At 35.8% G+C, this 144,179-nt stretch overlaps 3 protein-coding genes and 1 pseudogene across 4 annotated transcripts in view; 2 read left to right on the top strand and 2 right to left on the bottom strand.

Annotated features, from left to right (window-relative positions):
• Positions 1 to 11,479, bottom strand: part of LOC127879740 (dual oxidase 2-like) — a 61,210-nt gene extending 49,731 nt beyond the window's left edge. Inside the window, 1 exon segment of the mRNA XM_052426762.1 lies at positions 11,127 to 11,479. Within this exon segment, the coding sequence (XP_052282722.1) occupies positions 11,127 to 11,175 (49 nt within the window). The 5' untranslated portion in view covers positions 11,176 to 11,479.
• Positions 11,480 to 24,986: 13,507 nt separating this feature from the next.
• On the top strand, positions 24,987 to 35,738 carry LOC127879742 (endonuclease 8-like 1). The gene is made up of 6 exons (XM_052426766.1): positions 24,987 to 25,503; positions 26,479 to 26,598; positions 29,522 to 29,652; positions 30,183 to 30,338; positions 31,365 to 31,426; positions 33,468 to 35,738. The coding sequence occupies exons 1-6, from the start codon at positions 25,079 to 25,081 to the stop codon at positions 34,071 to 34,073; spliced, it is 1,500 nt and encodes a 499-aa protein (XP_052282726.1). The 5' UTR covers positions 24,987 to 25,078; the 3' UTR covers positions 34,074 to 35,738.
• Positions 35,739 to 42,533: 6,795 nt separating this feature from the next.
• Positions 42,534 to 103,080, top strand: LOC127879741 (dual oxidase 2-like). Of its 2 annotated transcripts, none has more exons than XM_052426764.1 (32): positions 42,534 to 42,706; positions 48,677 to 48,763; positions 59,398 to 59,559; positions 60,073 to 60,263; positions 60,743 to 60,971; positions 62,156 to 62,322; positions 63,122 to 63,203; positions 64,993 to 65,092; positions 65,949 to 66,060; positions 67,372 to 67,474; positions 68,014 to 68,237; positions 68,713 to 68,897; positions 69,207 to 69,325; positions 70,541 to 70,711; positions 70,997 to 71,107; positions 74,458 to 74,660; positions 75,202 to 75,387; positions 81,965 to 82,154; positions 82,491 to 82,584; positions 82,844 to 83,025; positions 83,515 to 83,529; positions 83,927 to 83,996; positions 84,524 to 84,735; positions 86,102 to 86,332; positions 86,480 to 86,573; positions 87,582 to 87,631; positions 87,943 to 88,224; positions 93,851 to 94,080; positions 94,221 to 94,448; positions 95,046 to 95,135; positions 95,567 to 95,695; positions 100,816 to 103,080. In XM_052426764.1, exons 1-32 carry the CDS (start codon positions 42,655 to 42,657, stop codon positions 100,939 to 100,941), a joined length of 4,707 nt encoding a protein of 1,568 aa, XP_052282724.1. In that variant the 5' UTR covers positions 42,534 to 42,654; the 3' UTR covers positions 100,942 to 103,080. The 2 variants fall into 2 exon arrangements, with proteins under 2 accessions (XP_052282724.1, XP_052282725.1); XM_052426765.1 differs by lacking the exon at positions 42,534 to 42,706 and adding an exon at positions 44,234 to 44,282.
• Positions 103,081 to 131,265: 28,185 nt separating this feature from the next.
• On the bottom strand, positions 131,266 to 139,488 carry LOC127878504 (zinc finger protein 85-like; annotated as a pseudogene).
• Positions 139,489 to 144,179: the final 4,691 nt, after the last annotated feature.

The following is a 144,179-nucleotide window of genomic DNA, read 5'->3' as shown; positions in this document are numbered from 1 at the left end:
GCATTGTGTCAAAAGAGACTTAAATAAGATTATAAAAATGAAAGAACGAAAATGCATGTACATTTGAAGTTGAAATAGCAAAAAATATGTGTCTCATTGTATAGCACTCATGAGTGGATTTTATCGCTTAACGATTACGAAGAGACATGGTTGAGTGTACTTCATAGAGCATAAGTGCCATTAAGATAAGAAGATACACTGTTACACACCAATTCAATCATTTCTTATGATCGAGTTGTTTTTTTTCTTTTCTTGAACTTATTGTAAAATGACTTCCTTATAGCGCTAGTTTTGCATACGATTACATCCCACTAAGAAATGGAACTTTTACAAAACAAGACGTTTTTCATGTCATGATAAATTATGACTCAGATGTCTGTGTTTTTTTTTTGTTTGATGAGAAGTGAACAATGGCATAAGAACTATGATGCTGGTAAAAATGCATACTCTTCCTGTGCAATTGAGGCATAAAATAATATGCGTTTTCTGTTTTGAAAAACCGGCTTTTGAACAAACAGGCATTTTCACTACTGCTTTAATTCGCCATTAAATTAAAAAAATAAATTAAAACATGTTGGTGTTGACATAAGGACGCCAATTCGGTCTGACGGGGTTTATTGTACACATGAAGTGAAGTTCTCAGTAATAGATAGTAATAAGTGCACTTAAGGAGTTGAAGTTATTCGCTATTGCGTAATATTGTGCACAACCTGCAAACAAGATGACCGTGATTGTCCAATACCGCTCACCTGAGGAAACATTGCATGTGTTACATACACAATGCGTTAAATAGACCAATTTATGTATGGCGGAATTAAGAATTTCTGAAACATATTGCTTCCGAGCTTTTTTCAATATTATCTGGTTACCAGGATTTTAACCCTTTTTTTTATAAGACATACAATGTATACATGTATATGATCATAAAACAAAGAGATACCATGTAGCAGCAATAATGTTCAAACATGTTATACAAGATATGCTAATATATAATTTTTTGACCTTATGGTTTCCTTTTGATTAAACAAAAAAGGTTAATATGTATTGTTTTCTTTGGTCGTTTGTGATTTTTAAGAAAGAAAAACAACATAATAATTATGAATAAGGATGCGTTGCATAAAGTGGGTAGAAAGCATACTGGACTTATTATGAAAGTTTAATGTGTTTCCATTTTTGTTTGAATATATGAAGTGTATCATTGTTTTGGGCTATTTCTTTTTCAATTTAAATCTTCAGTTTTAAATAATTGATAAAACAGTTCATTGTAGGTTTTTGTTTTCTGTATTTCATGTTGAATATAAAATATGTCATTCATATAATTATGTAATTCACAGCGTTATTAACCTCTTGTATTTTGAAGGTATTTACCCCTAAACTGATGTGTAAGAGAGATAGTTTAACATTTAATTGTTGTTTCTCTAGAAAGGTTGTCAATTGATTCCATAGAGATTGAATATGTTTACACTCCCAAAAAAGGTGTTCTATAGTTTCAATATGTTCACTACACATATCACATAGATTTGTGCTGGATAGGTTGCACTTAAAAAGATATTTATTTGTAGCTATAATTCTCTGGATGTATTTATTTTGAAAATTTCTCAGTGTGCTATCAGTAGTTGATTTATATGGCATGACAAATATTTGTTTCCAATTAAATTCTTTTTCTCCAAAAAGGTTTTGCCATTTAGTTTGAGCTTTTGAGATTTCGGCAGGGTTTTTAATTTGAAGTGCGTAAAATATTTTGGTCGTTTTGTTTTGTTTTGCAGTTATGTTTTCTACGAATGTTTTTTGAGTACATGGTGTGTTATTTGTATTGAGAGCAGCTTTAATATGTATGGGTATACTTTTGATCAATGTGTAGTACATCAGGAAATTACTTGTAGGTATTCCGTATATGTAGTTTTCAAAAGAATAGAAGTCGTTTATTCTGTAGTCGTACAATTGATTTACATATTTTATGTTTTGTTCAAACCAAGGTTTATAGAAAAGCGTTTTATTGTTAGTAGTTATATCTTTATTGTTCCATAAAATGAGTTTACTGTTTAGTTTGGTTTCTAGATTATGAGTAACTTTACACCATGCCGATAGAACATTCAATAGAAATTTGTTGTTGAATGAGATTTCATCTAAGATATTATTGTCGATATTACATTCAAAAAGTAAGGAGTTACCATATGGTTATAGAATTTTCTGGTAGAATAATTTCCATTTACTCGTATTGGTATTATCTAAATATCTTTTAACCCAACTGCATTTGATTGCATTCATGAATGAATCTATGTCCGTTAGTCTGATACCTCCATGTTTTACTGGTTGAATTAATTGAGATCGCTTAATTTTATCAGGTTTACCGTCCCATATGAAATTAAATATTTCTGATTTTATATCTTCAATAATATCATTTTTTGGTGGGTTGGGGAGAACTGTTAGTGTGTAAATTAATTTAGGGAGCGCAAACGTTTTCGACACGGTGTTTTTTCCGATTAGTGTTAGTTTACGATGCTGCCATGATTTTTAAGAATGTTTAAAATTTTGTAATTTAGGCAATATGTTTTTTAGAATAGTTTCATTTTCATTGTTTGTAAAGGTTATTCCTTACGTTGTTGCTTCATCTGATGTCCAATTAAATTTCATTTCTTTTTTAAGATGAATATTATTTTGTTTAAATTTACCTACTCGTAGCACAGTGCATTTACTTTTGTTTAGTTTAAGACCCGATGCTATTCTTAAAAATGGTTAGCGATTCTATAAGATTATCGAATGAGTCATTACTGTCATTTACAAAATAAGTTGCATCGTCAGAAAATAGGGAATGTTTAATTTCTTCGTCAGGTTCTAGCGATATTCCCTTTATATGTTTATTTGATTGGATATAGTGTGATAGATACTCGATGAATTAAATAAATAGCGAGGATGAAAGCGGATATCATTGTCTTACTCCTCTTTCGATGTTAAAACTGTGTGAGAAGAAGCCATTGTTAATAATTATGCTGTTAATATCGGTATAAAATAGTTTAACCCATTTTATTAGACTTTCATCGAAATTCATATTTTCTAAGCAAGAGAACATAAACGAATGGTCTAGTGATTCGAAAGCCTTTTCGAAGTCTGCAAAGAAAATGAGGCCAGAATTGTTTGGTTGGTTGAAATAATTTATGCATTCTTGTATCAGACGTACATTTTCATTAATGTAACGTCCTTTAATGAAGCCAGATTGAGATCTTGAAATGATTGATGGTAATATTTTTTTAATTCTGTTTGATATACTTTTAGTTGCAATTTTATAATCATTGTTCAGTAAACTTATCGGGGGCCAGTTTGATAAGTATTCTAAGTTTTTTCCTGGTTTGGGAATGAGTGATATTATACCTTGTTTTTGTAGCGTAGTTAAGTTTTCGTTGTTAAATGAATAGTTAAGTGAATTAATTAAATGTGTTTTAATAGCATTCCAGAAAAGTTTGTAAAATTCGATTGTGATGCCATCAGATCCTGGACTTTTGTTATTTTGCATTTCTTTAAGTGCTAGTCCACATTCATATTCATTAGGTAATCCGTCACACAATAATTTTTCCTCTTGATTTAAAGCATGATGTGTATTTTTAAAGAGGGTGTTATTTTCAACATGTTTCGTGTATAGAAGGTTCAAAAAATAAACGTTGTTCTTCTATCTTCTAGTATTTGAGTTTTGTTTGTTATATCTTCGCCATTAACTACTAATTTGTGTACAGTTTTTTGTTTACTTCTACGTTTTTCAATGTTTGCGAAGTATTTTGTATTTTTTTCATTGTGTTCAACATGCTGTGCACGCGCTGGTAGTATTATTCCATTGAGTTGTGTATGATATATTCCTTCTAATATTTGTTTGTTTGATGTTATGTCATTTTCAATGTCGGAGATATCATTTGTGTTTGTTTCATGTAATAGTTTCTCAAGTGTTTTAATGGTTTTGATGGTTTCTGTTTCAAGTTTGTGAGTTTCTTTTTGTTTAAATGATGTGTATCTTATTTTTGTGTTACGTATATTTCCTTTAATTACTTCCCATAAGGTGTTTGGGTTTAGCAACTTTATTATTTTGAACGGCGTTTAATATTTCCTGTTTTATTTGTGTTTGATCTTTTGTATTTTATAATATGCTGTTATTAATTTATAAGTATCCTAGGCCTCTAAGTCTTTCAGGTTGTATTTTGTGGGTTTTGACCCTACTTGACACAAAGTCGTTCATTACTTGGATATTGACAAGAAATACATACTGACAAAGTTTCATGAGGGGTGATTCATAAATGTGGCTTTTAGGGCTGTTTTTCTTAGATTTGACCTAGTGACCTTGCTTTTTGGGCAATCGGGACCCAAATTTTCTCCCACTTTCCTCCGTGTCTTGTCATTTTTGCATAAGCTAGTTACAATTGTCACAGGCTTATCTTGGTATTAAAAAGGATTTGTTGACCTTTACAATAAGTTTAAGCAGTTTGAAAAAAAGGAAAACCTATGTAAACATTTTGCGAAAAGTAAACAATTAAACAAATAATAAATAACCGGAAGTTGAGAGCACTATAAAATATACCCACTAATTCGATGAATCGAACTCATCTTACTTTTAGCAACTGACTATTTGTGTATGCGCTGAGTGCTTAACTTAAGAAGACAATATTTTCTGATAACTGATTACTTGTAGAAAGAGTTGCAGTTTCACAGACCGCTTTTAATTAAAGCATATCCGTTAACAAGCCTGATAATCGCACTCACCTATCGCTCCCCAGTCCGGATGTATGAGATTGTTGAACCAGCCATCTTGGGGGTGAAGTTCAAACTCCTCGTTCCCGCCACGGGCACCTGCAACAGAAACGTTAGTAAGAGTCCGTATTAAAAAATAGCAAGTTAATCATTTTCTTCAGGAGAAAAAAAGACTTAGACTAAAGAAAAATGCATGTATACATTCTTAATAAATAGAGGGAAACTGACTAAACCGGCTGAAATATCATTTTCTCGATGTCAACTGTATAAAAACGACATTGCGATTTTATGTTCTCTTTAAGACAGGACAAATTTTGAAGAAAGTGACTTCACGTACTTTTTCGAATTTTTTAGACTTGTACTTTCATATATTTATTCCTAATTCTTTCATTTTTGGAATTAATAAACAATCAATTAAAATAGCAAGAAAAAAATAAAACGCTGAATGAAATACTATTACTGCTGGGAAACCGGAAGCGGGGACCTCTTGTAATACTCTACCTCTACACTATGGGCGCTTTCAACAATGGCTCCTCGCATATTAGACTGCTATATTATTTTGATTTTGTCAACATTTTCGTACATTTAAGCACATACTCGCACAACTTTCGGAGTGACAATCATGCACTAAATAAGGTGAATATACACGAAGTTCATTACAGGTCTAAGACCTTGTTTAACCAGTCGTAGTTTTTGCATTCTATCGTGTATATTCGCAGCTTTCGATTATGAAATTGAATACGTTTTGAAAACAATTATAAAAACAAGATATAAAGTAATCCGACATGTTCGACCGATTAGAGGACCTATGACATCTCATGTACATATCAGATGAATATTCAAATGTACATATCAGACCTATGCCATCTCATGTACATATCAGATGAATATTCAAATGTACATATCAGACCTAAGACATCTCATGTACATATCAGAGGAATATTCAAATGTACATCAGACCTATGACATCTCATGTACATATCAGATAAATATTTTAAAAAAGACTGTATTCCTCTTTTCTGCTTAAATAAAACATAGAATATTGTAAAAAAGCGCGAGTTTTATTGTCTTAACCGGGGTTCCGTTAATATTTAGAGTTTCCAATATTCTTTCGATTCATCGTTTAAGTGTTAAGCGGTTTTTTGGGCATGACGTGTTCCTGGAACGAGTAAATAACGTTTCTTTATAAATAATCTGTTCATACATTCCATTAAAAAATAAGATAACGTTGATTTATTATATTTAATCATGGATCAAACCGCTCAATAAGTAAATACATTTAGAGATTTTCTATTGCCTAAGTGGACGGCTATTGTGAATTTGTGAACGAGCTGATCGATATGGTCTTTTAGCGTTATTATTGGCATTTCATACGACCGAAAATTGTTGCAACCTAACGTATTCCCGACGCCTCACCAGCTATCGCACAACGAAAACTATTGGTATACAACAACCATTTTATGGGTTTAGAATGATTTCATTCATGTTTCTGAAAAGTGTCGTGTTTTCAACATATTGAATTTATGAATAGGCTGATTGTACTGATGAAAATTATCAAAACCTGTGTACTATTAAATAGTAATTAAGGAGCGCATATGTATGACACATTAACAGCATACACTTACTTACAAGCGGACCAGTTTCGCATTCTAAAATAATCGGTCTTTGTTTTTAATCAGACATGTACGGAGTGTATATGTATGAAGCGAAACACTTTCGTATTTGTGAATCATCGGGTTTCGCTTATAGCAGATATTTACTTACCATGACATACCCAAATATACACAAATGGTCCGCCTTCGGGTACTCACGCCGCGACTCTTGTACAAACATAGATTGGTCAACTAGATTGTAAATAAACAGTGGGATAGTATTTTGTGTGAAATCTTAAGTACAAAACTTCTTTAAGACGTTATTTCTCAGCGAAACAAGACCGTTTGCGCGTGGCTTTGTATGATACACATTTGAGGAGAAATTAAAAGATAATTTTACAAACATCTTATCGACAAATACACATTATGTTTTGGTTTGTTCGTTTGCTCTTGATAATAAATCGTTAAAAGGATAGGTGACACACAGTAGTCAACTAGATTGTAGATATTAAAACAGTGGGATAGTATTTTGTTGTAAATTTTTAGTACCAAACTTCTTTCGGACGTTATCTAAGCGAAACAAGGCCGTTTGCGCGTCCCTATGTATGATACAGATTTGAAGAGAAATGAAAAGATAATTTAACAAACTTCTTATTGACAAATATACGTTATTGTTTCGTTTGTTCTTGATACTAAATCGTTAAAAGAATTAGTCACAAACAGAAGTCATTTACCTCACTTATAACACGACGTGGCAAGGAATGCTATGAAAGGTAATTGCATTAGTATCTACGCGTCTGTGTAAGTATTTCTAATTGACCCGCACCATGCAAAAACGAGTCGTGTGCCATACGCGGCCAGCGTAGAAGCTCCAGCCCTGTGTGCCTTCCAGCGCCTTATGTTCTGGATCTACCATGTAAAGGCACGAAAGGTTTTTTGGTCCCACTAGAGGTCATGGTAGCTTCTGTCAAAACTGTTCGAATGCGCAGGCTGGTCTTCAGTGGCCGCAAATATGGCATACGCCCAATATTCGCATGACCCTGCTAGATGCATTAAGAGAAACGTGTGGATGTTTTGGCTCAAGAAAATGCATGAAGTCCATTGCTGTGTACCGTAAGATAGCATTTATTATTCCTACTTTCTACTTAAGGTACTTAACTTCCACGCATTTTTGTTTCGATGATACCTAGTAACGGTAAAAATTACCTGCTTATTTGTTGGTCCGTGTTTCCTTCTTAATTTATTAACTGTATCAACTTTACAATTCAAATATTTTAGAAAACAAACGCCGAGTAGCATTGATATTTTAATGCATAAGGTTGGGTATTTTACGCATATGGAAGTTTTTCATATGTGATTGCTGTGGTTTCGGTAACCGCTGTGAGACAAATATTTGTCTGGACGCCTCTCATCAAACTGACAGGCTACCTCGCCATATCGGCGTACGTCGTTAATACGCTTTAAATACATGTACTTAAAAAACGAATGTTTCCACACTTCTGTGCAAAACCGGCTGGCGTTAAGAATTATACTACTCAAAATTTGCTAAGGATCACTTTTTATAGTATGTGTTATTTGAAGTTAACCCCTAGCTAGATTCAGCCAGCGTCACGCATCAATGATAAATCAATACATAATAATTAGGGATGGGAATCGTATCCGAAATCGGTATCCGGATAACCGTATCCGCTATCCGAATATATCCGGATATCCGTATTCTTTTAAAAATCAAATAAAAAACACACATTCTAATATCAAACCTGCAAAATAACAATTTAAATTAAATTAAATTATATTGAAGACAATGTAAAAATAAAAAGTGATCCTTAGCAAATTTTGAGTAGTATATTAAGAGTGCAGATCATCATATTGTTTCTGTTTCATCTTTTAAATGTCCTCCAAACGGTTTATACACTTATTTTTGTTCTGTCTAATTGATAAAGTGTTAAATATGTGGAAGAGAGGGTCAAAGAATGTATACGTGAGATGCGTTTGATTTAACATTAAATTAAAAGAACGTTAATTACGTTAATGGAAATTGCGTTAGAGGTCAATGTTATAAGCAACATAAACCGTACATACAAATTACGAATTGAGCTTAGTTGTAACTATGACATTTAGAAGCGGTATCAATAATGGAATAAAGTTCCTTAAAGATGCCAAAACGCATTTGAAAAATCAAATCTTGGTGTTTTTTTTAATTTGGACCCCATGAAACCTCTTCAGAAGCTCGTTCTTTTTGACAGTTCAGTAAATGTTGTATCCATTTTCTTTCCCTAACTGGCAAAATCAGAAAATATATATCTCAGTCAAAATACAATTGTAGTTAAAATTTTGGTTAAAATATTGAAATTGGTTATAAGGACGATAATAGGGAAGATTTTTGCTTCGTCACTGTAAATGAGCAAATTAGTGTACATATTCACAAATAAATAACTAGTGTCGTTGCTCAATTTGTAAGATCATAACGAGTTGTGGGGCTTGTAAAAATGTCATTACCAGTTATACAAACAATGGTACAAACAATTGTATCTGAGGTAATCAAACACATAATGCATGTATACATAATGGATGATAACAAATCAATTTGGTACGTACAAGCACGCATGCCCTCACTTTGAAATACATCATTATTAAGTACATTGTATATGCTAAAAGAGGTTACTCATGATTTTATCGTGCATGTCATTTTTTAGTGACAGACTGTTTCTATTTATAAATTCATAAGTACATGAAGTAGGTTTTTGTCAGTGACTTCCTCGTATCTCGATCGGTAAATACTTCTATCAATGAATTTGTTCAGTGCCATGCATAGTTCTAACTCTTCCAATCATCGCTATCCTCTGAGCATAAGCCAATGCTGCATGCACGATATATGCCACATATAGGCAGGAATTTGCAACTAGGCCAATGTAAACAGGAGTCAAAAAATTGGAATATACAAGAAAGCAGAAGCTTATTGGCTACCACTACAGAACGCAAACTTTCGTTTGAGCGGGTAATGTCAATGCTATGTCGGTAACACACATCTTAACACAGTCGGCGATGAAAATCCATTTTCGATTAATGCTTATCCATAAAGAAACACTATTTGTATCATGTTCTCCAGTTAGGATTGTTATTTTGCTCGTTGTTATATAATGCACAGATTGTTTTAGCGAGTATGACTGTTTAAATTATCATTGTGGTTAGCTGAGACCAAATGTATAAAAAGAGCTTGATGTCATGTAATCAGCCCTACCAAACCTTTTTCTGCCAGTATTGCTCACTAAATTAGCGACTCAACACAATTTTTCGTTTGATATCATGATAATCGTGCTCAAACAATTTCATAGAAGTGATATCTAAATGATTTATAATTTTATAAAAATGTAGTAAGAACATTTGAAATATCAAGAGTAACTTCGATTACTAAGTATGACACGCCGTATGTAAATACTATTGCATGATTTCGTAGCGATTTGTCAATACATGTGGATTTTATTTGCTCAAGCAAGAATATCGTTCAGCTTTGTTTGCAGATCACATCGTTTGAAGTATTCGAAATGCGCAGCTTCATGAGATACACATGTATGCCAAATATCAAGTTGCTATCTTCAATATTGCAAAAGTTATGGCCAATGTTAAAGTTTGACGCAAACAAACCAACAAATAAACAGGCAGGGCAAAAAATATGTCCCCCCCCCCCACAGTATAGAAAAGGCATATGTTAGTATAAAGCTTTAATCTGTGCAATTCTATAAACTATGCAATCTCCATGCAGAGTTGTCGTTTCTTGCTCTCACATACATGAATGTCATGTAACCGTCGTGCAAGAGATTGTATACTATGCTCATATCCCTGTGCGCGAATATGCGTCGCACTAAAGATAAATAGTTAACGTATTTGTTAATAAAAGAACGAGGATAATACCATAACGCTGTAGTGATCATATAATTATGTAAGTCACTACCCGTCAATAGTACAATTCGTACTAAATTGGCATCAATTCTTATGACGGAAAATTTGGTTCATGGCACTAAACTCTATTAAATTTGTAAAAAAAATACATTTAAATACGTCTATTTTCTGAAGCGCTTGGAGCGAATAAAAGAATCTGAGATGTTAAGTAATCTCTCGGTTAAGTGCAGAAGCCCTTCTACTCTTCGTTTTTATAGAAATACAACAAGTAATCCTCAAAAAATGTAATGTTTTAATTCGTCCAATCTTAAAGAGTTATTTTGTATTTTCGTCGGTAAGATAACCTTTAGAAACGATATCTACATCAGTTGTGTGGGCTGGGACTGCCAAAACAATATATAACATAACATGCTATATTTCTCTTGCGCAGACTTTTAAAAATGCTATCAAAGCGAACAATATTTCACTGGTTGAAAACAAAATTGCGTTTCAGCGAAACACTACTCGTAAACCTTCAATTTGTGCACAAAATGCATGCAGCAAAAGCATAATTGGGCGTCATGTGTTTTCTTCAGGTCCCCTTGATCTACCACTGGGGTCGGTATATAGTAGTATAGTTTCATGTATTATTAGTGAGTATACGGAGGAAAATTATGTTGTTCTTAAAAACATGCTGGTATTGAAAACGAGTTTCCATGACATTTCGGTAATGTCTTTAAGCATGAGCTCAAAGCGTATCGGAATACAAAAGGTGTTATATTAAATAAAACACTAATATACACATTTTAAATAAAAGAAACACTTAAGAACATTTTCCAGGGTCCGGACATTTAAGGGAAGGTCTGGTACCTAAAACCAACAAATGTTGTGTGATTTGAAATCAAACAAATCAAATCCTCCTACCTATGATGATATGGTGAATACAGCAAAGATGCAAAATCCGTAACAGCATCCTTTCACTCCAGATAGTCTTTGAGATTGTTTTTATAAAGTAGTAGTCCTCGAAAGTTCAGCAGCGTCTTATGTTTCGTGCAATAGAAGCGACACGCCGCAACTATAATTGGCGCACAGTTTAAGTCATTCGCTTATATAGTTCGTCGAATCAGGAAGTTATCAGTAATATCCGTAATCGGTGTTCGTGTTCCATCGACTCGAGCAAAAACGAACCAATGGTGACAAACCCCCCAGTCGCTTTGTCGCTGGCAATTTTTTAGTCCACGTCACGATTAAACACCGATTGTATGCAACGCTCGCTTTATTTAACTGACCTCATAGATAGATATAGAAGTATGAACAATCCACAAGGTAAAACTCGTATGATATTTTGTATTTAAACCATTGCTGCAATGAACAGTAAAAAAGACGTACAATGTATTCAAATATGTGGGAAAACTTTAACAGAAGATGTTCGACGAGAACAGAAGGCTTTGGTTGTTTCAATATACCGGTAATTACGATTACTAATGTCAAATCTGGCCCCGTGTTCACAAAACGATTTTACAATCGAAAATCTTTTTCAACTGACATCTTTTTTCAGTTTTGCCTATCAACTACAATGGAAATCCATTTTCAATGACAAGCAAAATCGATTTTCGATTGCAAAAAATGTTTTGTGAACACGGGGCATGGGCTGGTGCAATGTATTGCGTCCTTAAATCGTATTACCATACCACTAGTATAACTGGTGTTTGGTATAAAAAGCACATACTATTTTAATAATTACGGAACATGACCAGGAACCAAAGGGTCCTTTCTGAAAATTAAACTCATACAGTACCAGCAAGACTCAGTAATATCTGTGGGAGGTTGATGGTTTGAAGTATAAACAAACAATTAGAGGAATCAGTATTTTATAAATTTCCTTTACCATATTAAGAAAGTTGTATTCTTGTACTGGTACTTAAGTATGTGTTTGTAATGTATACGCACGATAAATAATTCACTTTACGAAGTGATATCACAGATATTCCATACCGCAAAGAATGGACAGCCACATTCTCTTATATATACAAGTTATATACCAGTGTGCAATTGGATATTATATAGTAATCATCAGACGCTTGTTATATTGGTCAACGTGGTGTTGTTTTTTAAAGGGGCCTTTTCACAGATTTTGGCAATTTTTAACTTATTCATTAAATGCTTTATATTGATAAATGTAAACATTGGATCGTAAAAGCTCCAGTAAAAAATCAAGAATAAAATTTAAAAAAAGGAAAAGAACATTGCCCGGAGCAGGTTTCGAACCAGTGACCCCTGGAGTCCTGCCAGAGTCCTGAAGTAAAAACGCTTTAGCCTACTGAGCTATTCCGCCGAGTATACATACTTGACGTATTTTATACCTTATATAAGCAATCTTCGTAGTTTCACAAAATTTAACGACAAAAACAGAACTCTCCAAATTATTCAATCGTTTCGCGTTGCAACGCTTTATATTTTTTAGGTTTTAAAATCGTCGAAAGATGCATATAATGGCTATATTAGACCATGGTAAATGTTCATTATTACTGTTTCCTCACAAATATCATAACTAAAACGAAAATTTGCGAATCTGAAACAACTTTTTTCAATTTTGACAATTGACAGATCCCTTTAATATAAGCCGCGCTCTGTGAAAAAGGGGTTTATTGTATGTGCGTAAAGTGTGGTCCCAGATTAGCCTGTGCAGTCCACACAGGCTAATCAGGGACGACACTTTCCGCCTAAATTAGGTTTTTGCTAAGAAAAGACTTTCTTTAAACATAAAATATCATAAAAGAGGAAAGTGTCGTTCCTGATTAGCCTGTGCGGACTGCACATGCTAATTTTGAACGACACTTCACGCATTAAACCCTCTTTTCACAGAGCACGGCCCATATATATTTATGAAACCTACATGGGACCGTGATGGTGTTATTCGTAATACCTTTTCTTCACGTGCGCACCCGAAGAAAAAAGTAAACCGGGTGTCGCGTTCATGTCACCATAGAATGATCAGCATAATTATCTACAGCGTATCAAATATCGCGCCCATATGTTCGGCTGATGATGTAAAGAGTTTACAAGCTATGAGTAAACACGTAAATATCTGAATTGTCAATTATGAACACCTCTACAGTAAGATGTTTAAATTGCAACGAACAATTACAAGACAACATTTCAACAAGGTTATAAATGTAGCATACAGTATCACTACGCAACAAAAACCGCAACCTGGGATTTATTTTTGCGTTGTTAAAGAGTAGTTGTAGAACGTTTATCTTGTGGTGGGTGTGCAAGAAGATCAACGTTTAAGCTTTTAATTCATAGTAATTATGTTATATCGCACACAATTACAAATAATGGGATTTGCTTTCCAGACAGTGAGTGTGACCCTTTAAACTAGTAAATGTTATTACGTTAACCGTGAATTTGCGCCAACCAATCGACTGCTTTCATAACACCATTTCATTAAAAGGGGAAGTATATCTTTTTTTCCCTATCATGTAAATCAAACCGTAAAGGTTGGGTTCAGGTGCAGCATCGATTATCATTGGCTGGAGTGTCTTTGATTAACCCTTTTCCTCAATGTACCGAGTGTTTAAACAATGTCTTATTAAGTGCGTTGTAAGCTTATCAAAGTACATAGAAGGATTGAGTTTTAACTGTGAACTTTTCATTTACAGTGAGAACGCACTTCTATCTTATCTTATACTTTATGTGTTTACATAAAGAAAAATTACTTTAAACATATTTTATTTCCAGATAATGACATTATACAAATATATACATTGGTCCATACATACAAAATGGAAAAAGGGTTAGACCTGAAGTTCTTCAACATTATCGGGGGTCCTTCCCTTGCGATAGTTTTAACATGTTGAAATGGTGACAAATTTACATAAAATATTAATCATGTCATTTACACAGTATATACACTTGGGAACATAAATCTCAATAATTATATTTATTATATGATGACATCAGTACTACTAATAATAACAGTTGTTACCAAAAATAGTAATACAAATAGTAATAATAATAATTAATCAAAAATATAATAATGAGTGTTAAGAAAATATACATATAACTTATACAAAAAAGGATATTAATAATGATAATAATACATATAGTAATAAAGATATTAATAAAGATAGTAATAAGTCCTGTCCAGCAAAATGGAAAAAAGTAGCTAAGCAATGAATCGCTTTGTCGTAATAATATATTTTTTAACTTCGTTAAAAATGATGGTGTTGTTTTCATTATTTAGTGAAGGCTTACCATAGAGGAGCACCTCACAATTAAGCGGATGAAACGATCTTAGCGCAGTGAATAGAGCTATTCGCTGCAAATGGTATGTATGGCAATGAAAGAAGTAATGCTCCGCATTTTCAGCATCATTTCCGCACGCACACAGGGGAGTGTTTTTTTAAATGATTAATGAATAAGTCTGAGTTTAGGTTGCTGCAATTATTTCTTAAGCGCGCGTGTAGAATTGATGAGTGTCTATCCCCAATGTAAAAGTATGGGGGATTATCTTCGCATAAATTATATAATTGTTTCAATGAAGTTTTAAATTTCGAAATAGTGTCAATGTTTCTTATTTCAATAGGTAACGAATTCCATAGATTAATGGCAGATGGTAAAAACGAGCGTGAATAAAGTGAAGTTCGTCTTGATAAAATAGTATAGTCTTCCGCGTTTCTAAGATTACGAGAAGATTGTTCATGAACTGTTGGTGGGAGAAGATTATTAAGGTAATTGGGGCACTGACCGTTATGCATTTTGTAGATATTAATTAGTTTTAGATAACTTCGTCGTTTTTCTAGACTTGGCCATTTAACTTCAGTGTAAAGGTTTCTAAGTGAGACGGATCTGGTTAGGCCTGAGACAATACGCGCGGCTTCATTTTGGATTTTTTCAAGTAATTCTTTGTCGTACAATGTACAACCGTCCCATACAACACACGCGTATTCTAATAATGGTCGCAAATGTGTGAAATATATTTGGTTTAGACATTTTCTTGATAGTTTGTACTTAACTTTTCGCATAACGCCAAGGATTTTCGACGCGGAAGTCATAATATTATTGATGTGGTTGTTCCATTTACCATCGCTGCTAAGCGTAAGACCGAGATGTTTGTGTTCATCAACAAATGTTACGGGTACATTACCAAACATTAACTTGGGAAAAGGAATATTCTTTTGTGTTGTGAATAGAATAATTCAGCCACTTTGAAGTGTCATCTTTATCGAACGAAACGTCAATATTTCCAATTTAAGTGCCCGGTTGTTGTTAAATCATGAATAATCTGTAAAGCAAGTTTTGGACGGGTCGATTTCCCACTAAATTAAAACTAGTTACAGGGACCTTTTCACGTTTTGGTAAATTGATAAAATTAAAAAAAAATGTTTCAGATTCTTAATTTTCGATTTCGTTATGGTCTTTCGTTATAGTACTGAACATTAACCATGCTCTAAAATATCCATTATAGGCCTGTTTTGACGATTTAAAACCCTGAAAATTATAAAGGTTTGCAATGCGAAACGATTGAATAATTTGGAAAGTTGTGTTGTTGTTGTTATGTCGTATTTTTGTGATACTACGGGTATTGCTTATAAAAAGTATAAAATACAACATTCATTGTAAGAACACGGATGGCCAAGTAATCTAAGCGTGAGACTTTTACTCCAGGGGTCAGTGGATCGAGCCAAGTCGATATAACTTTTTCTTCTGTCTTTAATTTTATTTTTGTTTCTTTACTGGAGCTTTATAGATCAATGTTTACATTTATCAATATGACGCATTCAATTACAAACTTTAATATATGCCGAAATCTGTGAAAAAGTCCCTTTAATTCGCTGGGGCCATTTCTCACAGATAAACAACCAAGTTAACCGACTTATAGTATATTGCACTTATAAATGGACGAATTAGAAATAATTTATATATAATATATATATATATATATATATATATATATATATATATATATATATATATATATATATATATAATTAATATATGGATGCACAGCTATGAATTGTATATAAATAATTAAATATATTTAAACTCTCATTAAAAATGCTAAAAGAATCACTATCAAAGAATAACTCCCCAATATTATTATTAGATTTCAAAATTAAAACAGGCACCAAAGGAGTATTTAATAAAGCTTCCTTCAAAAAAGTTGTAGTTATTGATAAAACATATTACTATATTTATGGCTGTGCTTCAAATCATCTTTATTAAATCTGAATATTTTAAACAAACTACTAAATAAATTGTGCTTATTTGCAAGCAAGGGTTGTGTATATTGGACAGAGATGACCCAAAGTACACGTGTTAAGTTTTAAGCATCTATAGTTGGTTGTGTTTCAGAGAGGTCATTTCACAAAAACTGAATTCACCTTACACGAAGACTGACCTTCCTTTTATAAATATGAAAACTATGAAAAGATGTGGATTGTTGTACGCAAAGTGTCTGGGTAACAAATTGTGCAAAAATTCTGCCAAAGTGCAGGTTATATCCATATGCCTTCATTATTGCTCTTAAACAGTGACCACGGACGAATGGTTAAGTGTTTTAACTGAATATCTTTAGTAGAAACAGAGATATGATGATGTTGCTGTTGCTGTTGAACCATCCCTTACCATATATTAGATTGAGGCCTACGACGGTCAACGGGTGAAGAGTACAGATCGCAAAATTCCATGAAAAGGTAAAATGCCACGTGCGTCCATGTTAGCCCGAGACTAACCTTCGCATTCACGCAGCCTGGTGTCACGGTACCGAACTTAGGCGGGATAGGAGTAAAAGATGTGTGGCGGCCCGGTTAGCTTAGTCGGGAGAGCACTCGCCCTGTAAGCGAGGTGTCCCGGGTTGAGTCCCGGACTGGCTGCACACTATTTACCACCAGGCGACAATGGCGCCCAACGTGGGGCGTGACGCTTGCAATTCTCCATAGAACCTGTCCGTTGGTTTGTCGGGATCAGTATTTCACTGTTCAATGTGACTCAAATTCGATGACAAATACCAACTTAGCAGGGAAAATGTCACGGTACCGAACTTAGGCGAGATTGAAGTAAAAGATGTGTAGCGGCCCGGTAAGCTCAGTCGGGATGGCACTCGCCCTGTTTACCGAGGTGTCCCGGGTTCGAGTCCCGGAATGGCTGCACACTTTTCACCACCCGGCGACACTGGTCTGGAGCTATTCTGTCCGATCTTAAGTCTCGCAATGTTTCGTGGTCTTCTTATGGTACAAGGTAGCCCCTACCAGACTGCGCGGATGCGCAATCGTGATACATCGGCTATCTCGGATTCCTGAAATAAATCGTCTGCTGATCCAGAGTGCGCGGATGCGGTTCCGTGGTCTTCTTAGAGGACATGGTATACCCCGACCAGTCTGCGCGGATAGTCTGGTCAGACAAAACTGCGCAAATGTAAATGCTGTTCTGTAGCAGCGATGGCTGAACATCGCACACAACTCATGACTCATATGATGAATCAATTTTACATTACGACACGATGCAATTACGCACATGTTTACTATAGTCGTGATGTTTGATGAAAAGCACACAGTTACCCAACTGGGATGTCTTACAAAAACACTTCGAAAGGGAAACTTAATTTAAATTTACGTTTAAAAACACATACATGTATGTATTGCTTGTAATAAAAAATCCATTTTATTTAATACATTCGTTAGCTTAAAATGGGCCATTTAACCTACCGCGGACTTAATTGATTTGTAACAATCTCGGCGGCATGTACAGTCGAATTAAATTTGTTAAAATTAGCGTGTATTTGATCTTTTGGGTTAGACTGTTTATGTATGTATCCAAAAATACACATATCCATAATAACTACACAAAACATGTAACGATATTTAATAACATCCGTGTAAAAAAAGAAGGTAAGGGGCGGATACAGGACACAGGAGGGCGGAATTTGTAAAGAAGCAATAAAGGTGAAAATATTCAAGTTTAGAATAATCAAATAAAACAGACATAAAAAGGACATATAAAATTGTATTTACCAGATGTAAGATATATATACCCCATTCGAAAAGGAAATCATTCCATTTCATGGTAGTATTCAAAATATGAATACTGTCATCAACGTTAAACTCTTAAAGGGGCCTTTTCACGTTTTAGAAAATTGGAAAAAAAAACATTGTTCAGATTCGCAAATGTTCGTTGCGGTTATGATATTTGTGAGGGAACAATGATACTGAACATTTACCATGCTCCAAAATATCCAGAATATGCATTTTTTTACGATTTAACAACCTGAAAATTATAAAGCATTGCAACGCGAAACGATTGAAGAATGTGGAGATTTTTGTTGCCGACTTGAGCACAAAGTATTACCATTATAATATCATATGACTACAGCGTTATATACCTTTACAAGTGTTCTTAATTATATGTTATGATGTTTTCTATTATATGTATTGAAGGCTTAATCTTTGCTTCTCCGATATATGTTTGCTTTTTAATCAATGAACTTACTTCAAGGACGATTTGTAATCCATCGGTTGTTTTAGCCTGGCTATCATGGTACACATTCGGTTTACTTATAATTACGACATCAGCAAATCTTGGTGTCCATGTTTAATCGCCCGCCATCGGAGTAAGCAAGCCCGCCCCCGGTATAAGCACAGTCTATGAATAAATAAACTTTATTTATTAATACACTGTGCTTATACCGAGGGCGGGCGATTAAACATGGTAAAAAACTGTTAATTGATAGATCTTTGTCTATGATATACGAGTAGAATATTTTACATTTCTCTAGACAAAGTTATTTGCTAAGTCCAGTGAATAATACTTCGAGTTGATTTGACGTCTACATAAAACTGACGGAAAAAATAAATTGGTGTTATTTTCAGCATTGTCCGTCTTAATAAATAGTGGAGTTATGTCCATTCGAAAAAGCACACCAACTGTTTCACTTTACAACAGTTATAGACATTACATAAGCAATCAATTTAAACAGTTTTATATACCTACGTGCCCAATGTTTCTTGTGTTATTGTAGGAGATCACAGTCTGTGACATTGAGATACTGGTAATGGCGCGGCAGAGGCCGACGCGTATCCCCACGCCGCGTGCTTGACTCAGTGGCGCCCCAGGGTTGGTAATGGGGCCATGCATAGTTGAGATTGACCGTATTGTCATAAGAGAAGTTCAGGATCAATTTGAAGTGAATCGGTGTAGAAATGAAGAAGTGATAGTAAAAGGCAAGTTTGGGTGGGTGTGGGCCATGCATAGTTGAGATTGACCGTATTGTCATAAGACAAGTTTAGAATCAATCTGAAGTGAATCGGTGTAGAAATGAAGAAATTATAGTAAAAGGCAATTGTGGTTGGGTGTGGTCTATGTGGGCGGGCGCCCCAGGGTTGGTAATGGGGCCATGCATAGTTGAGATTGACCGTATTGGCATTATAGAGGTTCAGTATCAATTTGAAGTGAATCGGTGTAGAAATGAAGAAATTATAGTAAAAGGCAATTTTGGGTGGGTGTGGTCTATGTGGGCGGGGCGTCCCAGGGTTGGTAATGGTGCCATGCATAGTTGAGATTGACCGTATTGTCATAAGAGATGTTCGGTATAAATTTGAAGTAAATCGGTGTAGAAATGAAGAAGTTAATGTACAATAACATAAAAAATGAGTGAAAATCTTCCGACCCCACCCCACCACCCCCGTAACTTTTGACCCAGGGGTCAGATCAAAATTCCAAATAGTGCAGGGTCGCACATATGCTCATAGTTTCCATGTGTGTAAGTTTCAAGGTTCTAGTGCTTATAGTGTAGGAGGAGATAGTGGCCAGGACGGACGGACGGATGACGGAGATAAACACAGTATCCCCACGTTTTCTCCGAAAAGCGTGGGGATAAAAAGTAGGCTTTGATATGGTACATTATTTACATTCTAACAAAAATTGACTCAATCGGTCTTCATCTACGGCGGGATGTTCATCGCACCCTTAAAGGCCTAACTGTACCGATGTGTGCAGGGAATCATGCTCGTGGTAGGAGAAGTGCAGGTAAATGACGATTCTATTAAGGACAAGGTCAACTCCGTGAGCATACATGCTTTTGTTACGCATAAAAGATTTGCTATTTTTGCACAGATGATAGCCACTACTCTACAAACCTATCATACCTTGTAACATCAACATATTCAAGTATGCGTTGCGTCTTTGAAGAGTTTTGCCAGTTGACAACCATTTGCATCCAGCTATTGTCACTGTTCAAAACCATTCCAAAGCATGTGTCAAATAATACATCTTTTAGCGTCTATAACCACTATATAAAATAACATGATAAATTTTACATTATAGACTAGTAATTAAGAAATTTAATTTATAATTTATGTAATTGATATAGTATTATTAATTTAGTGATATAATTTATGTAATTGATAAGGTATTATCCCGGAAAACAAGTAAAGCGCGTGTGCCGGCGTTTTCATGCGTTTATACCGCAGCTAATAAGTGATTAGTTTTAACTATGAAAGGGCGAACTGTGCTGTATGCCCACAGAACAATTCTCTTCTCTATCTTAACCACTGTTAGTTTAAACCTATTTATTTTAGCTCGATTTCGAAGAAAGCCTAAGGCTTATTTTAAATGCTCTCGAGTCCGTTTCCTGGGACTAGAACCAGTACTTGGTGTATATGGGGAAAATCTAAAGAACGCTCCCGCAGTGGAGATCGAACCCGTGACCTAGCTCCCGATCGCTAGGCGGACACCATGTCCACTACACCACTGCGACCACTGTTGATCGGTATGTTGTCATCAGAAATGATCTTAAAGGGGCTTTTTCACGTTTTGGTAAATTGACAAAATCGAAAAGTTTTGTTTCATATTCGCAAAGTTTCGTTGTAGTTATGATATTTGTGAGGAAACAGTAATACTGAACATTTACCATGCTCTAAAATATCCATTATGTGCATCTTTTAACGATTTAAAAACCTGAAAATTATCAAGCGTTGCAACGCGAAGTGATTGAATAATTTGGAGAGTTCTGTTGTTGTCATTATGTGTTTTGGTATTACGAGGATTGCTTATTTAAATTATAAAATACATTTATCATGGTATGCGCGGATGGCCGAGCGGTTAAAGCAGTCGACTTTTGAAGGTTACCTTTTTCTCTTTCTTAAATATTATTCTTATCTGTAATTTTACTTGAGCTTTTAAGATCCAATGTTTACATTTATCAATATAAAGCATTTCATGACAAACTGTATTACATGCCAACATCTGTGAAAAGGCCCCTGTAAATGTTCAAATATGCAGAAAATAAACAACTGATATTTGTAATAATAACAATAGTTCTCTAAAATATAATATCGTGCATGTTGAACGGATTGACACATATTTTATATTTACTTAAAGAACACCCCATTTGCGTAGCTTCTGCCTTTGTGCAAATGATACAGATTTGAGACGAATATATATGAACAAGTCTATGAAATAGCCGTATTTTTAAGTAAGAACAATTACGTACGTTTCTAACTGTCTGATTCCTGCAAATCATAAACGTTTAATGGTTATTATTAGTTTATGTAATTTTGACAGTCGTTTTTTCGTCGGACAGTAAGATCATTCTGAGTGCGGTACTTTTTAGACCGTGGTAAATGGTAAATGGAGCTACTCAATTTAAACGGTACACACTCATTTTCAGATTTCCTAAACACTACAGTAATACTTTTAAATAATCATACTTATTCAAATATTGGTATACATATCTCTTTGTCCGGCTACTACAATCAAATTCTAATAATGGTATACAAGTTATCGAAGTAGCCTCTACATACTTTTTGGACATTTGTATTAATGAACCTTACTGACGTGTTCATCTATTGTAATATTTTAATATTTTAATATTCCAATTTTAACAAGCTAATTCGATTGTTATTTAACTATATTCTATATTGATATTTAACTATATTCAATTCTTACATATACATACGAGTCACATAGTTTTAGCTGACATACGGGTATGCAATAATACCTACCTATTTGAAGTGTAATACTCATGGCGTATAGCTGCGATGCCCAGTACACCAAAACATTCGGCAAACTCATACTCATGCACTCCACCTTTACACCATTCGTTTGGTCCATAACTAATTTATTTCTTAGCGCGCACAATTAATAAACAAAACTTGTTTAGTAAACGTTTTTACATCTAAAGTAATTGAACAAATATTTTTCCAGAATGTTCATATATCCCCATTAGACGATGTAAATCGATATGAAAACCATAAATATATGGACTGATGAAAGTTTTTACTCAGTTATTGTACAAACACCCGACACGTGCACGACACAGATTGTGCAAATCGTGATTTTTAACGTAATGTTAGTAATAAGGAGACATAAATAATGCATATAATTACAGATCCAAATTTGATCTATATCAATAAAAATCGTTATATCAATGAATGCCCTTTTTGATGCGTACAGGGGAATAGGTACAACACAATTACAGAAAATTGCGAAATATCCGGATGAGGTTTCCCACAGAGAAAACGTAGCCGTAAAAAACAGTTCACTTTGATGAGTGTCAATTTCATTCTTTCGTATCGCATAGCATGCTTTTTATTACTTCAATCCATTCAACTTAGAATGCTCTTAATGTGCTTAAGGTTGACATTTTTTATTAAAGTAGAAGGTTTAACTTAAAATTGCACCAGAATTGTGACGGGAACACCAAACGCTCCGATTTAAAGATATAGTTTATAAATTTAATGATAATGTATCAGTAAATGGAACGCAAATAATTTAGTTTTACACATTATTAAAAACATATATGTGAGTCATCACAAGACAGACGTTAGATTAAACGCGCCAAAATACATTTGAAATTTTCAGTGTAACGTTGAATTAATGAAATTATGGTTTTATTTATGTAAAGTGACGTAAAATTGATCAATAAAAAACAATTTGTGAGACTAGGCACTATCACATAATTATGTAAGATAAGATTAGATAAGATTTATTTTGAGTCGGCAAGAGTTAAACAACAAACATAAGCTCAGACAGTTTGTACAACCGACTATAAACCATGATGAATAAGAAATAACAAGTGTATAAAAGCTGAAAGACTTGAAACAATTTGTACTACAATTAAAAGGCAGATAAACATAAAAATATATAGCATGATATTACAACATCAGATATGGTACTTAAAAAGTTTAGATTTGTCTGCATTAAAAGTCAGATAATTTTTTAAGAGAAAGAATAAAATATCAACTAGACACAGCATGCAGAGCATACAAAACATATCAAGCATACAGAGCATACATAGCATGCAGAGCATACAAAGCGTACGGAGCGTACAAAGCACCCAAAGTTTACAAAGCGTAAGGCACACAAAGTATACAAAGCATACAAAGCATACATAGTATACAACGCAAACAAAGCACACAAAGCATGCCAGGCATACAAAATATACTAGGCATACACAGCACACAAAATATTCCAAGCAAACAAGGCATATAAAGTATATACAGCACACAAAACATGCAAAGCACACAAAGTATACAAAGCAAAACAATGCATATACAGTATATAAAGCACACAAAAACATGCAAAGCACACAATGTATACAAAGCATACAGATCACACAAAGCATATAAAGCATATAGGGCCTACAAAGCATACAGAGCATGCACAGCACACAAAGCATACATAGCTAAGAAAAATACTAACAGCATATAACATTTAAGTAAATAATAACCCATGTGAGGCGCAAGTAAAGAACTAAATCAAGTGCACAAAGAATAACTTCAGAACTAAATGATGTGATGCTCCCTTGCTGTGGAAATCCCATTTAATTAATCTACAGCTTTTGCACTTACAGATGTTTCCATTCCACGAACTAATTAAAGTTTTAAATTGCGAAAAATGTGTACATTTTCATAAGTTTTCCAGTAGGGAGTTCCACAGCGAGGGGGCAGCATATCTAAACGAGTTTTTACCATATGTTGATGTGCGTACCTGTGGTATCTGTAAAATATTGGTGTATCTAAAATTTATGGTTGACTGTCTCTGAACAACTAAATCATTGAACAAAGGTGAAGAAACTTCATGTATGATTTTAAATGTTTCAATAGCCATTGATCTTATACGTCTTATTTGCAGGGACGGCATGTCTACCCTATGTAAAAGATCACTATATGGAGTGCTATAGTCGTTGTATATAAACACGAATTGCCCTTTCCTGAAGTTTTTCCATCTTTTTAATATTAGTTTCTGAACAAAAATGCCAGGTCATTGGGCAAAAATTAAAATTTGATAGTACAAAATTAAGGAAAATTAAAAAAATGTGTATAACTCCCGGCAAGTTTATCTGCAATATTTCTTCATTGTGAGATTTTGACAAAAGAAATTGACTTTAATACTTGTATACTCATCATAAAATAACACTTTAAACATACTAGTTAACTAAAGCATCATTTACTGAATACGTGTATGTACACGTTTACTTGTTGCTAATAAGTTATATATTATTAATGTATTATTCATTGGAAAAAGTCTACAGTAATGATACTGCACAGTAGCTTCTTTATCGATGTTCACGGTTTACACTTCGTTGTTGATATATACATGTATGATGAATAAATTTAACTTACTAAATTATGTTTGGCTTTTGTAAACTATTTATTATTATATATCCTTATAATTTTAAAATATGCACTTAAGTATAATGTTGATAGATTTTTGTAAATTCCGGTATATTTCGGTATTTTCAGTTACGCCGGAAAATAGTGCAAGCGAAATCTGTGATCTCAAACGCTTGTTATAGTTATGTAAACATAATTTCGCGGATTTTTTTTACACGAACCCGCACGAGCGAAATACTTTGTTTGTTAGACTGGAAAATGCCTGAGGGTCCAGAAATTCATTTATCCAGCCATTTTATAAATTCAGTGTGTAAGGGCCGACTGTTTGGACCAATATCAAAGTCAGAGATAAGTAAAAACCCGCCAGTGGCAACCCCTTTTGAAAAGTTTACCATCACAGCCTCGTCTCGCGGCAAAGAACTGAAGGTATCACTTCTGGAAAACTTAAGTGGAACTGGCAAACTAGATATACTATTCACATTTGGACTTGCAGGCAAATTTGACTGGATCGATGCCGATAGGTTGGAAAAGCATTCCCATTTAAACTTCATAACTTGTGATGATCAACCAAAGAAGGCCCTTAGCTTTATAGACTACATGAGGTTTGGCAAGTGGGTACCAGGAGCCGACTTCAGCTTTAAAGAGAGAGGCCCATGTCCACTGTTAGAGTATTCAGATTTCAGGTATGCAATGTTGTGTTGTGTCTTCAGTAATTAAAGTAATGCTGAATTTTAGGCAAATAATAATGTGAAATAAATTAGTCATTTAACATGAATTCAGTTTTATGTGGAAATGAAACTTGAACAAATTTTATACATATCAGCTGCGTGTCATCAGACCCATTTTCCAACGCTTGCGCTCAAATAAATTGTCCCCTATCAGGGGACAAAAATTCCACTCGTCCGCTCGTATTGACGAGTGAAATCTTGAAAGGACGAGTGAATTTCCCTAAAGCTCTCGTCCTACAGGACGAGTGAAAAAAAAACTGATGTTAAAATATGTATTTTCTGACCAGTAAGACTCTTTTTCATTAAATAAAATCATTTCTTAAAGCATATCTATTCCGAAAGTAGATCGCGAATGAACCAAAAATCGTAATTGTAAATTTCATACAGCAGGTGCGCGTTGTTATGCGAGACTGTGTCCCGAGTAAATATTGGCTTTTTGGTGTAAACTTTGCGTGTCCATGTTGACAGGGAACCATCTGACTTCATTCACTGTAAGTATTGATTTTTTTAAAGAATTATTTTACTGCGAAGTACGGTTTTAAACCAGTCTGAATTTCATCTGAAAAATGTCTGACATACGAGCGTTCTTTAAAGGGGGCAGGAGCGATGTTCAACCATCTAAAATGGAAAGCATGCAAGCATTAGAAAAAGGAAAAAACAAATTTGTCTTCATTTATTTATTTTGTGTTCCTCATAAATAAAGTAAGTTAACATTTCTTCTGTGATCAGCTGGCATGAATAACTAAGTAAGCAGCATTTTAGCAGTGATATAGGAAACATTGTTTGTCATATCAGTCCTTTGCAATCTTTCTTTCACACATATTTGAAGGACAAGTGCATGTGTTTGCAGGACGAGTGAAAATTTTAATGCACTTGTCCTGCAGGACGAGTGCAATTTATAAATATTTTTGTCCCCTGCCTATGTTTCAGAAAACATGTGTTGAGTAATCTGTCAAATGCTGCTTTCAACAAACCCATCTGTGAAGCATTACTTAACCAGAAATTCTTCAATGGTATTGGGAATTACCTTAGAGCAGAGGTTTTGCATAGGTAGGTATGCATTCAGGGATAGAAATTAGTTGGCGAGTAGATTGACTAGATTAGTCAGGGCAAGTCAATTTAAAAATTCAGATAAAATCAGATATGTATTTAAAAATAAGTAACGGACTGTTAAAGATTGACTACCGTAATTACTCTATGTTTTTGGACACTAAGTTTTCAGACACCCCTTTATTTAGCAAAAATTATTATTTTTCGTGACTCTTGATTTTCGGACACACGAGTTTTCGTCCATAATTAATGTCTCAAAGTTTTCGGACAGTATATTTTACAGCACTATTTTGCCAAATTTCGGTCCTGTTTTCGATATCTAATGACACTTTGTTCATGGGGTTTTACAACCAGATTTACATCATAAAACCAGGCAGGTGCATGCCTGAGGGCAACGGACCATTACATTTGCGTTATTGGGTAAATAACCTTGTAAACCAGTATAATGGTTTCACCCGACAGCATTTGAATTGATACCATATTAAGGAAGCAGTATGTTTAATGTTACCGGGTATATATCTTTGTTCCATATAATTTCAATAGACAACAACTGTCGGAAATGAACAACCAAAGAATCCATAGTTTGCTTTTTTTATTGCGATAATTACAGGTTCATACTAGCGAGTATCCGTACATCACATGCTCATCTTTGAACTCGTTGGTCAAAGTATAACCTTGTAGTAACTTTCTGTAAAATAAATTAAGCACGTGCTTAAAATTATTATACACCCATTACCAATGCTGTGTAGGAGTCACTGTGTCTGTCGGTCCAGGCATTGAAGAATCCACTCGACTGCTCGCATATTCGAGTGAAGTTGACGGTCAGGCGAGTAAATTTTGTTAAATACTCGACTGACCGGGCAAGTGCTGTTTTTCAAGTTGAGAAATATAAATTCAGTTCCAGAACTCCTGCCACATCGATACAAATTGCGAACAGTTTTGCAAACAAACAAAAAATAGATTTAGTACACAAAGAAACTGCACTTTCGTTTTGACAATGAAAAATGACTTCACGGGCACAGTAAAAATAATTATCGAAATCTGCTGCCCTCTTTTCGTTAGTGTCAATGCTCTTAGCTAATCGATTCAAAGTGAAAAAAAACAGTTAAATATATTGGTCATACCGTGAAGAATAAAATTTCATTTTAATGTAAATATCAATAAAAATAATACATAACTGGTTAATTATAATATTTCTTATGTTTAATTAAAAATAAACAGAAAAAATTATTATTAATAAACAAAATAATTCGTGATAAGAAGCCTTAGCCAAAATTTACCATATTGCAACCATTTCTCAATCAAGCGTGTCTTTCAGTAAAAGTTTGTCTGAAATATTAAGAAACTCGGCATGGAAAAGGGCTCGTTTTTAAAATATCTGCAAGGTGGTGGAGACAGGGAACAGAGAGAAAGGTCATCATAACGAGAAGCAGAAAGTATTGATAAAAGGAAGCAGGTGCAGAAAACGTAAGGAAAGCAAATCAAATCCATCAGATAATGTAGTTAATTTGTTTGCAGTTTAGTGTCCATATGTTACGTAGGTTAAAAAGGTTCTGGTTGATCATAACTATAAATATAGATATATATTTTAAATGCAGGGCGAGTAGATTAAAGTGAAGGGCAAGTGGATGGTCAGGCCTACTCGCCCTGCAGGGTGAGTGGCTCTGGAAAAATTCTTCAATGCCTGCGGTCTGTCCCGAAATTTCATCTGATCTTCACCAAACTTGGTCAGGAGTTGTATCTAGATGATGTCAAGGCCAAGTTTGAATATGGGTCATGCAGGGTCAAAAACTAGGTCACGGGGTCACATAGTGTGTTTTAAACCGAAAGTTTGTCCGGACCATAACTATGTCATTTATCGTTAGATTTTAAAATGACTTGATACATTTGTTCACCATCATGGGATGGTTTGATGATGGTGTGTCGTGTGAAAAAAGTACGTCAATATCTCTAAGATCAAGGTCACATTTGGAGTTCAAAGGTCAAATGCTTGTCTGGGCCATAACTATGTAATTTATTGTGAGATTTTTAAATCATTTGGCACATTTGTTCACCATCATTGGACGGTGTGTCGCGCGAAAGAATTACGTCGATATCTCCAAGGTCAAGGTCACACTTTAAGTTCAAAGGTAAAAAAGTGGCCATAAATGAGCTTGTTTAAAATGCAGTGCAAACATATATAAATGTAATTTATACTATACGGCATGGTATTTTACAAGCACGTGCTATTACCGGTAGTCGTTGATAATGATGCTATTTTCGGACACTTCGATTTTCGACTCTAAGTTTGGACACCTGTATTTGTGAATATTTTTCATATCTAAGTTTTTGGACACGAAAAAATATAATATTAAGTGTCCGAAAACATAGAGTAATGACGGTATGTGCTTTTATTTTACCTGCATTTTATCCAAGCATATTACCGCAATTCATATCAGTTTCTGTTAAGCGCTAGGGTGAGTAACTGTGTTTGCTGGCGCAATTATTAATGTGCTTTTGTTACAATAAGCGGGACTGTGTTTTTAAAATTAAAGCCCGAATATATCATAAATAATAAATCATAGCACTAACGGAAAAATATCTTGTTGAATAATTCTTTAATTATTTACATGGACATCTTCTGTTTCCCTGTTGTGCAAAACTGTTTTTATTACATGTAATAGACTCTATAAAGTCTCAAGAATGATTTTAACTTATTTGTTAGAAGAACCTCTTGACAGCTTTAAAAGAATGTGATTCAATGCAAATTTTGCTGAAAATGAGGTTATCTTTTCCCAAAAGCGTGGCTCACAATGCCATTTCCAAAGTGGTGAGGAAAAATGCTGTTGTAACGAAAAGCAGTATGAAAAATAAGTATCAATTTGGTGTTGATAATTAGTTGTGCTTTAAAGTTTCTTTGTGTATCATATAATTTGTTTTTCAGGGCAAACATTCCCCCTTTTGTATGTGCTAGGACTGTCTTGGAAAGTTTGTCTGAAAATGCTGTAGTGAAATCTGAAGAGCCTGATCTTCTACAGCTTTGTTCAGTTTTACAACAGGAAGTGGTACAGTTAGGTAAGCATTATGCAAAAATACAACTTATAGTATTAAGGTTTCTTAAGCTATTACTAATTTACTATATAAAAAATGTGCAATGAACTGCTGTGCAATTTAAGAATTTTAAAAATATTAACAAATATTGAAAAATGTGTGTCTTTGTAACTAAAATAATACGTTTAGCCTAAATCCTTGAAACTCAGATAGTGCTTTTAGACATATGTGCACACAGGGGGTTAATATACAATTTCTAAGTTACATAACTTTTCTGCTCTAAAAACATTACATAGTTGACCTATCTATTGCCATATTGGCCCTCTTGTTTGAGAAGGGACCTGTTCACTGATAAGGAACATGACAGTAATCTTAACTATTCTCTGATGCCACAGGACCCAGATTTGTAAAAATTGTGGTTCAAACTGACCAAATCCTAGAGGTTAAATGGATTGAATAGACTTAATAAGTAAAATAATGTAAAATATATATACATGTATAAACACAAAAAAGATTATTACGGAAACCACTCTGGTGGATGCTTTATTATACAGAAGGATCCTGGTATGATGGCTCAGACCTCAATGACACAAGCAATGCCTTCAACAGCTGGCTGCAGTGCTACTACAAGGAGGGCATGAAGAACACTGTGGACCACAACAAGAGGACCATCTGGTACTCTGGACCTCTCGGACCAATGGCTCCAAAGGGTAAGATTTAAACATGAGGGTTTTAGATGCACCCGGCGGCGTATTTCAATTGATTTTTAGCTCGCCTGAACACAATTTGCTCCTGGTGAACTTTTGTGATCGCCTTTTGTCCATCGGGAGTTGTGCGGAGTGCGGCATCAACATTCGCGGTTTTAATACTCTAGGTGCCACATTTATGGTCTGTTATGATCTGATCTTCATGAAATTTCGTAACAAGATTCGTCTCAATGAAATCTTGGACGAGTTCGAAAATGGTCACGGTTGCTTCAAAAAGCCGCCAGCGGGCAGGGCATTTTTCCTTATATAGCTATAGTAAAACCTTGTTTAGTCTCTAGAGGCCACATTTATTGTCCGATCTTCATGACACTTGGTCAGAAGATTCGTCCCAATGATATCTTGGATTAGTTCGAAAATGGTCCAACTTCCAGTTGGTTGAGAAACTTGCCCAACAGGGGACGGAGCATTTTTCCTTATATGGCTATAGTAAAACCTTGATAACACTCTAGAGGCCTCATTTATTGTCCTGTCTTCATGAAACTTGGTCAGAAGATTTGTCCCAATAATATCTGGGAAGATTTTGAAAATGGTTTTGGTTGGTTGAAAAACATTGGCGCCAGGGGGCGGGGCATTTGTTCTTATATGGCTATAGTAAAAACTTGTTAACTCTCTTAAAGTCACATTTATTGTCCAATCTTTATTAAACTGGGTGAGAAAATTTGTTCTTATAATATTTAAAAGAGTTTGAAAATGGTTCCGGTTGCTTGAAAAACATGGCCGCAATGTTGAAAAACATGGCTGTCAGGGAATCGATACTAATATGGCTATATTATAACCTTGTTAGCACTCTTAAAGTTGCATTTATAGTTCCCTCTTAATGAAACTTGGTCAGAACATTTGTTCTAATGATATCTTGGGGCTGCACTGAGCAGATCAGTTACTTTGCATCTCAGTTGAGCGACTTTGGGCCTTTCAGGCCCTCTTGTTTATGATTTTCCTGAACTTGGCTAAAATGTCATGGTTTTTCAGATGGGAAGGTGAGAGCAAGGAAAGTCTCTAAGAAAAAGAAAGCCAAAGATGAAGAACATGAGGTATTTACATACATTTTTTTTCATTGCATTGTGAAAACTTGATTGTTTGACTAAAATTTGGAAACTGTGGATAGTGTTGTTGATTTTCTGCTAACAAATACTTTCAAATTGAGAATAAAAGTGATTTTAATATTATATTTACTAATATTCTATATATAAAGCTGGATTGGAGATTAATTAAATTTTGAGACTTATTTAAAAACAACATTTTTTTTCAAAATCTTCAATTGGGAATATTGAAGTCCAGTCAGGATAAATATATATTTTGTTCCATTGAGAATGGGTCCTCCTAGGAAATTAACACCGTACTTTTATCCCTTTAATGACACTTATGGTTTGCGCTCTGTGTGTCAGTCAGTGTGTCCGTCACACTTTTCTGGATCCTGCGATAACTTTAAAAGTTCATCATATTTTTTCATGAAACTTGAAACATAGATAGATAGAAATATGGAGAGTATGCACGTCATTTCATTTTGTTCCTGCGTCGAAAATTCTGTTTGCTTTAGCAACAAATACATAAAAAAAATTCTGACAATGGTGGAGTTTCACGGGTAGGGGACCATATTGCTTGACAATAGTCTTGTTTTTCATGTACTTATGTATATTTAATGTATATTGGTAAGTTAATATAGATGGTTTATAATGGTTAAAGGGACTTGTTTACTTATATGGGCATTTGTAAAAGTGTCTCAGTAAATACCTTAAATTGCTAGGTTTTAATCTCAAAACTTCAAAGTTCCAATTTTTATGACAAAAAGAGAAGTTATGGAAGAAGAAAAAACAACAAAATTTGGTTTGCGCAGGGCGCAAACCAGAGTACTTTGGATTAATAGCTGAACCTCTCAGCCTTCACAGATATTACTACATGTATATATTAGTGGCATTTTATACCTGATATAATTGATCCATGTGTTGTTACGTCTGTAGTTGCGCCCTATCAAGTCCACTGGGGACCATGAACACAAACGGACCACTTGTTTTGTGTTATTAACGCTTTATAATTTGATAAATATCAAATTATGATAATAAATAATACACTGAGGTGGTGTTTTGAGTATGAGTTTATGTCATTGATACAAGTATCTGGTTCACTAATAAAAGTGTTCTTTAATTGTTTAAATGTGTGAAAAATGTAAAAAACAATTCATTAGGCTAATATGTGAGTAAGACCTTTCAAACGTTCATTGTTGCAGCTGCAAATTTTAGTCAAATGAGGTAGGATTGTTTTAATCCCTCGCAAAAGTAGGAGTGATAAAGTGTTGGCGTTGTCCGTCAATCTGTCAGTCTGTCCCTCTGTCTGTCACAAACTTTTAAGTTATGATGGGGGATATCAATATAACCAATGTTGCTTGTTATTCTAACAGTCTATGAAGAGTAAACACAATTTTGAAATACCAGCTTCAACAAATATTTTTATTGCAATTTGCCTATAAAGTTAAAACACAACAAGTATTTAATGCTGAAAAATATCATCAGGAAGGTTAACCATTAAAACTAAAGAAAGTTAAGTGTTATTTTTCATGAGCTTATCAGTTAAGACTTGAATACCTTTTATTGTCCCCTACCGGTTTCACTGGAGGTTACTTATGGTTTTTGCTCTGTGAGTCTGTATGTCACACTTTTCTGGATCCTGCGATAACTTTAAAAGTTCTATATATTTTTTCATGAAACTTGAAACATGGATAGATGGCAATATGGATATTATGCACGTCATTTCATTTTGTTCCTATGTCAAACATTCTGGTTGCTATGGCAACAAATAGACTAGAAATACTGCTGAAAATGGTAGTTTTCTGGATCCTGCGATAACTTTAAAAGTTCTTCATATTTTTTCATGAAACTTAAAACATGGATAGATGGTAATATGGACATTATGCAAGTCATTTCATTTTGTTCCTACGTCAAAAATTCCGGTTGCTATGGAAACAAATATATATATTTTTTAAATTCTGACAATGGTGGAATTTCTGACCATTGCTGAGCCGGTAGGGGACATATATTGCTTGGCAATAGTCTTGTTATATTTAGTGTTTATTTACAGGGAAATGTAAAAGAAGAAAAAGCTGATGGGGAAATAGAACTGGTTATCTCAGATGAGGCCTCTAAATCAAGAAGCAAGAGAGCTAAAGGCAAAAAGAGGACAGAGCAAATCAAAGTCAAGACTTCTGCTCAGGATTTTACTGGGAATAAGAATACCAAACACCAGCAACAAGAAGCATTCAAAGCTGTTGAAGATTTCACTGATGGTATCCAAAAACCTGCATCCAAGAGAAGGAAGAATGTTGTTGAAAAGAAGTCAGAACCAAGCAATGAAAAGCAATCTTCAAAAGACCGATCAAGAAAACGAAAGGTGACGTCCACATCTAACATAAAAAATGAAGAAAAAGAGTGTTCTGAAGCAAATGATTCTAAACAGAACCTGTTGCCATCAAAAGCACTGCAAAGTGGTGGGCTTGAAGAAACAGGACAGCCTAACGATGTAGAAGATTCTAGTAAAAAGAAAAAGAAAAGAAACACCAAACCTCGAACAGCCCCCAATAGTAAGCCAGTTCTGACCGATGATGCACCAGATCGACCCAGCAGTGCCAAAAGGTCGCGGCTTTCAAGGAACACACTTCAAAGGTCAAGGTCAAAATCCAGAAGGTGACACTGAAAATTCAGATGAAGGAGTTCCAAGGACCAGTATCAGAACAATGAATGTTAACACTTGTTGTTACACCAGTTATTAGAAATCAGAATTTCCATCATAAAAAAGTATAATGTTTGGTTTAATACAGATTTTTGTTTGGAGGACAAGAAACTGACATGATCATGTTTACGATTGCTGCAGTGGACACTCTGAATAAGAAATGTTGTGTTATAGATTCTTAGCGCTACTGTTGCTGACAATACTTTATGGAAAAGGGATTGTTTTATGTAATTGTGCTTTCAAATGATACAGATCTAAAAACTATCACTATGCAAACACATTGACACAATATCTTGATGTCATATTAAGGAATATTGAAGGATCAATAGTTATAATTAGGATCTCTTAAACTTTTTAACAAACTAAATAGCGTAATCTTTAAGTTTAAATGATGCTGATTTTTGTATCAACCTATCTTTGTCCACTTTAGATATTTTAAATTGATATGGTTTGCCTTTTGATATGATTTTTTATGGGTAAGTTTTGTTTTGAACCACATATCGGATTTCTTTCTTCACAATAATCACAGCTCAGAGTTGGTCTAGTTGGGCTGAGCAGCATGATTCTTTTAAAATGAAGTCAATGTAAACAAATTGATACTCTTAATAATAGCATAGTATTTGTAGTATGTGTTTCTCAGCAACTAATGACCGGAATTCAATGAAACTTTATGGGAAGCTTCACTACCAAGAGGAGATGTGCATATTATCAGCGGGTTCTGGTCGGATGATTTTTCACAGAGTTATGGCCCTTTGAAATTTTCCATTAACTGTACATATAGTGCAATTATTGTCCGGGCTATTTCTCAGCAACTAATGACCGGAATTCAATGAAACTTTATGGGAAGCTTCACTACCAAGAGGAGATGTGCATATTATCAGCGGGTTCTGGTCGGATGATTTTTCACAGAGTTATGGCCTTCGAAATTTTCCATTAACTGTACATATAGTGCAATTCTTGTCCAGGCTATTTCTCAGCAACTAATGACCGGAATTCAATGGAACTTTATGGGAAGCTTCACTACCAAGAGGAAATGTGCATATTATCAGCGGGTTCTGGTCGGATGATTTTTCACAGAGTTATGGCCCTTTGAAATTTTCTATAAAAAAATTCTTGTCCCCCCCAACTACTCTGCCCTCAAGACGTTACCTTTTATCTGAATATATAGTGCAATATTGTGACAAAAAAAACGTTGGGGAGCATCACCCGTCTCCGACGGTTTCTTGTCTTGACTATATTTTCATTGGGTTATTGCTTTATTTCAGAATGTATTGATTTTCTGAGTATAAATACATTCAATATCACGGAAATCTTCCGTTTTATGTGCAATTGAACATTTTTAGATATGATAACTGTGTTTTTTTTAGAAGTGGTAGTTGCAGTAGCAGTAGACGCAGAAACATTAGTAAGAGTAGAAGTTGTTGTTGTCGTGCAGTATTTTACTAGCCCTAGGAAAGAAGTATAAGAAGTACTTGTAGAACTAAGAAGTGTGTCAGACTTAACAGAATTTCTGCATGGTCGGTGGTCTTATTTACGTTTATTTTAATATAATAATATGCATCAAGCAAATATAATAATTTTGTGTTCGCGTAAATTTTCGTTATTAAATTAAAAAAAATCTTATCTTTGCTTAAGTGTTTTTATATTGATAACTACTGATAGTGTAAGCTCTCATCGTAAAGCTTATTTGAAATAAGTACATGCCTGTTACTGACAACTTGTATATGGATTTTGTTCTTTGTTGAATGCGCTCTATGGTTCTTTGTCTAGATGTGTTTTATGTGTATTAACTCTCGCTTAGTTCCACGAATAAGCTATCACACAGGCACTCTACATCTCTACATTTGCTGCAACCCCCAGCTGCTGCCCCCCCCCCCCCCCCCTCAGCTGCTGCCCCCTACAAAACCCCTCAAAATTGTCCATTTGTTATTTGAAAAATATTGTGAATAAAACTATAATTGACAATTTTTAGGGTATTTGGAGGGTTACAGCTTTGGGAGGGGGGGGGGGGGGGAGGGGGCATCTAATACCGAGTGCCTGTGACCTATCCAAAAAAACAAAATTGTTGAACGTATGGTTCAAAATCTGGTTATTTGAACAAAGAAAGTACAGGCTATCGCCAGTCAGCTATAATGGGTTCTTGTATAAGTGCTGATGTCAGGTAATATACTGGTGCATATATTCGCCTTAAAATACCACTGATGTATTAATCACTGATTAAACAATTACGTAGTGACCTAGATACTACTGTATATAGAAAACAAACGTTTTACGTATTTGAACATAATTCTGCTTCGACTAATTGAAAACAAATTTATTTTTCTACCAGTTGAACTTTCCCCATCGATAACCTTTTATCAGGGCGTTTTCCTCTAAACGAACAGCGTCTACATGTAAATGAATAATGTAGTGATAAAATAGTGTTGGTCAAAATTCGTTTATTACACAATACGCCGCTCAACTTAACGAAAATGTACCACTTGTTCAAGAAATATAAACAAAAACTCCTGCCTTCATGTTGACTAAGGTAGAACAGAAATATAAAACCCATATGATCGATTAAGATTTTCTGTAACTTTAACACGTCTTTTTGCAAACATGTCTATACCTATTATGCTATTAAATTTAATGAAAGCATAATTTCAAATTGAGTTTGTAGCAGCGTGATAATACCAAATACTTGATATTTTTATAACCCCCTTCAAGAAGAGGGGGTTAATTGTTATGCACATGTCGGTCCGTCTGTATGTCCGTCCGTCCACCAGATGGTTTCCGGATGATTACTCAAGAACGCTTAGGCCTAGGATCATGAAACTTCATAGGTACATTGATCATGACTTGCAGATGACCCCTATTGATTATTAGGTCACTAGGTCAAAGGTCAAGGTCACTGTGACCCGAAATAGTAAAATGGTTTCCGGATGATAACTCAAGAACGCTTATGCCTAGGATCATGAAACTTTATTGGTACATTTATCCTGACTCGCAGATGACCCCTATTGATTTTCAGGTCACTAGGTCAAAGGTCACGGTGACCCAAAATAGTAAAATAGTTTCCAGATGATAACTCAAGAACGCTTATGCCTAGGATCATGAAACTTCATAGGTACATGTACATTGATCATGACTCGCAGATAACCCCTATTGATTTTCAGGTCACTAGGTCAAAGGTCATGTTGACCCGAAATAGTAAAAAAGTTTCCAGATGATAACTCAAGAATGCTGATGCCTAGGATCATGAAACTTCATAGGTACATTGATCATGACTCGCAGATGACCCCTATTGATTTTCAGGTAACTAGGTCAAAGGTCAAGGTCATGGTGACCCAAAGCAGTAAAATGGTTTCCTGATGATAACTCAAGAACGCCTAGGCCTAGGATCATAAAACTTCATAGATACATTGATCATGACTCGCAGATAACCTTATTGATTTTCAGGTCACTAGGTCAAAAGTCAAGGTCACGATGACCCGAAATAGTAAAATGGTTTCTGGATAATAACTCAAGAACGCTTAGGCCTAGGATCATGAAACTTCATAGGTACATTGATCATAACTCGTAGATGACCCCTATTGATTTTCAGGTCACTAGGTCAAAGGTCATGGTCACGATGACCCGAAATAGTAAAATGGTTTCCAGATGATACTCAAGAACGCTTATGCCTAGGATCATGAAACTTCATAGGTACATTGATCATGACTCGAAGATGACCCCTATTGATTTTCAGGTCACTAGGTCAAAGGTCAAGGTCACGGTGACCTGAAATAGTAAAATGGTTTTTGGATGATAACTCAAGAACGCTTTTGCCTAGGATCATGAAACTTCAAAGGTACAATGATCATGACTCGCAGATGACCCCTATTGATTTTCAGGTCACTAGGTCAAAGGTCAAGGTCACAGTGACCTGAAATAGTAAAATGGTTTCTGAATGATAACCCAAGAACGCTTATGCCTAGGTTCATGAACCTTCATAGGTATATTGATCATAACTCGCAGATGATTGATTATCAGGTCACTAGGTCAAAGGTCAAGGTCACAGTGCCAAAAAACGTTTTCACACAATGGCTGTCAAGGTCACGGTGACTCAACTTAGAAAAATGGTTTCCGGATGATAACTCAAGAATGCTTACGCCTAGGATCATGAAATTCATAGGTACATTGATCATGACTTGCAGATGAAATAATGATGAAACTTGACCAGGATGTTTGTCTGGACAATATCTAGGTCATGTTTGACATTTGGTAAAGATTGAATGAACCGACTCCTCTCAGGTGAGCGAACTAGGGCAATCTTGGCCCTCTTGTTTAATATCTACTTATCTTTATGTCATATTTATTTTTCTATGATGGTGTATACAACAAACTAGGTGTATTAGGTAATTATGAGAGGAGAATACAAAGATTTAAGGTATCAGCAATTTAACAATTTAAATACACAACTTTACTTTTAAATTATGATCACCTTAATTCTTTTATTGTTTTAGTTTTCTAAAACATTATAGCAAGATATTTTACATTAATAAATTAGGTAGAGCTCAAAAAAGGCTCACATCTCTCTGAAATTCATTTCAAAAATTAAACTAGCTTTTCTGCAATTATGTAACTTTCCATTTTTCAATAAGCTTTATAGTTTAAAAAATATACATGTATAAAGAAAACGGAATTCAAATTGTGATTTAATGCTTATTAAATTATTAAAAAGTTATTTATTATTGTTATACATGAAAAAAATCATTTAAGAAAATGTGCAAATACCCAAATTCAGTGCTAAAAAGGTCTAAGTGAATCTAAGTGAATAATATTACACAATGTATCAATATGTTTACTTAGTTTTTATCAGTTACAAAATATCTGTTCTAGGGGTTCTCAAAATACATTTTTTTTAATTTTTTGTAAAGATATTCCTCAATTATTGCTAAAAGTTTCATTTAGAATTTTTTTAGCATCAACAACCTTAATGCGAAAGAGCTCTATGTAGCACTTCACTGCACATAGAACCTTTTCGCACTAAAAAATATATTTAATTTCACTTAGAGCTTTAGGACAAATTTCAATTTTACTTTTTATTTGATTGCCTGGAACTAAGATATTTTAATACATGATGGGCATGGATGTTACGATACAAAATATACAAATAAGTCATTTTGTGAAAAAATGTCAGAGCCGTTTCGCTTTAACCCCTCGATACGGCAGGACCTATGATTCCACCGTCCCATGTGCAATCTCCATATGGCAGGACCTATGATTCCTCCATCCCTTGTGCAATCTACATACGACAGGACCTGTGATTCCGCCATCCCATGTGCAATCTACATACAACATGACCTATGGTTCCACCGTCCCATGTGCAATCTCCATACAGCAGGACCTATGATGCCTCCATCCCATGTGCAATCTACATACAGCAGGACCTATGATTCCACCATCCCATGTGCAACCTCCATACGGCATGACCTGTGATTCCACCATCCCATGTGCAATCTCCATTTGGCAGGACCTGTGATTCCACCGTCCCATGAGCAATCTCCATACAGCATTACCTATGATTCCATCGTCCCATGTGCAATCACCATACGACATGACGTGATTCCACCGTCCCATGTGCAACCTTCCTACAACAGGACCTGTGATTCCACCGTCCCATGTGCAATCTCCATAAGGCATGACCTATGATTCCACTGTCCCATGTGCAATCTCCATACAACAGGACCTATGATTCCACCGTCCCATGTGCAACCTCCATACAACAGGACCTGTGATTCCACCATCCCATGTGCAATCTCCATACGGCATGACCTATGATTCCACTGTCCCATGTGCAGTCTCCCTACAGCATGACCTGTGATTCCACCATCCCATGTGCAATCTTCATACAGCAGGACCTGTGATTATACCGTCCCATGTGCAATCTCCATATGACAGGACCTATGATTCCACCGTCCCATGTGCAATCTACATACAGCAGGACCTGTGATTCTACCGTCCCATGTGCAATCTCTATACGACATGACCTGTTGTTCCACCATCCCATGTGCAATCTCCATACGGCAGGACCTGTGATTCCACCATCCCGTGTGCAATATCCATACGGCAGGACCTATGATTCCACTGTCCCATGTGCAATCTACATACGGCAGGACCTATGATTCCACCGTCCCATGTGCAATCTACATACAGCAGGACCTACGATTCCACCGTCCCATGTGCAATCTACATACGGCAGGACCTACGATTCCACTGTCCCATGTGCAATCTCCATACAGCAGGACCTATGATTCCACCGTCCTGTGTGCAATCACCATACGACAGGACCTATGATTCCACCGTCCCATGTGCAATCTACATACAGCAGGACCTGTGATTCTACCGTCCCATGTGCAATCTCTATACGACATGACCTGTTGTTCCACCATCCCATGTGCAATCTCCATACGGCAGGACCTGTGATTCCACCATCCCGTGTGCAATATCCATACGGCAGGACCTATGATTCCACTGTCCCATGTGCAATCTACATACGGCAGGACCTATGATTCCACCGTCCCATGTGCAATCTACATACAGCAGGACCTACGATTCCACCGTCCCATGTGCAATCTACATACGGCAGGACCTACGATTCCACTGTCCCATGTGCAATCTCCATACAGCAGGACCTATGATTCCACCGTCCTGTGTGCAATCACCATACGACAGGACCTATGATTCCACCGTCCCATGAGCAATCTCCAAACTGCATGACCTGTGATTCCACCGTCCCCTGTGCAATCTCCAAACAGCATGACCTATGATTCCACCGTCCCATGTGCAATCTCTAGGCGACAGGACCTATGATTCCACCGTCCCATGTGCAATCTAAATACGGCAGGACCTATGATTCCACCGTCCCATGTGCAATCTCCACACGGCATGATCTGTGCTTCCACCGTCACATGTGCAACCTCCATAGGACATGACCTGTGATTCCACCGTCCCATGTGCAATATCCATACGGCAGGACCTATGATTCCATCGTCCCATGTGCTATCTCCATACGACAGGACCTACGATTCCATCGTTCCATGTGCAACCTTCATACGACATGACCTATGGTTCCATCGTCCCTTGTGCAACCTCTATACGACATGACCTATGGTTCCACCGTCCCATGTGCAATCTCCATACAGCAGGACCTATGATTCCACCATCCCATGCGCATATTCCATACGGCAGGACCTGTGATTCCACTGTCCCATGTGCAATCTCAATACGGCAGGACCTATAATTCCACCATCCCTTGTGCAATATCCATACGACATGACCTATAATTCCACCATCCCGTGTGCAATATCCATACAACATGACCTATTGTTCCACCGTCCCATGTGCACCTACATACCGCAGGACCTATGATTCCACCATCCCATGCGCATTTTCCATACAGCAGGACCTATGATTCCACTGTTCCATGCGCATTTGCCATACGGCAGGACCTATGATTCCACCGTCCCATGCGCATTTTCCATACCGCAGGACCTATAATTCCACCATCTCGTGTGCAATATCCATACAGCAGGACCTATGATTCCACCGTCCCATGTGCAATCTCCTAACGATAGGACCTGTGATTCCATCGTCCCATGTGCAATCTCCATACGGCATGACCTGTGATTCCACCGTCCCATGTGCAATCTTCATACGACAGGACCTAAGATTCCACCGTCCCGTGTGCAATCTCCATACAGCAGGACTTATGATTCATCCGTCTCATGTGCAATTTCCATACAGCAGGACCTATGATTCCACCGTCCCATGTGCAACCTCCACACAACAGGACCTATGATTCCACGGTCCCATGTGCAATCTACATGCAGCAGGACCTACGATTCCACCGTCCCATGTGCAATTTCCATACAGCTGGACCTATGATTCCACCGTCCCATGTGCAATTTCCATACAGCAGGACCTATGATTCCACCGTCCCGTGTGCAATCTCCATACAGCAGGACCTATGATTTCACCGTCCCATGTGCAATTTCCATACAGCAGGACCTATGATTCCACCGTCCAATGTGCAATTTCCCTACGGCATGACCTATGATTCCACCGTCCCATGTGCAATCTCCATACGGCAGTAGATAGTACGTCTTGTTTACCGTTCATGTCAGCGATGGTTTACAAAATTATTTTATCATGTTAGTTTTACCATGTTAATTTTTGATACTTCTATATCTATCTATCTATCAGGTCAGTTCAATAAAGCGAGCGTTGCATACAATCGGTGTTGAATCGTTAAAGGACTGTAAAATAGCCATTAACAAATTGACTGGCGGTTTTGTCACCCCTTGTCCGTTTATGCTCGAGTCGATGGAATACGAAAACCCATTACGTAACCAAATATAATTTCCTCATTCGACGAACTATAAAAGCGAAGGACTAAAACTGTTTGTCAATGGTTGTTGCGGCGTATTGCTTTTATGACACGAAACTTGAGACACTGGTGAACGTTCGAGGACTCTGCTACTTTATAAAAACAATCTAAATGACTAACTGATGTGAAATGACGTTGTTAAGGATTTTGCAGCTTTGCTGTATTCACCATGTAATCATAGGTAGGAGCATTTGATTTGTTCGATTTCGTGTCACACGGCACAAAAATTAGCTGGTTTCAGATACACGACCTACCCTTGAATGTTCAGATCCTGGAAAATAGTATTCAGTTTTTCTTTTATTTAAAAAGTTTATATCAGTGCTTTATTTAATATAACGACTGTTGTATTTCGATACAATTTGAACCAATTCTTAAAGACATTATCGAAAAGTCATGGATACTCGTTTTTAATGCCACCATGTTTTTGAGAAGATACCTCCAGATACTCATTTAAATATGAAACTATTCTACAATATACCAACCCCAGTTGTATATCATGTAAACGTGAAGAAATCGCACGTCGCCCAACTATGTTCGTGCTGCATGCGGTTTATTTACAACTTGAAGGTTTACAAGTAGTGTTTAGCTGAAACGCCTTTTTTCAACTAGTGAAATATGGTGCGCTTTGATAGTTTGTTTAAGTCCGCGCCAAAGAAAAAAATAAAATGTTATGTTTTACATGTTATGTCGTATATTGTTTTGTATATTTTAAGTCCCAGCCTACACACATAATGGATATATCGTTTTTAAAGGATATTTTACCGACCAAAATACACAATAACTCTTTAAGATCGGACGAATAAAAGCTTTTTGTTGATGATTAATTCTAGTATTTCTATACAGAACGAAGAGTATAGTGCTTCTGCACTTTATTGAGAGAGAACACTACATCTCATATACTTTCATTCGCACCAAGCGCTTCAAAAGATAAACGTATTTAAATGTATTGTTGACATATTTAATGGAGTTAAGTGTAATAAACCTCATTTTCATTCCTAATAATTGATGCCATTTTAGTACGCATTGTACTATTATCGACGGGAAGTGACTTATATATATTATCACTGCAGCGTTATGGTATTATCCTCGTTGATTCTTTTGTTGAACAAATATTTTAACTATTTATTTTTAGCGTGACGCATATTCGCGCACAGGGATATGAGTCGTATATATAGAGTAGCAAAGATGAACGCTTTATACTTTCATGTGCATTTTTAACATTAGCTTTCAAGCGGTACATTATAACTTTGTTATTGGTCGTTTTGCCAAAAAACACGATTTTGCGTTTCTGTTTACGTGAAATATGTGAATTATTAGTTAATAAAGAGTAATAGTTAACTAATTCAAGAAGAAATAATTAATCAAAGTATTCATAAATATTTAAAGAGTGAGAGATGTATTTTAATGTACATACAGTAATTATACGTTTACTGTTCCTTCAAACGACAAAAGTTTATGAATCTATGTCAGTTAAACATTCTGTAAGTTTGTATGTCTGATATTAACAATAACAGATGCCGACAAAAGCGCCCATTGTCATACTGTCTGTTGATCAGGAAGTAAAAAGGAAGAAGGAAACTACTACGAGAGATTTCTGATTACAATAAATCTTTAAAGAACATCTGAAGTATGTGTCTCTAGTAGTTGATTGCTTGAAGTAATTTTGAATATAAGCGAAAGTACGCGATTGCGATGTCATTAGAAAAGCAAAATTATGAGAACATCAAAAGACTGTCATCGGTAAAAGATATAAGAAGGTGAATTGTTAGTGCATTTTGTAATTATTTTGGGATATTTCAAGTAATTATTTCAAACACGTGTGTAGATAGATTGACTCAGTACGGCATAAGTAACCCAGCATTGATCACATAGAACACATCAATACATAGTTACAAAAAACACAAAGCATTTTTATCGTAAACAAATTAAGTTAACGAGTTTATTATGGAATACTGATAACAATGCCATGTTTTCTAATACTTAAACACATTGTGCATTATAATTTGAAATAAGAACAAGAAATAACAACAAGAGCTGTCAGAGGACAGCGCGCTCGACTATTCGAGTGCTTGACAGTATAACGTAAGCCATCATGGAGAAATTGTTCATATTCAATAATTTATTAGACGATTTTTCAAAAATAAAAAAAGGAAAAAAAATTTAAAAAAATTTGGAGGGGTAGGGGGGGGGGGGGTTAAGAGGGGGGTATAATGTGGGGTGTGGTCATTTATTAGACGATCTTTCAAAAATAAAAAAAAGGAAAAATAAAAATGTGGGGGGGGGTAAGGGGGGCGGAGAGGGGGGGGGGTATAATGTGGGGTGTGGTCATTTATTAGATGATCTTTAAAAAATAAAAAAAGGAAAAAAAATAGAATTTTTTTTTGGGGGGGAGGTGGGGGGGGGATTCTGGGTTGGGGCGTGGGTATTGTTTTGGTGGAATCCATTGTGGTATTCAGGTAAGTGTTGTTTTGTCAAAGTATTAATACAATCTGATCATTAATAAAGACGTTATGGCAATGTAAGCACAATGTTCAATTATTAAGTACAAAAGGGGCAATAATTCTGTCAAAATGCTTGATACAGTCGTCTGCTCTTGTTAATAGGTTGGGGTCATGTTGGTTAACAAGTATGCAAAATATGAAAGCAATATGTCAAGGGACATATGAAATATTTGGGGTAGTACGCAAACTTTAACATAGATTTATCAATAATATGCATATTCTAAGTATAAAAGGGGCAATAATTCTGTCAAAATGCTTGATACCGTGGTCTGCTCTTGTTTATAGGTTTGGGTTATGTTGGTAAAAAAGTATGCAAAATATGAAAGCAATATGTCAAAGCACATAGGAAATATTTGGGGTAGTACGTAAACTTTCGCATAGCTTTAACAATACTATGCATATTGTAAGTATAAAAGGGTCAATTATTCTGTCAAAATGCTTGATACAGTTGTCTGCTCTTGTTTATAGGTTGGGGTCATGATGGTAAACAAGTATGCACAATATGAAAGCAATATGTCAAGGGACATTGGAAATATTTGGGGTAGTACGCAAACTTTAACATTTGCACGCTAACGCCAACGCTAACGCCAACGCCGACGCCGGGTTGAGTAGGATAGCTCAACTATATATATTTCATATATAATAGTCGAGCTAAAAACAAGCAATAACACTTTCATAGTGCATATTCACTGTCACGATTTAAAGAATAGAACGCTGTGGAGAAGGTTGGGGGTAAACCCAAAAGCAGCCCGGATTATTATCTGCAATCTACTGTTTTAGCATAGTGATTGTAAAAAACGCGTAATATTTACAATTTAATACATAAGCATACGTCATCTTAATTAATTAATTTGCAAGAAATCCTTCTAAAAATTATTTTTGATGTGTTGAGGGAGAACCATTTCAGATTTCAATGTACTGCCTCATTGTGTACAAGGAAAACATAGTCTGCCGGGAACTAGTTCTGGATGTTAGCTCCTTGTATTATGTAAAGGGAAACAGGATGTACACAATGATGCAACACATACAAATATAATTTATCAGCATCATGAACCGCAATGGTCAAGCCCTTCCACGGTTAAGTTTTGCAGATTCACGCAAATATTTACACCGATATAAACACCGTCGGATAAAAATATTGTTATATTTTTCACATACTGTCAAGATAACGTTTATATAAAAAAGATAATGGTGCCTGTTGAAATAATTCGAATAGAAAAGAGCTTTTTCAATCAAACTTCGTTAGTCGATACCTTATATGATTACCTCGCATTATATGTGTCTGGGTTAGTAAAGGTCTGCAACTGCGATAAACTTCATTCACATATCCATTATAGCCTTTATCCCTTATATCAACGGCTCGTTATCATGTGGGGTTGTTTGGGTAAAGGTATGTTTTCCTCTTTATCACTCACTAACTAAAATAACTAGTCTCATGAAACTTTATACTGGAACATAGAAACCTCTTCGTGGGCTTAGGATTGCGAATGGCTGGGTGCGGTCAAGGTCGCTATTGTAAAATAAAGAAAACAATCTTTAGCATAATAAGAAAATGTATATGCTGTCAGGAACTTTCATTGATAAATAGATGTAACTAAGGCCTCATTTTGGATTACATTGCATATATGTTTGTTTCGTGTTTCGTATCTAATAAATAACTTCTGTTGAGTTCCAAGATAATTGGGAAACTATCGTTTGAGGTGCGCTATGAACCCTCTATAATATGAAGATGTCTGCACGAACCGGCACTTTGATTGAATACTTTATTATCTACAAGCCATGTTCACACATGCACATGTTTTATGATTGCTGACGTATGTTGAGAAGGGTGTTTGTTTGTTTAGCGGAAACGTTTTTCTCAGAAAAGCGATCAAAATATAATATAACTCCAGTTTGGTTTAGTTCCAGTGTGAAACTAATCCACAACAGGATAAGAATAACTTTACACAAAAATACACGTTTACAAGTCTATCAAGCTAATGTATCATTCTGTACTCAGAATATTAAAATATATCATGACTGCGCAAATTTGCTTGTTTTATAGGGTACATTCTTTTTCAAAGCCAATTTTTATGACCGTTGCGACATGAATATGTATTTGAAATCGTTCTGCCATAAAAAAAATGGACTATTTATACATTTTTTTTATTCTCATATGTAATCTGTCTTTTCATATTGTCATATTACCGATAACACATTAAGTTGTGTTAACCATAAGAAGTTTGCTTACAGCGAACTATTAGGCTTGCTTTCTACATCAATTATGACATCTGTACGCCGATTATTAAATCTTGTACGAACATTGTCCGTATGTAAAACGCATTTTCAATCTGTTGCATTTAACAGAGGCTGTAGGGGCGTTTGGATTTCTTATATTTTATATATCCTTTTATCTGAGTAAAGGAATGTTCGATTTGTAAGCATCCATGGTAGCGACATTTCATAGGATGATCTTCCTGCGACGAGGAAGTTTAAAACTGAGGTTTTATAAACTTTCGCAACCCAGAAGTGACCTTAGTTTTAATGGTTAATGCAAACCGCAACTGCCTTTTGTAGGAAAATCAGTGCTAAAATATTTCGTTAGCATCCGTTTTATTTTACCGCTCACGTTAAAATTTTACTATAAGGGTTTAAACTGAATACATTAATTCATTATCGACCAACCCAGCATCATTTTCTTGAATAATATTTATGCATAGGTAATGCCTTTCTTTTTATTGGAAAGATTTCGTTCGGAGCTTTTTAAATCAGCCAATTGGTTTTATGACATCTTCAAAGAAGGCGGCACATATACATTTCACTGTCCTTCTGAAACCCTGCATGTCTCCACGTCTGTGAGAAAGGTCCGGTCTCAGCCGTATGTTGATGGAACTGGCAATGACTTGAAACTATGATATCGACCTGTCACGTGTAATACCCGTTCTCCATACCTCAAAGGTCAAGGTCACACTTTCAAAACAATGTCGTGAATAAGAAGTGTATAACCAGGCCCACCCGCCTCCATTTGTGTATGTGTCCTGCTTGTATATAAACGATTACTAACAAATTCAAAAACATAGCTTTAATAGAAATGACTTGTTTGGCATGTTATCCACAGCAAGAATGCCATGAATGTCATTAACCGTTCAAATATAACCAAAATGAACGAAACATATTATATCCGCCAGCTTTAATACACTCTTAGGACGTTTGTCGTTTTCATACCGTTGGCATCGAGACAATTCTATTTCAGCCGTTTTGGTCAACAATGGATTAATATGCCAACATTTTAAACAGTATTTTAAGCGCGAATAAATCCGATTAGTATCGTTCAAAAATGTGTAAGTCTCCCTCATATCGGCCATTTTGAAACATGACATAAAGAACGCGCATTTTGATTGGTTAATTTTGTCGTTTCAACGAGTTAGTCATCTCGATCCTTACCCTAACCATAAATGATCTACGTTGTTACCATGACATACTAATTCCTTCCCATGGCATACTAACTTGTTTCACGACTTACTAAATCTTACCCACGAATAAGTTATCAGTTTCCCTCTACTTATTAAGAATGAATACATGCATTTTTCTTTAGTCTAAGTCTTTTTTTTTCTAAAGAAAATGGCTAACTTGCTTTTTTATACGGACTCGTACTTACGTTCCTGTTGCAGGTGCCCGTGGCGGGAACGAGGAGTTTGAACTTCACCCCCAAGATGGCTGGTTCAACAATCTCATACATCCGGACTGGGGAGCAATAGGTGAGTGCGATAATCGGGCTTGTTGTCGGATATGCAATGAAAATAAGCGGTATATGAAACTGTATTCTTTCTACAGGTAATCAGTTATCAGAAAATATTGTCGTCGTAAGTTTAGCACTCAGCATATACACAGATAGTCAGTAGCTTAAAGTAAGATCATTTCGATTCATCTTATTATTGTGTATATTTTACAATTCTCTCAACATCCAGTTATTTACTTAATTTTTAATTGTTTAATATTCGCAGTTTATTTACATAGGTATTCCTATTTTTCAAACTGCTTAAACTTATTGTAAAGGTCAACAAATCCCTTTACATACCAAAATAAGCCTATGGCAATTGTAACTACCTTAAGCAATGCAAAAAATGACAAGGCACGGAGGAAAGTGGGAGAAATTCTGGGTCCCGGTTGCCCAAAAAGCAAGGCCACTAGGTCAAATCTAAGCAAAACAACCATAAACGCCACAAATATGAATTACTCCTCATAAAACTTTGTCAGTATGTTTTTCTTGTCAATATCCCACTTCAACTCCTTAAGTGCACTAATTACTTTCTATTTCTGAGAACTTCACTTCATGGTTACAATAAACCCCGTCAGACCGGATGGGCGCCATAATTTCGATACAAAACAATGTCTCTACTTAATCGTTAAGCGATAAAATCCGCTCATGAGTGCTAGACAATGAGACAAACACTTTGGACAATTTCTGCTTCATATGTACATGCATTTATTTCTGTTTGATTTGATACATTTTGTAATCTTATTTAAGTCTCTTTTGACGCACTTCATAGATTAACAAACACGCGTTAGTTGCGGTTAATGTTAGGAAATATTCACATCAGATTATTTGCACTGTGCCTCATATAAAAAGCTCATTAAATGTCGTTGCAAGACAGTTCAGTTTCAGATTCAAAGTTTCCGTCTGTAGTGATAGTTTTTTGATAAAAATGATGTAGTGAAACCGGTTGACATTAATTTGATTGATAAGGCTTCCATTGGTGCCTTTTTACTGATGTGTCAATAATTATCATCTAAAAACCCAGAAAACGGACATTCAGTATCCTTTTTTATAAAAAAGAATATCTTATACGAGCCGAGCCAAAAACCCCCATTTACTTATTAAAGATTTTTTTGAAATCTGTTCACTTGAACGAGATCTGCAACAATTATATGTCTTATTTTCTTGTATATTGATGTTGTCGTTGTTGTTTGTTAAGAAGAAATGCTCATACGATTTTTTTAAATTGTTAAGTGTTTGCATCGAAAGAACAAAAACGGAAACTTACGACTTGTAGGTTTTTTATTTATAAGCATACATTGCATTAAACAAGGTAAATAATCAAGGTTTTATAAGCATAACTTGAATTGATCAAGGCTTTATAAATAGGCGATGCATTTATCAAGACTTTATTTTCATTATTCAAGGCTTAATAAACAGACATTGCATTAATTAAGGCATCATTGCCATTAACCAAGGTTTAATAAGCAAAGATTGCATTAACCAAGGCTTAATTGTCATTAACATTAATAGTTTTATATGTACAGGTGGGGACTCAAATACACATATATTTACATGTGTATGACTTTACATGACCGTTCATTTCGGTTACATGTAACACTGATAAATTCTGCATACAAACCCGGGCATGTGTTTATTCATTCAAATCGAAGCATTTCATCCGTAATTATGTGTTCTGTCTACTCCAGATTTGTATTGTTACTTTAATCAGCTCTCATTAAATATAAAATATCGCGAATTTACCCTTTAAGATTGGTTTATAAGACAATAGTGTTTTATGTGTTTATATATGCAGGAAAACAAACTATACAATATAAAAGATGTATTCTAAAACTGTATAATGTGTTCAAGTCTTTTGAATATTTTCAATTTGCTTGTTGTTTGTTTTAATGTGAAAACATATATTTACATATATTTTACAATTTTACTTCGATACTTGAATGTAATGAACGTTAATATGAGAGGTCATTAACAATAAATAAAGTACTTTTTTAAATAAATTTAATATATTTTGTGCTTGATATAGCAAACGCAGCTTAATGCCTCGATGCGAAATTTCCATCATTTCAGAAATATATATATTACATATAATGCTATGTGTTAATTTCTACTTTTACCGAAAACGCCACAGTAGTCTTCCACAGTAGAAACATTCAATAATAATAAAGGAAATATGAAATCGTTGAAGTTTTTAATATATTATTTAAACAAAATACAAAGGCGCATCCATCTTTCTTGTTATGAAACCATGGCGCTACGATACGGAACATGTGTATTCAGAGCTCCAGATAAGGATGTGGTCTAATGGGTATTTCACCCCCTGATATTATTGTTAAAGCGTATTGTACTCCTTTGTTTCAGCCATAAAGAGTATTTGGTAATATTTAGGGTTATTTTCCATAGAAAACTGACACAGTTAATGGCGTCTTTAATCCACAGGTGGAAGTAACGTAATCAGGGTAGTTTGTTTTTTATTTTTTTATTTTTTTTAGGAGCCCAATATATTCAAATAAATATATAAAATCATGTTTAATGAGAATTTGTTTTACGAAGAGCCATGAAAAAAAAATCCCCACCCTCTAATATTGGAATCATAACAAGTCATTAACTAGAAGTTATCATAGACCTGTCTTCGCGGGCCGCAAAAATGTCAAAAACAGCTTTAATCCAAAGCATCCCTTGATCCTCCTATGGGCAATTGGACAACCTTTCAAAAAAAGTTAACTTAAAAAAATCTGTCTAGCCGTTAACTCACAGTCGGTCGATAACCAAGCAATATTTCCAGTCCGTTTGTCAACCTGAATAAATCTTCGACAGACTTTCAAACAATATTTTTAAGTTTTTGCCTGTTAATCGATAGCTCGCGTCCTTTTCCTTTAAAACAACGAAGCGTGATAAATAATGCATGCATATGCAACCACTTACCACTGGGGGCTGACGAGGTCAAAGCGTAGTCCGTTTCGCTACGACGTCGAGTATATGTTTTACTACGAAAACATTGTTTAAATACACATGACATCGAGAACGGATTAGTCGAAAATTGTGTTTAAAACATGTAAGATTATGATTTTGTAATAACAAAACGCTGAATTTAAGCACAATGTCATTTCATAGGTCTGTTACATTAAATTATAATCCAAGATGTGTCTGGTTTATGCGGTTAAACATGAAATAGACCGCTGATTTATCAAACCGAAGTCAAGTTTCACTTTTAAAAAATGCAATTAAGGTTTACAACTGTGTTTAATTGACACAATTTTACAATTTCCATATTGATCTATGTATTGTTAAGCCACTGGTGTGTTTAGAAATGTGTAGGGTGACCCAGTTATCAGAAATAAAGGCTACATATTATTATAAGGCATGATCATGTCTCTGACAGCATACGTATATGCCTCGCTACGACAACGCTTTAGCGTGCATGCGTTTCTCACAGAAGACGTATTGGTTATCTCTCAAAGGCAAAATAAAGAAAAAAAAAATTAATACAGAGTCATGGAGTGGCTGGATGTTTCCTTTGAGACAGAGGTAGTAACAACGGCACAGCATGATCCGAAGCGCACAGTCGACATGGTAATGCACATTATTATGATATAATTACATTCACGACTAGGCCAAAGGAAACGATTAAAATCGAAAATCCATATATAAGATGACAATTGAGAGTCGAGAACCTAATGTCGTCGGTCTCAATAAAAATGACGCATTTTCACCTTGTGACAATCACTTATACGCTCATTTTGATAGAGACCGACGATAGGTTTTCAGCATACGGTACTCTTTATCAAATGACATTCGATTCTCGTTATTCCCAACTCGCTTATCTCGAAACTCTGCTTATGTCAAAGTAAATCCCATGTTCCAACTTCGATCATTATTTATCTCATACGGATTTTGATTTTTACATTGTATATATCAAAGCGATTTTCTTGAAAATCGGTTATCGTCAACTAATTTTGAGGTGAATTTCATGTTCGTATACATGATTGTACCTGTAAAATCCACACCTGTAACAGCCGTAAGGTGTGGAAAGTAGGACCCCAATGGCACAAATCCGCAATTGCATAATCAATATATTGTTGTAAAGTTGTGGCAGTGGGTTCCTGTTACAGGTTATTGTTAACTGCGTACATGACGGCCGGTAAATTTACCTCTATTACAATGCTGTTAAGGCCCAGTCTCAATATGATGCCGGCGGAGCCCCAGTGCGTGATCAGGCATTTACCGGGATGAACCGGGACCCTACCGGGATGAACCGTGCTCCACCGGGATGAACCGTGGACGACCGGGGACAACCTCCACCGGGAAAGTATTAAAATGTTTAATACCTCCGGGATGAACCGGGAGTCACCGGGTAGGACCGGCAACGACCTGCGTGGCACCTGGAACAACCGGGACTGTACCGGGAACAACCGGGACGGCACCTTAGCTCCACCGGGGCCCAAAACCACCCCGGCAGAGCTACGGCAACGCCCCGGTGGAGCCCCGGTGAATGCCGGCAGAGTCCCTTTATAGCTACGTTACATAAGTAAACCGGTGCTCTGACGGTACCGTCCCGGTTGTTCCCGGTGCATTCCCGGTTGTTTCCAGTGCCAAGCCGGTTATTGCCGGTCCTTCCCGGTAACTCCTGGTACATCCCGGAGGTATTAAACATTTGAATACTTTCCCGGTGGAGCCCCGGTTTTCCCCGGTTAAACCGGGGCGTTGCCGCAGCTCTGCCGGGGTCTGATGCCGGTATAACCCCGTTGAGTGCCGGCGTAGTGACGGTATACCGGGGCTCTGCCGGGACTCTGCAGGCTTTCACCGGGTTCAACCTTTTCGTTTGGATGTTCATGCGCACAGTGAAGCACGGCATCTTTGGCACTGGGAAATGGCAGTCTGCAGTAACTGAAAACTGCATGTGATATGTCCAGAAATGGATACAGAAACTTCGTTGAGCAACCTATACATTATATTTGTACTTCGTTGCGCAACCAATACATACTCTGTGCGAAACCTTTACATAAAGCGACTTGTAATTTCCTTCGAAACAAAGAATTTGCATTATTAAAATATATGTTCGTAACATGTTTTGTACTTTAAAATGTGTAATGTACACTGAATCAAAGTAAAATGTAGTTTTATTTAATTTAAGTTACCGTAATTGGCTATTTTAACAGAATAACCACCTTATGCATTGCTTCAAATCAAAATATTTCGATTTTAGCTCAAAATAAACTTAAAGGTTGCAACTACGCGCATTTGTTATTAGTTTGTTATTGAAAATAAGTACCTACCATTACTGGATGTTCCGTTCTCTAATCCATAAACACCAGAAAATATGAAACTCGCCTGATTAAGTAGTGTATTTACACCATGTTTTCGTAGTAAAACATATACCCGACGTCGTAGCGAAACGGACTACGCTTTGACCTCGTCAGCCCCCAGTGCTTACCCCTATCAGTTATCGAAGGACATTTAAGCGCATGACGAGAGTCGTAGATCGGTTATCGAAGGACATTATGGCGTATGACGGAGGTCGTAGATCGGTTATCAAAGGACGTTATGGCGTTTGACGTAGGGCGTAGATCGGTTATCGAAGGACGTATTGGAGTTAGACTGAGGACGTAGATCAATTATCAAAGGACGTTATGGCTTAATGGTAGATGCTTATATCGGTTTTGAAAGAACTGGTGGCGTAAGACTGATGGCGTTGATCGGTTATCGAAGGACGTAGTGGCGTAATACTTATGGCGTACATCGGTTATCGAAGGACTTAGTGGCGTAAGACTGAGGGCGTTGATCGGTTATCAAAGGACGTAAGAGCATAAGACTGAGGGCGTAGATCGGTTATCGAAGGACGTTATGGCGTGGGACGGAGGTCGTAAATCGGTTATCGAATGACGTAATAGCGTAAGACTGAGGGCGGAGATCGGTTATCGAAGGACGTTATTGCGCATGACGGGAGTCGTAGATCGGTTATCGAAGGACGTTATGGCGTATGACGGAGGTCGTGGATCGGTTATCGAATGACTTTATGGCGTCTGACGGAGGTCGTAGATCGGTTATCGAAGGACGTAATGGCGTATGACGAAGGTCATAGATCGGGTTTCGAAGGACGTTATGGCGTATGACGGAGGGCGTAGATCGCTTATCGAAGAACATAATGGCGTAAAACAAAGGGCGTATAATTCTTATCAAAGGACGTAATGCATTACACCTTAAATCTGGTATCAAGGGACATGCTAAATTTAACTGTATGGTCTAACATCGGTTATCTTATTATGTAGTACCGTAAGGCTATTGGTCCTTAAATGATATCGCTTATCTAGGATGTAGTGCCGTAAAGTATTTAAATGTGTATATCGCTTGTTAAAGGACATGCATTCCTACAACTTAATGGGCATGCATCGATTATCAAAGAACATTTTTTAGTACAACTACTAGTATATGGGCTTTCATTGGTTAGCAAACTGAAAAGGAATGATTCCATGCAATAAAAAGGACTTACACCATTTATGAAAATATATGCTTCGTAACAACTTAAGGTGCTTATATCAGTTATCAAAGGGCATGATTCTATACAAATTACGGCGCTTATATCAGTTGACCAGCCGATATTAGGTGGCAAGGATTCGGAGAAACATCAACAGAGGAAGGGCATATAATATTATTCAGCGACGGGGTGTCTATACATCGCCACTGGGTTGCTTTCCTCGTTTGGGAGGATGTAGTCAATAGCGTCATCAGTTGCCCAGTCCCCAGCAGACTGTTTTCTATCCGCTTATCAGCGAAACTTCACAACATCATAATCATCATTGTCTACGAACCAACAACTGACTACGAAGATGAGGAGATTGAACAGTTCTATGAAGTATTAGAGCGCATCATAGTCAAGGTCCCCAAGAAAGACATCCTCATTTAAAGGCGACTGGAAAGCCAAGGTTGGGCCAGACACATTCCAAGACTGGCCAGGGCCAGTAGGTAGCTTTGGCTTAGGAGAGACCAACAACAGAGGTTTGAGACTTCTTGAGTTCGCCAGAAGCCACCAACTCACCCTTGCCAACACGCTGCACTCAAACAAGCTGTTTAGAACAGCGACCTGGCATGCTCCAAACGGACAAGTACAAAAACGGTTCAAGTCCAGCATCAACAAGGCGAACACAAGAACGTTTCCTGGCTCAGACATCGGCAGTGACCATGGTTTAAATCTCACCACCATCAAGCTGTAGTTCAAGAGCAAGCGCATCACAAAGAAACCACGCGCTAGATTTGACTTTGACAGAAATTAAAAGATCCAGTGATACCAGAGGTATTTCAAGCACAGATAGGTGGCAATTGTGCAACATCTTAGACAAGAACATCGACAGCATTAACCACAACATCAAGGATGTCCTACTGTCATCGGATGAATTAGTGCTTGAGAGAGAAAAAGAAAAATAAGCCATGGGTAACGACCGAAATCATGGACCTATGTGACAAAAGAAGAGAGCTGAGGCATGAAAAGTACACAAACATGGACTCTTGGGCAAATTACCAGAAAGCGAACAGGGAGGTAAGGAATAAGATGATAAAGGCCAAGGAGGAATGGATTGAGGAACAATGGATCATCATCGACAAAGAGATGACAGCAGGCAGTAGTAAGAAGGCCTAAAGCACACCTCAATACCCTCACGAAGACCAAAACCTGTGTTATATCAGACGCATACGAGAATCTCCTTTTCGAGAGTGCCGCAGTCCTAAACAGATGGATTTAATACTGCAATGACCTCTTAAACTATCCGCTTCAACCGGACTTCAGTCTCCGCCAGAACGATCCCAAACCAGAGGCGCACGACGAAAGTCCGTCCATACTTAATGCAGAGTTGGAGAAGGCAGTGCGTAGTCTTAAGGCTGGAAAATCTCCGGGAGTGGACAAAGGCCTAAAGCACTCTCAATACCCTCATATCCTCGATAGCTCTTCCACAACTTCATTGACTTTAGGTAAGCTTTCTAGCGCATGTGGCATGATGGCCTATGGCATGTTATGATTGGATTCAACATTGACGAAGGGCTGATGTAAATCATTCAAGAACCCTACGGAATCATTAAGAAGATAATGCAGGATATTTTTCATGAACACCACACCTCTACCTCCATCGATGGAAGAACCATCTCCAAATTGAGATTCGCTGATAACATTGACCCAATAGGTGGAACCAGCAGTGAACTTTAAGATCCCACCAACAGACTCTATGAAAGAGCAAGAGCATACGGGATGGATGTCAGCAGGACAAACACCAGTGCAAACATCACCATGAACGTAGATGAGCTTGAACAAGTAACCAGCTTCAAGTACTTGAGCGCAACCCTGTCTAAGAATGGTAGACCAATACGCAGAGGTCCGAATAAGAATTGCCATAGCGACCGCAGCGATGGCGAGACTGAGCAGGCTGTGGACAAGCAGTTTCACCAGCTTCCGCACCAAGTACAGACTCTACAAGTCATCGAAGTCTCCATCCTACTCTACGGCTGCGAGAACTGGACGCTTCACGCGGACACGGAACGCAGGACACATGCATTTAAACATAAATGTCTCCGAAGACTGCCCTGCATCTCCTCAACGGAGTACAAGACCAACGAGTTCGTCCGGAACATGCCTGCAATACTTGTTGGTCCCCAAGAGCCCCTACTGACGACCATAAAACGACAAAAACTGGCACGACTCTCTGTGCAAGACTGTTCTCTAGGGCTAGAGGGAGGTCGACGTCAGACGAAAAGCTTGATAGATAATGTAAATGAGTGGACATCCCTTCCCATGGATGAATTACTCTCAGCAGCACAAAACATACCTGACTGGAGGATGATTTCTGTATCGTCGCCCCTCATTTCCTCCAAACGGCAAAACCAGTCAAGGGAATGATGATGATGATGATGATGATGATGATGATGATGATGATGATGGTGATGGTGATGGTGATGATGATGATGATGATGATATCAGTTATAAAAGGGCATGCTTCCAAACATATTATGGCGCTTATATCAGTTATCAAAGGACATGCTTCCATGCAAATAACGGCGCTTATATCTTTTATCAAAGGACAGCCTTCTATACAAATTACGCCGCTTATATCAGTTATTAAAGGACTTGCTTCTGTACAACTTAAGGGGCTTTTATCAGCTATCGAAGCCTTTAAGGGCATGCTTCTAAACACATTACGGCGCTTATATCAGTTATCAAAGAGCATGCTTCCATACAAATAACGGGGCTGATATCAGTCATCAAAGAGCATGCTTATATACAAATCACGGCGCTCCTGTCAGTTATCAAAGGGACATGCTTCAATACAAATTGCGGCGCTTATATCAGTTATCAAAGGAAATATTTCCATAAAATTACGGCGCTTATATCGGTTATCAAAGGACATGCTTCTTTACAAATAACTGCGCTTATATCAGTTATCCATGTACATGCTTCTTTACAATTTTGAAGTGCTTATATCAGTAATTAAAGGACATTCTTCCATTCAAATTACGGCGCTTCTATCAGTTATCAAAGGACATGTTTCCATACAACTTACGGCGCTTATATCAGTTATCAAAGGATATACTTCCATGCAAATAACGGCGCTTATATCAGTTATCAATTACATGCTTATATACAAGTTACGGCGCTCATATCATTTATCAAAGGACATACTTCCATACAAATTACCGCGCTCATATCACTTATAAAAGGAATGCTTCTATACAAATTACGGCGCTTATATAAGTTATCAAAGGCAATGCTTCTATACAAGTTACGGCGCTTATATCAGTTATATCAGTTATCAAAGGACATACTTCCATACAAATTACCGCGCTTATATCAGTTATCAAAAGAATTATTCTATGCAAATTACTGCGCTTATATCAGTTATCAAAGAAATGCTTCCATAAAAGTTACGGCGCTTATATCAGTTATCAAAGTACATGCTTTTATACATATTGCTGCATAATGTTGTTAGACTTAATGAGCTTATATAACCTGGCAAAGGACATTCAGTTTATGGACTTATATCTTTTCGCAAAAGAGGCACAACTGTTGAAGTTTTGGAGCTAATGTTGTTCACCAAAATACACGCTTTCGTAAGTCTTCCGAGGCTTTTATATGTTAGTTAAGGACACGCTTTCGTAAGTCTTTAAAGTCGTATGCCTTTAAGTAAAAGACATTTCGTCTTAAGACTTAATGGGATTATATTATTGAGTGCAAGACATTGCCGCGTTAAATTTAATGGTCTTATATTGTTACGTAAAGTACACATCCTGTCGAAAATCTCAAGGGGCTTATATCGTTGATAGACAAGATGCCATTCAACTTAACAATGAATTTTGTTAAAAGACTTAACCTGTTTATATCGTTCAGCAAACGATCTTATGACGTAAGACTTTAGACGATAACACTTTTCAGCAAACGTCAAGCAACCGAAAGACGTAAGCGGCTTAGAAATTAAAAAAAAAAGTTATTGTGTCATTGAGCACCCGGTGATAATGGCATACAAATGACAAGTGGATTTAGTTATAATGAGTTGCACATTGCAGATACCTAAAACTTAAGAATATATATCCTTTTCAATTCATCGTTCGATATATCGGCTTTCAAACATTTTTCAGATGGGCAACTTCTGCGGAAGAGTCCGGTGGCGTACAGTGACGGGGTGTACATGCCCTCGGGCCAGGACCGGCCTAACCCATTTGAGATCAGCAGGGCGGGTCACAAGGGTCCCCCGGGACTCGGGTCCCTTCGGAACAGGACGGCATTCCTCGTCTTCTTTGGTGAGTTCAGAGTTTTAAAACAAATATATCATTTTATATAGAGTCACCATTTTTTCACTGTTGAGTATTTTATATTTGAAATATTGAAAACGCGTTTATATATGTTAACATAATAAAGGGTCACTTAAAAATCCATAAATATGCCCATTGTTGTTAACGAGGAAATAAAATACATAGAAGCGCGTGCGGTCGAAACATTCTAATTACAAGGTCTAGAATGCCATCCGCGTTTCACAAATATGTATCAGTTTTACGGGAAATGATATATATATATATATATATATATATATATATATATATATATATATATATATATATATATATATATATATATATATATATATATATATATATATATATATATATATATAACATTTTACATTTCTAGTTTCACAATTAAATTGTTAAAACGCAACCGTTGCGATTTCAGTTTTATTCGAAGCAATGCTCGGTTTTGTATGTATGCATGTTTTTTTTTATAAAATACTTAGTATTTTCAACCCTGTTCTACAGGTCAACAAGTGGTGGAGGAAATACTGGACGCCCAGACGCCCGGATGTCCCCGAGAGTTCTTCAACATACCCGTGAAGAGCTCAGTAACTCCGCAGTTCGACCCTGAAAACAAGGGCAACGTCGAGATGCCTGTTTTTCGCTCTCGATATGATCAGCGCACGGGACTCTCGCCCAATAACCCTCGGCAACAGGTGATTGAAGTTAAGTTTTAAAAAGTCGGTAAATTATGAAATATTATACTGTCATCATGAAACTACTTCTTTATTGTGAATGGTATGTTAAGCTTAGAGATTGAGGAATTAAATCGTAACGCTCGTGTAACTTGGAGATTTCAGTGAAGCTCAATGTTATCGGCACAACCTTCTTTGAAAAGAAGCCAACAAATTGATCACAATGTATCCTAGTAGTCCAATTTGACGCAAATCACCATTAAGGATATAAAGCATATACCCAACTGACCGTTATAACAATAAAGATGTCCAATTTATATATATATATAGTATGTTGTAAATCTAATAATGACAAGACACGCCAATGATTTAATAACGACGTATTACATGTACTAACTAACATGGAATTCAGTTAAATAATCATCTGTTCAAAACTTGCACAAAATATATATGCCAAAAGTTAGTCAACTCTCATAATGACATTGTATTATTTAAAACAGTTGAACGAAATCACGCCATACATCGACGGCACGCTCATGTACGGTCCCGGCAAAGCTTGGACAGACGCCATCCGGGAACTTAGCGAGACACATAAGGGACGTTTGAAGGGGCTCGATCCCTCAGTTCCGGTAAAGGACAGTTTTCCGGCGCTAAATGATCTTCTTCTTCCGTTCGCAAACCCGCCTCCACCCCGAGAGCACAATATGAAGCCCGTTAAACGCTTTTGGAGTGAGTATAATGTTGTGTGTAATGAATAGGTTTTAAACATCCCATCAGAAATGTTCAAATTTTTTTATTTATTGTTTATTACTCCTCATTCGTGATATATTTTAAATAATTCAATATGCCTTGACGAAGTTTTGTGCAATGTTTAACAAGACAGTTTATTTGCATGATCTCGCAGTGGAGTGCCCGGCGCTGGTTTGTTTGCGAGGGGGGGGGGGGGGTAGTTAACATTATTCATGTTACAATCGACACCAACAAGGCATATCACCCCTTCCCCCAGAAAGCACCGCTTTTTCTTACTTAACAGTAACGACGTAAGGAACACATCACCAATACGGATGTAATTGTATGTACTGGGGTATCTCCTCTATACTTGATAACGAATTTGTTAGGAAAATACGTTGGTCGTTTGCCGGTATTTGTCAATTGTTTGACATTGACATGATGTGTCCAGTGATATCTATCCAAACCAAGCGTTTACCACCCATAGGCGAGACATTATCCGAAGATTTAAGACTGAATAAGTGGGTTCTTTTGAAAGCATACCCGCATCTGAGTGTACAGATATTGAAACAGTTTGAATGACGCGATCTTGTAAAAATGAGTTTGATAAAAAACAACAACAAGCTTTTATCCTATCAATGAAGAAATTATAATTATGATTTATTTTTATCTGTAACGCTTGTCTAGTTTATCCAATATCTACGTGAACAGTCATTATTATGTAAATAGCCACATTGTTTCGCATTCATGTCAAATAAGATAACTGGCGAGGGCAGTGCAGATCAATTCGACAAAGTTAACATTGGTCATTTTATTAAAGGAAGTTTTCATTTAATGAATATATAAAAGTGAACGTTTTATTAAAAGGAAATATTATAGTTGTGTTTCTTTTTTTTAAGAAAAACTAATTGCTTGTATTAACTTTTTAATCTTTGACAAAATGACAAATGTCAGTTAGTGTTCGCGAATAATGTGCTATCTGGGAGACATTTACTGTACATGCAAGTCATCATCATTTACAAAATATGTTTGAACATTAATTTTCCTTCTTATTTACGCAAAACATTTGATAACACAGTGTCCGATACAGAATATCGAACATTTTCTCCACAGTAATTTTCCTCCAACAACTGATCCGTAGCACTATCCCGATTGATATCATGTTAACTTCATTTTATAACTAGTGATTGGCAACCCTCGTGGGAATGAAAACCCGTTCCTTTTGGCGTTCGGCATACTTTGGTTCCGTTACCATAACCACGTTGCAGACGAGATCTCTAAAAAATATCCGGCACTCAACGACGAACAGGTGTTCAATTTGGCGCGGAAAAAGGTTATTGCGACCCACCAGGTACTTTAAATACTAGTACTACTCTTTCTAATAATAATAATAATAATAATAATAATAATTATAGTAATAATAATAATAATAATAATAATTATAATAATAATATACTTATAATATAATAATAATAATAATAATAATAATAATAACATTGCGGTCATAAGTGCCACCACTACTTCTCCTGCAATCGCTACGATAACCACTTTAACCGCGCCCACCGCTCCACCCAACCACCACCACCGCCGCCGCCACCACAAATACCATAGCAAATAAAACTATTACTGATCTTTATTCTTTTATATTTGATCATGTTATTACTGCTAATGATGATTCTTGGTACACTATTCACATATCATTTATATTCCCCGAGGTTTTATTAGTATTGATTTATGTACCTCTTACAGTCATTCCCTTTATTAAGAAGTCCCATTACAGACATGTGCGGTTGTAAAATTTACCAAATTTTATAGTTACCTTTTCTTATCGGGCCTACGTCAGCAACAAAATGCAAATTCTAAACGTTTCAAATATAAATACTGACTTAAGAATTATAAATTCAACAACAATGGAAGTGTTCAATATCAGTTAATACGTGTACACTTGATGTAAAAACTGTGCATCATTATTGAAAAATGTCGGTTTTTGTTCGACAGTGTGGCGCATAGCATATACAATGACTTAACAAGTATCAAAGTACATGTTAGTATTATCATTTAAACTATTATACAAATGAGGAACCGATGAGTGGTTACCGCTGTGTGCTATGTTGTTGCCTATATACCCGATTGTATCGTGTACATTCTAGAATATCGTGCTGTATGAATGGTTACCGATGTGGCTACAAGTCAACTCGTCTATGGTGTTGTCCCAGGTCGTCCCGCCATACAGTAAGTTTAAATGCAGTTTTAAGTAGTGTGGAACCCATATGGCCTATGGGAGTTAAGCATTGTGAATAAAAGTGTGGTATAATAAATTTTAATATCAAATATCGTTACTAGATAGTAACAAAATGCCGTCGCGAGCGGGCCGATATTCGTATCTATCGGCCCGCTGAGCCGGGCCGATTTTTCATATCAGAAAACAATGTGATCGCGCGGCTTATACTGAACAAAATGGCGTCCACATTCAGTCTTAGCCACAACTCAACGAAAGATTCGTACATAAGTAGATTCTATAATGACAAGTAGCAAGCAATTTTGGTAATACAAATATCGATTGAAACTAAAATTCTTCTGTACAGTAGATTGATGCTTCTATTTTATTTGAGTTTTAATAGAATTCATCAAACAGCAAAATATATGTAGTAAAATACACACTTACCTCGATGGCAACTTTAATCCTATGCCTATCATAATAAAAGTATGATATGTTATTCAATACGTTTACCTTTATTTGTTTTAAATCACATTCCCCCACTTTTTAAACGATTGTATAGAATGGTAAGCAACGTAACCAAAAATAAGATTTACGCAATCAAATGACTTGTCGGAGCGATAACAAGAGTTATATTCCTAACTCAGCTTGCAATTATGCATGACAACCACAGAATCCGAAATACTTTTTGGATTTGTTAAATGGCATTATGCTTAAAACATATTAAACTTTTAAATAACCCTTTCACGTCCGAATTGTTTTCCCTAAATTCCAGAGAGTCTAGCTAAAACTGGTGTTTTTCGTCACAGAAATTGCCTCACATGAATTACGGCATAAATTGCGTAATCATTTGAATGAAAAAAAGTACGTAAATCTGGTTCTGTAATAAATTTTAGCGACGAGACAAAATAGTTTGATACGTAATATAAACGATAACACACGGCAGAGCTGGGTCGGACGTGTTATTGTCTAAATAAACGTTTTGCATATATATATAAGCCGCTGCCTATTTTAAATTAACAAACCCATTTTAATTCGATTTCAATTTATAATCATACATTTATTGTATACTGCTATTGCATCTATAAATATGAAATAAGTTTTCCTGCAAGAATTGAATGCCGCACGACATGCTGAAGATTTCCTTTGTTCATGCAATGTAAATATGTCCAGACGTAAAAAAAATGTTTGATATATATTTGTGCAGCGTCATGCGAACCGGGTCTTATGCCATATGCGGCCTGCGTTACTCCAGAGCAGCATTTCCTGAGCAGTCTGGTCAGGAGCTGCCCTGTCCACGAATGAGATCAAGAATTTTTCTTTATTTCATTACGGAAAGGGTAGTTCCTGACCAGATTGCGTATTGCGCGGGCTGGTCTGGAACTTTTATGGTCGCATCTTCCATAAAAACCCATTTCGCATCACGCGGCTCATTTCATACTATACGATATATGTATTGTTCCAACTGAAATTAAACCTCTCATAGCATACACTTACTGAAGGCGAAAGAAAAGAACAAAAGGTGAAGGTATATCACGATTTAAATGGAAATTACACATTTGTTTAAATATATTTTGATTTAAAAAAAAGCTTTGTTATACATAATAGGTGTTTATAAAATCTGTGAATGAATACTTTAATGTAGTGTAAGTGTCGTTTTATTCTGAACTAGAGAAAACAAAATAAGATTTTAAATCTATATTTAAAAAATTGGGGCCACACTCTTCCAATTCTCGACGTCAATCACATAATAGTGTTATACGAATCCGTTAAATCAAAATGTTATCTAGTACGCTTTTGCAGGTGGATATAATCCGAACATACATCCGGGCATCGCGCAGGAGTTTCAGTCTGCGGCATTCAGATTTGGACATACCCTTGTGACCCCCGGGACCTGGATTAGGTACGTGTCCCCCGACGTCACTCTCGTGTTAACTAATGACGTCACTCACAATATCTTGGTGTCATTTACATTAAGAATGTAACTTAAAATACATGGATTAGGTCACGTTTCATGACGTCAGACATGTTTCAGAGTCGCCATTTACGTTAAGTAAATTTCATTCACGAACTTAGGATGTAACACAGTTTACAGTTTAGAACGCTCGTTACATTGACGTCATACACGTTACAGTGGCATAATGCTTCGCATTTAATGAAAAACAATTGTACAACATTACCATAGTGAAAGATACGTATTCGCATCGGTTACAGTCCTTGAATAAATACAAGGATCAGCTGTCAAAGCTTGAGATCGTATTGCTTGAAACGGGCTGATTCACACATTGTTTCTTAGAAAAAAGTTTATCAGAAGATGCGTTGGCTTGATAGATTAAAAGAAATAAGACATCATACATTAATGAATATAGTTGTAACTTGAAGAAGATCAAAAACATGTTGGCCCTATCTTGTCTCTACCAGGATCGCCTGGATATACATCCTACTACTATGTCCTTTCGCCAAGCCTGACTGCTGTATACGCTATGAGCATGTACGCCATGCACTTATTGAAACACATGTTAACGTAAACCACAGAATCACTCCAAATCATTTCGCGTTTGTAACGCTTTACTTTTTTTTCGAGTTCAAACGATGTTTGTTTTTTTCACTGACGCACACGGATTTAATTGCATGTCTATATTAGAAATGTTTTTTGTTCTATTGTGAGCACAGTTTTTTGTGGTCAATGACAAAAAAGGGAAATTTGGCAAGTAGCCAATATGTGAAGAATTATCTTTAAATTAAGATTGAATTTTCAGGAAAGCAAATGACCCTACATGTACGTTTGAGAAGTTGAACATTGAGATGGGCGGGGGAACCTCTGGTCAGGCGCATGCGCTGAGACTCTGTAACGCCTTCTGGAACCCACAGGTACGCCCACTATTTACTGCGTGTAGTTTATTTATTTTTTAATGTTGCATGACACTTCACAATGATGTTCAAAGTGGAATGAAAACATACAAATTATGATTTATATATTTTGGAATATGATTTTCAAAATAAATTGTATTTCTTTTAAGCAACTTTAAACTGGTTAATGACATTTTAGGCACTTTTTACGCGTTTCACGTTTAATTATACCAAATCTCATAAAGTCTGATACTATGGCATGAACTTGTACGACGACTGTACTATAATTCATTAAAACCATCACTTGCATGTTGAAATACCTATGAATAGTACGAATCTCTTTCCGTTCTGTATTTTTTTTATAGAAAAATACTGCGGATTTCAAGTTTTAAACATAAAAGGGCGAATTTCAATTTAACGCGTTAAACAGAATGCAAGTATTCGTCTACAATTGTCAAATATGATCGCAAGCTGGTCTTATTGATACCACGTTTCAACCAAGGTCTTGATAATATTGTATTAATTTCATTAATATGCACCACGGAGCGTAAATTTGTCATCTAGAGTCCCTGTATGCACACACAAATAAAACAATCAAAACGTAAATTTTACGTTAAATAATATCAAATTAAATGAAACACTTTAATATCGGAACACATTAATAGAACGGCATTTTAATATTTTTTGCAATAGATAGACACATGAAAATACAAAAAATACGAAAATTAAAAAGACCAGAAAAAAGCACAGTCTTTTTAATCATAACGTTTACGTATCCGCTGACAGGATGACATATGTATTCAGTTTTATGTATTCGGTAATAAACATGGGCACCTAAGACAATCAAGTGATGATGGTGACATAAATGGAGCATACACATATTTATAGTTTGAACTGTAAGACATACCAAGGTAAAGTTGTTTGATTGAAAATACTTTTGAAAGTTTTTTTTTCGAAACTCCTTCATCCAGTCTGACTCGGCTTTAAACACATTATGAAAACAAACGTCTAGGACGATACCGTATAAATATCAGTTTCATCTAAATATTATTAAGAGACTGCAATTTCATCTAAATATTATTTAGAGACTGCAATTTCATCTAAATATTATTTAGAGACTGATGTGTTATTGATATACAACATGTATGTATTTTTCGCGCAGGAATTATTGGACTCATATCCTCAATAGACAACGCGCGAGATGTGTGCCTTATTTTGTATTATAAGCACACTCTTCTCATGCACATGCATTTCTTTCCGCTTCCAAGTCGTCACAAGAGGCTGACCACAAAGTGAACTTGTTATTTAAAACGACTTTTTACTAACGTGCAGGAATTTCTAGACGGTAAAAAGGCGTCAATAGACAACCTGCTGTCCGGACTCGCGGTAACGCTGGCTGAGCGAGAGGACCATATTGTAGTGCCTGACCTCCGAGGTAACGCCTCACCGTTTCAAGTAATAGATTAATCGACTATGACTACCTTTTCAGCTTTATTTATTTAAACGTTACACCTTAAACCATGGACATATAATTTACCAAAAATATTTTGATCATGAATAAAACTACAACATGTCTGGATACATTTGACCCGCGTCATGCGAAAATGTCTACAGACCAGCCCGCGTATTCGAAAGTCTGATCAGGTTCTACCCTGTCGCTATACTGTTACAATAGAATAAATATAGGTTTCGTGGTCTAATTAGCAGACATGGAACCTCCTGACCAGACTGCATGAATGCGCAGACCGGTCTGGATCTTCACTGGCCGCATATGCCATCAGAACCATTTGTGCATGACGCGGCTCTTTTATTGAATACATTAGTATGCACATTTCAAATGAGAAGACATAACGTAAAACATGGATCCACTTAAAACAAAACATTAATTTACTTGAACGTTATAAAGTGTAAGTGTAAGGTAACGTTGCATAACTCAGAATTTTAACGTAAAAAAGTTGTCTTCCTCTTTAATAGAGCACCTCTTTGGTCCACTGGAGTTTTCGAGGCGTGACCTAATTGCTATAAATATCCAGCGGGCACGTGACCACGGACTTCCGGATTACAACAGTGTGCGCGAGGCGTACGGATTGGAACGGAGGAAGTCATGGGAAGATATAAACACGTACAACATCTCGGAAAAAGATCCACAATACAACGACACGGAAAATATGTATCCGAATGGCATGTACATGAGCGGTGTACGTATAAGATCACCTGTATTTATTTATGTACGGAAGGGAAAGAGCTAGAGCGAAAAATTAGTGTGCTACGCCCTGTGTCCTCTTACCCTTCTAAGCCGGTCAAACAAGACTATATTTCAATATATTTATATTAACATGTAATGACATATGGATTGACATTTGATTCTGTAAACCCTTATATGACACTATACTCCTCACAACACGTGTATGAGCATCGTTTGTACAAAATAATGTCAACAAACTGACCCGTTTAATAGCGCAGTCGATCGTTTTGATCTTAAATCTCACATGTAACCTTTGTCCTAAATAATAAAGTAAATTTTCTGAATTTTTGTCAGATATTGATGATATTGTTTCAATAGATATAGAGTGTTATATTCTGATATGAACTGTGTATCATTGAAGTATTCTGAGATATAACAAAGTTAATTAAATAAAGTATGATTGCCATTTAAACAATTAATATTTCCAGCCGATTGCAAATCTCAAAAAGCTGTATGGGAACACGTCGGCTCCCGACAATTTGGACTTGTTTAGCGGCGGATTGCTCGAAACAACGCCAGATGGCCTCGGGGAGCTCTTTCGGACAATCATACGCGACCAGTTCACGCGCATCCGGGACGGCGATAGGTTCTGGTTCGAAAACGAGAATAATGGGTAGTTATTCTTGTTGACTAAATGCGTATGACATGTTATGACGGACATCAGAAACATTTGCGTAAAGTAAAGTCGTGTTTAAATTGCTACATTTCACAAGACTTCGTTTTCACAGTAACTGCTGCTGTTTTTGTGATATGTGTACATTGTATTTTTCTCTCAAAATCTGTTCTTAACGTTTCATTAAGAGAATGCTTAAACCTCGAATGAAAATCATGTTAACAAAAGAACCATTTCCTTAATTTGGCAATTCGTATTGAACTTTGTAGATACATTAAGGCAAAATTTCGTGTGTTTTTTTGTTTGCAGATTGTTCAACAGAAGTGAAATAGAAGAAATACGAAATATATCTATCCGTGATGTAGTTTTGCTTGTCACAAATATAAAAAGTGAACATTTCAACAAAAACCCATTCATTTTCCAGACAGGTGCGTATATAAAATGGTGCCATTAGGCTTTACTATATACTTATTTTATTTCATAAATTAGCAAATAAAATCATTTTCCGTTTGTATTTATTTGATTATGGTATTTGCATTTTTGTTGGGTTTTGGCCAAATGCTAAGTTCCGGTTTGAATTCATTAGTGTCTAATCGTTTTACGTGCGAGTTCCAATCCTGTGTCGAATCAGTAACTTTTTAAGTAGGAATATATGTAGATCATTTGACGGATACCATACCTGTTGCATCTGCGATATAAAGGGACCTTTTCGCAGATTTTGGCACGTATTGAAGTTTGTCATAAAATGCTTTATTTTGATAAAAATTGGATCTAAATAGCTCCCGTAAAAAAACAACAAAATTAAAGGAAGAAAAAAGTAACACTTAACTGGGCTCGAACCACTGACCCCTGGAGTAAAAGTCTAACGCTTTGACCAATCGGCCATCCGTGCTCATAGAATAAGTCATGTAATTTATACTTTTATATGAGCAATCCTTGTAGTGTCACAAAATATAACGACAAAAACAGACCTCTCCAAATTATTCAATCGTTTCGCGTTGCAACGCTTTATAATTTTCAGGTTTTTTAATCGTCAAAAGATGCCTATAATGGGTATTTTAGAGCATGGTTATGTTCAGTATTACTGTTTCCTCACAAATATCATAACTTCAACGAAAATTTGAGAATCTGAAACAATTTTTTTTTGAATTTTTTCAATTTACCAAAACGTGAAAAGGCCCCTGAACTTTATGTCCTTTGTCGCCTAAGCCGTTTACAATACACATTAACTAGCGTGGAATTCGCGGATTCTTTAGATTAACCAGCAGTTTTGTCAAAACATTGATTTCTCGGTCTTTCTGTTTGTTTAAACTTATTTGTTCAATGATAAAGAACAAATAAGGGATCACGATTTAATATTAATAAAACGCTAAATGGCTAATAACAACTATTGATAGACAAATCGCAGCCGGTCAACTTCTATAAACTGAGTATTGTTTATACTCTCACAGGCTTATCAGGGACGACACTTTAAGCTTTTATGATATTTTTCGTTTAAAGGAAGTTTCTTTTCAGCGAAGATCCAGTTTAGGCGAAGAGTGTTGTACCAGATTAGCATGTGCGGACTGGCCAGGCTTATCTGCAATGACACTTAAGGTACATGCGTTAAGCCCAGTTTTCCTAGAACGAGTCTTATTTTATAGGAGATCCGTGCCCCCAGCCACAACAGCTTAGGGCCGATACTTACGACACACTCAAGAACAGCGGAATAGCGGTGATAGAGCAATGCACAGGGGTGAAACATTACGACTACTTTTCCGGTAGCGAGTACTCGTTCGCTCTATCATACCTCGCACTGGGACTTTGTATTCCTGGTACGTCATTTCTGTTTCGTATTTACGTGGTGTGTAAAACGCGTTTTCATTAAATGTATATACCGAAATCGAGTTTTCAAAAAATGTATATGCCAATTCGAGTTTTCATAATACATGTATGAATATACCCTGTCCCAATCGTGTTTCATCAAATGTATATACCATATCATATATAAATAAAATGGATATACCCAATCTTCTTTTTTAATAACATCCAGTGTAATTGAATTTACCATCGAACAGGTCGAAGCAGTGTTTTCCTATTATATGTACTTATTTCAACAGGAACAGTCGGGATGATGATCTTGATGGCAAAACACAAACAAAGGAGCATGGCGGAGCAACGCCGAAAAGAGGCGCCCAAACGGAAGAGCATGGAGCCAAACGTATACATAGGTAAAATTGTAATTAAGTTGTATTTTGAAACCATTTATTAAACTTCGATACTGAAAGTAAAGTATATTGTAGAAATTATTTTCACAACGCTGTTATCGCATAAGTACGAAAGCCTATTAGTACCACTTAAATTATAAAAACGTTCGAAGTCATAATAACGCAAGAAAAGGCATTACTACGCAAATAGACACGTAATAACGCAAACAAACGCATTATAATGCTAATAACGGCGTAATAACGCTAAAAAGGCGTAATAACGCCAAAGTTAAAGGCGTACAAACGCTAAAAATGCGTAATAACGCTAACAATGACATTCTTACGCTAAAAAAGGCGTTAAAATGCCAAACTAAAAGGCGTAAAAACGCTATAAATAGGTGTTATAACGCCAAACTTAAAGGCGTACACACGCCATTAAAGGTGTTATAACGCAGACTAAAAGGCGTACAGACGCCATTAAAGGCGTTATAACGCAGACTAAAAGGCGTACAAACGCCATTAAAGGCGTTATAACGCAGACTAAAAGGCGTACAAACGCTAAAAAAAAGGCGTAATAACGCCTTTTGTACTTTATAAAGTGATGACTTCTTTGAAGACATTAATTCGAACCAAAACATTATGAATGCAGTTTAGTTTATTGGATTTGAAAAGACAATTTCAGTCTTTCTGGAAATTGTCATTGAAAGATAGAATAGGCAACCGACATTTGTATGGAAACCTGTTAGTGCAATCCACTATGAATGGGTTGATTTTATTCGTATTACTCGACAGTAACACGTTGTTAATAGTGTAACCATCCACATAGGAAGGCGACAGTACGTCAAATGTAGTCAAATGATCACATGTACACGTTTGAATCATTTTTTTTACACATGACTGAGATATTCAAGTTTGAAAAGTGTTGCATTAGAAAAGTCTCCAAGTGTACGTTTACGACAACTAATTTGTTTAGGATTAAATCGTCTATAACGATATGTGAAACTAAATATTTTGAGGTGAAAAAAACACTTTATTTTCTATGACGAATCTTTCTTTTTTGTCAACTGTTAATTAATTCAAATGTTTGTAATAATATGATTCCTTTTCAATGTATTATATGTCATATTATAGCTATGTTCCTGGATGAGTGATTAAGGAATATAAATAGTGGTTCTTTAATTGGGCGTAGCTGTTTAACATCGCGTTTGACATAGATGACTTGCGATAAATAATGCAGCAGGAGCACTGAACACTTATCGCATTAGGAAAATGTTTGCACAAAACACAGGGTGATTAATATGAGTATAAGACACGTATAATCGAGCTAGCAGTTACACAGTTAGTGTTTTATACGCGACAAAAGTCCTTAATGTTAATGGTTTTTGTTTTTGTTTGTTTTTAAGTGTCCATAATTATGGTTTTGTTAAATGCATCAAAATACTAAAGAGCACACATTTACATGCTGAAAATGTGCTTGTTAAGTATCATCCCTCTAGCAAAACTACTGTTCGAGTTACGTGGTACACGGTTTTACAGTCCTTTTTTGCTAAATATGTGCGATAACTGTGCATACGTACACATGAACCAAAATTTCCGGACGAGCAAGTTTACATGCTGGTTAATATATGGTTATACAGTTTCATTGCTCTCGCAGCATTACGTATCGTATTACGAACGACATAAGTTCAAATTGTATTTTAAATGAAAATTGGTCATCTCTTGATATGTTGAACAATAAATACCTGCGAAAAAATGATATTTTGCGTATATGATTTCAAAAATTTGAGTTTCAACTGTACGTTTTTAAATAATTAAATTGATGACAAAGATATAATTGTTGTTAAACTGCAAACGGGCAAATGTACGCAATGCTGATATGGATATTGCCTATGAACGGGTTGATCTTAAACGCAATACTCGATATTACTGCGATGCAAACGCGCAATCACAATAATGGTAGCTCGATTGCCATGACGAGAACGCGAAACTACGACGGTACGATAACGATAGTGCGATATAACTTCGTGTTGTCATCATCGTTAGGTCGCAATTTCACCATCATAATGTCGTATCGCGTTTTTATTATCGTACTGTCGTGTTGTCATCATCGTATTGCCGTTATATTGCGTTTTCACTATCGTACTTTCGCGTTATCATCATTATTCTGACGTGTAATCCACATCGTACTGTCGCCTTCCAGTGTGGATGGTTACAATAACAACATCGTCACACTTTCGAGTATTCCGTATAAAAACAATCCATTCAAAGGGGATGACAATAAGATGATTCCGTACGAATGTCGGTTGCCTATTTTTGCTTAAAGGGACGATTTCCAAAAAGACTGAAATTGTCTTTTCAAATACAATAAACTCAAATATACTCATAACGCTTTGTTTTGAATGTCACCAAAGAAGCCATCACTTTATATAGTACACACGGCGTTATTACGCCTTTTTTAGCGTTTGTACGCCTTTGAAATTGGCGCTATCACGTTTTTTTTAGCGTATGTACGCCTTTTTTAGCGTTATGACGCCTTTTTAACGTTTGTACGCTTTTAAGTTTGGCGTTATTACGCCTTTTTTTAGCGTTTGTACGCCTTTTAGTCTTCCTTATAACGCCTTTAATTGCGTTCGTACGCCTTTAAGTTTGCGTTATAACGCCTTTTTAAGCGTTTGTACGCCTTTTAGTTTGGCGTTATAACAGCTTTTTTTAGTGTTTTTACGCCTTTTAGTTTGGCATTATTACGTGTTTTTTAGCGTAAGAATGTCATTTTTAGTGTTATTACGCCTTGGTTAGTGTGTGTACGCCTTTAAGTTTTGTGTTATTACGCCTTTTTAGCTTTATTACGCCTTTTTAAGTGTTATAATGCGTTTGTTTGCGTTATTACGTGTTTATTTGCGTAGTAATGCCCTTTTCGCGTTTGTACGACTCGAACTTTTTATTTTTATTTTAAGTGGTACTAAAAGACTTTTGTACATTGGTGTACATAGTATTTACGAAAACAAAATTGTGGTGTTTTCTGCTTGGATGAATTCAAATTATTTATGAATAACGTGGCGTTGATACTGAATTTCTGGAGTCTAATAATAGTCTTTATTTTAATGTAAAAAATATTACGTTTTGGTCACTTTCATTTGTCCGAATCTTTCTATTTTTCCCAATAACGACTTTCAAAATCAAATCCCACAGGATTCGTAGAGCATGCATTTCTTTGATACAGTAAAATGAATTGGATAAATAAAGTAACATGGTTTAGTTGGTATATTAATATATGTTGTTCAGCCCTTTGATTTACGATACTTATTTATGATTCCATAGAACGTTAAATACTTATTCTAAGTGATTAAACCCATGACGCTGTTTTATTACCTCAGCTTCTGAATGGATGGATCCTCAGGAAGGCGAGCGAAACGTGAAAGTGAAGTTTGACATTGAGCGCAAGAAAATTCACGTGACAGACCGTGGACGGCGCCCGCTTCGTATGATCGACTTACGTTACGGTAACAAAAAGGTCCACTTCCGGGTTTGTGAACCGTCTAACTTCATCTCCGTGAGAGTTCCGGATGAGATTGATCTTGTAAGTAAAACTTCCCATGGTGTGCGTGTGCACCTTCTTATGTTCGTCTGAGCGAAAGCAATTTATATTAATAGTTATAACACGTGAGAATAAATGATGGTTAACCATGCATCACGCAAGGTCTTCCTTGATGTAATGCAAATTAAGCAATGCATAATATTCAATCAAACCGTGCAATAGCTTGCGTGGAGTACATATGCATGCGTCAAAAATGGCTTTTTTAAAAGGAATCACACGATTCTTTCATGGAATGCGACACAAACTGATTTATTGTAAAATACATCTTTTTAAGGGCTTTTCCCCTCTTAAATGCACAAAATAATGCCTGTAAATAAGCGTGGTCTTTCTTATATTTAAACCACAATTCTTTATTAAAGATAATAAAACATGGAGTTACTAAAATAAAATTGTCATCATTACACGCACGTTTTTTTTTGCGACACATTAAGTATATGATATAAGTCATGCGCGTTTATAACGGAAGTACAAGAATACTACCACGGCCAACTTATACAACACCAAATTACCTTCCTGTTTTCAGGTGCTACGCTTCGCTACCGGCGAGTTCCTCACGGAATTCATCCAGAAGCTGGAGGAGTTTCTGCGGACGTTGAAGCTCGAGCATGACCGCCAGGACTTGACTGAGCCGCTCATCATGAAAAACGCATATACGAAGGCCATGCGTAAGAAGACACTCGACAAGTTCCTCCGGGCCGTCTGCCTTGAGGTATACATGCAAAGAAATCTGATGAAAGGGAACATTCACCCATCAGGAAATTCAGATGGCGGTCTTTTGACGATCTTTTTCTAAAATATCGAATCTTAAAAAAATGCTATTTATATTTCAGCCAATCATGTGGCTCCTTTCATGAAGCATTATCGTGTCTATTTTGCTTGTTCTTATACGTATCTACATCGTATTTGGTATTTGTACAATAAAGAGACCGTCACATAAAACTGTAAATAAAAGTACTTCAAACAGCTTTATTGACAAGCACGAATGTATATCTCATAAAAATGAATAAAGTATCTTTAGTAACAATTTAAATATATATGAAAACTATTTAATATTTACGCTTTAAGATATCATCATGTTTCGCTTTCACTTTTAAAACCATGAAAGTCAGACTAATTAAAAATTGGGCGCCCATAGAATAAATATGCAGTGTTTCTTAAAAAATAGTTTGGCAATATAAAGAGCAAACCCATTTTGTTATAAAACAAAACAAAAAACACTATGATTTGACCACCTTATTTATCTTCCAGTTAATTTGTTATTTGCCTGAAACAGTCAGACATTAAGCTGAATATGTTTTGCATTTTCTATGGGCGCCCAATTTTTAATTAGTCTGACTTTCATGGACTTTCATGGAATCATACTGATGTCTCCAATCAATCGACATGTATAAATCGTTGTAGAAAAATGTAATTAGTTTTTTGAAAAATATAATGAATATTTACAGTCCTAATTAAATCATGTATTGAATGCCAAATGCACGTTCCATTATATGATTTTTATTTAAATATTTTGATAGGTTTAAGACGTAAGTTATCGTCCGCTTTTGATTCTTAAAATTACAATATTACTTCAATGCTCGCACTGCACGTAGCGCATATATGGACAGCGCGTGGGGAAAACCTGCTCTACGAATGTATCGTCCCAGATTATCTTAAAACATTGAAACTAATTCCAATACATTCAGAATGAGTTAGTATTTTTCATTTATTAACATTTGTCAAAGCGTCGTTGTTGTTGTTGATTGGATGATTTTGTGCCTGGCTCAGTCAGTGTAATTCACTGCTAAGCCGGGTTCAAGAGCAATGGCTACTGTCGTTTTCAAGTAAATCAAATTTAGGGTTAAAACAGTTGTTGCAAAGCAAATATAAAATTTTGGAATTAGTTTTTAGGGGTAAGTGGTTGCATATGAATGCATTATATGACATGCCTCGTTGTTTTAAAGGAATAGGACGCGAGCTATCGATTAAGGGGAGAAATCTCAAAAATATTGTTTGAAAGTACGACTACATCCAAGATTTATTCGGATTAACAAACGGGCTCGAAATATTGCTTGGTTATCGGCCGACTGTGAATTAACGGCTGGACAGATTTCTTTGAAGTAAATATTTTTTGAAAGGTTATTCAATTGCCCATAAAAGGAGCAATGGATGCTTTGGATTAAAGCTATTTTTGACATTTTTGCGGCCCGCAAAGGCAGGTCTATGATAAATGCTAGTTAATGACTTTGTTATGATTCCAATATCAGAGAGTGTTTTTTTTTTCATGGCTCTTCGTCAATTTTACTCTCATTAAACATGATTTTATATATTTATTTGAATATATTGGGCTCCTAGGCACATATACTATCCAGGGTACGTTACTTCAACCTGTGGTTGGACATGTTGTTTTTTAACAGTAAAATATGTGTTTAAATCATCGAACAAATGCAAAACATATTTCGCATTGCGTGTTTATCGTGCATAATTGTAAACTTCGATAGGAATACAATAAAATAGTGTGGTTTAAAATAAGTTTCGATAAAGAGATGGAATAATACAAATGTAAGTGCAACTCGTTTCAATTTCATTGTTATAAATATTGATTTAAAGTTGTCATTGAGGTAAGCGTGTCGTAACGTTTATATTAAATTATGTTTTTATTTCGATATTAATTGTTAATTTCGATATACACGATATAAATTATTAATTTCGATATACACGACATATGTATACACATGATGAACATATGCAATAAACAGGTCATTATATGGAGCAAGTGTGCCTTTAGTGGTTATTGGCACACTTGGTGTTTATTTTCACTCGGGCTAAAGACCTCGTGCAAATAACTCACCAAGTGTGCCAATAACCACTAAAGGCACACTTTCTCCATATAATAATCTATACGTTTCTTCTAGGCGAAAATCAAATCTAAGCAGAAAGTGCTATGCATTAAGCCCAGTTTTCTCAGAGCGCGACTCATGTGTACTTTCCCGTATTTTAAATCTCCTGGTAACACACATATGTTTTTTCCTTGATTCCTCGATCCAGACTGCACTTATATAATCGTGTATCGTTTAAAACATGCACACTTCCCATTAAACAGATACCAACTGTCTTACATTTACGATAGCTTTAATTGATTTAACCCAACAAGAGAAATATAAATAACCCAATATATTGCGCAGACGTTTTCCTTTTTCAGGACTATATTACAATACCTTATTGTCTTATTGTCTCCGATAATGTTACATCTGTTATGAACAAAAAAGACGACAAAACTGTTATTTTTTATACTTTCGATCTTTAAAGTCTTTCCAAATTGCAGGTATTGTCTAAACGTACATGTTCCTTATCAGTATCTAGTTTAAAAGTGCATACTCGCAGAGAATCACATTTGTAAAACTAAGACAGATGACGTTTGAGCTTGCACCTTTCCACTTGAAAGTAGACCTTTGTGAACGAGATATATTAGTTATATTGTGTTATATTCTGTAAGCGCACTCTCGGTTGTATGTGTCTCGTTTATGATATCTAACAAAGCTGTTTGTCATTTATAAATATTTTTAGATTTCAACTAATCTTTTAACTGCCTTAACACGAACGTCCGCGAATGCATTATATACCGTAACATATTGCCATGGTCAAAAATTATAATTATTGATTTTTAGCTCATCTGATTGCTCAGAAGAGCTTTTGGAATCGGTCTTTGTCCGTCGTCCGTCCGTCGTCCGTCCGTCCACATTTGGTTGTTAACACTCTAGAGGCAACACTAATTGTGCGATCTTCATGAAACTTGGTCAGAAGATTTGTCCTAATGATACCTCGGTCAAGTTCGAAATTGGGTCATGCTGGGTCAAAAACTAGGTCACTTGGTCACAAAAAAAGAGAAAAACCTTGTAAACACTATAGAAGTCACATTTCATGCCCAATCTTCGTGTAACTTTGTCAAAATGTTTGTCTTTATGATATGTTGGTTGAGTTCAAAAGTGGTTCCGGTCCGTTGAAAAACATGGCCGCCAGTGGGCGGGGCAGTTTTCCTTAGTTGGCTATAGAGAAACATTGTAAACACTCTAGAAGTCACACTTTTTGCCCAATCATCATGAAAATTGGTCAAAACATTGGTTTCATTGATATCTTGGACGAGGTTGAAAATGGTCCAGATCGGTGAAAAAAACATGGCCACCAAGGGGCGGGGCAGTTTTCGCTATATGTATATAGTGAAAACATGTTAACACTCTAGAAGTCACATTTTTGGTCCAATCTTCATGAAATTTGGTCAGAAAATTTGTTTCCTAGATACGTGAGTTAAGTTTGAAAATGGTTCCGGTCCGTTGAAAAACATGGCTGCCAGGGGGACGGGGCAGTTTTCCTTATATAAATATAGTAAATTAGGCTTGTGAACAGTGAAGAGGTCACATTTTTTGCCAAATCAGCATGAATCTTTGTCAAAACATCGGTTTTATAAGTTTTTAACTTTTATTGATATCTTGGACTAGTTTGAAAATGGTCCAGATCGGTGAAAAAACATGGCCGCTAGTGGGTGGGGCAGTTTTCTCAATATGTATATAGTGAAAACATGTGAACACTCTAGAAGTCACATTTTCGGTCAACTCTTTATGAAATTTGGTCAGAACATTTGTTTCCTAGATACGTGAGTTAAGTTTGAAAATTGTTCCGGTCCGTTGAAAAACATGGCTGCCAGGGGGACGGGGCAGTTTTCCTTATATTTATATAGTAAACAAGGCTTGTGAACAGTCAAGAGGTCACATTTTTTGCCCAATCATCATGAATCTTGGTCAAAACATCGGTTTTATTGATATCTTGGACGAGTTCGAAAATGGTCCAGATCGGTGAAAAACATGGCCGCCAGTGGGTGGGGCAGTGTTCACTATATGTGTATAGTGAAAAAATGTGAACACTCTAGAAGTCACATTTTTGGCCCAATTTTCATGAAATTTGGTCAGAACATTTGTTTCCTAGATACGAGAGTTTAGTTCGAAAATGGTTCCGGTTCGTTGACAAACATGGCCAGGCTGCCAGGGGCGCATTTTTCTCATATTTATTTAGTTAAAAAAGCTTGTGAACACTCTAGAATTTTTTTTTGCCCAATCATCATGAAACTAGGTGAAAAGATTGGTTTTATTTATATCTCAAATGAGTTCGAAAATGGTCCCGATCGGTAAAAATAAACATGGCCGCCATGGGGCGGGTGGGGCAGTTTTTCTTATATGCCTATAGAGAAACCTTGTGAACACTCTAGAAGTCACATTTTTTGCCTAATCATCGTGAAACTTAGTCTTAACATTGGTTTTATTGATATCTCGAACAAGTTGCAAAATGGCTCAGATCGTTGAAAAAAACAACACTTTTAAGCTCACCTGATTGCTCAGGGGAGGCTTTATGATTGGTCTTTGTCCGTCCACATTTGGTTTGTAAACACTCTAGAATTCACATTTCTCAAGCATTCTTTATCAAAGTTGCTGAGAAGCTATATCACCACAAGATCTCAGTCAAGTTTGATAATGAGCAAAATCGCATAAATGCCAAAATTATTGCCCTTAGATCGTCAAAATTTTCATTATATTATACAAAATCCCTGTAAACACTCCAGAGGTTACAATTTTGTTTCAGATTTTATGAATCTTAGTCATAATATTTATTTTTGTAAGCAAAGTTTGATGTTTGGTCATGAGGGGTCAAAATATAGGTCACCAGGTTCAATATTACAAAAACCTCGTAAACACTCCATACGCCAGAGTTTTGGTTCAATAATGATGAAACTTGACCAGGATGTTTGTCTGGACAAATTCTAGGTCAAGTTTGACGTTTGGTAAAGATTGAATGAACCGACTCCTCTCAGATGAGCGAATTAGGGCCATCTTGGCCCTATTGCTTTTTAAGTTTTGAATTACACACCCCAAAGAAATTAGAAATTAGACATATGTCGATAAGCATTGCAGCGAAAACCATCGGTACAAAAGTTCAAATATGGATAAAATAGACACCGTTATCAGAAAAAAGGCTCCCTCTCTTTCATACGGTACTATACACTCCCGGCCACACCATATTACCCATTAGGTCCCTTTTCCAGTACTTCTAGGTTGAAACGTGTTCATCATAGAAAAATGGTCCAAACCTTTATAAACCTAACCCAACCATCGAATGAGCAAGCTTTACATGCGGTTCGGTCTGGGTAGGTGGGGGTGGGGGTTTACAAAAATTTGGGTTTCGATAACGGGGAAGTTTTCATTTTCATTTTTTAATGATAACGCTGCCTTTTACTTTTAGTGATACATACGGTAATTAAAAGCCCCTTTTTCAGCAAAAATAATTATTTTTTGTGATGCTTAATTTTCGGACATACGGGTTTTCGTCCATAATTAATGTCTCTAAATTTTCGGACACAACAATTTAACTGCGCCATTCTACAGACTTCGGTCCTGTTTTCGATTATATTGTGACACTTCGAGCATGGAGTTTTACAACCGGATTAAGGTAATAAAGCCTGGCATGCCTGAGGGTAATGGATCATTACATTTGCGCAATTGGCTAAACAAGCATGTATACCGGTAGAAAACGATTGATTCTCCCATTAGCATTTGAAACAGTTTCGTCATATTAAGATAGCAGGATGTTTTATGTTTTTACTTTTTGGTTCTATCATATCAGGCAAGAGTTAGCAAAGCTGTGAAATTGTATTTATTTCAAAGCAGAAAAGAATAGTAAATCACAATACAATTCTTGTACATTGATTTATCAATTTTATTTCAATATAAGTATAATTTCGGTGCATTCATTTGTGTCTCTTTATTTTCGGACATCTTTATTTTATTAATATTTTTCGTATCTAATGTTATCTAAAACTTAGAGTAATTACGGTATGCATAATTGCCCTTTAGCAAATACCTTTTAACGAGTGCAACAGTTCAAATTATAGTTCTTTGGTTTAAAGAGGTGTATACCTACGCAAACAAACTGCACCATTTCAAATTCTGATTAATATTTTTATTTTAAGTTTTCATCTCGCTGACAAAAATTCGATGTGAGGACAATGTTTTTTTAACCATTCCCTCTATCTGCAACGTTGGACCAGACACTTAAACAGCGGCAACTTCATAATGGCCTAAGCCGGTGCCGTTCTATTTCATGAACCAAAAGGTCAACTTAAATCGAAAATATAAGGTTCTTCGTCTGGCTATGCTACGCTTTAAGACCCCGTACCAGCAAAATATTTTCATCGACCTGTGTCTGAAAAATGTTAATGTTCATCCCGTAAATTTGTGAAATATGATGTGGTTCACTAACAGGCGTTCAAGACGGGTACAGACATCGCGGACATCAGAAAGATCCAGTTGACCCGCACGGAGTTTGCCGAGGCTCTCGGGCTCACGCCCAACTCCCTGTTTGTTCGCAATATGTTCCTCATGGTGGACAAGGACAAAAACGGCCTCGTCAGCTTCCACGAGTTCATGACGATGTTCAACATTCTCGCGAAAGGTTAGTACAATTCTAGTAAAAAGTTAATTTCGTGAAAGGTAAAATTCACGCGAAAGGAAAATTCAAAACTCGTGAAAGGACGTACTGTACAGTTGCATGTATATAAGCGTCTGTACTGAATCAAAATGTACTTTTGTTTGAATCGCGTTTCGTACAACCACGCAATTTCATTAAACAGTTACGAAACAAAAACACACACTTTTTAGAATACAATTCATGGACTTTGCTTATCTCACACATGTTCTTTTAAAAGTTATTATGTGCAAGTTGTTTTCTTTGTCGAAAACGTTTGATTCAATACAGCATAGTTCCCCTTGCATGCGCGTTTGTTGCTAGGTAATGCCGGTGAAAAGGCGGAGATGTTCTTCAACATGTTTGACCTAAAGAGGCGTGGTTACCTGAGTCATGATCAGCTTTCAAATATGATTAAGTAAGTACTTCAAGTTGAATGTCGGACAGGTTCAGGTTATAATAAAAATCGTGTAGTTTGCTTTGTCGTTCTATGTAGACTTAATTATTAAAACTTAAAATAATACCTATATGTAGTTTGTGCATGGGTAAATCGATTGGTTATGCAGTCATGTGCTCTGTTTCCACTGCAATTCTTATGTTCAGGCCCAGAGGCCAACGCTGTGATAAACTGACAATTTATAAGTTATTTGTTAACATTCGGCGAGTGTTCTTTCAAGGTCAATGCTTGACCTGTCTGACACCGGACTAGACGACGGCGACTTCAAGGTCCTTGTAGACTCGCTGTACCAGAAGGCAGGGCTTCAGCCGTCAAAGAACATAACTATTGTGGAATTCAAGAAGATATTTGCGTCCGGGGAATATGAACATACCTTAGAACAAGCTACGTTACAACTAATTGGTAAGTTACCCACTCCAAAATTGGGGTTAATGCTTAAGTGCTTGAGGTCAACCTTAAAGAGTAGAGCCTGGTGACTCAAAACTTAAACCGCCAGTAAAGGTAGTCAAACACAAATAAATTAATTTTAAAAGGAATGGGATTATCAAACATTTTCATTGTTTGAGCAAACCAATTTGTTAACAATTAACACATATATGAAACAGACTGTTAACATTTTGAGAAATGATAAATGATTATGTAACTTATATTTGACAACAAAAACAACTACTACTACTTCTACTACTACTACTACTACTACTGCTGCTATTACTGCTACTACTACTACTACTGCTGCTACTACTACTACTACTACTACTACTACTACTACTACTACTACTACTACTACTACTACTACTACTACTACTACTACTACTACTACTACTACTACTACTACTACTAGTACTACTACTATTTCAATTTTATATACTGTGCGTCTTTTTCTAATTTCAGGTGCAAAGCAACAGTGTAAGTGAACGCTATCTTCAAGGAAGTTACAGGTGGTTTACTTGATCGCATAACAGAAGCAAAATAAGAACAAACTTGCATTTCAATAAAACATCATGGAGAGGGTTTCTAAGATATTAGGAGAATTAACAGTCAATGAAATATTATTAGCAATTCATACAATTTTTAATAGGAGTATCTTTACTTTATTAAAATCCACGATATTGAACTAATTCCCGCAATGTTTAAAATAGAACTTAATTACAAAATATTTTATTTCTTTAACGCTTGTTGTTCTTGCACTAATCTTGTACATGTACACGGACAGCAGTTAAATAAAACCATTGCAGCTATTTATATCCGCAGCAATTCTCAATTCTGTATCTTAATCATGTTGACAAATCATGTTGCAATTCAGGGCATGGCAAGGGTCTGGGGGTGGAGCAGTCCTTTAGTATCCGCAGAAAAACGTTTATCGAAGCCTTTAGGTAAGTGGCGCTCTGACGGCGTTTACAAGTTCGTTATCGTCTCAAAGTAGTAGATACCATGGTTACTGTATTACTTTTTAACGTTTTTTTTCGTGGTTGCATTTGTTTTAGAAATTAAAACTGCTCTTAAAAGAATCCGTGTGCAGACGCTATACATAGGCATAGGCATATAAAGTATTCATTAAGTTATAATACTTATTATGATGATTAAATTAACGATAATTATAATTATAATAATTATAATAATACTAATAATAATAATAATGATGATGATGATGATGATGATGTTGTTGATGATGATGATGATGATGATGATAATGATGAAACTACTGCTGCTGCTGCTGCTGCTGCTGATGATGATTATTATTTTTATTATTATTATTACATGTATTATTATTATCATTATTATTATTAATATTATTATTATTATCAGAATACATCAAAATACTTCAGAATATGTCAGTTTATCTTCGAAAGACTTTACCACTTGTCAAGTTATGCTAATAATTGTTCGCCTTTTATCACAGCAAATCAGCGGCGTCCGATGGAGGCGCTCCCAGGCTGCAGCGCCAGACGTCGCACCTGCGGGTCAAAGTGAAGAAAAGCCGTCCCCCACCGACGGGCTTCTGGAATCACTGGAACAGCTTCACGAAATACGTGGAGAACTACCGGCGCCAGATCTTCTGGGTGTCACTCTACATTCTAATCACCGTTGGCATCTTCGCGGAACGCGCCTTCTGTAAATCGAAAATTATATACGTATATGTAATATGTTACACCATATTATGGGTGACATTTCAGAATCACATCAATCTTTTGTATTGGTGTTCAAGTTCATAATGACAAATCCAAACATCCATTAACTAATTTTAAATTAAAAGTGCTTGTTACCTAATTGCAAATTCAGTCAAAATACGGTGGATGACTCTGTGTTTTCATTTCATTTGTTTCACATAGTATATATTATACTATTTAGTCGATGTAGACAATTCACGAAAACATAGATCTTTAATTTGGGAAAAGAATCATACAAACTGCCACCAACGTATTGCTCGGTTTTGATAGAAAACAGTAATAAACTTACTGTGTATACGAGATGCTATCTCTTCACATGGGAGTAAACTAAAAGAAGTAATAATCCATGTATGTGCATATTTGTAACCATAAATAACGTGCAGTAAATAAAGTAACCACTTTCTGAGTATGAATGTTCAAATTAATATGGATATTCTTAACTGTTCGATAATCACATATTTGATGGTTCACGTTCTTCACCAATTGTTTTCATGTAGACTCTTCCTTTGAACGCATCTAGGTAACAACTAGTGAAGATTTTAACCCATTTTATTAATACAAACGATTCATTTAAGCGCATCCAGAAGATTGTGAATATTTTATTTCCATTATATTCATGCAGAATTTTAAGCTCATCTAGATAACAAGTGATGAAGATTTTTGCCCATTTTATTAATTCGAACTTTTCATTTGAGCGCATCTAGAAGATAGCCATTTTTTCCCATTAAATTCATACAGACTATGATTTTAAGCTCATCTAGATAACAAGTAATGAAGATGTTTTCCCCATTCTTTAGATGAAGTGAAGATTTTATCACACTCTATTTATGCAGATAATGATATGAGCGCATCTAAATTACAACTTGTGATGATTTTCTTCCATTCTGTTGACGCAGACTATTCATTTGAGCGCACATAGATACTTCTTGTGAAATTTTCATCCATTCTATTCATGTAGACTATTGATTTGAACGCAATTAGATACCGCTTGTGAAATTTTCTTCCATTCTATTCATGTAGACTATTGATTTGAACGCATTTAGATACGGCTTGTGAAATTTTCTTCCATTCTATTAATGCAGGCTATTCATTTATGCGCACCTAGAAACTGCTTGTGAAATTTTCTTCCATTTTATTTATGCATGCTATTCATTTAAATGCATCTAGATCAAAACTAGTTGTCACGTGAATATGTTTTCCCGTTCCATTCGTTCATACTATTCATTTGCATGCATCTAGATAACACATTATTCATTTGCGCGAAACAAGACAGCCACGAATGAAGTTTTTCTTCCATTATATTCACACAGACTATTCCTTTGAACGTGAGCACTTTGGGCTCCGCCGCCTGGCCGGATATGGCGTCTCAGTGACGAGAGGCGCCGCAAGCGGCATGATGTGGACGTTCTCGTGCCTTCTGCTGACTATGAGCCGCAACACCATCACCTTCCTGAGAGAGACGTTCCTGCACAGGTTCATCCCCTTTGACAGCTTTCACGCTTTCCACAAGCTCATCGCCTATATGGCGCTCATTTTTACAGGTAGTACAATTTCATGTTGTTTCGTCACCTTACAAAAGGCCTATTTACTGTTTCGGCATGACGACTCAATACTTTGAACACATAACTTACATGTAATGAATAAATTCGAACCATAATCAATACACCCATGAAACCATGTGTTTACAGTGATGCACGTATTCGGTCACGGTATAAACCTGTACCACATCTCCACGTGGGCTTCTGGAGACCTAAACTGTGTCTTCGGGGAGTACTTCCGGGCGTGAGTAGACACAAAAACAAATTGTACAATATTTCCGGAAAACCTGTTGGCGGCCAATTTGATCACGTTTTCTTATTCTAACTTCAAACACAAGAAATGTATCTGAAAAAAGCATTGAAATAGATTCTACAAGGTTGAATAAATGTTAAAATTGATTGGGATGGTCTTTTTTCTAACAGAAATATTCCTTTTTGGAAGCATATCCCACACACCGCTATTTATTTTTAACATTAAAAAAAGAAGCAATTCTCTGATTGGCCGACTGGAAGGTTGTACCATGAATGCCAGACTATGATTGGCAAACTTAAAGGTTGTACTATGCCAGCCAGACTTTGATTGGTCGACTGGAAGCTTGTGCAATGAAAGCCAGACTCTGCTTGGCCGACTTAAAGGTTGTACCATGAAAGCAAGGCTCTGATTGGCCGACTGAAAGGTTGTGCCTCTGAAGCAAGGCTCTAATTGGTCGATTAAAAGGTTGTCATGAAAGCAAGACTCTAATTGGTCGACTAAAAGGTTGTACCATGAAAGCAAGATTTTGAATGGTCGACTGAAAGGACGCGCCATGAAAGCAAGGCTCTGATTGCCGACTGAAAGGTTCCGTTTGGCCTAATGAAAGATTGTACAATGAAAACAAGGCTTTGATTGGACGACAGAATGGCTGCACTAATTAAATATTGTTCTTGATGCCCACAGACCAAAATGTTGATGTTTTATTGGTTGAATGGATCCATGCATGTCGTATATAGACTATCATAGATCAGTTTTATGCATGAGCTTAGATTTATATTATCTGAAGGCCTAAACAACATTTAACAAAAGAGTAAATGGAATCTATATTTCTTGCTGATAATCAATTAAGTTAATATTTACATGTATTATTATGTGTCTTTGGTCGAAGTTTTTAAATAACGCTGTTATTTAAAATTAATTTGTTAATAATAAATTTATCAAACGGTTATCTTGCATATTATATAAATGGTAAGTTTATGTATTTGTAATCGCTTTCAGCACGGACAAATTAGCTTCCTTCCATTACTGGGCATGGACGACCATTACAGGTATGTGTACACATGTGTGTATTTATTAGTTCCAAATGCAAATTGGAAACGATAAAAACAAGGCAAGAGAAAAGGGATTAGAATTTCATGACGAACAAACGACATAAACATAAAAAAGTGTTTTCAAACACACGTTTAATAATTAGTAATTACCAATTGATTCTTCAGTATCAGAACAACACGGAACTACTTGTCAATTGCTTTCCATTCACAAAAGCTCTTAAATTTAATAACTGTTATTCAAACTGGTGTATAAGGAGGAACCTACTGTAAATTTCTACGGGCAATACATTGTTTACACTATTTACCAGGACTGACTGGAATAGCGCTGACGCTCATAGTCATCGTAATGTACGTGTTTGCGACGCCGTACGCGCGCCGGAACCTCTTCAGCGCCTTCTGGACGACGCATTTGCTCTACATCTGCCTTTACGGCTTCATGCTCATACACGGATCGGGCCGTCTAGTGCAGGCACCGCTCACGCAGAACTTCCTGTACGGTCCACTGTTTGTTTATGTCGTAGACAAGCTGATCAGTATCAGCCGGAAGAAAGTTGAGATTGCGGTAAAGAAGGCAGAGCTGCTGCCATCTGGTAAGTTCTTTGAACTATGTGTCCATACCAACGGGAGTCTTATATTGAAAACGTGGTATATTGGTACCTCTCTGGCATCGGAACTTATAGGTCGTGAGGTTGATCTCTCATTAAACCATAACATATTTACCATAATTACTCTAATTTTTGGATTAGTAATCGGAAACTCATAGTTTTCGGTTAAACTCTTTTCAGGTAAAAATGATATTTTTTGTGACTCCTTTTTTCTGACACGCAAATTTCCCCATATAATCGATTGAAATGAGCACGTCCTAATTTTGGTAATCCGGTGATACTTCACACATGTGTTTTACAACACGAGGACAGTGATAAAACCTAGCAGAAGTAATTGGACCGGAACGTGGGCGTTATTTGTATAACTAGTATACGTGTAATAGACAATGACTGAAAATTTGCGAAAACTGTACTTTGGGATATTTTTGAGTATCTTAATTTTCGGACTCGGAGAAAAATATAAATATTTTTAAGTGTCCGAAAATCAAGAGTAATTACGGTATTTTTATCTTTCGCATTATACATTAACAGGGTGCAGGATCACGTGACTTTTTGGGTTTCCACCTTTTACCTTTTACGTATTCAAACGACGGTTAGTGGTGCTATATTTCAAATAACTTTTTAAAACAAGTTTTCTTAAGAATTTCAACTAGTGCATAAAACACAAATGTTCATGCTGCTTGAAGCAATGTGAAAAACATCAGATTTACTTTATAATAAGCAAGTATTCTTGTTCAAAATTCCATTTTTACTGCATTCATTGTACACGGTTATGTGACACGGAACGTGAAATTTTGTCACCGATTTCAGACGTATTAAAGGATTTATTCTTTTACTTTAGATATCGGCACAAACTGCAAGAAAACTTGTCTTTTATGAACGTATTTCAATAGCTTGAGATATTTGCAAAAAATAAGTTCTTAACGGCGTAATTACATTCTGTCCAGCCCTTGTGTACATCTCTGAAAACCCCGTTGATTCTGCACCCCGTTAAGCCCAGATGAACTGAACTAGGTGCTTAACATCGGGAACTAAAAGACCCAGAGTCGCTACTGGAGCGGTACAAGTTCTGTTTCTCCAAAGATCTATAAGTTTCTTGATACATCGTTGGTTTCTTGCACTCACCCTTATAAGCAAACTTAAATGCTATCTGAAGGAGACGACCAAACGGGAGTGGTGAACTTCACTCGATACAAATAAAACCACGCAACATTGTTTTCAAAAATATGTATCGAGGAATACTTAAGTCTGCAGGTATCGAGTCAGTAAATTATTATATTATATTTATATTGCATTACAATATAAATTATTATAGCCTCGCTCTGTCAACAGTTTTTTAGCTCACCTGATTTGCTCGTAAACACTCTAGAGGCCACATTTGTTGTCCCATCTTCATGAAACTTGGTCAGAAGCTTAGCCCCAATAAAATCTCGGCCGAGTTCGAAACTGGGTTGTGCCGGGTCAAAAACTAGGTAACTAGGTAAAAAAAACCATGTAAACACTGTAAAAGTCACATTTTATGTTCCATCTACATGTACCTTTCTCAAAAAGTTTGTCTTAATGATATCTTGATTGAATTCAAAAGTGGTTCCGGTCTGTTGAAAAACATGGCCGCCAGTGGGCGGGGCAGTTTTCCTTATTTGGCTATAGAGAAACCTTGCAAACACTGTAGAAGTCACAATTTTTGCCCAATCATCATGAAAGGTGGTCAAAACATTGATTTAATTAATATCTCGGACGAGTTCGAAAATGGTCCAGATCGGTGAAAAAACATGGCCGCCAGTGGGCGGGGCATTTTTCTCTATATGTATAATTATAGTGGCAGTTTTCCCTATTTGGCTATAGAGAAACCTTGTAAACACTCCAGAAGTCACAATTTTTGTCCAATCATCATGAAAGTTGGTCAAAACATTGATTTAATTGATATCTCGGACGGGTTCGAAAATGGTCCAGATCGGTGAAAACACATGGCCGCCAGTGGGCGGGGCATTTTTCTGTATATGTATATAGTTGCAGTTTTCCTTATTTGGCTGAAGAGAAACCTTGTAAACACTCTAGAAGTCACAATTGTTGCCCAATCATCATGAAAGTTGGTCAAAACATTGGTTTTATTGATGCCTTGGACGAGTTCGACAATGCTTCGGATCGGTGAAAAAACATGGCCGCCAGTGGGAGGGGCATTTTTCTCTATATGTATATAGTGAAAACATGTTAACACTCTAGAAGTCACTTTTTTGGCCCAATTTTCATGAAATTTGGTCAGAACATTTTTTCTTTGATACGAGAGTTGAGTTCAAAAATGGTTTCGGTCAAACCTTGTTATCGAACACTATGAAGGTCACATTTTATGCCCCCCCTCGAAGAAGAGGGGGTATATTGTTTTGCTCATGTCTGTCCGTATGTCTGTCCACCAGATGGTTTCCGAATAATAAGTCAAGAACGCTAAGGCCTATGATCATGAAACTTAATAGGTATATTGATCATGACTCGCAGATGACCCCTATTGATTTTGAGGTCACCAGGTCAAAGGTCAAGGTCACGGTGACCCGAAATAGTAAAATGGTTTCCGGATGATAACTCAAGAACATTTACGCATAGGATCATGAAACTTCATAGGTACATTGATCATGACTCGCAGATGACCTCTATTGATTTTGAGGTCACTAGGTCAAAGGTCAAGGTCACGGTGACCCGAAATAGTAAAATGGTTTCTGGATGATAACTCAAGAACGCTTATGCCTAGGATCATGAAACTTCATAGGTACACTGATCGTGACTCACAGATGACCCCTATTGATTTTCAGGTAACTAGATCAAAGGACAAGGTCACGGTGACCCGAAACAGTAAAATGGTTTCCGGATGAAAGCTCAAGAACGCTTATGCCTAAGATCATGAAAGTTCCTAGGGACATTGATCATGACTTGCAGATGACCCATATTGATTTTCAGGTCACTAGGTCAAAGGTCAAGGTCAAGGTGACCCGAAATAGTAAAATGGTTTCCGGATGATAACTCAAGAACGCTTATGCTTAGTATCATGAAACTTCATAGGTACATTGATCATGACTTGCAGATGACTCCTATTGATTTTCAGGTCACTAGGTCAAAGGTCAAGGTCACGGTGACTCAACTTAGAAAAATGGTTTCCGGATGATAACTCAAGAACGCTTACGCCTAGGATCATGAAACTTCATAGGTACATTGAGGTGACCCACAATAGTAAAATTGTTTTACTCAATAACGCTTATGCCTATGATGATTAAACTTCATAGGTACATTGATCTTGACTTTCAGATGACCCCTATTGATTTTCAGGTCACTAGGTCAAAGGTCAAGGTCACGGTGTTTCAACTTAGAAAAATGGTTTCCTGATGATAACTCAAGAAGGCCTATGCCTAGGATCATGAAACTTCATAGGTACATTGATCATGACTTGCAGATGACCCGTATTGACTTTCAGGTCACTAGGTCAAGGTCACGGTTACTTGACACAGTAAAATGGTTTTTGGATGATAACTCAAGAAAGCTTACGCCTAGGATCATGAAACAATATAATGGTCAAGTTGATAGAATTTTCTTATTAAATCAATCAAAAATGGAATTTATCATGTAGATTTTTTGAACACCTTATAACTTTGTTATCCATCTGACATGTGTGCATTATAATCATTGCATCTTTTTAGCTCACCTGATTGCTCAGGTGAGCTTTTGTGACCGGTCTTTGTCCATCGTCTGTCCGTCCGTCCGTCCGTCCAAATTTGTTCGTAAACACTTTAGAGGCCCCATTTATTGTCCGATCTTCATGAAACTTGGTCAGAATCTTTGTCCCAATGAAATCTCTGTCGAGTTCGAAACTGGGTTGTGCCGGGTCAAAAACTAGGTTACTAGGTCAAAAAAAGAAAAAACCTTGTAAACACTGTAGAAGTCACATTTTATGCCCAATCTTCATGTAACTTTGTCAAAATGTTGTCTTAATAATATGTTGGTTGAGTTCAAAAGTGGTTCCGGTCCGTTGAAAAACATGGCCGCCAGTGGGCGGTGCAGTTTTCCTAATTTGGCTATAGAGAAACCTTGTAAACACTCTACAAGTCACAACTTTTGCCCAATCATCATGAAAGTTGAACAAAACATTGGTTTTATTGATATCTCTGACGAGTTCGAAAATGGTCCAGATCGGTGAAAAAACATGGCTGCCAGTGGGCGGGGCATTTTTCTCTATATGTATATAGTGAAAACATGTGAACACTCTAGAAGTCACATTTTGGCCCAATTTTCATGAAATTTGGTCAGAAAATTTGTTTCTTTGATATGAGAGTTGAGTTTGAAAATGGTTCCGGTCAGTTGAATAACATGGCCTGCGAGGGGGGGGGGGAGTTTTCTTATATTTATATAAAACCTTGTGAACACTCTAGAAGTCACATTTTTTGCCCAACCATCATGAAACTTGGTGAAAAGATTTGTTTTATATATATCACAAAATTAATGCCATAATTATTGCCCTTAGATTGTCCAAATTTTCATTATATTATACAAAATCCTTGTAAACACTCTAGAGGTCACAATTTTGTTTCAGATTTTATTAATCTTTGTCATAATATTTATTTATGTTAGCAAAGTTTGATGTTTGGTAAGGGGGGTCAACTCAAAATATAGGCCACCAGGTCAAATCTTACAAAAACAAAACCACTCAATATGCAAGAGTTTTGGTTCAATAATGATAAAACTTGACCAGGATGTTTGTCTGGACAATATCTAGGTCAAGTTTGATGTTTGGTAAAGATTGAATGAACTGACCCCTCTCAGATAAGCGAACTAGGGCCATCTTGGCCCTCTTGTTTTATAAAAGATGTGCATAATTTGTCGTCTCAGACTTTGTCTAGCCCGCACAAGCTTATCAGGGACCAATTTTTCCGTTTTATGACATCTTTCATTTAAACAAAGCCTCTTCTAATAAACAAATCCAGTTAAGACGGAAAGTGTCGTCCCTGATTAACCTGTGAGGACTTCACATGCTAATCTAGGACGACACTTTACGCACATGCTTTAAACTACCTTTTCACAGAGCGCGACTCAGTTAATCCGAAGTCTGCACAGGCTTATCAGGGAAGACACTTTCCGCTTTATTCTATCTTTTATGTAAAGATAGTATCTTAGCAAAAATCCTATTATTAAACAACCTTTTCACAGAGCGAGACTCAATCAATTCGCACCACTCGTTTAGGGTCAGTTTGCCTGCTACAGATGCTACTTTCCATGAATGCTCGTCTATGCCAGCAAACAGATCCGCCGTAAACCATAACATACAATCATAATGATCATTTACTTTCACAAAATAGTTACATTCCTGTTTTTGTTATGTATCATTACAGATAAAAGGTATATTAATAAATTAATACTGACAACTCCCTTGCTTCTCTTTAGTTTCCTTCTCGACACCAATCTGTCTACACTATCAGCGTGTGTATTATCATGTTTTGTTTAATTCAAGTTCACTCTTACAGTTATGAGTCGCATAAGTGTATGTAGTGAATTGATTTTATAAAGGATATCAAGGGTTGATGTTACTTGGTATCACTGGAAATCCATGAATTGATCTTCATTATCTCCTCAGATGTGCTGGGTCTGACCTTTAAGCGTCCGTCCAACTTCGAGTACAAGTCCGGCCAGTGGGTCCGTATCGCCTGTCAGGAGCTGGGCACGAGCGAGTATCATCCTTTTACACTAACTTCCGCTCCAAACGAGGAGCACCTTAGCCTCCACATCCGGGCGGTGGGCCCGTGGACAATGAACATGCGCAAAACGTACGACGCCAACACCAGGGATGACAAGCCTTTCCCCAAGGTGAAGCATGTTTCTGGTGCTAGTAAAACCACTTACTTTCGATATATTAGTTTATTAATTAATAAGTTATGTGATTGATTGGTAGACTGACTGATGGAACAATTGCTTCGTCGATTGAGTGATTGATTGATTGATTCCAGCTGTACCTGGACGGCCCGTTCGGCGAGGGACACCAGGACTGGTACCGGTACAAAGTATCCGTGCTTGTGGGCGGGGGCATAGGCGTGACGCCCTTCGCCTCCATTCTCAAGGACATCGTGTTCAAGTCGCGCACTTCCGCCGTGCGCTTCCCGTGCGAGAAAGTCTACTTCCTGTGGGTGACGCGCACGCAGAAGCAGTTCGAGTGGCTCACCGACATCATTCGCGAGGTAAGTTAAACAGAGCGCTTTCATATACTAACATAAGCTAATGACGTGTTTTTTCTTCTTTTATTGAAGAGGCCGGTAGAAGACATCAAGCACTTAGAATCAGAAAAAAGTATTAAGTTTTCTCTTTAATTAAAAGCCTGTTACCCCAGGTACGTTCGTCCTCGTATTATAAACAGCTTTCCACAAAATACCATTCTTAACTCTTTTTGCCACAATAAGGGGAAACTAACCCATTATTACAGTTGAAAAGCCCCTCTGCACTTAAAATTAAGTACGCATTGTTTGTTGGGTAAAGGATAATCAACATTCTCAGTTTTAAACCTTATTATGGATTGTATTCTTATCACTTAAAAGACCTATATATCTCTACATTTAAGAGTTATTTTATTATGTTTGACATTGAACCTATGTGTGTAAACATGAATACAATTGCATATGTTTCAGTTATATTTGTTTGGCTTGAATTAAAGAACATTCATGTGAAGATTTGTTTTGACTAGAAGCATACTTTCCAAAAGGTAGAAAATATATCTTTAAAGGATCACTCAAATTAAAGATGTAAACTTAATGTTTCCGTTTTTGTATTCCAATTATCAGGTTGAAAACAACGACCCGAACAATCTGGTGAACGTTCACATCTTCATTACCCAGTTCCAACAGAAGTTCGACCTCCGTACTACCATGCTGGTGAGTGGCACGTTATACTGAAAGAGGAGTAGACGTGTTAGTGGTTTAAACCTTCTTAAAAACTCGCTGAATCGAATTATGCGCACTATAAAGTCTATATTATGAGAATAATTCAAAAGCAAATTAGGTGCACTCCATTGTTCATTTGTTTAACTGGTTTGTAAATGTATGAGTCGATCCTACTAAAAGCGTCCTTATATTTTTCCGGAACCAGAACCATTCACGGCAATATGCATTTTGTTTAAAACGTAATGTGTTAGTAGAAGAAGAGAACATTTTGTATTTTAAGCTGTAACCGTGAAAACTCTTTTTTGATTCCAGTATATTTGCGATCGAACGTTTATGAACAGTTGTTTTAAAAAATTCCGTATTAAGATAATTCCTATATAAACTGCGCATTTTGCACTGATCAAACTCCTGTCTGTTTTCAGTACCTCTGCGAGCGACATTTCCAGAAGGTTTGTGGCAAGAGTCTGTTCACCGGGCTCAAGGCCACAACGCATTTCGGTAGACCAGAGTTCGAGGCGATCTTTAAGTCCATCCACCACGAGCACCCCAAGGTAAAGTTAGGCGCTCGGTTCATCAGAGTGAATTCTGTTTGGTTTAGTATATTTTATCGTTAAATTACGACTTCTCTATGGTTTCATAGGAACTAAGAGACATTTGTATTCTCTACCTTTGATAATATTCGTGAACCCCGATGCAACCTGTTGTAATGTGTTGACCGTTTCTTCGGGATATATACAATGGCAACAAACACCAGTGGTATTTTTCAACACAAGGATTTCGATGGGGCTTTCCTTAGCCGTTTGATTAGATACTCAACTTCCTTAATTAAAACTGGAATCAATTAATATTTACACTAGTAACGATTTATAATTATTGTATCATTCGAATTCGTTTAATCACTTTAAAAGCCGGTTTCATTTGCCATGTGTGACTTGGGTCGACATGGGTTGACTTTGGTCGGCTTGGGTTGACTTGGGTCGACTAGGGTGTGTTGGGTTGATTTAAGTTGACTTGGGTCGACTTGGGTCGACCTGGGTTGACTTGGGTCGACTTGGGTGTCTTGATTAACTTGGGTCGACTTGGGTTGACTTGAGGTGTCTTGGGTTGACTTGGGTCGACTCGGGTGTCTTAGGTGACTTGGGTCAATACGGGTGTCTTACACCTTTGGCAACGAGTCTGCAGTGTCCCCTGTTTGCGTTTTGCAAGGCAGACAATCGGCCAGTGTAGTACAAGCGACACTAAGTAGCTTGACTCAGGCTGACCTACGAGACCTGACACGTGCACTTACTTATATTTCCGATGGAAACCTGTGACCCGGACTAGTATATGAGTCTCTAGGCTACCCAGCAAGCTATGGTATGTTATGCGCAAAGTTGCCTGCGTCACCCCACTCAAAAGGCATCCAAAGTCACAGAAATGTCCCTGGCTTAGGCTGACCTAAGAGACCAGAAACGTGCACTGTGTTATATTATCAAAGGAGACATGTTACCCGGACTAATATATGAGTCTCAAGCTTACCCAGCAAGCTATGGTAAGTTATGCGCAAAGTTGCCTGGGTCACCCCCACTCAAAAGGCATCCAAAGTCAGATACTTCCAATGGTTTATGGTCTCTAATTACTACAACGTATTTAACGTTGTGATCTGTTCGGCAATCGAACGCTGACTGCCTGCACCTTTTTCTTTTTTTTCATAATTTTTTATCGAGTGCACCGGGATTGTCTCCCATATGGCCATCGCCCCCAGAAAGACGTGTTAGTTGGTTACGGGGGATAGTGCAAGATACAGGAGACACCCCGTTCCAGAGGTGACCCTGGGTCTTTTAGTGCCCGGTGTATAGCACCTAGTACACTGCACCTCGGTTTAACGTCTCATGCGAAAGACGAGTTAGTAGGTTAGGTGCAGCGGGGGATCGAACCAGCGATCTCTGGATTGTGAAGCCAGTGTGTTACCACTAGACCACGGATCCGCTACACTGCCTGCAACCAGTAGAGCAGCACTTTAAATACTGATAGTTCACGTGACCCGCTTGCTAAAGACATCACCCTACTATTTCATTTCATGAAAACACAACCCAACCGTTTTAAACAGTAATTGTATAATACTGTGACTATATTATGTTTCACATATTGTGCATCTTTAAAACCGACTTGTATTTTTAAATCATTAAATTGTGTACATGAAAATACAATGATCAATTCAAAATGCAGACGCTATTTGTGTGGGACTTACCGAAAATTCAAGTACTTGAACGCAGGAAACGTACTTTCGTTTTAATGTAAATACTAGGAATAAACTCAAATAATAATGAACCTAAATGATAAAGTACCGGCAAAAATCGTCACACTATCTCCGAAATGGGACATACATGTATACAAACATGAACTATGATATTGACTTTTTCAAAAGGAGCATACCGTGGGAACGGGGACATTTTTTCATCATATTAAATGTTTATTCTGCAATCATCTCACGTTACCTAGGCAGTATGAGGCAAAAAGCATACCCGTAGCCAGGGGGTGGGGGTGCGTTGGTTGCGTTCGCACCCAATGTTTTTTGACGAGTAAAAAAATATTTGAACTATAAGATGCACCCAACTTTATTCGACGCAAAAACGATTATTTATATTTTCCCGGAATCCAGTGAGTCTTCGTATTTAAGCGTTACAGTAATGTTGAATTCAATATGTTACCGACATGAGAGAACATTTAAAATTATTATTAACGGAATGTTATGCCAGCTTCCGAAAATGACGGAAATCAAAAGACACCCGTCGACTATTGCCAAAGACTAATGAGTCACTGGTTAATGATTTTGCATTATACCACGATTTATAACAATTAACGATTGTACAGAGCATTTTCGACACACTGCGTTGTCTTTTTGTTATATCCCCGTACAACTATTTTCGGATCACCTTAAGGGTTTTCAGACAAAAGATATCAGCTATGCTCAAAAAAGGATATTTTTTGTTGTTGTATGGCAAGAAAACAAATCATTTCTACAAAGAAATGTATCTTTTTTGTAGTTTACCAACACCTTATGGCATCTGTTCTGCTCCACATACAGACATGCCCACAATGTTTTAATTATGTCAAACTTGACACTAGGAAATATGCCATACTCTGAAACAGTTGTTATTATGAATTTAAAACGTTATAACATATATGATCAGGTGGACGTTAACGTTAAATATTCATTAACTGTGACGGATCTTGAACATATGGGCAAATAAGTCCATATTTGTTCTTCAACGTCCTGTTATACATTATTAAAGGGGCCTTTTCACAGATTTTGGCAGTTTTTAACTTATTCATTAAATGCTTTATATCGATAAATGTAAACATTGGATCGTAAAAGCTCCAGTAAAAAATCAAGAATAAAAATTAAAAAAAGGAAAAGAACATTGCCCGGACCAGGTTTCGAAACAGTGACCCCTGGAGTCCTGCCAGAGTCCTGAAGTAAAAACGCCTTAGCCTACTGAGCTATTCCGCCGAGTACATATACATGAAGTATTTTATACCTTATATAAGCAATCTTCGTAGTTTCACAAAATTTAACGACAAAAACAGAACTCTCCAAATTATTCAATCGTTTCGCGTTGCAACGCTTTATAATTTTTAGGTTTTAAAATCGTCAAAAGATGCATATAATGGCTATATTAGACCATGGTAAATGTTCAGTATTACTGTTTCCTCACAAATATCATAACTAAAACGAAAATTTGCGAATCTGAAACAACTTTTTTCAATTTTGTCAATTTACCAAAGCGTGAAAAGATCCCTTTAATAAGGGCTTTGAGACGATAGGATCAGTAGTTTGTGCCCGAGTTTGTGGTTTAAAGTGTCTTTATGAAGCCGTAATTGTTGTATTTTGAAATTCGTTTGGAAATTGATAAATAAGTTGTTAAAAATAATTTAAAAAAATACAATTAACCAGTTATAAAATTTTTATTTCTGTTTAGTATTGATGAAGATTAGAGACGACCCAGTTTTGTTAATCAGTGCTTCTTGTACAAAACACTATTAGCCCGTTTAGAGCAATGCTAGGCCTCGGGTACTATCCATAGTAGCAGACAAACAGTTGTTTTCAAAAAAGTCAATTTTTTCCTTTTAATTTGCTTGATTTAGGAATGGTAGAATTTTGGAATAGTAAAATACACCAATGTTATCAAGATTCCAATAAATAATGATATTGTATACCGTTCTTATTGTTGATTTTATATTTTATCAATGTGTTGTTGCATATGTAAACAAAGTGTGTGTGCGCATACTAGCTTCGGGTATAAAATAATGTATTTCCGTGACTGATAAAAAAGGTGGTTATTGAAAAACGGCAGTGGGGAATACATGTTTGTTATATCCTATTCATGTCGATCAGTCACTGAGTATAGTCAAAGATTGAATGTGAATTTTCATATAAAAATGCTCTATAACTTCAGTCTCTGAATTCAGATAAAAAGCCACCAAAATGCAGGATTGTACTTTTCATTTTCAAACTTTTCTAGAGGGGGGACTTCCAAACCCCCAATTGCATCAGGGGGGCATCCCCTCCCCCACCTACCGCTTCGCCACTTCGTTGCTCAATAACCATCGTTGATGGGAAAATTCGCACCCCCCCCCCCCTTTTTAAAACTCTGGCTACGGGCCTGAAAAGCATGGTTTCCACTTTTAAGTTGTTACGCGTGCATTCCATTGTATACTAGGTATTGAGCACATAAGGGTAATCTCCCGTTACAGTGTACAGAATCAAAGGGGTCTTCAGTGATTTACACACGGGCTTGACAGAATGTAAACACACCTTACGGAACATTATTTTTACAAATATATCAAGTTATTGAAATACATTTGCAAAAATCTTTAGTGCATAAAAGACAGTTGTTCTTGCAGTTTGTGTCGATATCTTAAAGTATAAGAATAAATCCTTGAATACGTCTGACATCGGTGACAAAATTTCACGTTGCGTGAAGCGTAATCGTGCAGTATACATGAAATGTTTTAACAAGAACACAGTTTTTTAAATAAAACAATTCTGATGAATTTCACATTATCAGCAGTATACAAATCTGCATTTTATGCACTAGTTGAAATTCTTTAAAAAGCAGCACTTACCGGTGTGTTTACTTCCATTAACGTTTAATTGGGAACCCAACAAAGTCACGTGACCCTGCACCCTGTTGATTATAGCTATACACTTTGAACACCACATGGTATACACGACTCTGGGTAAATTAATGTGCTCGCCATTTAATTATAATGCTTAATTAATAGGCGGCTTAACTATTTGCAATACAACGTTTGTGTGTTCAGTGAAACTTATTGGCATTAATAACGCTTTTTACATTATAATGCACCCTTGTACCTGAGTTGCTCTTCTCTTAACCTTAGCAATGCAGCATTTCATTCGTTCATCTACGCATGAATTCCCCAGCCTATTAAGAACAAGCAAGGAAACCTTCTTTTTCGCCCATTCGTCCATAACAAAATCATTCCTTAACAACAACTAAAATGACGCGTAGAGTTTGTCAATGTCAGGCCTAAGCTTGGACCTGGCAATGAACGTCATGAACCTTGTCCATAAATCAGTCAGTAATTGAAACTATTTGATGCATACAATTTGAAGTGAATTGCAGAAAATTGTATGTCTTTAAACGATCTTACCGCAATATTGCAGGTTCAGCAAGTGGGTGTGTTCAGCTGCGGACCGCCCCCTATGACCCTGAATGTGGAACACGCATGCGCGGCAATGAACACATACACGGACTTCCCAAGCTACATTCACCACTTTGAAAACTTCTAACGCATGCGCACTTTGCATATGGAAAAACTTACAAATGACGGAATCTCTGTCGTAACTGTGCCATATTTTTGTACATTGTGCCTTAACTTAAGCTGCATTCTTAAGTTGAAGACGATATTTATGTAATATTGCAAATGGGAATTTGCATTGGTGTCACTGGTTGTAAATAAGATTAATGCTTTCATACAATTGTTGAGATTAATGCCGTTCTTTTTGTCACAGTTTACATATATATCATGATGTTTTGCTTCTTCCATATATATCTTGCCGATTTGTTCTGATGAAGACAGTAACTCAACTCCAAAAAACAACTCCAAATGAGTTGGAATTTGATAAAGATGAAACAAGAGAAGGGATTTATCAGCCTTTCCATTTCGTAGAAATGTTTAGCATTTTGTTTTAAGGGACTGAATTAGTATCGATTCTAGTCTTAATAATATTCCTGCCATTGATTGTTTTCATATTCATACATTTCATTTACGGTTGACAGTATTAATACTTCCTGGTATTGTTTTATCAAACTACTCATGTCTTAATTTACATCCAAACAAACACTAATTGAACAAACTGAACAATACTATAAATTTATGATCATGCCCCTTACAGCTTACGTGTGTAGCGATAATAAATAGTTGTTTACGTAGATTTCATTTTAAAATAAATTTTATATATTTCATTTACTTTTTATGGTTGCATGGATTACTGAAGAGCACTTATGCATATTGAAGTTTAATTCCAATAACAATATTTATGTTTTTGTGTTACATATTTAATTTTTGTCGTCTATAACTTTTACCGCTACAAGTAGAAATATTTGGTTATTGTTAACAAAAATTAAAAACAAATGGCATTTTAAGAGATACTTGTGTACAAGTAAGTTTCATTAGCATTTATTTTACAGTTGTCGCACCACGTATTATATCTTGTAACGAAATAGTCTTTTGGGAAATATCGCGTTCAATGATGAGAATATTGTTTTCTATATTTATAATAATTTACTTTTCTATGTTAAGTATTTAATACGGTATTAAAAATTTAAAACATAATTATGACAATTTGCATGTTTCTGTCTAACAATACTACGTATATGTTTGATTTTCATATCATCAGATTTAACATGCTACCGTATAAACGCTTAGACATATGGATGAATGATATAATATAATCCGTTTACTCTTAACTATGAAATAAATGAGCCACTTTGTAAAGATCCAAACATTAAACCATCAGAGCAAACTATACACGTAGTATGTTTTGTGGTGCGTGTTAAATGTAATTAATGTAATTAAAATGTAACTTATTCTTTTTAAAACAATATTTATTATTGAATTTTGTTCCATTTAAATAAAATCGGCACGTCACTTCCTCCACTTTATCCTGTATTAATCGCATCATTTAAACCAGTTGGTGTCAATGTTTCGTAGCTATATTGTATTATTGTATTGAGTCCAATCAATTGCTTTATTTAGGGAATTATTGACAAGCTGCTTTTTCTGTTTTCGTTTTAAGGGGAGTCCGATCTCCTATACTCATTTTTGATACGCTATATTTACAATTTTCGTTAAGTGCTCGTTACCCAATGACCCTATGCTGTCATCGCTTTATAGTCCCTAAAGTATGTGACTGTCGCTGTTCTTGCACAGATGACATTTTATCCAGGCGGACTTTATGTCACTGTACGCGCGGGTTTCTGTTTGAGTTGATATATCCAATTTGCATCTACTACTAGAAGTCATATCGGAATGTCGCTTCCCCTAGTCTAACATTCTTATTAATTGTTTTTATGTATTTGCGAGTCACGTTTCTCTACCTTTAACGTTCGTTACGTGGGAAGTTCTAATTGCGTGTTTTTGTCCGTTACGAATTGCGATTTATTTTTGTTTTGTCTGTTCTCATTCTTAATTATAAAATTGGTTTATCATTTGCAATATTAGGTATATTTCTTTTCTACTTTTATTTATTCCTATAAAATCATTTATTCCTATACAATTTTGCTATGCTACGTCACAGTCGGTTTCATGGAATTTTAATTATAGTGATTTTGATCAATTTCCACAAATGTGTGCTTTGTCTTGTGCATTAATGCTTATTCACTTTTTTTGTAAAATTACAAAATAATAAAATTAAGTTACAGCTTCATTTGCATTTGTCGTTGTCTTTTGAAAACAACAACATGAAAGTTGTGGTGAACAATAAAATAAATAAAAAGACAACCACGATGCCTTAAAGTGCTTGTTGAAGATATTACACTTGTTCCGAATATCGAGCTGGGCTAATATCGAGCCAGCTCTGACATCGACATTCAGCCCTAGTTCCGAATATCGAGCTGGGCGAATATCGAGCCAGCTCTAACATCGACATTCGGTACTCGTCCCGTATATCGAGTTGGGGTGAATGTCGAGCTAGTTATGACATCAATATTCGACACTAGGCCGGAATATCAAGCTTAGGCGAATGCCGAGCGATCTCTGACAGCGACATTCAGCACTAGTCCCAAGTATCGAGCTGGGCGAATGTCGAGCCAGCTCTGACATCGACATTCAGCACTAGTCCCAAATATCGAGCTGGGGCGAATGCCGAGCCAGCTCTGACATCGACATTCGGCACTTGGCTGGACTATCGAGCTTAGGCGAACGCCGAGCAAGCTCTGACATCGACATTCAGCACTAGTCCCGAATATCGAGATGGGGCGAATGTCCAGCCAGCTTTGACATCGACATTCGACAAAAATCCCGAATATCGAGCTGGGCGAATGTCGAGCCAGCTCTGACATCGACATTCGGCACTAGTCCCGACTATTGTCTTTCCTCTGTAAAGATGCAAGTAAATTCCTGATTTGCCAACTACATAATTGTAAGAATTTATCGTTATCAGATCAGAGTGCGTATTGTTTTCATTCATTGCATACACCATATCATGTCTTATTCAATCTGTAATACATCTCTTTTATGCATGAGAATTGATTCATTAGATATAACATCACCAAACTGACTGTAAATGTATAGGTCCAGCTTATGGTAAATTAATAAAATTGACATTTCTTAGCTCACTTTATATACATTTATCGGTGTGTGATTTTCAAAACTATTAATCAAGTTCCTGTATTTGGCATATGGATATCCTGTGTGTAACATGGACGGTGAGCGCTTTGATTTTCATTTGAAATTTCAATATGTTGTTTGAGTAAACGAGAATCATACGCTCGGTTGCCCCAGTAAGTAGGACGCCGTGCTACTGATCAGGTGGTCATGGGTCCGAACCCCGCATAGGTACATGTTTTCTTCACTTTAAATCAGATCCACACTTACATAGACAGACAGACAGACAGACAGACAGACAGACAGACAGACAGACAGACAGACAGACAGACAGACAGACAGACAGACAGACAGACAGACAGACAGATAGTTTATTCAGACTTATACAACAGTACATCGTCTTTAACTCAAATATACAAATTATTTTCTGTCATGTGAATACGAGTAATAACATAACATTATGTAACATAAAAGTCAATTACAAAATACAAATACGAATACGAATAAACACAATATATGTCAAGACAACGTAAGTTTTATCGAGGGGTGATGAAATCTATCAAACAGTATTATTTAGTAATGTATTTCTTATGACTAAAGCTTCTTTGATATATTTACATACTTTTGAAATTATTAATCTATCACTTGAAACTAATAACTTGTTTAATTTATACACAGATGGGTTAATATAAAATTTACGACTAATATATCTTTTTTTTAATCTATATAACAGTGGCATATACATTTAAAATGGTATTCGTCTTCTAAATCAACGGAATTACAACACAAACAATAACGCTCATTTCGTGGAATGTTGTTCTGAGCATATCTGCCAGTGTTGGATTCTCAGTGGATGTGCAGAGATTCTTAATCTTACAAAAAATAAACGCAGACGTCTAGGAGGTAAGTCTAAATAGTCTCCGTATTTAAAAGACGATTAATACATTTTATACATTTCTAATACAGAACTGTTATTCATTTTACCATTCCATTCTTGTTTAACATTATCAACAAGTCGGCATTTGAACTCTCTAACAAAACTATTTACTTGCGCAACGTTTGGATTTTAAAATACATAACTAAATCCATAATTATTTAAAATCTTCTTAACATCTGTGACCCAATTTTTATAACCGTTATTACAATCATTTAAAGCTTGTTTGTAAACAATATGCATTATAATATTTTAATTGAGAAGAATTTCAAACCACAACTTAATAATTTTAACATACCTGTTTACAAACAATGGGTATCTACCTAATTCTCCATAAACAGCAACATAACATATATTTATTTTAACTTGAAGCAATCGTTTGCAAAATTTTAAATGTATGCGTTCAATATCATCTGACTTTGTGAAACCCCACACTTCTGAAGCAAAATTTAATATAGAACCAACAAAGAAGTCAAACAACTGACAGAATATTTTTGGTTTTATATCAAAGTCATGACTTTTTATCAATAATGTATTCAATGCTTTAAGGGCTTTACCAACCAAATGTTCTTGGTTTAATTTAAAACTTCCAATGTAATTCAACACCGTGCCTAAATAGTTAAAGTTATCAATAACTTCAATATCATTACCGTTGTATGACCATTTTTCATTTTCTTTTAATCCTCCTCTTTTCCGAAATACCATTATTTTAGTTTTTGAAGTGTTTACATTTAGCATCCAAGCATTGCAGTATACATATAACTTATCTAAGTGTGATTGGACTTCAGCAGGTGACTTGCCTAAAATAGCCATGTCATCGGCAAATAATAATAAAATCAACACAATATCATCTATACTCAAACCAGAGTTAATGTTATCTTGTAGGTAAAGTTCAAGATCTTCAACAAATAAAGAAAACAAAATCGGCGACATTACCTCCCCTTGCCTCAGTCCAACCGCATAACTAAAATAATCTGACTAAGATGAACATGATTTAACACGTGACTTAATACTCGCATACATATCCTTCACTATTCTAAGCAATTTACCTTTTATACCAGACTTAAACATTTTCAACCATAATGCATTGCGGTATATACTATCAAAACATTTTAACAAATCGACGTGTATAACATAAAAACATTTATTTTCATTTAAACAAATGTGTACAATCGACATCAATATATAAATAGCATCAATAGTTGAATAACCTTTTCTAAATCCGAAGTGCGTATTCGAAATAATAGTGTTTTCATTGCAAAAAGTTTCAATGCGCTTGTTTAAAATCGTGGTAAATAATTTTGAGAAGCAACTTACTAAAGTAATCCCTCTATAATTATTAACATCATTAGCAGCAGCTTTTTATGTAAAGGGATTATAACCCCTTCTGTCCATTTATCGGTAAAGAAGCCAATACAAATACAAATATCACAAAAATGCAGACAAAATATCACTACATTCAAGAAAATATTAATTCAACATACAATCACTACCCGATTACATTTGTACTTATTTTGCTTTAAATGTTTAATCGCATTGCGAACTTCCTCAACAGATATAGGTACGTCAAGTTCTGGGAATGCAGAATTTTCTACATTAAAATCATTATTTAAGCAAAAATCTTCTGCTTCGTTATTACACAAATCAGACGTATTGCTACTGAGGTTTTCAAAACAAGATGTAAATTCTTATAACAATATTTTATTGTTTACATAGACCTTGGTTGAGGAACTGAGTTAATGATAATCGACCTTTGATATATTTTTATGGAAATACAATATATGTGTTGCTGCTTTCAACGAAGGTTGCTTAGCTCGATACATCTATCAGCATTTTAAATGACATGTTTGAATAAATCGCAAGCCAGTTTGACAACAGCAGCAAACAATTTATATTATGTACGTGAAGAAATTTAACTTTATCAATATAATTAAACAAAAATAATGTACGCATTTGCATTATCTCCTAAATCAGATGTGTTGGGTCTGACCTTCAAGTGTCCTTCCAACTTCGAGTACAAGTCCGGCCAGTGGGTCCGTATCGCCTGTCTGGAGCTGGGCAAGAGCGAGTACCATCCATTCACGCTCACTTCCGCCCCAAACGAACAGCACCTAAGCCATCACATCCGGGCAGTTGGCCCGTGGACCATAAACATGCGCAAAACGTACGAAGTCAACAATCGTGTTGATAAACCCTTTCCCAAGGTGCGTGTGGTTCTAGTGTCGTTAAGGTCATTGGAACAAAATAGAAACAGTTTTCTTGAAGTTGAACTGTTAACTTAAACAACTGTTAATAGTGTCAATACAGAGCCCTGAATAGTAGTATATCTTCTTCCATTTCCATTAAGACGGAATAGTTTTTCTGTTTGTTTAATGTTTATTCAATTTACATATGTATTGCTTATGCAATCAAGGTAATTTTGATGTAAGATTTGCCATCGATTAGAACACTGATAATGTGTATTCCCCTTCGATGACACACGTATTACTGGAAAAAAGTAGTGCTTTTACTGTTTGATTGTTATGTATTTCAGTGTTCCGAGTTTGCAATAACAGTAATTAAATAACCATTATTATGTCGATACATTTATTACTTGATTTTTTTAAGCGAGTAGTTGATTTATTTATTAATCGATTAAATAAATTGAGTACTAGATAAGTTGTTTAATTCATTGAGTAATTGCTTAATTGATCGATGTATTGATTGCTTGATTGTTCGATCGTTTGTTTGTTAATTGGATTTATTGATTGATCGATTGATTTCAGCTGTCCCTGGACGGCACGTTCGGCGAGGGACACTAGGACTGGTACTGCTACAAAGTTTCCGTACTCGTAGGCGGGGGCATAGGGGTGACTCCCTTCACCTCCATTCTCAAGGACATCGTGTTCAAGTCGCGCACTTCCGCCATGCGCTACCCGTGCGAGAAGGTCTACTTCTTGTGGGTGACGCGCACGCAGAAGCAGTTCGAGTGGCTCACCGACATCATTCGAGAAGTACTCGCTCTAACGCTTGGACTTTTATTTTTTTGTATGCAATATGTGTTGTAGTTCAAAGTCTGTTTGAAGTCCGAATGGTGAGATTAAGTTGAATTGTTGGTAGACCGGGTCAAGCGAAATTGTCACAAATAATATTTCACTTTTATTTGGCGAGGGGCGCAATTTAGCCATGTATTAATCTTTTCCATATTAGCAGCTCTCAAGTTGTTAGTAAGTTTCCAAATATCCTCACGTGTGTGTATGTTTAGTCTAAAACGAGAAAGGCTACAAGAGGATGCATAGATTGCATGTACATCTGTGTGTTCATCGAAAGAAGTAAACATCACAATAGAACTGTATCTAACTTTTATTTTTTTAAACTACATAAAATTGCACACTGTCTTAAAATGCATAAAGGTATGTTGTTTTCATGCATGTTTTTATTCCAATCTTTAGGTGGAAAACAATGACCCGAAAAATCTCGTGCACGTGCACATCTTCAGCACAGTGTTCGAACAGAAGTTCGACCTCCGTACGACAATGCTGGTGAGTGAGCGTGTACGCAGCGGTTCACGAGGTGAAGCGAGTACTTTAAGCATATTTTACAAATATATACATTTTGCCCATACATACATAATGGAAAAAGGTTAATACCTTAAGTTTTTCAACATTATCGGGGTCTTTCCCTTGTGATAGTTTTAACATATGATGGTGACAGATAAACGTATACAGTGGATAACATAAAACGCAATAATTATATTAATTTCATTCGGTATATGATGACAATAGTATTACTGTTAACAGTAGTTACCAATACTACAACAATTAAAATAAAATAATATACAGATATCTTATACGGTAAAGGATCTAAATAATGATAGTAATAAGTCGATAGTAATAAAGTGAAAAAAGTGGTATCTAAGTCAAAACTTGCTTTGTCGTTATAATATATAATTAAACTTAAAAATGAAGGTGTTGTTTTCATTATAAAATGAGGGCTTACCATAAATGAGCTGCTCATAATTAAGAGAATGAAATGATACTAGCGCAGTACATAGAGCTATTCGCTGCAAACGGTAGGTATGACAAGGAAAGAAGTAATGCTCAACAGTTTCAACATCATTTCCACAAGCACATGAGGGAGAATTTGTAATTTATTATTGAATAAGTCCGAGCTAAGGTTACTGCAATGATTTCTTAATCGGACATGCAGAATTGATGAATTTGTATCTCCAGTGTAGAAGTATCGGGAAATGTGTGCGCATTAATTGACTAATTGTTTCAAGGTAATTTTAAAATTCGAAACAGAGTCAATATTTAAGATGTCGAAAGGATTGTTACTGAACTGTTTGTGGAAGAAGGCTAGTAAAGTAATTGGGGCACTGGCAGTTATGCGTTTTGTAGATATTAATTAGTTTGAGGTAACTTCTTCGTTTCTCTAGACCTGGCCAATTAACTTCAGTATAAAGATTTCTAACTGAGACAGATCTGGTTAGGCCTGAGACAATGCGCTCTAGTAATTACTTGTCGTACAGCGTACAACCGTCCCATACAATGCATGTGTATTCTAACCATGGCCGCTAAGGTGTGAAATATATTTGGTTTATATATTTTCTGGAGAGTTTATACTTAACTTAACGCATAACACCGTGCATTTTCGTCGCGGATGTCAGAATAGTATGTATGTGTTTGTTCCATTTTCCATCGCTTCAAAACGAAAGACCGAAATGTTTGTGATTAGCAACAAATATTACGGGTATATAACCAAACAATTATTTAGAAAAAGCAATATTCTTTTGTGTTGTGAATAGAATTGCTTCAGTTTTTGTTGGGGTTTTTTGAGGGGGTGGGTGGGGTGGGGTGGTGGATTAAAATCAACAAGCCATCGCTTTGCTCACACGTTAATTAGAATGAGGTTACGGTTTAAAACACCCTCGAGATCGGCTAATACGGATGTAGTAATAATAATAAAGTATCCTCATCAAACAATCGGGAAATACTAAAAGATATTCTACAATATCATTAACATAAATCAATAAAAACAACGGACCTAGTACTGAGTCACTGATGGGACAACGGCATTTACTTCTAATGACTGCGACTTCGCTGAGCCGACAAATACTTGTTGGGTGACAATAACTTTCTATCCAATGTAGTATATTTCCACGTATGCCATTTTGTTTATGTTTGAATAAGATACCCTGTTGCCAAACTCGGTCGGACGCCTTGGATAAATCACAGAATAGCATACAATTAAGTTTCTTGTCGTCAATAGATCGAGCTATTTAATCAAATATATCAATAATTTGATAGACTGTTGAATGACTTCTTAGGAATCCTGACTGTTTTCAATTAATTAAATTGTGTTCAATAAATTGGTTTTACAAGTGTGTATAAAAAGTTATAGAACACGATCCACGAAGTTTTTCGAAACAGCTTAATAGAGAGATGGGGCGATAGTTTGAAGGTATGTTTGAGTCTCCCTTTTTAATAAGGGTATCACAATTGCATATGTTTCCATAATGAAGGAAATGTGCTATCTTGTAATGATTTATTAAACATTAAGCAAAACGGTTTTTAAATAGAGTCGCTAGTATGCTTAAGAACTAGACGACTGATTAAGCCTTCACCAACAGCTTTGTTAGTTATTAAAAATTTTATTATACCAATTATTTCAGTTTTAGTAATAGACAAATTTTGCAAACAGACAAAATGAAACTGAGTTGAGGCGGGGAGAACTCCCGAAGATGTATCTAAAGTTGAAATAGAGACGAAATAATTGTTTAAGAACGTAGATTTTTTATTTTTCTTCATCAGAAATCTATATAGTTATGTTTTCATGAATTTCACATCAGAGTGTGTATGGGAGTGTATGAGGTATTTATAACATCTTCCAGTAATGTTTGGAATTTCTCGATTATAAATCAATTAATGTTGTTTCAATATGGGAGTAAAATTGTTCCTCTGCATGTTTTATCATATTGTTGACTCTTTTAATTTAGTCCAGTTGTTTTCAGAAGGTTGTTTTATAGCTTTAGCTAAAAGTCTTTCGCGTTTACATGCGAATGTGCATATCATAGAGTCGTACCAAGGTTTATGATTGGGACGGAGTGTAATTAGGTTCAATGGAATATATAATTTCATCAGTTCTTAAAGTTTTTTCATGAATGAAGCAGTAGCATCTTCTTCACTCTTCATTGTAATAAAATTAAAATTTTCGATGTTAATTAAATGACGTTAAAATATGCTCGTTTTTACAACCCGACAGGTCTTTGTATCGGTCTACTTATGACTGTTGGGACTTTTATATGCGCAGCCGTGGCATGGTGATCAATGACAGAATTATCAATGTATATAACCTCACTGTTCATTACAATTATATAAATTATCGGAGACAATTATGGGATCAATTTATGAATAAAGTATTGGCAGTGACTCTAGTTTCTTCGGTTAAAACGTTGCTTAGATTAAATATTACCAAAGGCTGTTTAAGACGGTGACGACGGGTATAATTTTAAAGTTTGTCTTCTTTTATATCACCAAGCATAGTAACATTTTGGATCATAACAAAGGCTTTGTCAATATTAGATTCAAGGCCATTCCAAAAAGATACATTCGAGTGTGGGGGATGATAAAAGCAGCAAAGTAAAGCGCAAATGTGGCCTGTATTAATAGCAATCCATAATGAGCGCAAACGGGGACATTCTAACTCAATTACACGGCGCGACAGTCAAGGCTCATTTATATTAAAGGGGCCTTTTCACAGATTTTGGGTTGTTTTGAAGTTTGTCATTAAATTCTTTATATTGATAAATGTAAACATTGGGTTTAAAAATCTCCAGTAAAAAAAACAAGAATACAATTAAAGAATTTTAAAAAGGTAAACCTCAACGGGACTCAAACCACTGACCCTTGGAGTCATGGCGCAAAAGTCTACCGCTCTATCCACGAGACCAACCGCTCTTATTGGCGTCGCACTGAAGTGCGGCGACTAGTATGTAATACGTTGTTTTTTTTCGCTTATGGGAAAAGAAGTTATTTTACGGATCAATGTATATATTTTTGTTGTCAGAATATCTTGCATAGAGGTGATTTTTTGTGTAAATTAGTGTAAATAAGTATTGCATTTGTGGCTATTACATTTACTACAACATTTATTGCCAATAATGCAAAACTAATTGTTTTTAATTAATAACTGATCACAGGGACTGGGCAATAATAAAAGATCACAGGGACTGGGCTAATACGCGAACCGGTGAAACTTTCTGGTTTTGTATAAAAACAAAACTTTTTTGTTCCACTATCCTAGCAACCACCTAGTTTCTAATAAAGGCGCTAAAGAGCGCGAAGCGCGACACGTATCATTAATTGTAATAATGAGTCTTGATAAAGGAAGCACCATCACAGCACCCAGTCTCATTACTATCAAGTCCTCCTACAGGTTTTTTTTAAGAACCACATATAGAAGGCCGCAGGCCTGACCCGTATCTTACCAGTGGTATGGACCCTTTAGTATGGACCTTTAACCCCGCTCACTATCCAGCGTTTAAACTTCCGGGTAAACATTTAAACCGACTATTAATAGCTTATTAATATCTTATTTAGAAGGTGATTGTTTAAGCGGGTCCGTAGTGTAGTGGTTACACGCTCGCTTCACATGTGAGAGGCCCAAGGTTCGAGCCCCAGTAGAATCCAATTATTTTATTTGTGTTCTATGTTAACTTTTTGTTTTGATGTAGACATTTTAGTTTAAATAAATATGCGGTTTGGTGTAACTTTTTTTTGTTTTTATTATGCCCATGAAATACATGTGTGAGAGGGTGGGGGGTTCGTAAACACATTAAAACTTTTACAGTGTTTTCATATCAATGAGTACTCAACCCCCATCGTAAATTAGCAACGTAAGAATAAGTTCAGAATCATCTCCCCTTGAAGTTGAGAAAAATATGAAATAACGCTTACAAGATGAAGCAGATTTTTTAAAACCTACACATTTCTTTTCCATTAATGAAAACTGCACACGGATGCCAGTTAAATAAAGGAAACCAATGTAAATAAAATGAACTATGAAATATTTGGGGGTTACAACACAAAATCATAGGTAATGGTTATTTGGGGATTATAACACAACATCATATATAATGGTTATTTGGGGGTTAAAACACAAAATCATAGATAAGGTAATACCAGTTTCTTTTTCTATTATGTTTACAATAATCGGCCAATATATTAATATCTACAGTAGAAAAAAATCGTTCCATGTAACTTCATTGAGTGACACTGAAATTCCCGACGCCCTTTGATGCTTTGCATCAATCGTTATCTTGTACCATTTTCAATGGGTTTTTTATCTCATATATGCAATTCTCGTAGTATCAAACCTACAACGACAACAACATAATTCTCCAAATTATTCAATCGTTTCGCGTTGCAACGCTTTATTATTTTCAGGGTTTTAAATCGTCAAAAGATGCACATAATGGGTATTTTAGAGCATGGTAAATGTTCAGTATTACTGTTTCCTCACACATATCATAACTTCAAGAAACAATTGCGAATCTGAAACATTTTTTTTCAATTTTGTCAATTTACCAAAGCGTGAAAAGGCCCCTTTAAATCAAAAGCCATTCTATGCATAGATGGTGACATCACTACGTTATTGTCACCTCTTTTCTAAGACGCATCACACACCCCCCATTTGGAGGCATTTAATACAAAAGCCGCTTGAGCGAGGTGTATAATGTTTACGGTGAAAATCTGCATTGAAACCTTCAATTGTTACAATATTATCGGGACGACATCAGTTAAATGAGTTTCTGTGAGGCATACAATTTTAAAATTACACATATTACTTGCTATATAATCAAGTTTGTGGCTTATTGACCTCACGTTCAAAAATAAGACACTATGTGCATTGTAATCCTGTGAGTTCTGGATTGAGCTCAATATACCTTGATAAAAGTAGATAAAAACGTACAGCGTCAAATAATAACAGACTCATTACAAAGACAAACGGTCGAATAATGCAGCCTGAGAGTTAAGCGCGGGATAGTCGAAACAGGTGAAAAAAGCAATACAAATTCGCTTTTTGCACTCCAAATGTAAACGAATTTTTTACGACAACAATGTTTACATAAATAAAATAACCCCACAACCATCCGGTTTTTAGCAATATCGTAACCCATTCGGTAAAAGTTTAACACAATAACAACATAAATTACATTCCGTGCAACTTCTTGAAATATGCTGTTACAATCCATTGTTTGCATGTGCGCACTTGTTTTAAAATAATCTGTATTAATATCTGTCAATTAAAAAATGATTAAACTCGTGGCTGTTTTCAGTACATCTGCAAGTGACATTTCCAGAAGATTTGTGGCAAGAGTCTGTTCACCGGGCTCAAGGCCACCACACATTTCGGTAGACCGGAGTTCGAGGCATTCTTTAAGTCCCTCCACTACGAGGACATCGAGGTAAACATTTCATCGAGAAGTTCTAAGTTATCGACCTGTTTTACTACTCCTTCAGACTTGTGTTGTAATATTTGCCTACCAAAAAATAGAGAAGATATGTGAAGAACAGAACATTTATATTTTGTGATGCTAGCAACAAGGGTCTTTGCATAACTAGTTTTAAGGAAATTGAGTGGTTTGACAAACACATCTCTAGTGCTGGTATGTATTTTTATGCAAAGAAAAGCAGCATTTTACAGTTGTGTATTATAATCTCATTTTCAGGTTAAACAAGTAGGCGTTTTCAGCTGCGGTCCGCCCCCAATGACACTGAATGTGGACCGCGCATGCGCGGCGATGAATAAGTACTAAGACTTCCCAAGCTACATACACCACTTTGAGAACTTCTAGCGCGTTCGCACAATTTGCATGGGACAAACAAGGAAATGGCAGATTATCTTTTGTAAAAGTGCCATACATGTACTTGTGCATTGCCCCTAGTTTAGGTCCATTTTTACAATTACACACAATGTTTCCATACTATATTTATGGTTTTATTAGATTACCAATTTAAGTTAAAGGATTATCAGAGAAATTAATATTTTTACGAGTGAGCATAACATGTGGGTAAAAATCGAATATCTACTGAAGACAACAATTGATCTATTTAGTTTTTATTATTTGGAATGTTTGTGCTTATTTGAGGGGGATATATTGAAAATAATGCATATCATTATCAAGGTAAAACGGTAAAATTAGTGAGTATTTTGAAAATAGAATGCCAGTTTTCAATCAATGATATTTACCTATTAACTCTATGCAGGCATACAATAAACGTAGTTTTGCAAATGGTGACTTGCATGGGTGTCAAGATAAATAAATAACTCGGCTCCATTACAATGAAGGTCAACGTATGTCTAATATTCTACATGAACGTTTGTGAATACATTGTAGCATCTAATATGAACATTTGAACGAAAAAAACATTGCACAGCATCCATATTGTCAATATCGTGTGACTATATATCCCATATCACTTGTTATTAAATTGTCCTTTATAAACTTACAATTTCAATCTGTCCAGTGTTAAACCCATAATATTGCAACCACCTCTCTTCTGTGTAAAAGACGGATCAGGCGAAGCAAAATTCACTGATATTCAAGCATTTGCAGTCTGTCATCCGAGATAGTCATAGATTATTATTATTTTCCATCTTATGGACATACCATGTTCTGCAAACTGCTTCCTCTCTCATCGCAACTTTCCTAATTCCAAGTTATACCACTTTTATCTCTTTCTTACCACGTTGATATCTACACTTTTTATGTTCCTTGTGTATTATAGCTTGTATCATTTTTCCATCCCTTTACCACGCCGGGTATGCGAATACTTCGTTGACGGATGGCACTTCACTAACAGAGAACAACAAAAGCCACGCGCGAGAGGTGAGTTCTTCAGCTTTTTTGTATCTATGTTCTGTTTATCTGGTTTTTAGACACAGAACATTGTTTGGTGAATTATTAAAAAAAAAAAACATAAAATTCCATCGATTATCAGCATGAATTGAATGATCAGTACATATTTTAACAAAATAAACATACTTGAAAATAAAGCAAGAACGTGCTTACTATTCGAAATAAAAGATCAATATATCCAGTAATGTTACAACATGTTACATTTTAGTTTACTAATGTATTTGAGAAAATTCAAATGTTTTAAGAGTCGCAAGCACATTTTTCATCTGCACTTCGTTTACCGATCATCTAAAAAACAATGGCACTTCGTTTCCAGACATCTAGACACTTTTTCCAGATATAATACACTCGTTTTTTGTGAATCAAAAATGCAGAATTCTCTGTGGAATACTGTTGAAGTAAGCAGACAATAAATAAAAATGAATGTACTTAGTACGCAAATAAAAAACGAATTACCGAAGCATGTTCTTATCCTTTTGAAATATGATTATGATTTGGTATATGTGAAAGAGAAATGTTAAACAAATTGGATATGTCTAATGAGTAAAATCTATATGACCATATATTTTAAATTACGTTTAAATTACAGAATATTTCACGCGTTGTCTTCACACAAAAACAGTGGACACCATGCTCAATGTTTAAAACGCACTAAGTGACCCGTGACTTAGTTTTGACCCCGCATGGCCCATGTTTGAACTTTGCCTATACATCATCAAGATACAACTTCTGACCAAGTTTGGTGAATATCTGATGAATACTACTTGGATTAGAGAGCGGACACCATGCTGAATGTTAAAAAACGCACCAAGTGACCCCGTGACCTAGTTTTTGGCCCGGCATGGCCCATGTTAAAACTTGGCCTAGACATCATCTTAATACAACTTCTGACCAAGTTTGGCAAATATTGGACGAACACTTCTTGAATTAGAGAGCGGACACCATGCTGAATGTTTAAAACGCACCAAGTGACACCGTGACTTAGTTTTTGACCCGTAATGACCAATATTCAAACTTGACATAGACATCATCTAGATACCACTTCTGACCAAGTTTGGTGAAGATCGGATGAAAACCGAGATAGCGGACATTTAATACGGACCGACCGACCGACAGACAGACAAGTTCTATCCTATTTAGCACCCTAAACTTCGTTTGTGGGGGTATACTAAGTACTGACTCCATAATATGACATTTAAACATTTTATGTACGCATTCCTTTTTCCAGAATCAGTTGTTTTTACGATTTAATTTTACCCGTGTTTCTTTAAACTCAACCAATACAGTGATTTAGGGTCAGGTGAATCGCACTTCGAGCTTTGGGAGGCGGAAAACTACAACGGGCGAGGCATGGTATGGTATTGCGCAAGGGGAGGTTAGAGGGTTAGGGTTAGGGTTTGGGTTAGTGTTAGGGGTCGGGTTAGGGTTTGGGTTAGCCTAAACCCAACCCTAACCCTAACCCGACCCCTAATCCTAACCCTTACCCTAACCTTTTTTTGGGGTTATCACCCCTGACCATGCCTCGCCCGTTGTAGTTTTCCGCCTCCCGCAAACGTTAGCGTTGCGTAAAGGAAAGTGCTCCCTATAAGCAGGGCTCAAAATTAAGAGAGTTGTACCATTCTCTTTTTAATTTTGTTGCTACGCATAAGTATCGTCTTGGTGATGCGATTTAAATAAGCACAGCCGACATAGGATTTTATGAAGAACAAATGTGTATTTGCCTCATAAAGACCCCTTCACTACCGTTATCTAGAGCCCTGCTATAAGTAAAATTAAACACGATTGTGTTGATCCGCATTATCCGTTGTTTTTTCATTTTCTCTGAATCTCAAGTTACCAATAAAAAACAAGTTCATTATGTACACATTTATTTAATATTAAATATTATCTTATTTGAAAATTGCAATTATAATAAACATAGTATAAATTAATAGTAATGTGATTTTTGAAAAATATATTTTAAAAATGTTTCGTATGAATAGCCATAATATAAATATATGCATTTAAGGTAAAGATAAAACTCAGTTATTAGAGTGCCCGCTTTGTTGAAAGTCTCCGTAATCTGAAGTGCCCTTTATCGGTAAACAAAGTGCCTGCAACTTTATGTATGCCACCTATTACAACATGCACTATCTTTGTTTATATTTCATTGAATACTATCAAAATTTCAGTATTTGAAGCACAGTGATTACTCTACATGCTGGAATAGCAAACAATTTCTTGCAATAATTCCAAGTAGTTTTATTTTGTTAAAATGTTTACTGTTCATCCAGTTTATGCTGTTTTTCGATCGAATTTTCTATTTTTTGGGAAAAACTGTACCATTCTTCCGTGAAATTGTGTATTCCCAATACAAAAGGATACACCATTTATCAACTCGACCATGTCTCTTGTCTTAAAAACTAATCTTTAGGATATAACTTTAAATAAAACAGAGGAACTTACCTCTCGCGCGTGGCGTTTGTTGTTCTCTGTTAGTGAAGTGCCATCCGTCAACGAAGTATTCGCATACCCAGCGTGTTTACGGTATACTAATACCTACTAGCATAATATATTTTTCGTAAGTCTGTCATTTCTTTATAATGTAGCTTCAATTTAAGCTTTTTACACCATATAACAGCATTTCATACTGATAGAGGAGAAACATAGAATGGGCTGAAAAAGTATAGTATTATGGTCTTTACATTAAGATTGTTCCTGCCATATATTTAATTCACATCCATACATTTTATACACGAGGGGCAGTATTAAATCGTCTTTGTATTGTTTACACACGCATAGGTCTTAATTTACATAAAGACTAATACTTATTTAAATGACTGCTTTATACTATAGTTTATGATCATATTCATCACATAGTATAAATATTTTACAAAAAGAAATCGTTTGTTAGAGCAAGTTTTGTTAAATTTCTGTATTCAATTATTGACATTCATGTATGCATACCAATCTTTCATATCGTTTGCTTCATTAATAATATATGGTAAATATTTTATTTGTTATCCGTATCTGAGCTCTGGTAAAACAGGGCCGAATGCATGTGCGTGAAGAATCGTCCCAGATTGTGTGTTTTTTTATTATACAGTAACTACCGGTACATCAATATCTTGTATAAATGCTTTTGATTTCAAATGTAAGCATGTTGACAAGAACAATCAGTAGATGCATAATGTGTTGGTATCATTTCTATGAAAAGCATTATTATTATTATTATGATTAAAGGACACATTTTATTGTTGATGCTTCTGATGTTAGCTTCATAACTACCAACACTTTTTAGAATAAAAGAATAATTAAATTATGGTACAGCTTTTGCGCAGTTGTCGTTTTCTTTCATTATGATATGCCCAGCTTTAAATTCACTGCGAAACGAGTGTATCAAAGCATACTACTATAAGATAACTATTGATGCAAAGCATCAAAGGACGTCGGGAATTTCAGTGTTAAAGGCACTCAATGAAGTTGCATGGAACGATTTTTTTTCTACTGTAAATATTAATATATTGGCCGATTATTTTAAACAAAATAGAAAAAGATACTGGTATAACCATTATCTATGATTTTGTGTTATAACCCCCAAAATAGCCATTTTCTATAATGTTGTGTTATAACCCCCAAATAACCATTATCTATGATTTTGTGTTGTAACCCCCAAATATTTCATAGTTCATTTTATTTACATTGGTTTCCTTTTTTTACTGGCATCCGTGTGCAGTTTTCATTAATGGAACAGAACTGTGTAGGTTTTAAAAAATCTGCTTCATCTTGAAAGTATAATTTCATATTTTTCTCAACTGCTAGCGGAGATGATTCTGAACTTATTCTTACGTTGCTCATTTACGATAGGGGTTGAGTACTCATTGATATGAAAACACTGTAAAAGTTTTAATGTGTTAACGAACCCCCCACCCACTCACCCTCTCGCACATATATTTCATGGGCATAATAAAAACAAAAAATGCTTACAATAAAACAGCATATTTATTTAATCTAAAATGTCTACATCAAAACAAAAAATTAACATAGAACACAAATAAAATAAATTGATTCTACTGGGGCTCGAACCTTGGGCCTCTCACGTGTGAAGCGAGCGAGTAACCACTACACTACGAAACCGCTTGAAAAATCACCTTCTAACTAAGATATTAATAAGTGTCTGTAGTGTAACGGTTATCAATAAAGCAACAAACCGTGTACTCGCTGTCGTCTTGTGAAATTGAAGAACATACGCGTTAACCAAAACTCGAACAGCAAAAGTCTGCGCTTTTGTTACAAAAAACACAAAATAAATATATTTTATGTTTTGTTTTTAAACAAAACCAGAACGTTTCACCGGTTCGCGTATTTGCCCAGTCCCTGTGATCTTTTATTATTGCCCAGTCCCTGTGATCAGTAATTAATTAAAAGAATTAGCTTTGCATTATTGGCAATACATGTTGTAGTAAATGTAATAGGCACAAATGCAGTACTTTTTTACACTAATTTACACAAAACATCACCACTATGCAAGATATTCTGACAACAAAAATATATACATTGATCCGTAAAATAACTTCTCCTCACATAAGCGAAAAAAAACGTATATCATACGAGTCGCCGAACTTCAGTGCGACGCCAATAAAAAAAAAACAAGTATGTTTAAATTTGTTGAATTAAAGGATACGTCAAACAAACAAAAAACAAATGAAAAACTGAGCAAGTTTATATGCAAAGCCTTAACACATGATCCAACATAACTCATCCTGGACATAGAAGTTCAAATATTTATTGATCTGTTCCTCTTCATCTATGTTTTTTTTCCTTACCAACTGCTCTTGTATAACGTTCTAATAACTGTATTTTGTTTGTGTTTTTTATCCTCCGACATTTCTGTGACATCAAACAATTGAATCCATTCTACTCATTGTCTGTATGTTAGGCGAACTTGTCTCTTACAGTATATATGCATAAAAATCAACGCAAATTGTTATACTACCTAATATTTAAGGTAGTGCACCTCTAATGATTTCCCGCGATTTCTTCGAAGGTTGAAGAGCCTACTATTAGGTGCCGTAGCCTAGTGGTTAAGGCGATAGACTAGTAATCTTTTGGGATATTCCCGCGCAGGTTCCAATCCTGCCGACGACGTATACTTTTTTGCGACGCGTTTTCTTTATTTTCTAACGTAATTTGATTTAATATGGCATATAAGCTATATTTATTGTTAAATATGATGCAATTTTTATGCACATTCTTCAATTATTAAAATTAAAACAACGTTATGGCGAAATTGGGTGATTTACTGTTGAAAATACGAACCATGCATGTTGCATTTTTATTTTTATTTCAAAAAGTAAACGGTAAATCTGTCTACTTCTTGGTATTTTTGCTGTATATAGTGTTTCTATAAAAACTAAGTTTAAAATATGACTTAAATGATACTATTTTGAATTTTATGACACTTTGTTTTTAACCGACCCAATTTTTACTTGGCTGAAATCACTTACATTTCATGGCGCTCTTCCATAGATAAACATTTGTAAAAAATAAATGTCTGTAAAAGAATACTTATTTCATCTTATTTAAACTTTAAACACCTTTACAGCATCTGTACACACCAACTGCATGCCCATATTTGGAAATTTGAATGAATTATGGAACTTTTATATACCCCAGGGGTGAAAATAAACTGGACAAAAGCCGAGCGTGGGGGTGGTTTTGAAAAAATCGGTATATTTTTTTAAAAAGCATGGAAAGCCTACCTACAAATTTGCATGTAGTTCAGTGAAATGATGCTGATTAAAAAATAATTAATTAGATTATATTTGGATATGTGCCCATTAGAGGTGCGCTACCTTAAATTCAATCTATTCATCTCTTACTTGTTTGTCTAACAAAACGCCGTATAACTCATTTTTACTCTTGTACTATGTTTATCGTTCTACCCTCCGAATTGTACGTACAATTTAATCATTAAATTAATTTCATCCATTATTTATACATGAATATATTTGTTGCGCAAAACCTTAATGTGACTAACTAAGTAACTAATGTAGAAATACGACTAACTATTTATGAATGACAAAAAACTGTTAAGATTACGTCAATAAAACATTCTGTCTGTCGTTTTCCTAATAGAATATAAAATGTGTTGTTATCTTCTTTATACTGATGGTCCAATGTCTTTGTTTAAGTTAAGGATAAGATAAAAGACCTTTTTGTTGCGAGCAAAACCGCAGCTCAGAATGAAAATGTAATGACTTGTTTTTCTAAAGATATATAGACCTACCGGAAGTTGAGTCCAATAAAATGCCTTCAAGATGTTTTCCTTCCCAGTATTTATAAATTTAAACAACCCAGATTTCGTATACTAAAATTTATGAATTGAAAATATAGACTATAGTCGGTGTATTTTAAAAATATAAATATTATGTGTTAGTGTTTCCTGGTGCTTTGGACGTGTAAGATTCGAGAGCGTAAACAGCCATCATTGCAGTGGTCCCAACAAAACATCAAGCTATATTTGCTGCAAGGATGTATATGATCACTTTGAAATACATGTAGATTTCTTGAAACATTTATGCAACGGCAAAATTAAACGCCAATCGAGATCGGTAAATTTTATAAATTAAGGGAATGTTACTCGCTGATATGTGTTACCTTGTTTTAATACATATTGCGTAGGTCTCCTTTTGAGAATTTAATTTGCATACAGAGATTATAAGGCTTTGGACTTTTAATATTTTATTATATCAGAAACACCGGAAATGGCACAGCAAAAGTAGAGTCTGATATAATCTATAATGCTATATTTCACAAATGTTTATGCTTGAAAATTCCGAAAACATTTAGCGATTTACTGTCGGATAACTCTGCTGTGCAATATGCACATGAGACAGGCTGATGACTTTTCTTATAGTAGAATACAGTAGAGACTAAAATATATAACAAACACATTTTAACCCTTTCTCACTCAGAAACAAAAGTGAAAATGACTATGTGCAAACAGCATAAAACAAGGACAGCCTGTGAGTCACGCGCAGTCTGTTCAGGTTTTATGCTGTTTGCTGCTCATCAGTATCTAAGGGTTGGAAATAAAGCCTTTAAAACTTGCATCTAGTTAGAAAGGTCTTTAAAACAGTATCTAAGTGGTAAAGGGCTAACACATAACACTCATTTAATCAATCAAATAAATATGAGTGTGACTGAGTAGCGTATCGTGAGAATAAGAACATTACATATTAGATGATCTCATGTTTACTAAGACAATCAGGTAGAAGTCTGCATTCTGCAGGTTCAAATGAGTGTGCTGTAAACACTCAACAAACAATTTGGTCAGTTTTAGGATTTATGACAGATGAAGCAAGTTCGTAAACGCAATTGCGTTGTACAATAAGATTTCTTCATTGCAAACAAAACAAAATACCATCTCCAAAACCATTGTCTCTTCATATATCACATTGTAGTTTTATGGATTGTTGATTTTAAAGTACGACTTTTTTATAAACAAGTGATTTGCATTTAATGTAATTATTTAAATAAATGATCTAACATGTGTTTATTTACTGTATAATTGAATCGGAAATAGCTATATTGTGTAGTTTCCACGTGATTTTTTTCGACGACAAATATGGAATGAACATTTGCAAAAATTACTGCCTATATTTATTTATATTTTAATCGCTGATGCGTTTTATTAATACAAATAGTTGTAATAGCATATTTTATCTACTTCTCAAGAAGATTTCAACTTATATACAACTGTTTTGACACGTATAGTATACAGTTTTTATAGCGTTCGATAATCACTTAACTGATCATATTGGTTAACTTGTTGGTTTTTATTTAGATCATTCCATACCACTATTAATTTCAACGCCGATTGTCTTTTCGGGCATTTTTTAATTCATACGACATGATATAATTACATATTTTGTCGCCATTTTCATAATTGCTGTAAGCTTTAAACTTTCAGTTTATAGCTCTCTAGCTCTTCCTTGCAAGAGGGAAATGTAGGGTGTAGGATCCAAACGTCTTCACGCGCCCGTCCAATATACTCTGGAGGAATTCTGCAAGCACGAATATTCCTTGGGGATGCTTTTCGCCATCGCTGGTCTGCGCAAGTTTCCGCTGCGCAAGCCTTTTCAATGACCCAGTCGCTTTATAGTCGTCTATTGTCGATCCTTCCATTAGTATAAATTCGTCAATCTGTCCATTCAGCTTCATGACTAGATTTTTTAGCGTTGAGCCGCCCTTCTTTATCCCTTTCTTGTATCTGTCGAAGGACGCATGCATCTCTTCTCCGTTACTTGACTTGATTTCCGCGAGCTTGACCAAAAGTTGCCCTAATTCATCTTCCATCCGAAGAACAACATTGTCTTTGTCATTGTGTATTTGTTCCAAAAGATTGGCGCGTGTCGCTTGCTTCTTGTCCAAAGTCTGACGAAGATGTATCAGTTAAGTTGCAGCTTACCATACAATGAGGTCACGCTGTTAACATCTATTACGTCACATTCCCCCTTGTTATGTCCATTTATGTAGCAGCGCGTTCAGACGATTGCTTTGCAGTCACGACAGATGACGTCCCCCGATACACTTGGATGGTCTACACACTGGAACTTAGAAGCCATATGTAGAAGCAGCTCCGGATATTTTCAGAAGGTAAAACATTCGTACAGCAAACGCATTAAGAAGGATGTTCTCCTCAATCACCAATTGGCAGACATCTGCATTACCAACAATTGCCGCCCCTTCATATTGTTATATGGACTGACAAACAACGACTTTAAGATATAATTAGAATTTGAATAAATAATATATCAAATAGATAATCACTATGAGTATGGTCTTTACACAATACTCTTTTCTAGTAGCACCCTGTTCCTTTTTCGATCTTAGATATTTCTGGTAACTCAGTTGTTACTTGAACAATTGTATTAAGTGTAATTTGATAAACAGATAATGATCAGTGAAGTACATAACTGTTTAAAACATGAATTTCTCATGAATGAAGATTTTTTTCTCAAAAACTATTTAGTACAACAAATTATTGAGAAGTAAGTTTAAAGCACTTACTAGTTAATGTTGTTGATGAACTTTTTCTGAAAACGCTGCAGTCCTTATGTGACTGATAACGTGTGAACTTTGTACTTATATTTTAAGGCCACTCCTTATTGATATGGTGGTCGTCGGATTTGCCGCACCTATTTTTAAAAATGTAAAAAAAATAAAATATTTTTTTACCGCTCGCACGCATTTTTGTGTCCTTCTGTAACCATAGCGCATGTTGTTGTTTTTAATTTGTGAAAAAAACGCGATCTAGCAGAAACGATTTTTACGCTGAATACGAATGCCAAATAAAGTGTTTCGTAACCTTTTTAATCGATAACTGCATACGCTAAAAAATTCGATCGAAACGACCAGAAAAAATAGCTTTCTGCACGAGCAGTACATGTAAGGATGCGTGACCGTTTTAACAAATTGTGGTGAAAAGTTGCTGCAGCCAACCCTTAAAAATATAAACACATCTTTTACGTTCTGTGACTTATTTGAATGTGTTTGTTTACGTTCGAACATGCAACTATCCGCAGATATCGTTGAAGCATGTTCAATTTCAAACAACATCGGGGAAACATGACGTAAGATTGTTTTTACTTTTTCTTAATTAAATGGGCATATGGACGGTATTTCCCTATATGTAGGCAAATCTTTCCTATAACACAATTTTAAGTGAACACAAAATAAACATAAAATTATTAAATGCTGGTTGTAAATGTTTCACTGGACAATGTTTTATAATTTTTAAAATACATGGTTGACGGAACATTTTTAACAGCTAGGTCCGTGTATTTCAGAAACATCAAATAAGTTTTTCGTAATGTATAAATTTATTTCAGAAAAATACAATACCGTACTAGCCATCGATATGCCCCTTTTAAATAAGGTAGCGACAATGGATTATATGCATGGCCTTTGTCCGACTGCCTGTCATTATTATTTTGATGATTGTCCCTCTTCAAGTGCTATTGCAACATGGTGTACCTTTTCAAAGCTTGCAACACGGTATACCTTTGCACAGCTTTCACTGTTTAAAGCTTCAAACAAATATAAGCAGCAGTAGGTAGACATGTGTCCCTCACTTTAATGATATGGTTACATGTATATTTCGTGGTCAAAGGTCATATGCAACTTACTCCTATAAATATGAGGTCGATATATATTCTTTGTATAAGAATTTATGTGAATGTAAAATATAGCTGTTTAAACCTGTATCTCTTGATAATGCAATATTTTTCTATCGAAATGTGATTTTTTATTCTTCGCTCTTCGCTCGCTCGAGAATTTGCCTGTTTTCAAAAAAAATAAATATTATTTTCGCTCGCCTCTTCAACTTTAACAAACATCCGTAGACCAATACATCAATTTGGAGTGTCCTAATCTTCAAGTTCTTCCTTAGAGGTTATCGCACGGTTTGAATATTCATGTCAAACTGCTGTATAGTATAATGCCCTGGAGTGTAGAACGCGTGAGCTTCGGGCAAGAGATATATTTATCATTTAGTAAGACATGCAGAGGTTAAGGGTATTATATGTAATATGTATATGATTCGATTCATTACAGCACATATTTAAAACAAAGTAAACATTGCATTAAAACTAAAATATTATGAAACAGTACCAAAATATACGTTTTATAATGATTCAATAATGTGAACGAAGGTCTAATTATACAACACGGTTTAAAACCATTCCGTATGTCATTATACTCTACTTAAGTTTGTGCTTTATATTATAATGTTATAAATTGTTCATTCTTGGTGTACGTGCGTAGATTGTGTTCAGTGTGGGCCTGATCATGGTAAGTAGACTTAAACGTCCGCGCATCTGATTACTGTGTACGTTGTCATGTTTTATGGGCCGCGGTACTTATAAAAAAAAACACTTGATTTTGATTGCAAATTTAAAATAGTTAAAATGCAAAGTCATATGAAAAAGCTATTACGGTTGGTTAATCGTTACAATTGCAATACTTATTTATGCATTATTGTTTATGTTTTTATAACTTCATCATGCGCCAAATCTTGTTTTCTATGTAGTTTCGCCATGGCCAATATTAACACAAGTGTATGTCTAGCTTTATGGTCATTTTCATTGGCTACTTTTTGTTTGACTGACCAATTCGTTACGTCGTTTTGCTTAAATAAGGTTGCAACGTCAGTGACGCCATGCAATGTTTACGGCTTTAACATGATGTTTAAGTGAATATTAATTGCCTTTGCTATTCTAAAAGAATGTGGTACAAAAGATATGCCGCTTGATTCATGATCTGATTTGTTAAACTGGTCAATAAAATATTTTAGTGGACGAGCTATTGTCAAAAACATTTCCTTAAACCGTTTTAAAAATATGTTAGGAAATGACAACTCTTGTCAGACTATATAATTATTTGTATAATGTTATTTATTTATATATGAAGATTATTCCGTTTTCAATGAAAATTAAAGTGAACACGCGTTCTTTTATATTGTTGCATCTTTTGTAAGCAACACATTATATTATTTAAACTCAACAAAACACGCAAGTACAAACAAACAATTAATTTCAATGATTTATTTAATCGAAATACTTAGGTGACTTATACACAAAAGACAAGCAGACATTTATCAATTTATAATAAATAAATATATGGTAACTGGGCGACCCAGAAAATAGGGCTTGAGTACCGGTAAGTCACAACAATTCTCAGACTTTGATACCATCGATCTAACGTAAATTGGTTTAAATTGAGATACGTGTAAATGCCTGAATTTGACTGTATCAGGTATTATATGCACGTATTTGTGAACGTTTATACAACCTGTTACATGTAGATGTATGTTATTTCTAGGGCGCACTGTACCTACTTCATAGTATGACTTTAAGGGGCCTTTTCACGTTTTGGAAAATTGACAAAATAAAAAAAAATGTTTCATATTCGCAAATTTTGTTTGTAGTTATAATATTTGTGAGGAAACAGTAATACTGAACATTTACCCTGCTCTAAAATATCTATTATATGCATCTTTTAGCGATTTAAAAACCTGAAAATTATAAAGCGTTGCAACGTACAACGATTGAATAATTTGGAGAGTTCTGTTGTTGCCGTTATAATTTGTGATACTAGGAGGGTTGCTTATATAAAGTTTAAAATACATCACTCATTGTATGAGCACGGATGGCCGAGTGGTCTAAGCGATAGACTAGTACTCCAGGGGTCAGCTGAGGGCTACTTTTTCTGTCTTTAATTTTATTCTTGTCTTTTTACTGGAGCTTTTTAGACCCAATGTTTACATTTATCAATATAAAGCATTTAACGACAAATTTAAATACATGCAAAAATCTGTGAAAAGGTTCCCTTCATTAATACGTAAGAGGCAAGAGAACAATGGTAAGTACATTACTTTTAAACTACTGGTATTTTCGAGCTAATGCATTACAGTTTTGTGAGTAATAACCAACATTAAAAGTGTCCTTCTCAATTAATATACAAGGATATAAACATATCAATCATACATTGACTGACCGAATGTACCGCTCAATAAAACAGGTGAATTCCGGACAGTGCAGATAAAAGGAATTACATTTTTAATACTGTTTAATATAGATTAACTATGTGTTTCTATGCGAACTCGATGATCTTATGTCATTCAATAGTATAACTTGTTAGGTTTGCAGTACAGAGATACTTCATCACATATGGTTCGATTTCATTTCACTGACCATTAAACTCTAAAAAAAAACATGATATCATTATCATAACTGGCTTGGAAAGAAAAATCTGACAAGATCACATTAATTAATTTAAGATCACTGATGCGTATTGTCCCCTACCGGTTTCACCGGAGGGGACTTAAGGTTTGCGCTCTGTCCGTCTGTCCGTGAGTCTGTCTGTCACATATTTCTGGATCCTGCGATAACTTTAAAAGTTGTCCATATTTTTTCATGAAACTTGAAACATGGTCAGATGGCAATATGGATATTATGCACGTCTTTTTATTTTTTTCCTTCGTCAAGAATTCTGATTGCTTTGGCAACAAATGAATAAAATAGAATAAAAAAATAATTCTGACAATGGTGCAGCCGGTATGGGACATATATTGCTTGGCAATAGTGTTGTTATTCCTCTATTGTATCGTATACAAAGTTTTTCGAAGAAACTACAATTTAGCGTGTTATTTATTAATGATGATAGGCAAATCTGTATGTGTTTGTATTGTTTGCTAAAATCAAAGCAAAAAATTAAAAAAATACTTTCAGCAATATTGAAGCAAATTATATAATTTTTAGAATAAATGGAGGCTATTTTAATACGTATTCAGCGTTATTTAACGTGAGCACACGAACTTATTACGTTCGCATGCGATAGTGTTGCGTGCGCGCGCGCTTGCTAATATATGCGCACGTAATATCGGTACTATCGCGACGCCGAGTGGTAACTATTTGGTGAGCGTGTGCGTATCGGAGTTATCGCACTTGCCTGTCACATCTTTCATGTTTGCATGGCATCGAGTGCGCACTTTGTAGATACGGCACATTAAAATACCCCATATGTTCCCCTACTGTCACTTGGAGCAATAACATTCAGTAGAAGCACAAATGAATGTGATCATCAAGACAGACCATTATGAAAACCAAAAACTAACGGATAATAAACAAGATAGAATCTAACTCAATTACCGGGAAATCGCTTGTAAATTACAGAGACGTAGATCTACGTATCTGTTAATTATCATAACAATGATGTCGCGCCGTTCATTTCAAATATCAACATTATACGATTATCAAAATGGTTTTTGTCTGAAAGGTTTCAGAAGTGTGCAGATCTAAAAATGGTCTTTCACAGACTTCGGATGAGTTCCTTTTGGAAAACGTAAAAAAAAATGAAAGCGTCTATTTGGAATTTATCAGCGAGATTAACACACTGTCGTTATTACTTACAATAAAATTTTACTAAATAATTCACACAAATAAAGCACTTAACAACGTTATTTTCTTTGATATTTCTTCCTTTCAATACACATTTCAGTTCGTTTTTGTACCATTTATTTCTTTCATATGTGTCATGTTAATCTATTTCACGTAGATAGTTCAGTATGTAAAAATGTCAACAATGACACTATGATCTAAATAGATGTGTCAAAATAGTTTGCAAAATGAAATCTTAGTAATAACATTTAATTTATTTTTCATAAACTAATAAACGACATGCATAATAATCATTATCAGACCACTGTCTCCTATAGAATCATTGCCTGTGTCTTTAAGTGACCAACCTGGTAACATGCATAACAATACAGCACACTTGTGAAGTCTTTCTCCTGTATGTACCCCGAAGTGTGTCTGTAAGTGACCGCTCTGGTTACATGCATAATCACACTTGCAAAATCTCTCTCCTAAGTGTATCATCAAGTGTATCAGTAACATGCATAACAACACACCTCACACTTGTACAGTCTTTCTCCTGTATATATCCTCATGAGCCTCTGCAAGTTAGCTCTCGCGTAACATGCATAACAACACACCTCACACTTGTACAGTCTTTCTCCTGTATATATCCTCATGAGCCTCTGCAAGTTAGCTCTCGCGTAACATGCATAACCACACACCTCACACTTGTACAGTCTTTCTCCTGTATATATCCTCATGAGCCTCTGCAAGTTAGCTCTCGCGTAACATGCATAACAACACACCTCACACTTGTACAGTCTTTCTCCTGTATATATCCTCATGAGCCTCTGCAAGTTAGCTCTCGCGTAACATGCATAACAACACACCTCACACTTGTACAGTCTTTCTCCTGTATATATCCTCATGAGCCTCTGCAAGTTAGCTCTCGCGTAACATGCATAACCACACACCTCACACTTGTACAGTCTTTCTCCTGTATATATCCTCATGAGCCTCTGCAAGTTAGCTCTCGCGTAACATGCATAACAACACACCTCACACTTGGTAGTCTTACTTCTGAATGTATCCTCATGTGTCTCTTTAAGTCGACACTCTTGTTACATGTATTATCACACACTTCACACTTGTACAGTCTCTCTTTTTTATGTATTATCACGTGTTTTTTTCAAGTCATCACTATGGTAACATGCATAACCACACACCTCACATGTGTAAATTGACTCTCCTGTTTATATTCTCATGAGTTACTACAAGGTACCACTCTGATAACATGCATAGCCACATACCTCTCACTTGCAGAGTCTTTCATCTGTTATGAATCCTCGTGTGTCTCTTCACATTAACACACCTCACACATATACGATCTATTCCCTGTATGTATCCTTATGTGTCTCTTCAAGTGACCACTCTTTTTGTATACATTATCACACACTCCATACTTGTGCTCTTCCTCTCATGTCTGTATCATCATTTGCATTTTCAAATACCATTCTGGTTAAATCCATAACAACACATCTCACACTTCTATGGTCTCTCACCTGTATGTATTCTCAAGTGTGTCTTAAAGTGACTACTTTGGCGACATGCATAACCACATACATCACACTTGAATGGTCTCTCTCCTGTATGTATCATAATGTGTGTCTTTAAGTAACCTCTTTTGTTACATTCATAACCGCACTCCTCACACGTGTACGGTCTCTCTCCTGTATGTATCCTCATGTGTATCCTCAAAGCACCACTCTGGTTACATGCATAACCACACACATCACACCTTTATGGTTTCTCTCCTGTATGTATCCTTATATGTCTCTGCAAGTGACCTCTCTGGTTACATGCATCACCACACACCTAACACTTATAAGGTTTCTCTCCTGTATGTATCCTCATATGTCTCTTCAATGCATTACTCTGGTTACATGCATAACCACTAACCTCACACTTGTATGGTCTCTCTCATGTATGTCTCCTCATGTGTCTCTTCAAGTTACTTCTCAGGTTACATGCATAACCACACACATCACACTTGTATGGTTTCTCTCCTGTATGTATCTTCATATGTCTCTTCAAGGAATCACTCTGGTTACATGCATAACCACACACCTCACACTTGTGCGGTCTCTCCCCTGTCTTGTGTGGTCTGTCTCCTGTATGTCTCCTCATGTGTGTCTTAAAGTTTCCAGAATGGTTACATGCGTAACCACACACATCGCACTTGTACATTCTCTCTTGTGTATGTATCATCATATGTGTCTTAAGGTTTCGACTATGTTTACTTGCATAACCACATACATGGCACTTGTATGGTCTCTCTCCTGTATGTATGCTCGTGTGTTGCTTCAAGGTATTACTCTGCTTAAATGCATAACCACACACCTCACACTTGTATGGTTTCTCTCCTGTATGTATTCTCATATGTGTCTTCAAGTGACTTCTATGGTGACATGCATAACCACATACATCACACTTGTATGGTCTCTCTCCTGTATGTATCATCATATGTGTCTTCAAGTTACCACTCTGGTAACATGCATAATCACACACCTCACACTTGTACATTCTCTTTCCTGTTGTGAGATTAAAAGGATTTGAATTCTTTTTTAGATATTTATTATCCTTTTCTCGAAGCCCCTGATCCAGAACTTGTAGATCATTTGATGTAATTTTATCACCACTATGCATTCTCTTCAAATGACGCACACAGAGGACTGTAGCTTTGAATGCTTTCTTGCAGAAAACACATGGGTACATTTCTGAAAAATAACAATATTAACATGATATTCAGGACACATTTTAATATCAAAAATGAAAATTGATTATGTTTGAAATTATAACCGGAAAAAATGTTTTGCTCTTATTGACAATACAATACTACGGAAACATTAATTAATTGATCTTGAAGGTTTAACAATAATGTACTGTCATGATAACTTTTCAAGACAGACAACAAACCTTCTCCATAGACATATTTAGGTCTGAAAAGCAAATTATCGTCTCGGATGAGGCCAAGTTCTCTGGCGTACTCATCTCCGTACCAGATTAGCAGTTCCTCTCCTGTAACAATTGAAAATATTTTCTCAAGTTATTAATACAAAATGTGAAAAGTGTAATCTTGTTATGTAACACTGAATTCCTTAACTATATCCTTTTCACAATAGTGACTTATACCCAATAATTATTGATGAAAATTGTGCAAATGTGTAAATGTTATTTATTTTTTAATTAACGAAATGTATTCTTCTCAACATAATTAAGTTTTGTTTCTCAGACTGAAATATATTACAGGTTTTTAGTTAAAGATTTGTTAATTTATGGCTTTTCTTGATAAATATAAAATATTGTTTGATTAAAATGGAATGGCACAGTACAATGGCAAAATGGTCAATTTGTACAAATAACTAACTAGTATTTGTTTATCTGTTCTCAATAGCTGCAACATGGACTCAGACCAAACCAGAGAATGTGAGAAGCGGGTGGTTCTATCACTTGGATTCACCCTACATTCAGAGTTGTGTATGTGTTGATGTTTATGAGGTCTTTCAATGCCTAAGGCTCCAATATGCAGACCCAGATGGTGTATCAGACGGTTATAAGACTTTGACAGAAATTTAAATTAAAGTTGCAATTTCCAACTTTTTATTTCATACTCTAAGGTACTAAATATTGGTATGGCCTTATGCAATTGTGAAAACCGGAGTACCTGACAAAAACACACTATTCCTGTATGGTGACAATCAAGCAAACTCACATGCACTGATAAAGGGCATTGAACCTGTAATGCCAAGGTAAGACTGCTCTTATCAGACAGCCCCCACATTTAGTATTCATATCTTAAGTCATGTATGTACCTGATGGAACGGGCTTGAATTCGCAGTAATAGATGCCTCCTTTGTACTGGAATGCTACAAGGTTTTGATCTGCCGCATTCACTGCTCAGTTCACATATCTCATCCAATTAGAGGTGGCCTTGTTCTGGGCATCCACAAAGTGGCTCGCTTTGCCTTCCTTATAGATCTGATAGAATAGACTCTTACTATAAACAACAAACAGGTAAACAAGATTAATACATAAGATTGATACACCAAAATCATGATATAATATGATCTATAACCTAGTATACTAGTTATTTAGAGCAGCATTCACATGTTAGACAACAATAACCAACCAGAACTCCGCGAGTTGGATGTGTCGCCTGATGGTAGCATACCTGTGTTAATTGTTTACTATGCCGGGTTAAAAAAAAAATCTATCAAAAAATGATGTTTAAAGAAAAGCTCAAGACATATTAGTTATAAACCTTTTTTGGGTCGCGGTCGCAGATTTCGAAATCTAAAAGCGGACCCTAAATTCAAGGTCAAGGTAACAGAGGTAAAATCGTTTATGCGCATGGAAAGGTGTTGTCCAGATACACATGCATACTAAATATGAAAGCAATATCTGAAGAGACACAGTAGTTATGAGCCTTTTTCGAATCGCGGTCGCACATTTCGAAACCTGAACGCTGACCTCAAGGTCAAGGTCACAGGGTTAAAAAAATATGCGCATGGAAAGGTGTTGTCCAGATATACATGCAAACAAAATATGAAAGCAATATCTGAAGGGACACAGTAGTTAAAAGACTTTTTCGAATCGCGGTCGCATATTTCGAAACCTGAACGCTGACCTCAAGTTCAAGGTCAAGGTCACAGGGGTACAAAACTGTATGCGCATGTAAAGTTGATGTCCAGATACACATGCATACCAAATATGAAAGCATTATCTGATGGGACACAGAAGTTATGCGCCTTTTTTTAAAGTGTGACGCCGCAGACGCTGCGGACGCCGCCGACACCGCCGAAGCAAGTAACACCTATATGTCCCCTGACCATAGTCAGGCGATACAAAAAAGCATTTAGAAACGAAACAGCAATATTTATATAATATTTCTATGGCATACAAACAAAATAGGAACTACTTTTGCAAGAAAAGTAGGAAAAAAGTAGGAACTTTTCCCTCAAAAGTAGGAATACATAATACTTATTTTTTAGACACAGGTCCAGGAAACATAGCTTGAAACAGAAGCTACCTTAAGGGCCCAGAAGATTTCAGCCTTTTGTACCTGTTCCTTGTGTGATGGATGTACTTGCATACAGATAGATTTATCCCCACAACCCTGAGAGCTGCTTGGCTTTTGGGCACTTCCAAACAAACGCTTTTGTGAATTATCATGCATGTATTTCATGTTTTCCTTGTGTTTTTATCCATCTGCATGACTTATAAGTTGATTAGCACCAGAATTACTACAAGATGGACTTCATTCAGACAGTACAATATCTTGCAAACTCATTGCCGGTATCTCTCTTGCACCATGATCCCAGTGTTTTTCCACTGTTGTCCAACTTCTCCTTCCATGAAGGGTTAAACTGTGTTTTCCCACTAGAAATTTTAGCACTTATAGTGTATCTATGATAATTAAGTTTCAAGCAAAGCTACCCTGATAAAGAAGTATACATGTAATTAGATGCTGTTCATTTTGGTGTATCATCAAATAAGTGGTTAGAGGTCTTCTGTGTATCGATATAAAAATGGTAATTATATTGTGCATGTTATATCCTTAAGCAGAAGACCAAATTTATTTAGTGATACACCAACTTGTTGTACAAGATAAATACTAGTATATAAAGCAGTGTAAATGCTTTGCTACAGCTACATTGTGAAACCTTTAAATTGACAATAGGGTGCAGTTATAATGACTTAAGTTACATTCAAAATGACTGGTCATTGCAGAGCAGATTATGCAACTGGAGATAGGACCTTATCACCTGACATCTTTTACGACAGCATTGATTGGGCAATGAAACAGTTGCACTACATTGTTTATTCCAGTTTCAGATAATGGCTTTTACATTATTGATGACTTTGCGGGAGTGTAATAATGCCGTTTAATAATTTTAATACTTCGCTTTAACACCTTGAAGTTACCTCACTAGCTATGGCATCATTAGACAAGAATTGTGTTTGTCCGAAACACAATGCCCACTATTGCGCAGCTTTGAAATAAAATTTCAATATATCATTTGGCAGGTTTAGAAATTTTCTCCCTTTTAAAGCTTATTACTTCCCTTGGATTGTATTTTTTAACTTTTGACCTTGAAGGATGATCTTCACCTTTCACCACTCAAAATGTGCAGCTTCATGAGATACACATGCATGCCAAATATCAAGTTGCTATCTTCAATATTGCAAAAGTTATGGCCCATATTAAAGTTTTCGGACGGACACACACACACAGACAGACAGACAAACGGACTGACAGTACAACTGCAATATGCCACCCTACCGGGAGCATAAAAATGTATCAGGGCATTTAGGCTCTGTGCATTTATCTTTAATTACTAAACATGATGTACCTATGATATCAATAGAACATCATATCCGTTGTCATGTAATACAGAATTTATTACATTATATTTGTAAATGATGAAAACTCGGCAAAGCATCAGTTTTATCTTTTTTCCAATAACTTGTGTAATAAATTCCATATTACATAACCACTCATACAATACATGTATCTCTATATCTCTACATTCCAAACAGCAATATCATGTTAACATGCATAAGGTTTGGTCAAATTGTTGTCAATGGAAACAAAATAAAACTGGAATAAACAATGGGTTCCCTCAGCTCTTGCATCACTGGGAACTGTGTAAGGTAGTGAAGTCTGCAGTGTACAAATGCTAAGGAAGTAAACAAGGCACTATTGTTACTTCCAAAAAAAACTTGTCAATAATTTTAAAAGTTACATAAGAAATAAATATTTATGCTCCTGAAGAGGTGCTAGCAGACAGTCAGCATGGGTTGTCAGGTCTCATCTAGATGAATGCACATTAACAGGGATACAGTCATGCCATAGATTCATTCATCCTGCAAGTTTACTAACTCTTTTTAAAAAAATAATTCTCCATTGAAAATGAAAAAGTAGGAATAGTAGGAAGATTTGGTAAAAAAATAGGAAAAAGTAGGATCCTGATGAAAAAGTAGGAAATAGTAGGAAAAAGTAGGAAAAAGTATGACCGCTTGACAGCCTGCATAATAATCAAATCAGTTTCAAAAGATGTGTGAAACCTGCATACCAGCATGTTTATATATAATACGCAATAGTTATATCAACCATAAATGTGTCACAGACACTGATCCCATATGTTTTGAAACAGACAAATCAACTATAAATACTACAGAAGACAATCAGACAAAAGGTCATAAATAAGCCATAACTGGTTGCTGTTCAAATTTCTTTCTCATCTACAAACTAAATCATTCATCTGTTAAAGTCTGAACAAAATCCGCCAAGCACTTAAAGGCTTTAATTTTGGGTCTTAATATTCTATGGTGGGAAACCAAACTAGGGGTCCTTACTCTGCATATTACATACTCGGAAACCACACAAACGGCCTTTACTCTTCTTATTTAATAGAGGGAAACCACACAAAGGGCCATTACTCTGCCAAAACTTGTTACCGCACAAATTATTTTTCAATAATCATCTCTTCAGATCATTCAATTGTGAACACTTGAGCTAGATCAATCCAGTAATTAAAAGGGAATTCGAAACACCAATTGTTGGGACTATATATTTGAAAGTGGTAAAACAGACAATTGCAATGGAAGACCAATAGTTCTGCCGAAACTTTCCTTTCGTTGCAATCACCTATGCAGTAAGGTCATTTTAATATATGAGAGTTTGAGAAATATCCACCATTATGTTAATGAGATAAAGAAAAAACAAGAATTCGAAACACCAATTGTTGGGACTATATATTTGAAAGTGGTAAAACAGACAATTGCAATGGAAGACCAATAGTTCTGCCGAAACTTTCCTTTCGTTGCAATCACCTATGCAGTAAGGTCATTTTAATATATGAGAGTTTGAGAAATATCCACCATTATGTTAATGAGATAAAGAAAAAACAAGCTTCATGATGAATACCTTTCCTTACACACATCTAAAAAGTAAAGTCATGAAACTTTTTAAAGTGGCAAAAGATCAAACAATAGTACCTTAAAATCCAAGTTTAAGGACGCCAAAACATGATGAGAGACAGACGAAAAGAACCTTTTTACTGCCTCACACTTTGTGGTTTCATCATACACATTAAATTTTCTTTATTGACTTCTAGATAGATAATTCATTTTTGTGAAAGCAGCTCTCTGTTTTCAACCATTAAGCCTTGGTAAGATAAGTTAAATTACTCTTATAAAGTAAAATTTAGTATCGATACATCAAGCTAAGCATCACTTTGAAGTCAGCTTCACCTGCCAGCAATATCCCAACTTATGGTTGTCAGTGATGACATCACCCCCATAAGGTCCAAACATGATCCTTGACTCCAGTCCAACTGTTGAAAATACTCCAAGACCAGCCCCAACTATTTTTGAGGTTTTAATTTCAAGATCATCTGGCAAGGTATGGTCTGCTCCATAGGGGTCACCTTCTTGCACCTGCGGTGGATATTAAGGTGTATGTGAAAGTGCTGGAAACTCTTTTTGAATTAGAATAAGAGGGGCATATTTAAGGCATTTCTTAAATTTATTGACATATATTTTAAGATGTTAAACCATGAAATATTCCAACATTCATTAAAACACTTTTCGAGTAACAGTCTCATTTACCCATACAAATATGTGATTTTTTTTCATTTTCTTATTCACTCTTTTACATTTTGTTAATGAGTTTAAGATGAACGTAGCTCCACCTCTTTGTCCTTAATGTAGTTGTAGGGTCCATGGATAGGGCAGTCTCCTTCAAACTCCTTGTTGCATTCTCCACAGTCTAAGAAGACACACGTACAATAACAAGGCAACAGTCAAATTATGTCAAAGGCTAAAATTGGCTACTGTTACTTCAGATTTTAAGTCACCACTTATATTTATTATTAAAATTAAAGGTTTTAATTTAGATGCATAAGTGAAAGACAGCAGTTGAGTCACAAAAACCTTTATTATAACTATACACAAGAGCATCACTTTACATAATAAGATACAATTAATTTCATAAAAAATACTTTTAATTTCTGTGTTATGCTTAACACATAATCTGGCAGAAAAGCAAATATGTCCCCTATCTGAATGCACGAGCATAAAACGGTAGCATTGATGACTTTAAAGTACTCACTCCTGTTGAATGAACACTTGTCGATGATTTGACCTAGTGAATAAGTTTACTTTTTCAAGTGACCTTATCTTAGTTAAGGCCTTGATATAGTCGAGAAATGCATTTACAAAAGGTTAAATCCATATAGGCTACACATCAGGCATTTGTAGTGTTATAAGAGTTGCAGTGTCTATCTCAGATTTTACTTATGGACTTAGTTTCTTCCCACACTTGACCGAAATTCTAACTTGGTATTGTCGAGATAAACATTCAGACTGAGGGTCTTCAAGATTGAATATTAATTCTAATTGTTATAAATTTGACCTGTTAACGTAGGTTTTTTTTACCTCGCTTGGATTAACATTCTGACCAAGTTTGATTAAGACGGAATTATAAATAAAGCTGTAAAATGGTAACAATGTTTCAAAAGTTGACCTAGCTTTGATTTCACTTGACACATATTTATATGTGTGCTTAACATAACAAAGTTTAATAGTCTGAAAATGTTTCATTAGATCACTTCATACAGAGCTAAAAATTATAATTATGTTTATTGCGTTTCATGAGCCTTTCTAGTGCAAGGTCATGGATATTTTGTTCTTGGGCTTACAGAGCATGTTGTCATCATCTGGAGGTTTAAGGTTCATACAGCTGCCTATCTTCCTCTCTCCAAGACTGAGAGACAGTCTTTTCCTTTTCTTGTGTCTTAGCTTTCTTCACTCTCTACAATGATGTTAAAGAGTAATGATTACATGATACACATTATATTCTTATAATAATCAACTTTTTTATTGAAAACATTCCATGCAACAGCTATTAAATATCTCATTCTCATATAAGCAATACCTAAAATTAAAAAAAGTAGTTGGTACAGCTTCTCAAACAACATTAAAACATGCAAGTAATATCCATTAAATGTGTTACATTTTTATCAGGGTTTGCTCACGTTTACTTAATCTCATGTAATAAAAACATACTAAGGCTTTTTTTAAACATTTTAATGACGGCTAAACTAACATTTTGATCTCAGATGTATGTTACAGCTGATTAAACAAGAGAATACCAAGCAATATGGTCCCCTACCGGTGAAACTCTACCATTTTTTTGTTTATTTTTTTTATTTGTTGCCATGCAACCAGGATTCTTGACGTAGGAACAAAATGAAATGACGTGCATAATCTCCATATTGTCATCTATCCATGTTTCAAGTTTCATGAAAACAATATAAAGAACTTTTAAAGTTATCTTAGGATCCAGAAAAGTGTGACTGACTGACAGACAGACAGACAGACAGACAGACAGACAGACAGACTGACAGACGGAGAACAAACCATTTACCGTTTCACCTGTAGGGGACAGAAAGACCAACCAATACATTTAACATAAAAATGCTTGTTATCATGGGAAAAATTTTGCTATCACTAGTGACCAGATAGTTCTTGAAGCATTTGGAATACTTTCAAATGTCAAATATTTGAAAAAGACAAAAGATTGAAACATGAAACATCAGGACCATTTATGAACAAGAGCTGTGATTGTGAAACACAATGCAACCTACTTCGCCACTTTGAAGCCATATATTTGACCTTTGACATTGAAGGATGACTTTGATCTTGAACTTTCACCACTCAAAATGTGCAGCTCCATGAGATACAGATGCATGCCAAATTTCAAGTTGCTATCTTAAATATTGCAAAAGTTATGACCAATGTTTCGATCAGTAAGCAAAACATTTGAGCATGAAACATGAGGACCATGTATGAAACAGACAAAGCATTGAAACGTGAAAAGTGAGGATAATGTATAAGAGATAGAGGGAGAGAGAAGAGAAAAGGAAAGGAATGGAGACTAGAGAGAGAAAGCGAGAGGAGAGAGAGAGGTTAAGGGCAAAACAAGTGTGTCATACTTTTGGTTCTGTTGCCAATTTCCGACCAAATAATGGTGGTGCAAAAAATGACATGCATGAACGGTTATGAGTAAATCTTTATGCCCTCCCCCATCACCCCACTCATTAAGTTGGGGCATAAAAAACAGACAACGGACCATTATTTAGCAAATAATTATTATAGCAAACATTGTGCTCTTACAAATTGCTACACATTAAGTTAAATTGAGCAGTTAAAGTTTAGGCAAAAACTGCCAAGCAATTAAAGATGACTTATAACCAGTACACTTTTGGACTATATATTATCTTTAGGACTAAATTATCTTTAGGACTATATTATCTTTAGAGGAAAATCAGACCAGTGGCCGAAATTCTGCCAGAACTTGTTGCAGCCAATATTCCTCACTTTATAATCATCAATCATAAAGGTCATACAACTGTTTACGTTTGGGCAAGATCCAAACAATAGTAAATGAGAAATTGAATACACAAGCTCAAGAGCGTGCTGACACTCAAGTACGGGAAATTCTAATGCCCCCCACTCCGTTATAGCAATAACAAAATAAACAAGCAAATTCGTTGATATCCAATTTCAAAATTGTGACAGACGGCCGGACAACGCCAATTCTATATCTCTCCGCCTTTAGCGGGGTGGGGCCGGGGAGTAATTATTCTAACTGTACAAGAAATTAAGAATGGTTGGTGAACATGGGCCAAACATGTGTGTATCATAAGTATTTGGGAAAATCAAAATCTTAAAACATAACATTGTATGCATATTTTTTGATAAATGAAATGTATTTATGCACAAACAAGTTTCATTGAAATGCAAGAAAGCAGTTTTACAATATGCTTCTGGGCACAAACGTTTTCTGGACGAATGGACAACGCCAAAACAATCTCATCCAGATAAAAGGACGGATGGACAACGCAAGAACAATATACTCCTCCAGATAAAATTATGAGAGAAGGAAGGACAGACAAGTCAGCGACTATATGCTTTCCCTTGATGGAGCACAAAATCTCTGACCTGTAATTTCTAAGTACAAAGATGTATTCATAATTCTCGAAAAATGCTGGTCAGTTTATGGGTTAAGTGTACAACCTTACATGAAGCATTTGTGTAATCTTGACCCTTGATGTGAATCGTATGACCTTACATGAAGTATATTGTATGACGTTGACCTTAACCCTAGACATGAGTCTTGACCTTAACCCTAGACATGAATCTATCGTATGACACACAGCAAGGAAGAAGATGGAGAAGAATTATCGAAGGTTATTACAGAATCCACTGATGCATAGTAAAAATAATGGATAGATAATAAATATTTCTACAAATGTGTGACCTTAAATGTGTGACCTTGACTTTGATCAAAAACACATAGGTCTTGCACTGCCTGATAATTGAGAACAATTTCATCAGGATATTTTAAGAATCCATTTTTGTATGGTAGAATCCTTACCAAATAAGGCATATTTAATCAAAATGTGTTATTTTTACCTTTGTGTTTGACTTTGACCATGACCCTAGCAATCTGGATCTTATATTTGACACTCAGCTAGATATTGGAGAACAATTATGGACAGTTATTACAGAATCCCTTGATCATAGTAAAGAAATGACTAAATAATGAATAATTCATCAAATTTGTGACATTTGACCTCAATGTGTAACCTTGACCTTCGCCCCTAGGATTATGGGTGTTGAATGTGAAGCATCCCCAGATGATTGAGAACAAATATGGCAAGTTTTATGGCTCTGGCTGATGTGTTAATGGAGATTAAGCTCTAAGCTTATATAAAAAAGCATTTTATCAAGATACAAAGGGCCATGACCTTAGCCCCTAGGATTATGGGTGTTGAATGTGAAGCACTCCCAGATGGTTGAGAACAACTATGGCAAGTTTCATGGCTCTGGCTTATGTGTTAATGAAGCGGTAAGCTTATATTAAAAAGCATTTTTTTAAAGATACAAAGGGCCATAACTCCGTTATTAACAGATGGTGTACAATGCCATTTTGCGTGCATCATCCACTTATCAATATATATATACTCATACCAAGTTTCAATGAAATTCGCCAAAGCACTTCCAAGATATGGCTCCGGACACAAAAGTGCCTGGACGGACGGAAGGAAGGACGAATGGACAACGCCAAAACAAAAATACTGGTAACTTATACATACCTTATTTTTCGTCACTCGGTCGTCGTTTTTGTCCAATTTCCTCTTAGCTGTTTTCAGACCAAGGGGGGCAGTCCTCACTACAGCATTCTCTGCAAATATATCATGAAAATTAAACAACTATCAGAGTGTTTTGGGTCTAATTTGGGACTGTTATTTTGTCCCACATTCAATGTCAACAATATCAAGATGGCTGCATAAATTCCCGATTGGAGGTTTAAAAAAATGAAAATAAAATGCAACAAAGTTTATTCCCTATGCAGCTCTATGAGTCGAACCTTAATAAATATAATAATTGAAAACACTTATTCTAAATTTTAAAGAAATAATAAGCACACCATAAATTAAACCACTTTAGTCAGAACAACTTTTGTTCACTCCAAAGGGCCCATGTCCCATTTCCAAAATGATAAAAAAAGACTGTTAAATAGATGTGTAACATCTATTACTCCTTAGACAATGATTCAGTATTAAGTATTTTAATCGACTCAATCCAGTTGCAAAAATATTCATTTTAAATTGTAAACAGTAAAGTAAATTCATCATATCTTTCATTTTTAAAATTATCACATCTACATAAAAGGAAGATAATCATGAATGTAAGCAAGTTTTCTGCTCTGAATAAATATGACTCAATGGGCAACATGTAATGTTTAATAGTTAATGTCAGTATGTTGAACAGAGATGTTCAGTGTTATGACAAATTGTTTATCTACAAACACTATTGTTTGGTTTGAATATACGAGCATTAAAAAAAACATTTCATGCGGTGGATTTGGACTTACTGAGGAAAAAATCTGAAACAACAATAAAACAGTTGTTTGCAATTTAATTATTAAGAAACATAAATTTTCAAACTTTATTTTAAAGTCAGGATTCATGTCAAATATCTGTTTTAATATATTTCTTGTAAACAATGATCTAAATAACTACCGTTTACTGAAGTACTTGTTTTCTTAACTACCCCTCTGGACAAACCTTGACGAAGATCGCTCTTTAGGGCCGGATGAAATGAATGATAGCCATTGCTTTCCTTTGTGTTTCTTTCAATGAATATCTCTTCAAAGTCATCAGAAGAACAATCACCAGACTCTTCTACCAGATGGAAATTTACATTTGAAAACAATACCTCCGATGTCAAGGCAATATCTGCCACTTCAGAACGCATCGTAAAAGGCATTTCATTGCTCTCATTTGCAGAAAAGTGTTGTGAGTGATTTGACTTTGAATTGCAGCTGA

This window comes from Dreissena polymorpha, chromosome 4, assembly GCF_020536995.1.
Source record: "Dreissena polymorpha isolate Duluth1 chromosome 4, UMN_Dpol_1.0, whole genome shotgun sequence".
Lineage (NCBI taxonomy): Eukaryota > Metazoa > Mollusca > Bivalvia > Myida > Dreissenidae > Dreissena > Dreissena polymorpha.
This window is presented reverse-complemented; position numbering and strand designations above follow the sequence as displayed.

Coding starts and splice junctions, on each gene's coding strand:
- LOC127879742 (XM_052426766.1), top strand. CDS start 25,079: ATGCCTGAGGGTCCAGAAATTCATTTATCCAGCCATTTTATAAATTCA. Junction 25,504..26,478: donor TTAGAGTATTCAGATTTCAG/GTATGCAATGTT, acceptor CCTATGTTTCAG/AAAACATGTGTTGAGTAATC. Junction 29,653..30,182: donor ACAGGAAGTGGTACAGTTAG/GTAAGCATTATG, acceptor TTTATTATACAG/AAGGATCCTGGTATGATGGC.
- LOC127879741 (XM_052426764.1), top strand. CDS start 42,655: ATGACGTTGTTAAGGATTTTGCAGCTTTGCTGTATTCACCATGTAATC. Junction 63,204..64,992: donor CCAGGTCGTCCCGCCATACA/GTAAGTTTAAAT, acceptor ACGCTTTTGCAG/GTGGATATAATCCGAACATA. Junction 95,136..95,566: donor ACCTCCGTACTACCATGCTG/GTGAGTGGCACG, acceptor GTCTGTTTTCAG/TACCTCTGCGAGCGACATTT.